Genomic DNA, 140,256 nt, shown 5'->3' on the forward strand with positions numbered 1-140,256 from the left:
GGCGGCCGAACTTGACTTTCGGCGGCCGAACCTGAACTTCCCTAACTCATGCTTTCGGGGGCCTAACGTGCCTCCAAAACGCATGCATGTTCGGCGGCCGAACTTGACTTTCGGCGGCCGAACCTGGGTTTTCCTCCAATGCTATTTTCATGCAAAAACTCATTTAGTTTCATACTTTAAAACATTAAAATTCATGAAAACATTTTATAAAACATGCCTTTACCCTTCTAGAAGTTCCCGACATCCGAAATTCCACCGGACGGTAGGAATTCCGATACCGGAGTCTAGCCGGGTATTACAAAGTGGCTCCAAGATACATCGGACCCTTTGACGTCCTGTAAAGGATTGGAGATGTATCGTACAAGCTAGATTTACCTGTTTCGATGAAGAAAATCCATTTGGATTTCCATGTTCCTGTGTTATGGAGGTTTGTGTCAGATCCAAGTGAGGTTCTTAAAGAACCAGAGGTGGAGATCTCAGGGGGTCTCACCGATGTTGAGCAGCTAGGGCGGATCATAGACACACAAGTCAGGAAGCTAAGGAACAAGAAATCCTGATGGTGATAGTCCTTTGGAATCACCTCGATGGAATAGTGTGCCTGAGAAACCCGGGAGTTCGTACCCCAGCAGTACCTGTGCCCCTTTTAGGAGGGAGGTTTTTAGGTTTTGCTTGCTTGTTTGCTTGCTTGTTTATGTGTGCTTGATGCTATGATTTGAGAATGCCAGTTTGTTTGAACATTCGGGGACGAATGTTCTTAAAGGGGGGAAGAATGTAATACCCGGCTAGATTCCGGCATCAGAATCCTTACCTTCCAACGGAATCTCCATTGGAATCTGAATTTCTGAAGATGCCAGGGTCTTCTAGAGGGGTAAAATGTGTTTCTAAAATGTTTTCACATGATTTTATGGTTTTAAATGAAAAAGGAATTGAGTTTTGAAAAAAAAAAGGCTAAGGAGGAAGGACCCAGGTTCGGCCGCCGAACCTCAAGTTCGGCCGCCGAACATGGGAGAGTTTAGGAGGCACGTTAGGCTTCCGAAGGTAGCTTCCTTTCGGCCGCCGAACCCCAAGTTCGGCCGCCGAACGTGGTGAAGTTTTGGCAGCAGCTTTGGCCGCCGAAGGAAGTTTAGCCGGCCACCTATAAAAGGCCTTCAGACCAAAAATGGGCGAGTTTTCTCCCCATTCTCGAGCTCAGGTGTGTTCATGTCCTCCTTTGGTCGATTTCATGTATTTCTTTCAATCTCCCAAGGTTTTTATAAGTTTTATGGTTGTTTTGAAGAGTTTTAAAGCTTAGATCAAAGTTTTGGAGCTTGGAGATCCTTGGAACTTGGATTCTCCATATCTTCAAGTTAGGGATCGCACCAACCCTCGATTTTCAAGAGGTAAGTGTAGATCTTTGCTTTCCTTTAAGTTTAATGAAGTTTTAAGTAAGTTTAAAAAAGTTTTAATGCTTGAGTATGGGTAGATATGCATGTTAGGGTTTATGTGGGTTTTATGCCTAATGTATGTTATGTGATGTTTGTGTTGGGGGTTTAAGTTGGTTTATGCCCCTATATGCATGTGGGAGTGTGTTTGCATGTTTGGGTGAGAGCATGTGAGGTTTTGGGTGGTTTGGAGGTTGGTTTAGCTTGTGACAGATTCAGACCTGCTATTCAAAGGGGATTAGGTTCGGCCGCCGAAAGTATGTTCGGCCGCCGAAACCTGCATGGAAGGCAGCTTTGGCCGCCTAACGTGCCCCCGAAGGCCAGGACTTTCGGATCTGTGAGAGGCTTCGGCCGCTGAACCTGCCGCCGAAGGTGCCAGACTTTCGGCTCTGAAAGGACTTTCGGCCGCCGAAAGTGCCCTCGAACCTGCATGGTTTTCGGCTCTGGAAGGGACCTTCGGCAGCCGAAAGTGCCCTGTCCAGCCCTTTCATGGTTATTTTCTATGCATGTTTTGAGGATGTTTGAGGGGGGTTTTTGGGGAGTTGTTTATGAGTTGTTTAGAGTGTGTTTGGCACCTCATTCGAGTCCACCTGTGTAGGATCGAACCCGAAGGATCGAGGAGGCCAGCAGTGTTAGCTGTTGCAGAGTTAGTCCAGCGTCTGCCAGAGGTGAGTATAACTGAACCTTATATTTTTAAATTAAATCAAATGCCTAAAGCATGTTCATGCATCATGTTTTTATGTAATAGGTTGATTGCACTAGTTTCACGAATATGACGCATTGCATTATTTACTATTGATGTGGATGGACCAAGGCGACTTCAATAGCCCATAGATCTGTCATGATTGAAAGTCCTGTGTGAGCTCCTTTAGGGGGGCCGGGCACTATGTTGGGTAAGTCCTGTGTGAGCCCTTTTAGGGTCGGGCACCATGTTATGTGATTGAAAGTCCTGTGTGAGCTCCTTTGGGGGCAGGGCGCCGACAGAGGGAGTTTAGAGGTCATGTTCAATTCGTGATGTGAATTGTTTGTGCTGTGACGCATTTCATTGTTTCTACTCACTAGGCTTTTTAGCTCACCCCTCTCCTCTAATCCCAAGTTTGCAGGTCAGAGTTAGTCTAGGAAGACGTCAAGGGTAATGTTATGCTTATGTAATAGATTAGTGTTTTAGTGTGGAAATGTAATGTAAATTGATATAATGTATTGTAAGATAATGAAATGTAATGTAATTTAACGTAAAGCAGAGTTATGTTATGGATTAGTATTGTGCTTGGCCCTAAGGCTTGGTTAATCCCTTTTTAGTACATGATGTATGTAATGTTTAAATGTTGAGTTGAGTTTGAACCAAACTGATGGCATGTGTTGTTTACCACGCTAGAGTATTTGATGAGGACTCTAGTGGAGGTCTTATGCTCATGGTTTGATGCATGCACAGGTTAGGTTTTGGTTTATCAGATGTGATCCCAGCTTGACGTATGTTATGTTGACCTAGCTAGAGCTTTTGTTGAGGGCTCTAGTAGGGGGTTCTTTATGTTTCCAGTTATGTAGCATACAGGTCAAGCCCGGTATATACATCAGATGTTTAAGTTTTTATGTTAATGTTTGATCATGTATGGGATTTTACCAGGTAACAGGATGTATGTTAGGCTTGCTACGGGTTCCGGCGGCCTTAAGCCGATCTGGATTCTAGCGCCGGTAGCGATCCGGATTCTCGGGTCGTTACAACCTCAGCTAGGGATCTCTAGCTCGAAATCACTGAAAGATTCAGTGAATGCAATGGAACCATGATCTATGAACTACGTAGGAAAATTTTCATAATATCTCAAGACAATGCCTCTGCATCTGTCTATTTCACAAAATTGAAAGGGCTTTGGGATGACTTGGGATTGATGAAAACCCTTCCTCCATGCACCTAAGGGGCATCAAAAGCTATTGATGAGATAAAGAATAGAAATAGGCTCATGCAATTCCTCATGGGATTAAATGATATCTACGAGATAGTGAGAGATTAGATTCTTGGTATGGATCCACTACCCTTTGTAAACAAAGTCTATTCTACTGTACTCAAATTTGAGTCTCAAAAGAATATTCTGGAAAGTATGCATGGGAATACTGAATCTCTAGTCTTGATGAATAAGACACGGAGACAACATCAAGGGAGACAGAAAAAGCCTGACCAGAGAAAGGGACATTGCTCCTATTGTAATATGGATGGGCATGTTAGAGATGGTTGTTTCAAGTTGATAGGGTATCTTGAATGGTTTAAAACTAAAACCAAGAATATTGGTCAGTCCTTCAAAGCAAATAGAAATATAGGATATAAAAGAAGGATAGTAGCTGTTGTTGAGGGTCCTCCTAATGAAAAGGATACACCTATTGATTGTTAGTGTATTTGCTTTAGGCCATTATCTTGGACCTTTTTGTATGTCATTTTGGTTATTAACAAAAGAAGTTTTATTATCATTATTATTTTTTTGCATGTTACATAATAATGATTAACATCCCAGGTTACTTATTATTATGGTGATAATAATAAAATATTATTAGTATGACTATTGATTGATAATCATTAGATGATTATATATATGTTGATATAATTCAATAATCATAGATACTTGTTAGAGAACAAAGTATTGGATGGACCCACATTGAGATCACTACAATGGTTATTATCATAAATGAATCTCAAGATAGTTAATGTAATACCCGGCCAGACTCCGATATCGAAATTCCTATCATCCGGTGGAATCTCGGATGTCGGAAACCTCTAGAAGGGTAAAACCATATTTTCATAAGATGTTTTAATGTATTTTATGGTTTTAAACAAGAAAGGAAATGAGTTTTGTATGAAAATAACCTTGGAGGAAGACCCAGGTTCGGCCGCCAAACCTCAAGTTCGGCTGCCGAACATGCATGCTTTTCGAGAGTGCTTTAGGCCCCCGAAGGCATGAGTGAGGAAAGTCCAGGTTCGGCCACCAAACCTTATGTTCGGTCGCCGAACATGGCATGTATGCGGAGGCACGTTAGGCCCCCGAAAGTGGCCTGGCCAGCCACCTATAAAGGGGTCCCCATGTCTGAACAGGTGAGCTTTTTTCCCGTTTTCGGCCAAGGTGAGTTCTCCGCCGTCCCTCATCAATTTTGAGCTTCTTCCTTCGAATCTTCATGATTTTCTTATGAGTTTTCACTTGGTTTGAAGATATTTGAGCAAAAGAGCAAGTTTTGAAGCTAGGAGACTAAAGAGTTGATTTCTCCCCATCTCCAAGCTAGGATCGTCTTTCCTCTCGTTCTTCAAGAGGTAAGAGTAGATCCATAGTTCATTTCATGTTTTAAGCAAGTTTTATGAAGTTTCTTGGGGTAGAAATGAATGTGTAGGTTTATGTTGAGTTTTTGGTTAAATGTGTAGTTATGAACAATGTATGTTGAATATGCATGTTTGATGTGTTTTGGTTGGGGTTTAAGTTAGTTTGAGACCCCTATGTTGAGTTTCTACCCTTTGGGAAGAACTCAGGTTCGGCAGCCGAAGGTTCTTTCGGCCGCCGAACCTGCCTGTGGTAGCATGTATCGGCTGCCGAACCCTGCCCCCGAAAGAGGACTTTCGGCTCTGGAAGGGAGTTTCGGCCGCCGAAGGTGCCGCCGAATATGCATGAGTTTCGTCTCTGGAGGGGACCTTCGGCCGCCGAAAGTGCCGCCGAAGGTGCATGACTTTCGGCTCTGGAGGGCCTTTCGGCCGCCGAACCTGCCGCCGAAAGTGCCCTGTTCAGCCCTCCTTTGCATGATTTCTATGATTGTTTTAAGGTGTTTTAGGGGGTTTTTGGGGAGTATTTTAGAGTCATGTTCATGGATGTTTGGTCCCTCATTTGAGTCCACCTGTGTAGGTTCAGACCCGAGGAACCGAGGACCTCAGCAGTGAGATAGCTGCTTCAGAGTCATTAGAGCTTCAGCCAGAGGTGAGTGGAATAACTCTTTATGTTTCAAAGCAAATAAGTAAATTTTGAGCATGATACATGCATCACGTATACCATGAGATATACTAGGTTCTATGCATTAGAATTCACGAATATGTTGCATTGCATAACTTGATGATGATGTGGATGGATGTTGAATGATCCTTTAGTCCTCGTATGATATGTTATGATGATGGTACGGTATGGAAGACCAGTGAGGCCCATTCTACGCCCCTGGCACTATGTTAAGAGAAAGACCAGTGAGGCCCATTCTACGCCCCTGGCACTATGGAATGTTATGTTATGTTAAGAGAAAGACCAGTGAGGCCCATTCTACGCCCCAGGCACGATTGGACTATGTAGAGGACTATTGGTGACAAGTCCATCCTTGATGTGATTTGTTTGTGCTGTGTTGCATTTCATGAAAGCATGAAATATATAAATTGAATATGTTATTATTCTGCTCACTGGGCTTTATAGCTCACCCCTCTCCCTTAACCCCCAGGTTTGCAGGTGCAGGGTAGACCAGGAGATCAGCAAGAGTAGAGTTATGTTATTGTAATAGCTAGATGTGGACATGAATATGATATAATGTAAAAGTATAATGTAATAATGCTTATGGAAGTTTAGAGTTGTGCTTGACCATAGTATGAATGTCAATCCCTTTCTAGTACATGATCTTAAATGTTTAATGATGATTATTGTAAACAAAGCTTAATGTATGTTATGGTTTGTGCATGCACAAGTTAAGCTTGATGAAAGAATGAATGAAAGAATGAATGAAAGAATGAATGAAAGAATGAATGAATGAATGAATGATTAAATGAGAAAGTTTTAAATTTTTATGTAATTGTTGATCATGTATGGGATTAAACAGGTATACAAGATGAATGTTTGGCTTGCTACGGGTCCCGGCGGCCTTAAGCCGATCTGGATCCTAGTGCCGGTAGCGGTTCGGTTTTCGGGTCGTTACAGTTATGTTTTAATCCTTTGACTTGAGATTATCATAGTTTCCAACATAAAGACCGTTATGTTTTGACATAACCAAACATTATCTTTAATTGGATAATCATAAAGGTTATGATTGAGCATAATAGAGGATATTGAACAATCAAGAGAGAATTTGTCCCTCTCTTTGAGAGAGATATCTTCTGAGCCCCTCGATAAGTGAGACTGAGAAATGTATGGCCGTGCTCAAATGAATTGATAGTGTGATCAATATCATTTAGTTTTATTAGTCTACTTAGAGATAGAAAAATCATAAGTTTGAACATTATAACTTTGACATTGACCATGATTTATGTTCAAACTAGATATCATGTGACAAATTGATTAATACATATTCTGTTTATTAGGCTTTATCGGACTATTGATCCTCATATTAATTGGGAAGTCATAATGTCTTGTTAGAGGTCGCTTATGATTTATGAGTCTAGTGGGACTGAGCCTATTGCCAATTAATGTGAGCCTATTGGGTCACACACAAAAGAACGCCGTTGATGTGCTATGTTATATTAATGGGCTAAAAGCCCATTAATATAATTAATAATAATAAAGATGTTATTATTATTAATATTAATTATTTATTATTATAAGATAATAATATTTAAAAGATCTGCAGTCTATCTATAACTGTTATAGATAAAGGTTTTTCCGTTTTCCTTTTTCAAAAAGGACTTATCACATAGATATTTGAGTATCTACGATATTGTGATAGTTGGTTATGAACACAACTCTTTTACCAAAAAAAGTGTGGGAAAATAAAAGACTGAAAAACAAATAAAATGCCTTCTGCAAATTGCTGGACAAGGTTTTTGGAGTAATCGTTTTTCTGGGTTGCAGATTGGGAGTACATAGCTTATCCATCCGCTGAGAGAGCTAGCACTCTAGACGAAAACGTTCGTATGGATACCATTGAGGGTGTTCGTTTCAGAAGCAGCACCATCAGTCCGAAACTGTCTCTTATCGTCAAGTTGAAAAAGGTTAGTCTCTTATCATTCCTTTCGAATTAAATGAAGCACTTGGATCCTGAAAGGGGAAACATAGATTTTTATTTTCCGTTGCGTAGTTTTAGGTTGCAGTAATCTCTGTGTTTCCTAACATTGATATACCTGACACATCTACTAAGATAAATGATCTCAATGCCATGTTGAGCTCCTTACAACAGGAGGCCAACAAACTAATGAAAGGAAAGACTGTCCTCACAGCAAATACTCAACACCTTAATTACAGCACCGAGTATGACTCAGACTCAGATCTAGTTGCTTTTGCAGGTAACATTAACTCTAAACCTATGTCATATGCATATTTTCATAACCACATCAATTGGATTCTTGACACTAGTGCCATTGACCTCATGTCTTTAAATCAATTCTTTTTTAAATCCTTAGAGTTATTGAATAAACAAGTTTTAGTTTACTTACCTGATGCTAATGCTGTGAAAGTTTGTTATACTGCTTCTATCATGCTTTCAGAATATATGTACCTAGAAAATATTTTGTTTGTTCCAAAGTTCAACTATAATCTCCTTTCTATTAGCAAGTTGATCAAAGATTCCAAACTAAGCTGTCTCTTCCTCCCTACTTATTGCATTATTCAGAACCAGGCTTATATAGATTAAATCAGATAGTTTTACACCTATTGAGATTGATAAACAATTGGTTGCCATTGTAAATACCATGCATGGCATACAATCCTTTGTGAATATCATGCTTTCTACATCTTTAGTTAATAAAGAAAGCCTTACTTTCAATGTTAAATCTTGTATGTCTGCTGTTAATATCATTGACTAGCATGATAGACTAGGCCGTGCATTTCTCGATAAAATAAAACATATTGAAATGCTTAAACACACTGAGGCTAACCCTTTACAGTGTCAAACATATCCTCAGGCCAAGTAGGCCAGGTTGCCCTTTCCCCTTAGCCATATTGTTGCCAAAGAGGCCTTTGACCTCCTACACATGGACATTTGGGGACCTTATAACATAGAAAAATATCACAGGAGCCAAATATTTCTTAACTATAGGTGATGACCATACTATAGTTACCTGGACTTTCCTGATGCACCTTAAGAGTCAAACTATTCATGTTTTGTCTACCTTTTTGAGTATGGTGCAAACTCAATTTAACACTTATGTTAAGATAATAAGAACAGATAATGGATGTGAATTTCTTAGTAATGAATGTTCTAGACTATTAAGTCAAAAAGGTGTAATTCATCAAAGAACTTATCCTCATTGCCACCTACTTAATAAACAAACTTTCTATGGCTCAATTTGGGTGGCAAAGCCCTTATGAGCAACTCTATGGGAAGGTCCCTGATTATTTCCATCTCAAAAGGTTTGGATGCCTTTGTTTTACCACAAAAATGAATACTCACAAAGATAAATTTGGCACTAAATCTATTAGGGTAGCCTTCATTGGCTATGCCAGTAATCACAAAGCCTATAAACTCTATGATCTAGCTACTGAAAAGATCTTTGTTAGTCGTGATATTATTTTCTATGAACATATTTTTCCTTTTAGCACATCACCACTTGCACCAACTGTTGTGCTACCTATTTCCATATATGATTCAAAACATTCCCATCATTACCATTAACCTCTCCTCCTTCTCACCCTTCGTCCTTTTCTAATTCATTTGGCCTTCAAAGGTCATCCAGAGTCACTAAACCTCTTTCTTGGCTGGAGGACTTTGTTGCTTCAGCAACCACTACTGTCCATCCTTTTCTTTCATCAATCTGCCTCATACCTTCATACCAGACATATATTCTGAATGTTTCCCACATCCCAGAACCTACCACTTACACTCAGGCATCCGAAAATACCAATTGGATTAATGCAATGCAACATGAGTTACATGCACTGGAACAGAACAACACTTGGACAGTTACAACCCTTCCCAAGAGCAAGAAAGCCATAGGTTGCAAATGGGTGTATAAGGTAAAATGTAAACCTAATGGTGAAATTGATAGATTCAAGGTCCAGTTGATGGCTAAGGGCTACAACCAAATTGTAGATCTAGACTATAAAGATAGGTTTTCTCCTATTGGAAAGTTGGCTACTGTAAGAATTCTCATTGCTCTTGCTACTCATAAGTAATGGTTTGTGTTTCAACTTGACATAAACAATGCTTTCCTACATGGTACTTTAGAAGAGGAAGTTTATAGACATCCTCCACAGGGGTATGATAAGGCCTTACCATAGCAAGTCTGCCTCCTGAAAAGATCTTTATATGGGCTTGAAGAGGCCTCTCGGCAATGAAATCTTGAGTTTACAAGCTTTCTCAAATCACTTGATTTCAATCAGTCTACTCATGATTATTGCCTTTTTATTAAACGCACTGAAGCTTACTTCTTAGCATTGTTAATAAATGTGGACGATATTATTCTCACTGGTACATCCATCACTGCTATGAATGAAATTAAACATGCCTTGCATTCCAAGTTTGCCATTAAAGATTTGGATTTTCTCAAATATTTTCTTGGTCTTGAAGTGGTCAGGTCCTCTAATGCCACTATTTTAAGTCAAACTAAATTTATTTCTAATATTCTAAGGGATGCTAGTATGCAGTCATGCAAACCAACCCCCCTTTCCTCTGCCTAAAGGCCTACACCTTTCTCTGGATATTGGAGATATTCTCCTTGACCCTCATGCTTATAGATGCTTGATTGGGAGATGACTTTATATTAATCTAACAAGACCTGACTTCAGTTATGCTGTTCAGCATTTGAGCTAATTCATGCATCGACCTTGAAAGCTCATTGGAAGGCTGCTATGTATGTTCTTTGATACTTGAAAGACACTATATATCAAGACTTATGTTTTCATGTTACTACAACAATGCCTCTCACATCATACTGTGACTCTGATTGGACATCTTGCACTTTTTTCAGAAAAGTTCTCTCTGAATTCTGCATATTCTTTAGGTCTCCAATGGTTTCTTAGAAAACTAAGAAACAACCCACTGTATCTAAATCCTTCGTTGAAGCAAAGCAAGGTTGCCTTGTTTTGTGAATTATTGTGGATTTCTTATGTTCTTCAAGACTTGTAGATACCTATTCAATTGTCAATCCCTTTACACTGTGACGACAAGGTTGTCTTGCACATCTTGCTAATCCGGTCTTCCACAAGCATACAAAACATATTGCTATCGATTATCACATAGTACGTGAACAACTTCAGCGCGAATTCATCAATCCCTCACACATCTCAACCAGTGCTTAACTTGCATACCTGCTCACCAAGCCATTATCTTTAGATCAACATTAACAGTTGTGTTTCAAGTTGCCACTGATATTTATCCCAATTCTAACTTGCAGAGGGGTGTATAGAGAATACATATTAAATAATATTTTTTATTATATTTTATATTTATGTATCTCATGGGCATATTTGTCTTTTTAAACTAAATAAGCAGGACTGTTTTATATTTTATCTTAGCTCTCATGTGTCTTACTTCACGTGTGTTGTAGAACTATATAAGTCATCCTTGAACAGGTCTCAGACCAACTCTTATATTTTCATTACAATCTTGAATAAAACCAGACATATTTCTCTCGTTTCTCTCTTTAGATTTTAATTTCTCATCTTCTTTTCTTTTTTTAAATTTTCATCTAAATTAATATTACCATATATAATGACCAAAATGAATCAACGAAAGCATATTTAGCTTTGGAATTATCAAGATTAAATTCATAATAAGATTGTTTAACCAACAAACTAAATCTGCCACTGCAAATCAATGTGTCATTTGTGCTTGGATTTTTTATAAATTTTGACTAGCAGAGGCTGAGGCAGAGGGTCACATGTGATTGTTTCATGGGTTGGGTGGTTTTGGTATCCTAGTTGGACCTGAACACTATAACAAGCCTCTTAAATTTTAGCTGGGGATTCCAGAAGAACGATTTATTTTATTTATTTAATATTTTAGTTTTCTTGCCAGAAATAAGATTTTATTGATTGAAACATGATAAATTTATTAATTAATCATTCTCTTTTAATTAGCTATTAAGTAGTATTATTTAATTTATATACTATAAAAAAATTTATTAATTAAACTCTCAATTTTATAAAAATATTTATTAATTAATTTCTTCATATTAAAGAAATTTTAAATTTTTTCAACATTTATCTATTAAAAATTTATCCACTAAAATTAATGAAAAAATTAATTAGTAAAATTTTTTAAATTGTTATTAATATTTTAATATATTTTTTGAATAAAAAATTAATTAATAATTTTTTTATAATACATAAATTAAATAGTAAATATAAAAGTAAAACATGTCTATTTAAAAAAATGATATTTCAAGAAGAATTCTTATAATTTTTTGTTAATTACTTGGACAAATAAATTATGAATAAAAAAGCTTTTCTGATTTAAGTATAATCACATTGTACCAAATATGTACTTGAGAAACGACATGAACAAATTAAAAAGTACAAATAGCCAAGTCATTCTGAGTCAGTTTAGATTACAAAATTAAACTTCACAAATTACGATAAATTAATAAATTAATTGCAAGATTACGACACGTATTGAGGTTGACGCAGATGAATAGAAACACATTAATATTAAATCTGACAAAATGATTTTGTAGTATACAAACAACACAGCAAATCAAATCTTGCAAAAACCAACATTCCCATATACCAAAAACTCTGAGAAATTGATGTTTTGTTTTCGAATAAATTAAAGATCAATAATCACATATTGCAGAATCAAAATATCATTTAAATTTATTTTTTTTCATAATTAAAAAAATTGAGAAATTAATATTTAGCACTTGTGATACATGCCTTTTATTACATGGGGAGCTCTAACAAGAAAACATGTGAATGTAAACAACTAAGTCTCCTGTCTACTCCCTCATCACACTTGTTTTATGAACTTCATTTCTTTCTTTTCAACAAGCAACTCCTTCTATCTAGCTTCTGCTCCAGCACTTCCCTTTTTGTCTTTTACGTATCTATATCAACAATGCAATTGAAATTTGTTGAAAATTGGTAGAGAAAAATATAGAAAATGAATGAAAAATGAGCAGAATATTGCTTGAGGCGTGATAATAATCACTGTTCTTAAGGATAATTCGCCTACGGTTGCGTATCCTTCAGGATTCAATAAGCCTTCTGAATTATAAGTAATCTAGGAGTAAGAATAGCAGCAATTAATTAATTATCCAGAAATAAAAAAGAAGCAGTAGAGAGAAAGGAGAAGTATTTATTTTTTGTGTGTACCCCATAACACATAAATGCACGGCTATTTATAGTGTTTATCATTATTCAAATCCATAATATCAGATAAAAATATTATTCAGTTAAGATAAAGATTTAAGATATCCACAATATTAGCTAAAAAATCTGGTTTAGTTAGGATAAAGATTAAGATAATTTAAAGTGAAAAAAATCTTTTTAACAAACTTAAAATCTATAACTTATTTCAAAATATTTTAAATTATTTATGATTCTTTTGAAATAATTTGTTAAATATCCAATAATCCCCCACTTATTTCAAAAGAATTGGAACATAAATTTAAGAAAAATATTTTCTGGGTATAGTACAAGAATTAGAACATAAATTTAAGAAAAATATTTTCTGGGTATAGTACAATGTATTAATTTTGGTGTCTTTTGGATTATGAACCAAAATTTAATTAAGTGAAAGATAATTTACTGAATATTTGGTGAAGTTTAAACTTCTATGAACCAAACAATTCTTAGTGTAAATTAAACTTTTCACCAATCACAATGTATTTTCACAATTCTGCTGTTTGACGCGGTGTTACGCTAATAAGCCATGCGCTTGCCTGGAAGTTCATGAGAGCTCTAGAAATTTGCCTTCAATCTCATAGGAGCGGCTCCACTCCACTCTCATATAGGTCATTCCATCAAGTGTACACTGCAGCTTATACACCACCTATAAAGGATATGAAAATAATTAAGAGTTTTAACTCAACCTCACTTTCTTTGCAGTTTTAGCACTAACACCACAGGTAGGACTTTATAAAGTGCTAAAATCAACTAATGATTTGTTATTACCCATATGAACCTATTTCGTGGTATCGCCAATCATATAGGTTGGGTTACCATAATTATTGACTTCCTCCAATAGGCTGTAGTCCCATACCCCTCGATGTTTCGTTTATTAATTTCTTTCTCAAGGGTAAATTAGTCAGAAGATCGGCCAAATTCACTTCTGACTTCACATAATCAATAGATATAACTCCATCTTTTAATAGCTGCTTTACCATATTATGTCTCAACCGAATGTGTCTATTTTTACTATTAAAAGTTTTATTTTTTGCAATGGCTATTGCAGCATGGCAATCACAATGAATAAACACAGAAGATGTTGGTTTCATTCCTAATGGAATGTCTGCCAAGAAGTTTTCAATCACTCGGCCTCATTACTAGTCAAATCTAGAGCAATAAACTCTGATTCCATGGTTGATCTAGCAATAATAGTTTGTTTTGCTGATTTTCATGATATTGCTCCACCACCTAGGGTGAAAATATAACTTCAATAGCTTCTTTCTAAAATAATGTATTAGAAGAAGAAATTACATCTGAAAAAGTTACAGGATCATCTTCCAAAAGATAAGCATAAAAAACATTTCCGAATGATTTTTTTTCCTTTGTCTTTTTGATCTTCTTAAATCTTCAACTTCACTTTCATTTATATTTTCACTAACAGATATATTAGAAATAACTTTATTTTTCAGAGGAAAAATATTTTCAAAAACTCAGCATTTTTAGTTTCAATAATAGTGTTACGATCCAAAACACCACTTTTGAGCACAAGAAGTCTATATGCAGTACTACAATTAGCATAATCAATAAATAAATAATCATAAGTTTTTGCACCAATTTTTCTTTTCTTTGGTTCAGGAAGCATAACTTTGGCTAAACACCCCCACATTTTTAAATATTTTAAGTTAGGAGGATATCCCTTCCATAATTCATAAGGTGTAATACCAGTTTTTTTTTTTTATAAGGAATTCTATTTTGTAAATGACATGCAGATAAAATGGCTTCACCCTATAAATTATCTGGTGCATTAGAACTAACAAGTAAACAATTCATCATTTCCTTAAAGTTCTATTTTTTTTCCTTTTTGCTACCCCATTTGATTCAGCACATACTTTACATGAAAAATTAATATTAGATATAAGTCCAATTGCATGCATCTTCTTAATATAAGGTAAACTTACATGACTCATCCTTTTATGCCATAATTTAAAAGAATCAATCTAGTAAGCAAAAGAATCAACATTTTCATCATTAACAATCTTGGAAACATTCAATACAAACAGTCCATTATTATAATATCCCTTACCTACAAACACATTATTTTTAGTCATAACTACTTGGTCAGATTCAAATGCAACTTTCACTCCATTTTTACCAAGCAGAGCAACAGAAATCAGATTAGTTCGAATTTCAAGGACATGTAGCACCTCATTCAGTTTCAAAAATTTGCCAGATATGAGACGAAGAAGCACTTTGCCTTTTCCAAGAACTTGTGTAGTCCTTGAGTCACCAAGGAACACAGAATCTTCTCCTGCACTAGCTTGAGTGTAGGATGAAAAAACACTTCTATTTGCACAAATGTGCCTCGTAGCACCTGAGTCTATGACCCATTCATTCACATTAGCCACAAGATTGGCTTGAGAAATGACCGCAGCAATTATGTTATCTACTTCCACCAAATTTGCCTTTGGTTTAGCAGGATTGTCATTTCTCCCCATTCTTTTCTTGCATTGAGGTGCATGATGGCCTGGCTTGCCACATACAAAACAACTACATTTTTTCTTAAAAGTAGGATTATTAATTTTTGGTTTATAATCATATTTCTTTTCATACCTTTTGTTTTGGTAGTGTGGCTTGTCTTGGATTAAGTTGGCGTTGGCAACGATCTCTTTTCCTTTAGCTTTCTTGATCTCTTTCTTGTTTGTATCTTCTATGATGATATGAGTGATAAGCTTAGAAAGGGACAGCTGCTTATGTTTATGCTTGAGTTGCTGCTTGTAGTCGCTCCACGAAGTTGTTAATTTTTCAATTAGCAAACCAGCAACAAGCTCCTCTTGAAGTGTTATATTTTCTGATTTCAGGTCCTCAATCAATTTGTAGTATTCATTTATTTGTGCCTTTATATCTTTATCATCCACCATCTCCCATTTGTAAAATTTGCCAATAGTAAATTTCTATTTCCCAACATTCTCAGCAGTATATTTGGCAATTATGGATTCCCATATTTGTTTTGCTTCTTTATAAGAGCAATAAATCAAAGAGATCGTTAGATAATGTGCTAATAATAGTGTACCTACATACCTTATTAGCATGAACCCATAATTCCCATTGTTTGTTGGAAGTTTCTGCAGGTTTCGCATTAGTGAGAGCAAAAGCAACTCCATGCATATCAAGAACTGAAAATACACGTTCTTGCCAGCGTTTGAAATTGTCACCATTGAACTATTCAATTTTGGAGACATCTGGGAATGGCTTTGACATTGTCATGGCAGGTTGCATCATAGCAGTAGGAACACCACTTGGATTGCCAGTGGCAGAAGGATCAACAGGTTCAGTAATGGAAGTATTGTTAGGAGAAGTAATTTCAGCCATTATCCTTAAGATTGTTGGAAATTGGTAGAAAAAGATATAGAAAATAAATGAAAGATAGAGCAGAATATTGCTTGAGACGTGATAATAATCACTGTCCTTAAGGATAATTCGCCTACGGTTGCGTATTCTCCTGGATTCAACAAGCCTTCTGAATTACAAGTAACCCAGGAGCAAGAACAGCAGCAATTAATTAATTACCCAGAAATAAAGAAGAAGCAGTAGAGAGAAATGAGAAGTATTTATTTTTTGTGTGTGCCCCATAACACGTAAATGCACTGCTATTTATAGTGTTTATCATTATTCAAATTCATAATATCATATAAAAATATTATTCAGTTAAGATAAAAATTTAAGATATCCACAATATCAGCTAAAAAATCTGGTTTAGTTAGGATAAAGATTAAAATAATTTAAAGTGAAAAAATTTTTTTAACAAACTTAAAATCTATAACTTATTTCAAAATATTTTAAATTATTTATGTTTTTTTGAAATAATTTATTAAATATGTTGGTGAAATTTATATTTTCTGAATCAGAAAATTTCATATTATGATATATTACACGAATGAGCTAGCTGTCTCATATATGTTTATGTGTCTTAAAATTCAACAAATATATATAAACTTTTTTTTAAAATTAATTTTATAAGCAATATATCTACACATCTGCACAGTAAGAAATGGGTTATCACATCATTTGATGGCACTAGAGATGTAGATAATAAAACTCCAAATCCTGCCGACACAAACCAGACATTCTGGTAATGGGACTCAAAACCACATACGTATGTAGGCCATTGAATCACGTCATCAACTTCATTGGCAGATTTGCATTGTGAAGAACATATTTAACTACACAGTTAAAAGATTAACAAGCGCACACACAGAGAGAGAGAGAGAGAGAGAGAGAGCTAAGGTGATTGATTAGGTTCTTTTTCTCGTACCAGAACAGGGAGCCCACCGCTAAAAGTGGCTGTAAGCCCTGGGGAGAATAGTGGAGTGTGATATGAAGCCACTAAGTTGATTTGGAATCGTCGAAGCAATGAAATAGCCACACATTTAAGCTCCAGTAAAGCCATTTCTTTGCCCAAACAGACCCTTAATCCTGCTTGAAAAACTGGATACTTATAAGGGTTTTCAGGGAAGAAGGTTCCATTTTTTTATTAAGATTTTTATTTAAAAATTTGTTATTAAATTTTATTTTTAAATTAAAATAAAATAATAAAAAATATATAAATTATTTTACACAAATAGAATTTAAATAATAATATTTTAATAGTGAATATAAAATTGTTATATTAATATTATTAAAATAATACTATTAAAATTTAATGGTATAAAGTACAGATTTTTACATTAAAAATGGATAAACTTATAAGAAAAAAATATAGAAAATTATTATTTATTCTTTTAATTTTAAAAAATATATTAAATATTTCTAATATTTTAAAAAATTTACTAGTTAATTTTTTTAATTTAATTTTAAATGTGAAGTATTAAAAAAAAATGTTCGTACACCGAAAAATTAATTAATAATTTTATAAATTTAAAAAATTAATTAATAAATTTTTCAAAAAATAAAAATTAAATAATAAAATTAACAGAAAATTTAAATGGTAACTATTTTAAAATATTAAAAATCTTTTAATGCATTTTATAAAATTAAAAGAATAATAAATGAATTTTTATATATTATAGAAATTAATTAATAATTTTTTAAAAAAATATTATTACTTTTTTATTTAACGAGGAACACGATAAAGTAGCAATATTATTCGCTATAGTTATCATCAAAATGTAATTTTAATTAATTGGTATCGAAGCTTTTTTTTTTTCATAGGCAAATAGCCATAAAAGTAAAAAAATAAAATAAAGCTTTTTATATATTTTTTATATTACGAGTAGGAAAAAAAAAGCTCTTTACATGAAATAAAAACAAGAGAAAAAAAAAATAAAAAGAGAAAGAGACAGGTGGAGTGATCGTTAAAGAAGAAAAGACGAAAACAGATGTGGCAATTTAGGGAGTGTGGTGATGGGATAAAAATGGCCATGCATGTACCGACTTCAAGAGTGACCAAGAATCCACGTGAATTTTATGTTCTTTTCTACAATTGTCGCTCGACTTTAAACTCAACACGTCATCGTTTTAAAGAAAAAGGAACCCACCGCCAGACGTGATGCTATCGCCCATATCTTTTGCTCTCTAGCCATGGAGGTGACCACCTGAATTATTCAATTCTACAATTAATTTCCGTACACTACCATTCGGAAATTAAATATTTTTATTTATATTCTTCATTTTGAATTAAAGTTTGCTTTGTTTATATATTTTAATAATGGAATTATCATTACTTCTTTAGAATAAATATAGGGTGCTGTTTTTTTTTTTTTAAATGAGAAATGAGATCAGAATCAAAATTAGAAAGAGCCATTTGGTTCAATTTGATACTAAATAACTTTAATTCTGATTTCGATTTTGAGTTTGTAAAATAATTACTCAATTTAAAATTTAAATTTATAGGTGAGAGTTTCAAAAATATAACAATTTATGTCCTTTTGTAAGCCATTCCTTCTGAAAGAAAAGCTGGAAGAAATATATTGTGAAATTTAAATTTTTTTTATTGATTAATTTAAAAAAAAAAGTTAATTAATTAATTTTTATATTAATTTTAATCGTTAAATATTATTAAAAAATTAATATATTCTGAAAAATAATAATAAAATTGAATTCATCTCCTCTCTCAAATACGCATAAAGAAAACCGGAGTGGATAAAAAATATATATATATATATAAAACTGAGGATACTCCACTCAACCGCATACACAGCATGATGAGAAGCCCACAATCTTTAATAAATAAAATAATATGTAAATAAAATAATTATTGAACCCAAATGCTGATTTTGGCAGACAGTTCTATTGAAAATTTTGGAATATAATTATAAGCCTCCAAATCTATTTTGACACGTGCTAAGAACCTATACATTAATTTATAATTTTAATTTCAGTGAAAGTTGATGCAACTCTTGAATGTTGTCGGCCACTTCAATATCGATGATGCTTTGCAGCGTATGCAATACAAATCTCTTAATTGATAATGATGTGTCTATTTATGGATTATGACTAAGCATTTTAACATGCACAAAGATAGCATTGATCATGGCACAAAGGCTAAAGTAGCAAATTCCAAACAACACATACGAATAAACTACTCTAAAATATCATAGCCTAATCTAATACAGTATAATCCAATACACCTCTGTTCAACCCATTGAATTTAAAAGAACAATAGTAAGTCAACTACAAAATCAGAAAACTCTGACACAAAGAGCATCGTAAAATCCAAGCTCATCATTAATATCCATACTATCATCCACCGTCACCGATCCTAACAATGTGTTATTTTTAGAGCAAGAAAATTACATCCCAGATCCTTCAAAAAGTTTCATAAAACGAAAAATGGGCTTTTTGCAAAATAAAATTAAAAAAAAAATATATATTTTTTAAATCCTGGTCCGCGAGAAAATATTTTCTAGATCAGAGTGAATCGGTCTTCTACCGCATTTTATAAGTGCGGTAAGCTTTACCGCATTTATAAAATGCGGTAGAGAGTCATTGAAACAAAATTATAATTTTTTTAAATAAAAAAAATTATACCACACTTTTAAAGTGCGGTAGAATTTTTAATATATTATTTTTTAATAATTAAAAATATATTGGCAGAGAGGGAGGGCAGAGAAAAAGTCTTCTACCGCACTTTAAAAGTGCGGCAGAGGAGAGAGAATATCAAAAAGTTAAATTATTTTAATTTATTTTAATTTTAAGAAAAATAAAAATTATGCATAATTTTTAATTATTTAATTTATTTTTTTATAAAATAAATAGAAACATTTATATTTTATATTTTAAGTTGATTGTTGTTCAGAAAAAGTCCACTACCGCGCGGTAGGAGAGAGAATATAAAAAAGTTAAATTATTTTAATTTATTTTAATTTTAAAAAAATAAAAATTATGTATAATTTTTTAATTATTTAATTTATTTTCTCATAAAATAAATAAAAATATTTATATTTTAAATTGATAAAAATATATTTTTTATTTTATTAGTTGAAATATATATATATATATATTTTAATAAATAATTATTAATTATTATATTTTTCATTATTATACCTTTACCGAAGAGAATATAAAAAAGTTTAATTTTTTTAATTTTTTTTAATTTTAAAAAAATAAAAATTATGCATGATTTTTAATTATTTAATTTATTTTTTTTAAAATGAATAGAAATATTTATATTTTAAATTGATTGTTTAATATTTTTTATTTTATTAATTGAAATATATATATATATTTTTTCAATAAATACATCCCTGCTCCCACATCTTCTTCCATCTTCTTCTCGCTCCCCACCCTGCTCCCCACCTTCCCTGCTCCCCACCCTGCTCCCCAGCTCCCCATCTTCCCCAGCTCCCCATCTTCCCTGCTCCCCAGCTCCCCATCTTCCCCAGCTCCCCATCTTCCCTGCTCCCCAGCTCCCATCTTCTTCCCGCTCCCCAGCTCCCCATCTTCCCTGCTCTCCATCTTCTTCCCGCTCCCCATCTTCTTCCCTGCCCCTTCTTCCCTGCTCCACCTCCCCTCCCTGCTCCATATTTCCTTTTTTTCCAAGTTTCGCTCCTTCTTTTTTTTTTTAAATTTTATATATAAATAAATAATTATAATTAATATAATATATTTAATATAAAATAGATAATATGATCAATTTTTCATTTTTCGTATTACCGCACTATAAAAATGCGGTAATACGGAAATTGAATTATTAATTTAATTATTAAAAGTTATAAAAAATTTTAATTATTATAAAATTTAATATTATTATAAAATTTAATATAAAATATAAATGTTTCTATTTATTTTATAAAAAAATAAATTAAATAATTAAAAATTGTGCATAATTTTTATTTTTTTTAAAATTAAAATAAATTAAAATAATTTAACTTTTTGATATTCTCTCTCCTCAGCCGCACTTTTAAAGTGCTGTAAAAGACTTTTTCTCTGCCCTCCCTCTCTGCCAATATATTTTTAATTATTAAAAGATAATATATTAAAAATTCTACCGCACTTTAAAAATGTGGTAGAATTTTTTTTATTTAAAAAAAATTATAATTTTATTTCAATGACTCTCTACCGCATTTTATAAATGCGGTAAAGCTTACCGCACTTATAAAATGCGGTAGAAGATCGATTCACCCTGATCTAGGAAATATTTTCTCGCGGACCAGGATTTAAGAAATATTTTTTTTTTTTAATTTTATTTTGCAAAAAGCCCACGAAAAATACAGTCTAAAAGAATCGCAAAACAGCAACGCATGTACCCCAGATTCTTCACAATAGGAATAGCTACAAGCGCTGGTGGGATAGTTTACTAGCATCTCAATCTCATCTAGCTATAATAGAGGCCAAGCAGAAAGAATATAAACCAATCATAAAGCGAAAAAAAAATTTTGCCAAAAAAAACAAAAGAACTTGAAACTCACATCCAAACCACCAATCAACAAAACTCTCACGATGTAAACCAATAACATGTGATAAGACAAGATAACAAAGAAAAATATAAAAAAAAACATAGCTAAATTATTGGCATAGATGAAAAAAAACCATCACCGAAAAAGCCAATAGAAAAAAAAAATCAATCCGACAAATCCTTCTTCGGAAAGAACTAAAATCTAATTAAATTAAAAAAAATTCAATAAAAAAAAAAAAAACTGTCGGACAACCCAATAGCATACCGATAATCTTTTACTCCCTCCATCATCTTTTGTTTTTTCTATCTAAATTTTCTTCGTTTGAGTTTATTCATAGTAAATATTTATACCTATTTATTATTTTAAATTAATTTATTAAACTATTAAATTAAAATTAAAATTTATTAATAATTTATCTAAAGAAAATAATTTTCAATTTATTATTAATTTGTGCTTAAAATTATATAAATATAAAATTTCAAGAGTGTTGTAAATAAAATTTAAAATATAATTAATAAAGTATGTGATTAATTTACTTTTTTATAATAATTTTTAATAATATGCTTAATTTGTTTCCAGTTATTATAGTTTTTTAATAAATTTAGATATTAAATAAATTATAATTTTAATTTGAATATTTTATGGATTAATTTTAATTAATATAGTCGAAGTATAAATTTAAGCATATGTTTTTTTTCCCTTTTATTATTTGACACCTCGGAAATAAATTAAATAATTGGATTATAGCTTTGGTAATCATGTTTTATTATAATTAATTTAAAAGCAGTCAAACTAACATGAGAAATCTTTAAATGCACTTGTTAAGTTTGCTAGCGCTCGAAAGCTGGCTCGCAAATCGCATTGCCAAAATTACTAGAGAATTATAACTCGTGAATATATTCATTTATTATGCAAAAATATATTTATTTAATTAAAATTGTTTATTGTGAAATGCATTATTTTAAATACAAAATTCATAATAATTATAAATGAATTAAATTATTCATAAAATATCCAAAATTATAAATTTAGTTTGATCATTTTTTTAAAATATTGATATTTAATTTGCAGAAAATCATAAATAAAATATTATTTTTATATTTTAAATAATTAGAAAATTCTAAATTATAGTTTCTGCTACTCTCTGCTTATCATCCTTCTCTTTCTCTACTCAGAATGGATGTCTTCTTCTAGAAAGATCCATCAGGTAAATGCATGTCTGGGTTGCATCTGATTTTACCAATTTAATCTCTTTTCACCACTTAATTAATTTGGATTAATATTTTTTCTCTCGATGTTTGGTTGCTGAGAAAATAGAGGAAATGGAATGACGCCTGTCGATCTCAAGAATTAAGCCTGCAGTAATCAGGCCAAGATGTTATCTCTGGAATATTTCACCCTCCACAATGTCAAGAACACGTTCGATGAAATGCCCATGGAAGTTTCTTTTGCGCTTCTAGAGACTATAACCACAATTTGAGTTTGGAAGGATTTCAAAGTTGATTATTCAAGAGAAAACATCCTGAGATATCCAGGTATTGGATAACAACAGGTGATCTTCTGTTACTCTCCTTGTCAACATTTGTATCAAATCTGCATTCGCTCGAGCAGGCTACAAGATCATCCTATTTGGATTGCTACCACCCTACTAACAAACGCATTGCAGGTTCCCAGCTATTTTGCTGTATTCTTTTTCCAAATGGGAACTCTTGTTTCCCATCAATCAATTTTGTTCTTTTATAAATCAAGGTTTTTCACCAATGGATGATCATCTTTAAAATATATCTTATAAGGATTCAAATTATTCCTGAATCTTGTAATAAAAATTTACTGGTGTAATCTGCTATGGTTGAGGTTCTGACAAGCATATTTACTAAAGTAAGACTTGGGCAATTTTCCTTTTCCATTTTCTTCGATTGTTATCGCAGCTCACACCTTAGCCAAGCATGTTCCTCATGACTTTAACCCGTTTAATCGTAAAAAATAATTTATATTTGTAAAATATTTTTTATAAAAAATAATTTATTTTTTATTATTTAATTTTAATTTGGAACAGAAACGATGGACAATTTGGAACAGAAACGAAGTCGTTTTAGCAAGGTAACATATATCAGTGGGCCAAAAAAATAATAGATGGACACTATTGAAGTCCAAATTTTTTTTGGATCAAATGGATTTAAGACAAAATGAAGAACAGGTGGAAGTAATGGGTTGGGTTGGGACATTTGCAATTGATGTCGTCACTTACATTAGAAAAATTAATTTGTAAAGGTGATACAAATATATTAAAGTTGTTGGAGAGTGGGTTGCAAAGCTAGATACACGGATCTCCATCCCTCTTGTGAAGGGTGGACATCGTCCCAGAAGAATGCAGCTACTGGGTTTTCACAGACTGTATATTTCTTTGCCCCATTTTCATCTACACTCCCACATGAATATTCTTTGCTTATTCCAATACAGCATGGCTTCAACGGATTCTCAAACTTTGAATCTCCTTCAAACACAAAAACAAAAACAAAAACAAAATTTTATATCATGAAAATTATTAAATTGCTTCCATCCCTACTTATTAGTTTCCACAACTAAATAATAAATCTTCTTATTAATTAAGAGAAATTATGAAGCTAATAACTAAATTATTATCTAAAAATGAAAAAGTGACCCATAATTTAAGACCAAAAAAAAACGAAAAATAAGTATATTTTTGTGGGATTGAGAGAGTAATCAAGTTTACCTCCTTTGTTGTTCAAAACGGTCATGAAAGCAGAATAAAGATCAAAAATAAGAAGAGAAGTATCCTTGGTCTCATTGTTCAACTTAGCAACTGCTTGTTGCAGCAAGAGGTTGTGGAACCCAACGAGGTCGTTTTGAGTTGCATTGCATTGTTGGAAGGAGGAGGCAAAGGTACTGGGAGGGAGACACCCTAAGGGCTGTAAGCCACACACTGCTATTTTCTTCACTCCCAGTCCTTTAATGCGTTTCAAATTCACTGTCAACTGGTTCACCACTTGTGTGATGAAGGCTTGCCAACCCTGTGAATTAAAATTAAAAAAAAAAAATCAATATGATTTTATATCATTTTTTATTTAATTTCAGGCCATTAAAATTAAATTAAATTAGACAAAATTAAAAATATTATCTATAGTTGATAAAAAGCGAAAATGTTTGACTATTTCTACCTAAGTTGCCCAAATAAAAATAACTTAGCTTTTCTTCTTAGTTAAGTAGCTTAGCTCAATTAAAAAGGATCAAGCACATTCTTATACACATGGAGAGATTCCATTGTGTAATTTCAAAATCACAAAGACCCACAAAGCATAATTGGTGATATTATTCAATTAATCAGACCTTTTCTTTAAAATGTTAATTAAAATAAATATTTTTCAATCGTATAGGTAGATGAAAATTACCTGCGCTGATCCATTTCTGGCTGCATAAGCAGAGTAGTCATTACCGGAAAGGGTGACAAGGGCCACAGAGGATCGTAGGTCTGCGGTGGTGTAGACTTTGTCTGTGATAATTTGCTGGAAGAAATCGATCTGTGTGGTCATGTTTGGGGCTGGACACAATGTATCAAACACTCCTGTCCCTCCATATGCGAAATTAATTCCATTTTTCAACCTATTTACTGCAAATTTTCTCCATCTGTATGGGATTGGAGACTTCACCCCAATAGACTCAGCTGCATGCACATGTATACGCATGTCAACACAGTATAGATATGTATATTGAAATTCTTATATCCATTTTGCTTTCGTGATACACAGAATAGACACATGAAAATAAATTTATCTAATTTTTTTTTCAAGAGATCTATTTGTTTGTATTTTACTTTTACAATAAACCATTTTAGACAAATTTTCTTACGCGCGCATATATATATATATATATATATATATATATATATATAAATAAATAAAGTAAATTATTTTATTTGTGGGTTTGAAAAATTATTCAACAAGATTATTATAATAAATGAGTTCTATCTAAGTGGTAGTAGGGTGGTTCTATCTAAAATTAATAATTTTGAGTTTTTGGATATAATGAGAGTCAATTATATTTATTGTTCATATTTTTAATGATTTTTTTTATTTAGGGATTCAAATCATAGTTGCTTAACTGTGTAGTGAGATGAGAAGACAAAGACATATGAATTAGGAGCGGAAAATTGACATTGAAAACAAAGACTGAACAACAAGAAAATTGTCTTATGGATCTAAAAGAAGGGAAAATAAAGAAGGAAAACGTGAGACAAAGTTGCATAGGGCAAAGGAATATTGCAGAAAAAAAAAAAAAAAAAGCAGTACGAAACTTATGGAGATAATAAATATTAATAAACAAAAATGAAGGGCACATGATAAAGTAAGCGTAGCATTTTACAGGCAAAGCGAAAAAAGAAAAGTGGCAAGCCTGGACGCAAGAGGAACCCACCATTTTGCACATAAAGTCTAAAGCAAAGCAAGATCCCATCACTTGTTTAAGATATATATCTCAAAAGCTTGATTAATTAATAAAGTTAAAGGCAAGACAGAATATTGAAGACCCACCGAAACAATCAGTCAAGACACGGCCGTCGGAGAAACGTCCGGTGGGTTTTCCTGGGAAGGTGATTCCATAAGGAACTTTCCATGAATTGGCTATGGTTTTTCTGTTGTTGCCTGTATCTGCATACGAGTCTCCGAAAACAAAGAGCTTGCTTGGCCTGAAATTGAAGAGATGGCCACGGCTTCCATGCACTCCTATATGTCATATGAAAGAAACCAGAGTTCAAGTTTTCAAGCAAAGAGCAAGCCATGAAAATTATTAAAAGATAATAAGAAAAAGGAAGAAAATTAAAAGAGAGAAATTCTTGAAATTAACCCGAGAGAAGGAAGTGGAGGAAGAAGGAGAAGAGTAGCTTTTGAAGTGAGTCCATATGTATATATGCAGAAGGAGGAGCTTGCAAGAATGTCAAGCCAGACTGCAGGAAGCGAGATTTTTTGCCAAGAGAATTGGAGGTTTCAACTAGCCACAGAGTTGGTGACAGTGACCATATGTATATATAGATATTAATTATTAGGGAGAAGTATAAAAAAAAAATTATAGTTTTATTAATTTTCTATTTTGAAATCTGTTATTTCTAAATCATATATTAATGGAGAATTCATATAACGATTTCAACAAATTTTCCCTGATTATTAACCATGAGTTGGCCACTCTATATATGGATAGTGGCCCAGCTTGGGTGCATATGTGTCTACAAACTGATTCATTGTAACCTTTGAGTTTAGTGAATAATACACACGTGTCAATGATTATTATTTGCTATATATATATATATATATTTTTTTTTCTAATATTCAGTTCCTTTTCATTTAGTTATAAAACAATTTTAACAATTCTATTTTAAGTTAAATTAAATGGTAATTATTTTATTCTTAGTTTTTATTTAAATAATATGCCAATGAAAATAGCTATCTTATTAATTGTATGGCTAATTTTCATTATTAATTTTAAACAACTGTATAGCATCAAAAATTAAATTATATCAACAATTTATTTGCAAAGTAATTATTATCTTTGATATATCAATTTTATTTTAAATTATATCAACAATTTATTTGCAAAGTATTGATTTTTTAAATATCATTATAAATATTAATATGAAAATTATATAATAAATTATTAATTAAATATAAATTAAATAATAAATTCTAAAATAAAAATTAATAAAATCATAATCTATTTTTTTATATTTTTACTTTTTAATTAATAATTATATTTTAATTGTCATACCAATTTTTTTAATTGATATTATATGTACTATTTCGATATAAATTAAATTATAAATTTAAATAAAATTAAGTAAAATTATATATATTTTTTTGTATTTTTCTAAAAAGACGTTAATTATACTTTGAGATATCGATTAATGGGCTGTGACTTTGTAACATTGACAGCCTTTTTCACATGGCCCATTGTTAAGGATGTATTTTGTGACTTTGAATAGTTATTGTTCAGTTGATTATTTAAAAAAAAAAAAATATTCATACAATGAGAAAAAGAAAAACCACTCGCCACTAAATCTATATCTTCTTATTAGTTGCAATATAAAAGACTGAAATTATAATTAGTTCGCAATCAACTGATCAGGTCGCAGGATGTATGGATATCAACTCTAGAGTGCCACATTGCAATAGAAGAATAACCATGAATATTGATATTAGTCATATTTAAATTCTGATTTAATTAGAAAAAAAATACATAATTTCATCATTTTATAAATTCCAAATAAATAAAAAGAAAATAAGATCACATATTATACAGGAAAATCTCACCTATTATTAAAAGGGGTAATCTTAATAACCAAGCCAGGAAAAACATCATCAGGATCATGAATGTGAGGATTTGCTTCAACTATATAAGGATCACCACATTTTTCACTAATACTATGCAATGTTTCTCCTTCTCTAACCACATAAATCTCGTCGCAAGCTTTGTTCAAAATGCTCTTCTTCTGGTTCCCAATCAGCCCAAATTCGTTTTCAGTTTCGCTAACTTCACAGCAGCTTAAAACCAGCAGCGTCGCCATCAGCAAAGCACAGTAGCAAGAAATCTTCTCTGCCATTACAGTTGATGAAGAAACACCCACCATTGTTCAAACAACTGGGAAACAAATCTTGCTTCTTAAAGATGATTCTTTTATATATATATATAGGAGTGGTTGATAAGAGAAGAAGAGGTTATTTTCTTAAGTTGGTTGAAGTGGGTGGGTGAAGTTTCAGGAGGGAGTTGAGAGGGTTACTTCAGTGTGGTAGGTAAGTGTCAGAGAGAAGGGATTCAAAATAAGAAGAGAAAGAGTCGGTTAACTGCTTTTCATTTGATGGGTTTGGTTCTTGCTCTCTTTCTTGCAAGTTTCAACATTGAATTCAATAATCCCACAACATATTGGATCAGCAGTATTGGCACGAATTTACTCCAAACTAAATCTAAGAATTTGAGTTTGACTTCTATTGTAGATGGATATACACGGTTTAATAAATTATTATTTAGTTTTTATATTATAAAATAAAAATTAAATAATAAATTTTTATAATTATATAAACAAGATATTTCTTACGTATACTTTTGAATGTGTATACATAAGGACAACGAATAAATGAATTCGTAGACACTCTAAAGTTCAAGAATAACCTACCAGGCTTCCATTTAATGTGAAGGAAAGAAAAGCATTGCGTCAATAACGTTGACCTTGCTTTCATGCAAAACAAGACAAGCATCAATACTCTTCTATACAAAGATTGGTGTGAATTCATCAGGCATATTTTCAAGGCTGGGATGTATGATATTGAGGTTAGGTGATTAATTTAATGAAACAATTATTTTTATACTTGATTAATTAAATTAATTTGGTGAGTGGTATGGATAACTTAAATGTAGTAATTCTAGTTTGAGGGCTACCTTCCAACAAATCCATAAGTGGGTGAAGTTCAATCAATTGAACGATTTTGCGCACATACTTTAAATTATGAAATGATTTTTAGCGGAATCTTGTGATGAAATCGAAAACTGAAGGCAAGAAATTGAAAATCCATAATTTGTAATTATTCAATTTAATTCTATTAATTTATTTTTTATTATTTTTTTATTTCGGTAATTTGAGTAATTTGTTTAGGTAATTTTACATTTATACATTCTCACCCTTTGTGGAACTTTTGAAGGACACAAAAGATAGACATGCCTTGTTTGAAAGCAGACAAAAAAACTCGGTGATAATCATAATCACTCTCATGTCAAAAAATTTACCTGCCAAAAAAAAAAAGAATAAGACCGTGCCAGAGACGGGACCATTTGCAAAAGCCATGAGCATCTGCACTGCACCAGCATGATTCTATTCACAAACACTTGGGATCTTAATCAACACGGCTTGCTCATCACACTTGCCCAGTTGGATTTTGCAGCAGCAGTACATCATTGTCATTTTCGCTTAACCCCAAAGAAATCAGAGAGAGATGCAAGACCTCCTCCTTATTTCTTCTGTCTATGTGAGAACTCACCTGCATGCCACCTCTCAGTGTGCATTAATCTGGTCATTTTCTTCTGCATGGATGATCTAACATCCAATTCTAAGTACAAGTTGAACAACAGTGACTCGATTCACTGTAAACCTAAGACATAAATATATAAATCTCTTCACAAGAAAAAAATAAATAGCATCCACTTCAATATTATTTTCCATTTTGCAACCATGAAATTTCAAATCAATCCCACATGTGCACTTGGTGGTCCAAAACTCAACTTGGATGTAGCAAGTGAGAACAAAAAAGAAAAATATTATTCAAGCTTATCAATCATTATCCATGGCACCATTGTTGGAAGCGAACCATTGTAATGATATTTTGTAATAGTTGCCAAAGACAAATTTGAGCAAATTCTTTCCTTTTCATTGTGCGTAGATATTTATAATTTTTATCATTGTAATTTACTCTGCAAGTAAATTATTGAAACGGTGTGTTTTACCCTAGTGAAACGACGCATGGGAGGGAAGGTTGTTTGCTGGTGGATTGCTTGGTTGTGCTTTTGGTTACAGCAATTAGGAAAATGTTTAATTTCACCAAATACTTATTAGAAATATTAAATTTAGCATCCTTTTAATTTTTAATTAGTTTAAAATTTGATTTTAGTCTTAATTTTATTTTTTAATAAAAAATAAACTTCTTAATTCAACGGATAAATTGATAAACAAAAAATTTTAGCATGAAAACTAAGAAGTTGAGTTTTTTCTTTAATAGATCAATTTTAAAAAATATTTTTGAAATAAGTTTTTTTTGCTTTTTTTTTGAAATAAGTTACAAATAAATAGAAAAGTTAATTAATAAAAAATTTAATGTAATTGTGAATTCTTCATTTTAATAAAAAAATTAAATAAATCATTTACCTTAAAAAAACCCGATATTAAAAGTACAGCTAAGCAAAAACAATGAACATAACCCACAGATGATAAAAACCCACTCAACATAACCACCACCTACACCACTAACACCAGACACTACGCCGACACAGACGCCCTTTTTTAAAATTCCTTAACCGAAAATCGACTTCTAGCCGCCACGTGTTCAGCCACACAGCTTAATTTAGGCCGCGTTTCATTTCCACAGCCAACACGGCTACAATTGGTTCGCTTCCATTTTGGCCCAATCCTTCCAGTTTCAGATATTTTCCTTCTGCCTTTTTAACTAATTATTATAATTAACAATCATTAATTATCTTAATTAACTTTCACTAGTAATTTATAATCATTATCATCATTTGTCCCTTTTCGCCGCTCCTCCCTTTTTTTTTTTTTTTTGTTTCTCTTTCTGTTTGTTTCTTCTAATTTCTTTCTTTTTCTCTTCCCTTTAATATTCCTTCTCTGCATATCGATTTCCAGTCTCGGAATTCTCTCTATTCTTCTTCATTTCCTCTGGTGCATATCTCTGTATCTCTTTAATTTTCAAATTGTGGTTCTGAAATTTCTATTTTTTTGATCTGTTTGGTTGTTCGGAAAGCAATTTTCTTATCGTTTATTTAATTTTCTATCATTTTCATTGCTTCTCAGGTTACACAGGTTGGAAGGAAGCGAAATTGAGATCTATAATAGTTTGTAATATGGCGGAGGAGCATAGATGGCAAGCGCCCGAAGGTCACCGTCTCTGCGCCAATAACTGTGGATTTTTTGGAAGTCCCGCCACGATGAACCTCTGCTCCAAATGTTACAGTGACTATTGTCTCAAGGAACGACAACAACGACAAGCATCCATTAAAGCCTCTCTCTACGTTTCATCTTCTTTATCTTCTGTCCCGGCCGGCGATTCTCAGCCTCCTCCGGCGATCGCCTTGCCGGAGGTTAAGAGTCATACGACGGAGGTTCCGGCGGCGGTTGAGCATCCTAGTCGGTGCTTCATGTGCAGGAAGCGGGTTGGATTGACCGGGTTTAAGTGTCGCTGTGGTACCATGTTCTGTGGGACCCATAGGTACCCGGAGAAGCATGGCTGCACCTTTGATTTCAAGAAAGTCGGAAGAGAGGAGATCGCGAGGGCCAATCCTCTCGTCGTAGCTGAGAAACTCGAGAAGATTTAATCTGGACCGTTGGATCTTATGAATCGGATAAAAACAACAAACAAACCATAACGATGATCGGCCTTCAATAGGACAAAAAAAAAACCACCACCGTCGATCACAGCCGCGTATCACACAGCTGATCCGGCTTAGCTCTGTGGAATTGATAATCTTTTCTATATCTTCCTTCTTAATATTATTATAAAATTATATTCTCAATCAATAATTTTTAATTATATATATGTTTGCATTTGCTTGTGAAAAAATTAAAAGATAAAAAAGAGAGATTTGGAGTTGATTTTCAAATTTGCAATGGCGTGTAGATTCGATTTTGTGGGCAAGTGGTGGCTTGTGGATTTGAATTACTGGTGGGAATTAGGACCAATCACAGGATGCCATTTTATTTGATGGAGCTTTCTGAGTTGTTCTTGGTATTTAATAAATCTAAAAATTAGTTGTTAAAAATTTGTCAAATTTTCAGCATATATTTTAATTTTACCATAAACCGATTAAAGTAGTGGACTTTACCCTTGAGGCTTGCACCAACTAGAGCTAAGAAAGAAAAAGAGACACTAGTAAGGAACAATGCTTCAATTAAGTGGTTTTGTTCAAGCTTGAAATGGTTCATAGTAATGGCGGAGGGGGGGTGGAATTAGCCTTGCCCTCCACTCGCCCGGAACCGGCAGTTTAGAACATTAAAAAGTAAATGGAATTGAATTGGTTGAGCTCAGTTGATTCGATTTTAATTTGAATTAGTTTTGGTGTTACGTACTTAATTTAATTAAAAATAATTTAGTTTTAGCGATGTTTTCTAAAACCATAATTTATTCAAGTAAATTAATTAGATTCCGACTTAGAATCTGAAGAGGGGACCAAAATAAGTCTTTGCCCCTTCAAGGCAATGGAGGGCTTCCTCCCTATCTTAGAGCGTGGGTCCCTTCTCTTCTTTATCTCCAGGTAAGTTGTTGATAGGTCAATTTTGATTGTGCAACCGGCTGCTGTGTATGGTTGAGAGATTCCTCTTACAGGTATCTTTGGTGTTTAGTTTGTTTTATGTTCAATATTTCTAATCTTTGGACCCTATTTTCGACTTGTGGAGAAAGTGACTCTATTATCCATTTTGGGGCTTGTGTGGATTTCCATTGCTCTGGTGGCTATGGAGTATCTCTAGCGGTTTTGAAGCTCCTTCGGTGGTGCCCAATTGGAGATGATGGGAGAACGGTCGCCCTCCCCTCTTGCTGAAGCTCCTCCGATTGGATAGAGAACATACCTAGTTAGGAACGTTTATTTGTAGTCCTGGGCTTGTGCTAATGCTCGAGGTTTTTTCTATTGGACCATTCTCTATTTGAACCATGGGCTTGTATCTTGCTACATTATATTTATATTTACAGTAATTTTTCCTTAAAAATTATAAAATTTATACTTGATTATTATAAATTGAGTTCCATTAAAAAGAAATCACGAGCATACAAGAAATTATACAAATATAGTGTTTAGCATAAGATTACAAAAAAATTTTCAATTTGTGTGCATATCAATGTTAATAAGAAACAAGACAAGCTGTAATTTCTAAAACTGAATAAAAATCAGCTTAATTAGAGTTCCTCATTTGCAGAGGAGGATGGTTGTTGTTGTTGTGCGTCTACACTTGCCCAGCATGCTTTAGAAGTGGTTAAATTATCCAACCAGACCTCATCGGCTTCAACAGAGTCGGAATCATTGTTGCGTTGCCATGACCAGTGTGCTCGCTTTTCATCTAATATCCTCAATCTTCCATGCCCGAAACTTGGCTCCCGATATAACGACAAAGAAGAACCTGGATTCTTAAACCTATTCATTTCACATCAAATACGACATCGCCATCATCATCATTGTTGTCATCATACATTATTAATGTTATAGCCACCAAAATTAACTGGGCTTTGATCCACCCAGTTGAGTGACTAAGCCCACCAATATAATGGGCTGTAAGAATGGGAAGTTGCTTTTCAGTACTAAAATACATGTTTGAATAATAGATACCGAATATAAAAAATTTGAATTTATAATGAGAATTAAAATTTTAAACCTGAATTCTAATATATGCTACAGTTATTACTCGAAAAAACCAGTCGATCTATTTCTAGCTGCATTTAATATGAAATAATTAATTATGGATTTTAGATTAATAATTCTTCAAATAGATATAGAGAGTTAGAAAACTTACGTTAATGCAAGACCCTCGCGATTCCCTCCATCGCCTATGGTTATGTACATCGGGCCACATGGATCAGCTTTATTATTATAAATTCTAGTCTGAAACACAAATAAATAAATAAATTAAATTGTGATTATCAAAACCCAAAAAGGAAAAGAAAAGAAAAAAAAAGCTTACAAATCGTTCGTAAGCATGAACATGCCCAGCAAATACCACATCAACTCTAGCTTCATACAAGAGATCTTCCATAGCTTTTCTCATTTCTTCTCCTTCTCCTTGATGAGCAAGATTCGTATTATACCAAGGAGCATGCAACAGCACAACCACCCATGGAGTCTTCTTCCTATCAACTCCACCCAAATCACCCACAAGCCACTTGTATTGATCTGAATCCGACGCAAAATCTGTGTACGACCCAAGCATTATCACATGAACGCCGCCAACTTCGAACGAGTAATATAAGTTGGAGGCGGAGCCACTCTCCTCATAGGGCATTCGCCACCGTGCATTGTATGCTTTGAACCCATGTGGGAATATGATCGGCACTGTCTCAATCTCGTGGTTCCCTTCTGTCACCATCCATGGCCGTTGGGTGGCGTATGGCTCCACCAGGCGGCCGAATGAGTCCCAGAGAGGTTGATGGCTATCTGCGTAAGATAAATCCCCTGGGAGCAAAAATACGTCGTAGTCTCTACTTCCTACGTGTTCTAGTGTTGATTTAGTCCATTCTGTTTGCCCTAGATCACCTGAAATTTACAATAAATTAATAAAATAAATTTTACATTCTTGAACATAAATAGGTTTTGAAATATTTGTTGATCTGGATTAAAAATTTATGTTTTAGTTAAAATTTATTATATCTAAAATCCATAAAAAAATATTAGTGAATTATACTCTAGTATTATCGTATTCATTTATATAAATTTTTATAAAATTATTTTTTTTTAAGAGTTAATTTAAGAGGCAAGAGTGTCTATTACCATGTAAGAATGAATTACTTTTTTTCTAAATTGATGTGAATTTAATATTTTCGCATTTTAGAACTTTACTGATATACATGATACATTTTTGAGAGACCCAATATCGAAAAAGAAGAAAAATTTCATTTAATTTTCGTGTAGAACTCAACATATTATTTTATTTTAAGATTTTCAGATATATGATAAATATATGATAAAAGAAAAAACAAAAGCATCAAATTTGCAGAGAGCGATATCTGCTAAAAGCAAACGAACAAAGGGAAAAAGATACGAAAGACAAGTTGTAGACGCCAAGAATTCCAAATTATTTAGTGTGTACTCTTCATTCTTTGCCTATGTTTGGGCTGTTGCTTACACTTAAAGCACCAATACTAAATAGTAAACAAGTACTAATTAAACACTTACCGACCACAGCAAATTCAATGGGGAAAGCAGAAGGAGGTGTCTTGAAGGAAAATTCAGGGCCATAGCCTCCACATCTGTAGTAATAAGTTGTGGCAGACTCCAATGGCCCAATCTTTACATGGTGAATCTTCCCTGAACTATAAAAGAAATAACGATACGAAGTCTGCTCTCCTGTTGCTATTGCATTGTATTTCCCTGGCTGCTTTCCATATTCTACTCTTGATTCTACATGTTTATCATCTGTAATCCATGTTACTCTCATATGATCTTTACCCACCAGCGAAATATGAACCTGCCAATCATACATAATCACATACAACGGTTCGAATAATTTAAAATATATTTAGAAAAGAGAGAGATTAACCTGTTGAGGTTCGGATTCGGAGCCCTTATGACGGGTGAAGATGACACTACGAGCAGAGGGCCGAGAGTAGACATTTTCTGAGGCATGAGAAAGGAAGGGAAAATGAGGGAAAACGGAGGTGGTGGCTAGGAGAAGAGAGAGCCCAAATGGGAATAATTTCTCCATGTTGATGATGTTGTGAGAGGAGGAAACATGAGTGAGAAGAAGATTTATATAGCAAACTTAAAAATGGGCTTGAGAAAAAAAAAAGAGAGATTAGCAATGGCGTCAAGCAAGTCAATTGGAATATTTGGGATATGCTCAAGTAATTAATTTAATGGGAAATTGGCCCCATCTCTCCAAGCAGCTTCTTCTACTTGATTAAGCTTGGTTTCCCTCTGGCTCTCAGGCTTATCTGGTTAGTGATTACAATCTCCATCTCCCACAACTTCATTACATAGGAAAAAATAAATAAATAAATAAAAAAGGAAAATCTTTGCTTGACTTATCTAGGCCAGAGATTCACCAATGGGGATGAGAATCTGTCCAATCAGTGATTGGACCATCAGTTTTCTTCTGGTAATTTTGTAAAATTTAAAACCACAAAAAAAAAAAAAAAAAAAAAAAGCAAATGAGACTTGAAGATAATGTGGTTTGATGTGAAAGTTTTTTCATTATTATTTCTGGGTTTTTTCACTTAAAAAGAAAAATTAATGTTTGAGCATCAACTTTTTTTAGCAATAAGCTCTAGCTAAATAAATATCTTCTTGAATATTAATTATTATTTTAGTAATGAAAAATAATATATTTTAATTATGAAAATTATTATTTTTATTTAGAAAATATTTGACAATAAAACTTATGCTATAAAAATTATATTTGTAAATTTTTGTTAAGTTCTAAAATTAAAATTTCCAAAAACAATTTCTACCTATAGAAACATATATATCTTAAATATTTCAAAGAATTTACGTCTATTAATTTGTTTTAAGAATATTATACAAATACAATTAATTAACTTTTTTTTTACATTCAATTTATAAATAATGCTAGCTGTAATTATTTTTTCAGGTAAATTATTTAACACTTCATTTTATTTAATGAAAAATATATAATAATTAATTATTAATTAAAAATATAGAAAATAATAATTAAATATAATAAATATTTTTTAATTAATAAAATAAGAATATTCAATAAACCTCCCTAGTCTTTAATAATTGGAAGATGAACCCAATTTCTAAATTTTTAAATTTTGTTGAGACTGATGAAGAGGGAATCAAATCACATTAATTAGTAAAAAAATTACTTTAGTTTGTCATAACTCGATCCAGTTTATCCCTAAAATTATTAATATTAAAAATTCATTTCAATGGAATATCTTTGGAATCTACCCTAGGGTTTGCTGTCTTTCATTTAACTAATGTACCTTATAAGAACAACGTGTCTGTAGTGTATACGCTTGTGTTTGATTTTTCCAAAAAATAATGTCTATTTGTAATTATTTTTTTATAATCTTTATTTATTTTATATTTTATATATTAAAAAATAATTTTTTATTAAATTTCTAATATATTAATTTTAAAAATATTAAATTTTATTAAATACTATGTTTTAAAAATTTTTTTAAAAATAAAATAAAATTATAATACTCAATGATGAGTTAAGAAAATTTTTATTTTTAATAATCAGAATTGAATTGACTTTTTTATTTATGAAAAATATCCTTCTACATTTTTACATATAACTCATATATTCTCTATTTTTAAAATTAAACGGTTTAAGCTTTATATTTTAATTCTGTTAAATTGACTATTATTTTATTAAATTAAAAGTTTCTCTATTAATTTTTTTAGTTTGAAAAAATTAAAATATAATAAATAAATAATTTAATTTAACAAATTTAGTAATATATGTATTAATTTTGAAATATATTTTTTTTGAACCGATAATTTTGAAATAATTTAATGATTAAGTAATACTATATCTTAAAAGTATTTTAATTATTTTAAAAATAATTTAAAAAATTAGATGGAAGGGCCATGATTTATTTATTTATTTTTATATTATGCAGTTAGTTATAAGATAAATAAAACTATATTTAAGTTTATGGTAAGCACCAAATGAATTAGTCCTAGAAAATGATGCTTGGCCAACCAGGAGTTATAAACTTGGCATGGAATTTTTCTGAAAGCAAAATGGTTGACTTAATTAAAAAAAATAATTAAATAATTAGGTTGCTTCATTGGCATTGCCACCTTCCAACATAAAAAAATTCCACACCAAATTAATTTTTTTAAAAAATATAATAGTCAGTACTTATAAGATAAGATTTAGTTTTTAATCTACAAAATCTTAAGTCACTTTCTTTTATTTATTTATTTTTATTTAAATTCCAATTTTTCTAAAGCTGGATGATTGAAAAGGAAAAGGAATTTTAGATTCACTTTTATCATTTTGAAAAAGATATTTAATTATTTTTGGCAATAATATTCGTCAAAGGTTGGTCAGTTTTAGGTTAAATATTAGAGGATATGGAATTGGATAGCAATATCCTCAACTATTATCAATTAAAAAAATTAAAAAAGTTTTAATATTTTTTAAATTAAAAAAAAATTCTTTTGTTTTAAATAATGAATTAAATTCTTGTCAGTTCTTATAAAAGTTTATGCTTCTGATTTGAAAATCCAAGTTGAAATATTATAGTTTTGACAATAATTCAGTTTGGTATCTGAGTTCTGTGTGTTTATTTCTAAGAAAAATAAAAAATTGAAACTCTGTCTTTCTAAGAAACGGCAATACGTTTAACTCAAATGAGAATCCTGCACTTTCTTCCAAACAACATTCCATTTGAACAACAATAACATTACTATTATAAACGCGTCGTATTCTTTTTCTTGAAACTGGAAGTCCACTTGTCCGCCGGATCCTAAAGGAGGATATGTTGAGCTATAGTTGTTATGTGAAGCCTGCATACTTCTAAGGATTATACATGAAATATTCTCTCTAAAATCTTTCTCCATTCTCTCTAGCTTCTTTGCTCGTGCGACAGTTTAAGGGGGAAAAAGAAAAGGATTTGGAGAAAATCTAGCTCTCTCTATGGCAAAAGCTTAAGGCAGGTGGTTTAGTGGGCTTCAGTCTTGAGGTGACAAAGCCCATGGATACATAAGACACTATTTCATTAACCAGAGTTTTCATCCCTAAATGTTCACAGAAGAGCAATTGTTTAAAGAAATAGTTTAAACTTTGCTTCCCAGTGAAGGCACTAATAGATTCCAGCCCCCACTCATCTTTAATTGTTTAATGGGATGCATCACAGCTATGTTGTTAGAACATGTGTTACTTTAGAAAAGCCTGCAAAAACATTCTTTGTATTTGCTGGAGTTGAAGCAAGCGTGATTGAGAAATAGATTGCGCCACAAATTTGTCTATTCTTGAATTATGCCTATTTGTGGAACCATATAAGATTTGATAATTAATTATGCTGGTTAATGTCTTATTAGGGAAAAACAAAGGGAAAAGAAACTTTCAGCCGATTAAATTGACTTCTTTTTGTAATCCAAAACAATGAAATGAAATATTCTCTCTTTTCTTTTTTCCTTTTCTTTCTTTTTCCCTCCCAAATAATCACAATTTGAGATAATTTCTAACAAACCTTGTGTTTGTTTATAAATTATTAAATTTGATTGAGCAGTTCTTAGTTTCAATCCATATATTAAATATTTAACTTGGAGATATTTCTTGTTTTACATTCTATTCCTTCTAATAATCAGACCAATAAATTCGATATAATAATAGACTACCAGCAAGAAGAAGTCTTTTAACCTAGTTTGATTGAGCAATTGGAGTTCATTTCTAATTTTCAAAAAAAAAATATAACTATAAATACTAAAAATTAATATTTTTTACCATTATTTTTTTTTAATTATTTATTGTCATCGTCTACTTTTCTCTGGACTTTCTAAATAGGAAAATTTCTCTATGGAATTTTCTAACTTATAGAAGTATCAGTCTCCTACAATGTCTGGGGAAACGTTTTGGATTCTCCCTCTCCAACTCCGTTGGTGGTTTTGGAATTTGCATTATTTTTGGCAGATTGGAGTAAAAAAAGAGGGTTTTTATATCTGCCTATGTCTCTTTCACTTGGCTTTTGCCTTGTTGATGCATGTGAAAGTGACTCTTAAATCCCGCTCTTCTGATTTAAGTTTTAATCTGATAAAAATTGGTATTAGAATTACTCATGGAGTACATCTCGAAAGGTACGAGCGAGTCGCATAAGAGTAAAATTTCCTCCATTTTAGTTGCCATTATTAGATCTACGAAGCTATCTTAGATTGATAGTGATCTAACTTAGTGTTTGTTATGTTGGTTTATCTCATTGTTTGCTCTCACTGTCCAAGTAAATACAAGTTTATTGTTTTTCATTTTTTCTTTAAGTTTCATGTGGGTTAATATGTTTCTATTTTATTTTTTTAAACACTTAAATTTTAATTTATTGAAAACGAACTCAATTAGTTACCATTCAAGAAAATGAACTCAATTGATTACGAGTGAATGAGATTTTTTACTATTCATGGCCTTCATTTTTAGGCAGTAGGCATACCCATAAAATAAAAAAGGATTGATGCTTTTGTTGGTCTTCATCGGATCTTTCTATCCGGATTAAGTTTGTTGTTGGGTAGGGCTTCGTTCCTCGTTGGACTTCAATTTGGATTCCTTTTTTTCTAGCCTAGAAGCAGTTCATCTGTTATATTCAGGGCCGGAGGGACGGTACGGTACGGTAAGGAGGCACGTGCCGTACCGGCGACCGGAAAATGTTTTGAAGGGGATGAAGGTATCGTAGCGGCGCAGCCGGTGGTGTCGCAGCAGTGCAGTCGCGCTAAGCCAGTGGTGCCCTACCAAAGAAAAGCTCCTAACTCCGCCACTAGTTATATTTGGATTTTGAGTATGGCTTTGTACTAATCTTCCTTGCACAATGGAATTTTATTGACTTCTAAAAAAAACAAATAGGTTCAAAATAAACCTGAAAATCTCCACATATATATATATATATATATATATATATATATATATATATATACATATTTTTAAAACGGCAAAAGGATTGCATTGAAGACTGGAAGTTGGGAGCAGTGGTCCCCAAAATGGGCCACTCTCAAGTAGAAATTATCAAAACTCTAAAGAGCTAAACCTAAGCTCACGTGTAGGGGAGGAGGGTGGGGTGTTCAATGCACTTGCTTGCAAAACCATGATCATGTAAATTTTCTCATCATTAGCCATGCAGGGGAATGGTATTATGTGATATGATTAAATATGACCTCAGAAAGTAGAAACTTAAAGGCTTCCAATGTTGATGAGGTCATGCCCAATTGCCCATGGCCAAGCAAAGAAAGAAAGAAAGAATCTCTGGTTAAAAAACAAACACAAATCTTTACCTGTGGGTCATGTTAAAGCATAATCCCCTGCCAATAAGATCACAAATTCATCCTATGATCCAAATAAAAGAAACCTCCTAACAATGAATAAACATTTTCTAACCCTTTCACGTGTATAAAATCATACTGTCTAATCATATCCTATGGGTCAACTTCTTGGCTCTCTCCTATAGGCTCAGATGATAATCTCTTTGTTTTTTTTTCTTTTTTGTTTTTAACCCTTTTTTTCTGTTTGGTTAAAAGTAAAATTTCAATGGGTCATTACCCAGTTGGGTGTTTCTGCATAATTGTATTTATAGGCAATGTAGAGGCTGATGATGATGGTGGGTACTCATGAATGCTCTTGTTTATCTATGGCCATGCAAAATCTCTTGAGCACTGCCATATACATTTATGATAATAACAGCTTCTTTCCCTTTGCTTAAATCATGAACCCAAATTTCTTTTCATTAAGGGGAATTCAAGATTGCTGCAAAAGGTAAAATTTATTTAATAGGGAGTTGAAAAGAAAAGGATTACAAGAGGAAGAGAACCATTATGGTTTGGGGCTTGCCATCATTGGCTGATTCAGATCAGAGTTTAATAACCATAGCCTCCATTCACACTTAATCCTATTTACTCACCCTTGCACTTTTGGACAGAACTGACTAGGGCACATGTTCCCTCCAAGCACCAATGCCCCAACATATATATAGATAAATAATTAAAAATACTTGAGAAAATAAAAGATTTTTTTTTATATAATCTCCTAAAATGGCGTTTTCAAGAGTGAGAAAATAATTTAAAAAATTATTATTTAATATTTATATTATAAAAAATTTACTATTTAATCATTGAATTTTAAAAAATATATTAAAAAGTGATTAATATTTTAAAAGTCTATTTATTAATTTTTTTTATTAATTTTATCAGTTAAATATTGATTTAATTAATCTTTAATTAATTAATTAATTTATATTAAAAATATTTTAAATTTTCTGATAATATTTAACGATTAAAATTAATAAAATTAATTAATTAATTAAGTTTTTAAATATTTTTAAAATTAAATAATCAATTAATAATTTTTTATAATATAAAAATTAAATAGTAATTCTTTTAAATAATTTTCACACTATTGGCGGAGAGAATCCTTAAACACACTCACTTATGTTTAGTCATTATTATAAAAGAAAAGGATTTCTTTAATCCTTTTTAGCTAACAAATGAAATTCTCAAATCTCGCGAGCCATCTAAAATTAAAGACAAAATTATATAACTCGAAATCCTACTACTTGTGGTTTGTCATGGGATTCTAAATTAAATAAAATCCAAAAACTAAAACATTAAATTAAAAAATGTATTAAATGAATCAAAATAAATAAATTCGATTGAAAAAAAAATCGATTTAGTTCTATCACTTTAAACTTTTTTGTGCCATATATATATATATATATATATTTCATAAACTGTACAATATATTTCATAAAAGCCAATAAGATAAACAAAAATGGATTAGAAAAATTGAAACTTATTTTTTGTTCATCACTAAACTTGCCCAGAATATAAAACAGGTATCTGTGAAGATTAATTTTGAGAAGTGCATTTTAAAGGTGTCCATTTAGAGCATAATATATAAGGATACATCGATATTATCTGTTTGAAATTAAGCATTTTGTAATAATTTAATTCAATTTATTTTTTTATTCATTTTTTTATTTAAAATAAAATAAAATAAAATAATTTTTTAATTTAAAAAATCATTTAAAAAAATTGAAATTGTGTATAACTCGATAAGAATCTATTTAAAATTGTATATAACAAAATAAATTATTACAAATTAATCATTACTCAAACTGCTATTTCAAATATATCAATCCATTTTCTGAAAAATAAAACTACTCCTTCCTTTCTTTCAACTCAAAAATCAAACGCATTCAATAATGTGGGAAGGATTCTCGTGAAGAGTCTATTGTCCTAATTCGGCTGTGTCTGACATTTCGGACAAGTTCAGTAACTCTAGTTCAGAAAATAACAATAATAATAAATAAAAAAAATTCGTTGCACTCGTATATTCCTTTACCTATGCCCTACAAGTTACAACACTCTACTCTTTGGGAGGAAATAAAAATAAAACAAGGAAAATCTAACATCTCTACTGATGAGTTTTTGTTTTTTCCTTTTTATAAAGAGGAAATTGGAATATGGTAGTAATATGCATTTTACTAAACCAACGCATGCTAGACCCATCTCTTTCTCTACTCTTGACCATCTTGTCTCTTACCTTCAATGTTTTACGTTACCTGTAAAACGCCTATTGCCACTACTTTCTCTTAACAACATTCTATTGCCAACCCCCTCCTCCTTCGATTGAAGCTCTATTATTTATGGCTTCTTTGCATATGCTTTGGTGTCACACACTCTCCCTGACGTTGGTCTATTGTCCATGCCCTATGGCTTGGCTATTTTATTGGAATTACTCACTTTACAAAGATTGTTGTGTTATCATTGTTGACACCCATATTCTGAATAAATTTCATCTATCAGCCATGAATTTAGAATGTTATAACAATGTTGTACTTTAAATTTCAAGCTATAATACAAACCCATTGACCTTCAATCTACAGTACAAACTAGGAAATCTTTAATAATAGTGAAAGAAAGTTTTATATCATATGTATTAAATTGATAAGCATGGTGTTGTACAATACTCTAAATTTGATGATAATAGGTGAATATTTACACCAATGTTTTGCATCTTCAATTGATCAATTTAGTTGTGAATCAAGTATTTATGGGTATTGCATTATTTAATTTTTGGGGATTTGGTGAATAGATTATGGACTTATGAGTTATTTGTTTTGCAGTAAAATATTTCAATTAGATTTTTACAAAATCTATGTATAATTTTAATTTCTTTTAAAGTGAAATTGTTTAAATTAAAAAATAATGTTTTTAATGTTAAATTAAAAAATAATGTTTTTAATGTTAAATTAAAAATCAATAGAGAAAAAGTTTTACATTTTTTTAAATTTCAATTAGAGATAAAATCATGAATTTCTGGATATTGTGTTATTTTTATTTTGGTTTTTATGAAGCCTGGTTAGTTGTTGAAAAAATTTGATGGTTAACAAAGTTGAAAATATCGAGGTAAACAATGGAAAATCTTAATTTAAAATGTAAAATCATTTTATTTATCAAAATCCATCATTGTTGATTTTTAAAAGCTCTTAACTTTGGCCTAGAGAGAGGTAGTCTAGCAGCTAAACGAGGAACGTAAGCATTGGATGGATCATGTGTTTCAATATTTAGCTAGTTTAGGCATCCAGTGATCTAGAATAAACAATCTTTTAGTTCATAGATTCACATATCAAGTTCTTTTTTTTTTTTTTTTTTTTTTTGGTTTAAACCAAAGAACTAAGCCGTTTAGACAAGTCCTACAAGCGTGTCCCTTGTATGTCTTGTTCACCACAAACATGTTTTCCGCTTTATGATAAAGTAGGCCTAATCTATTGCCTAAAATGGTGACAAATATAGTATCACGAATTTTGATTTAAATTAATACATAAATCTATGATTCACTCTCAGCCGAACGAAAATTAGAAAAATTGAACTGAAAAAAAATTAGAGAAAAAACTGAACGAAAAGTAGAGAAATTTAAATCACTGAACTTATAAATGAATTTATAAATTAACTATTCGACATATTCCATATATCATCAATTTGACTAATCTAATTGATTATCGTAAATTTATGGAGTTTCTGAATTGTGCTTCACACTCTGTAGACCGTCCCTTATTTATAAGAAAGATAAAAATTATTATAATAATTATATCAATAATAATATATAATTACTATTTTTTCTCTGAAATAAATTAAGTAGACTATTCATGAATTTTTATATTCTGTTATTATTTCTTCTACCTATTACTACACCGACTAATTTCACCCTATTTACACCCACTTGAAAAAAAACATAGTCGAAATAGTTCTAATTAATAATATCTATAATTCTGTCCTATAATTTTTACTATAAAATTTGAATATTGGATTCATTTAGAATGCAGACTTGTATATTATTTTTGACTCCTTTCTATCTTTTGCTATGATGAATCGATCTCACTGTGTTCAGTTAGAAGTAGGGATGGCAACGGATCGGGTATTTTCAAATACTTGATCCGACCGAACCCTAATAAAATAGATTTGGATAATTATAATCGGATTTGGAACGGGTTCGAGTTTTAAAAATAATACCCGTTACGGGTTCGGATCGTATTCGGGTTTTATGTACAGGTACCCACTACCCGAATCCGTTTATATAAATAATTAATTTAATATAAAAAATATATTTTACAATAATATTTATAAATTTTTTTATATATTTTTATTTAAAAATTTAAATTCAATATTTTTTAAAAATATTAGATTTTTTAAATAAAAATTATTAATGAAAAATATTTTTTATATAAATTATTAATTAAAATATATAAGATTAAACGGGTTCGAATTTTATTCGGATAATAATAATCGGGTTTGGGACGAATTCGGATAATTTAAATTAATTTTTAATCGGGTTCGGAACGAATTTGAATATTACTCATATAAATCGAGTTCAGATTCGGATAGTTTAATTTTTACGGATACCCTACCCGTTTACGTCCCTAATTAGAAGCATACGAGCTCGACATAAAAACTTGCTAATTAATAGTATATTAATTATTTATTACGATCAAAACATTATTAAAATATTTAAGTTTAACAATAATGACGTGTTTAAAAAGAAAAAGGAGGCAAAAGAAGGGTAATGTAGTAATTTTCTATGCAAAGAGCCCATTGAATATGAACCCATAATTACCTGGAGGCAAATAAAAGCAAATCCAAAATCAGGGCTTAAATGAACGAGCTCCACGAGGGGTACAAAAAACGAAAGATGACAATTTTATCCCCAATAGACTCATCCAAAAACACCACCCTGTCAAGTGCCAACCATGATGTTTCACGTTAAGGCACTCATAACCCATGAGGGCTGAGGCTGGCCCAATTATCCCATTATTTCAATCTCACCTCTCTTCTCTATGTATGGCAAAAATATGCCTAAACCTATGATATTTCATGCTTAGAATTATGATTGTAATAACGTAAAACGAAACATCATCAATTGTGCAAACAGTGCAAAAGCTATAAGGGTAAAGTAGTCTTTTTATTATTAGGCATGTCATTGCCTTTTGTCTATAAAATCTTCTATCTAATAATTATTTGTATGATATTCTATTATCATTTTATTGAAAAATCATAAAATGAGAGAGACATTCATATTATTTTCTTCATATATATTGATGAAAGGAATATAACGTTTAATTCTCATAAATAATAATATCGTTTATCATAATATTTCATCATAATTTTTTAAAAACTTTTTTGTGAAATGAAGTGCACTTTATCAATCACAACCCCCAATCACAGTGATCAAAATTGGACCAACATGTTGAACCAAAGCCATAAAGAACAAAATAAGTAATTTCACATAAAATATATATATATAAGAAAAAAAAAACTTGTATTAAACCATAATTTATATAAAAAAAATTTAGTTACATAATATTTGATTATAAAAAAAATCAATAGCGTAAACACTGAACCCATTCAACTTAATTTTTAAAGTACGAATTAATAAAGTAAAAAACAAAATTATAATAGAAGGGACACTAAGTTGAAAAGCAGCCTTGTTTTGACATTTCAACTTTAGCACATGTTGAAAACCAACAAAATTATTAATCTAATGAATATCACTTCTGTTTTTTCTTTAACATATGTTGCAAATGAAAAATATATAATTCTTAGATACATATTTGTGAAGAAAAAAAATAATCATATATAAAATTCCAAAACTGCCCCTACAAGTAGATTAAAGAATTTTTTATAACACCCTAGACATAGATTAATAGATATGAAAAATGACAAATACAAGCGAAGTTCAAACTAAACAAGTGGCAAAGAAGAAAAGGGAGAGTAAGCACAAAACCCGCCATTTTTCTGGTATAAGGCATAGGAACAGTGCAAAATTACGGCAAGAAAAATAATTATTGCCAACAGTTGCCAAACCAAGAAATAATATTGGAAAGTGAAAAACAGAAGGGTCACATAATGCAGAGAAGAAGAGTAGAAGAAGTAAAACAAAAGAGACTTGATGATGGAGGGGAAGAGAGTGAGGGTGGGGGGTGGTGATGATGGTTCGAACCAATCCAAACCATCATTGCGAATCTTGGGATGGCCTAGCCCACCATCATTTTACAAGGTCTAGGGCCGAAATCCCATTATTGACCCTTCAATACCATAATGCCAATTTAATGACCATAATGCCCCTCAAGAAAAAACCAGCACCACCATCATTCACATGACCTCATATCCTTCATCACCATCATCATACAAACACCCAAAAAACATTAAATTTTTTGCTCTTAACCGGCCGCCTTCCATGCTTACACATGCATGATTGTTGTGTCAGGAGAGAGAGGCATGTCCCCTCTCACAACCCATAATGCTTTTCCATATCTCTCTTCAAGTTTTCTCGCTCTAGCTTTTTCTCTATATATTAACAGTCTTGTTCATTTTTTCCCTCACTTCATTCACCAGATTTCTTTTTTACATTACCACTGCTACTAGTTGTTACAAGCCAGACAGATAGCTTCCTCGGCCAAGGCTCTCTAACCAACACCTTGAAAAGGTGATCTTTTTAGAAAAGATAAAGAGAGAAGAGAGGCCCCCACCTCTCTCTCTCTCTCCCTTGTTCTCTGTGTTCTTTAGTTTCTTCTTGCCTTCTTTCACTAAGATAGGTAGACATGGTTATGTACATGGGTTTTTTGGTGAGTTCTAGTTGGTTATTGTTTGTTCTGTATCAGATAAGATATTTTAGAGTACACAGGTACTCTCACATTGTTGGGAATTCTTTGCCTTGTCTATCTAATAAAACAATCTCAACTTGAGGAGGGAATGTCTGATTTTTGAATGCTTATTCTTTGGTTTCTCCGACATTTGTATTTCCTAGCTTTTTCTTGGGAGGGCTCTTTGTCTTTCTCCAGCTCTAATGTTGTGTTTTCTTTATCTTTATTTACCTTATTACACTTTCGGCAAAATCCATTATAATTAAGAATTTAAGATTGTAGGCTCTTTTCTACTTGCATCCACGGCAAGAACCATATTGCAAGAGACAAACAATATGGATCTTTATAGTAGACACGCACAAGTTCACTCAATGGTCAGTCCTGGTAAAACCTTTATCCTTTTCTTTCATGTTTTAGAAGCCGAAAGAGACCAATCTGATGATGGGTACAGATTTGGACAACCCTTATTCCTTCTCTATATCTCCGTCATTTATCTTCTAGACCACCCACTTGCTCTCTTCACATTTGTCAGGGTGGTCCAAAAATATTAAACTGTTCTTTGCCTTTCACTTGCCCTGCTTTCCTCTGTTGTTTTTGGTTTTTCCTTTCCACTGTCATCAATCTACCTGGCAAGGCAAGAGATAAAGAAAGTAAATCCTGAGAGAAGACTAGTTCTTAAACATTCTACTGAGACGTGGACCTTTTAGTTTCTGATTTGCTGACTCTACTATCCCTTGTCTCTAAATTCTTTGACAATGCTTTTGGTAATTTAATTTGATTTTCAGTATTTGATCAATGTCAATCCAAGGTACTAGTTAGAAATTTTAATTTATCTATGCTACTGCTTTCCATTTTTGAAGGCAATCTTTCTGTTGTTTTATCTAGATGTAGGCATTGTGTCATAATATATTTAAGAATTTTATTTATTTCGCTTCTAAAGTTTCTATCTTTTTTATCTACTTCTACGTTTTTAGTTGATTTATATTATGTTTTTTAAAATATAGTATTACGATACCGTTTTCATGTGTTGCAAAGAATAAAGAATATAACCTAAGACACTTTTTCTTCTTCATGACATTAATATAGTGTTGTTTTGTTTTCAGGGGCATTACAGGAAGTTTGGAAAGTCTTTTTTATTTGTCATGGAAAGACTGAACTCAAAGCTGTACCTGCAGAACTGCTACATGATGAAAGAGAATGAGAGGTTAAGGAAGAAAGCACAGCTCCTCAACCAGGAGAATCAAGCACTGCTGTCTGAGCTGAAACAGAAGCTCTCCAAGGCTAACTCAAAAGCCAATGCCCCCAACAGTATTCCAGACCTCAATCTCAGCTCCAGTTCCTCCCATAATCCTACCAATTCCAGCACTAACTGATCCAGCTGGGTAGATTATCATGACCCCACTAGGACTCCCTTTCCCTCTTTTTGTGTAAAACCATAGTCCCAACAGTAGTAGCTATTCCAATTTCAGTCATATAGGACAATAGAAGTATCTTCCTACCAGGGCTACTTTTACTTCTATTTCCATGTTTATCTCGTCTTTCTTTTTGGAGAGGTTAAGATGTGGATTTCTGAACTATGTATTAAGCTATCTGCTAGAAAGGAATATAATATTATTATAGTTTTAGATTTCAGCTCTATCACGCACACACAAAGAAAAAAATACAGTATAAACAATTTGTGCAATGATCTACACTATTATTGTGTACAAATTGGAGTAGTAGTTCCCTAATTCAGAACGAGTCACAAAGATATTCCACTGCTGGTTTTCTCTGACCAATCCAGTTCCATAGTTTCCTTTTCATTTTCATGCTTGCAAATGAAACAACCTAGTTACAATTATTCCAATGAATCAGAAAGCAACAGAAGCAACCCATTTCCAAATAATAGCACATTTAACTTATCCTGGATAACTCCATAAATTTGCACAGGAAGTGGAAATGGCAGGTATCCTTGGGGAAGTTGAAAGTATTGGAGGCATAATTGTATCATATTTGCAGGTACATGGAACTTGAAACAAATTACAGTTAGTGAAGGCCTCAAGGGCAGGACTATGAGAAGCATAGTAGTTATTAGCATTACAAGCTACACTATGAACAGATGCCAGGATACATAGATATTTTTTTTCCGCATTCTTTTTTATTTTGTTCCGAGGGAATAAACAGATAAAAAAGGAAAGGGAGAGAGAGGGTTTGGGGGGTAGGCTTTTCATATAGATTCTGTTTGATGGGAGGATCTAATCAAAGGTAACGTCATTAGAAGGTTCAGAAGAGGAAGTCAATGAGAGTTTATTGAGTCTGAAAAGAAGTGGTAACCCACAAATATCACCTCATTTATCAGCCGGTTGACCACCATATCTAGATAACATAAAGAATGTCTAATCAAAACACAAATGAATATCCACGAAACCCTCTAATCTCTAGGGGCCTGCGCTTAACTGGCCTATCAGGCTACCAAATCTAGTCACCAACTCGCAAATAAATTAGGAACCGGGAAGGAAGTCCAAGGAATGATGACTTAGATCTTCTTCGAAGACCTAGGAAAGGATCATCTGACGAGAGGACTCAATTCTAAATAACAATGAAATAGAGAAATTCTCTAAGATGATCAGTTCAGTTCCCCTCTAAAAGTTTTATGTAATCTACTCCATGAAGATTTGCAATCTTCGAATATAATTTGATAGATACTCTCTCTTTTTTGCTCTTCTTCAGATCAACATTGACTGGTGCCCATAACGTGCTTACGTTTCACCTACTGATCTTGAGTACAACACATTCATTTTGGGCACAAGTCCCTTTATTTTAAATGCACTTCTAGTAAGTTTCATGGGAAAAATATAATTAAATACAATTTATTAGATACTAATAATCTATTAATTTATTTTTAATAAAATATTTATATACGACTCTTATAAACCTACAAGTGTGAGATAATTAGTGAATTAATTTTTAATAAATTTAATTATTAATAGCTAAATTCTTTTTGCCTACCACCTACTAAATAGATTGACAAAACATATATGAAAATCTCATACTTACCAGCATTCAATTAACCACCCCCTCCCCCAGATACCTATTGACAAAAAAAAAATAGTTAAATTTTTTTGTCATAAAACATGATGCCAAGGCAAAACTTGGATGGCAAAATGTTAAATTAAATGGGCTTTTCATGTAATTTCCATTACTACCATAGAAATCAAGGGAAACAATAATAATAATTGAATCTACTTATTACATTAGGACTGAACATAGAGCTGAATTAATATAATAAATCATGCATGTAGTAGAGATATAAGAGTAAAATGATATTGATCACTATAAGCATCTGCCCACAAGAGCTATTCCTCAAATTTACAGCTCTTCCCTACTCAGAATCCAAATAAGTTGCAACTCGCTAATCCTGTCAACATTTGCATTGTTATAAACAGAACACATTAAATTGCTAACTTTTCCAGATTTTGCCAACTATGATCTTAGTAATTCTTTTTGAACTGATGAACTTATCCATTCGAACAATTATTGATTTAATATTAACAAGTAATATCTCACTGTTCAAGTTTCTTGTTGTGCAGAACTAAAATTTTTGGTACCGCATTAGAAAATTTATTAAGTTTGAAGGGAATAGGACGTCAGGTCCTTGTTAATCTTGTTCCTAACTCCATATGAAAAATCTCTATCTACACAATCCCAGACTCTATATCAACGAACCTTAAAATCCTCCCCCTATCTCACTAGTATTAAACTTAAAATAAAATTTATTAAACTCATTACATTTACCATCTGGTGAGTCGAACAGCCTGCGTTAGTGGGTGCCATTGGCTGGCCTTGCAGAGGCTGCGCAAGAAGGCCTATTAGTTGCTGCAGATCAGCTCTTGGACCCGTAAAAAGAACCTAAAGGGGCAGGTTTGTTAATGTTCGTCTATTTTGCTGTCCTGGCCTTGGACCAACGAGAAAACTCTCCCAATTATACCGAAATTCTAGATATCTCTATTACTTGAAACTGACTCTTAAACATAATTTCAGCATTCGAGGTTAGTGCAGTAGCTCTCACACAAACATTCAAAAAATGTACAACATAAAGCCATAAAATGGAACCAGAGGACTACCTTGACATGGATGCTCAGAAATGCAACGATACGTACTGTAAAGCTCAACGATGTCCTACATCTCCTCTCATCAATCGCAAGAATGCCTACACAAAATATATTCATTAAGCAAGCATAAATTCCCAGCAATAATTCTATTACAAGATAATCACATTAAGAAGTGTCCGTGCTTAAATTTCAAATTTCAACGCATAGATTTCGATTAAGCCTGATTTAGTCCAACGAAAAAATTTATAGCGTGGAAAAATGCTTCTCTCATCGTGTAAAAAATGATGTTACCTAATGGAGAAAGCAGGTATTTAACTTCAAAGAAACAAATCAACGAACAACATATCTACGCGTTCCAAGCTTCACTCATCAATAATTATCAAGTTCATCAAATTTGGCAGGCAAATTCATACTTAGATTTGATTTGTTTCAATGCAATGAAGTCTAGGTCCCATGAAAGCAAAATCAATTTGAAATGATATAGAGGAGAATCACCGAATCAGATAGAAACAAACACCACTTAAATTGAGAACATGATTCATAAATTAGAGAAAATAAAAAAGAATCACGGAGCAAGAATAATCATATTTTACTTTTGAATTTTTATCCATTTGGCGACGAAACTTTTCGTTAATATTTTCCCTTTCTTCGGTTTCTCGGTAGCCAAACGGAGGGAAATGGCTGGTTTTGGCGACTGAAGAAGTGTTGTGAAATCGGGATGATGCACAATTTGTACTTTGGGAACTCTTCTTCGTAATGTATGGTAAGGAGTTGAACGGCGCGCACAAAAAAAAAACGCCCGTCTTCCGCGCCATGATAAATTGTAAGCTATGGCCGAACATTAAAGTTAAATTAACTGTTTAACCTCTATAATTAGTTAATTTTTTATTTTAAAAAAATATATTGAAATATTTTTAACATTTTAAAAAGTTTATTTATTAATTTTTTTATTAATTTTGATCATTTAATATTTTTTAAAAAATAAAATATTTTTAATTAATTAATTTTTTTAAAACTATATATATTAAATAATAAAATATTTACAGTTAAAATTAATAAATTTATTAATCAGTAAATTTTTTAAAATATAGTAATATTTTAATATATTTATAATAAAAAATTTATTAATAAATTTTATTATATTATAAAAATTAAATAATAATTTTTTTATATTAAATAATAAATCAATAACAATCGGTTATATTCTATAAGTAGAGAAGTAAATCTTTAAAATCTAATTAATTCATATTTTTTTATAATAAAATATAATTAATTTCACATTAATATTGTCATTTGAATTACTACGGTTAAGATGATTATTCAGTGAGTTTCATTTCAATCAAATAAATTAAAAATTAAAATTTTAATATTCATAAATATTAAATTAAATTAATTTTAAAAAAAAATAAATTAAATTAAACCGATTTAATTCAATTTAATTTATTAAATGGATTAAATTTTTTAATAAATTTTTTATTTTTTATATTTTAAAATTTAATTAAAATATTTTTAATTTTAATTATTGTTTAATTTCTTTATATTATTAAAAATAATATATTATTATTATCGATTAATTTGATTCAATTTTTTTAATTTTTTTACTAAAAGAAATTCAAAATAAATCAAATTTTTTAAAATTAAAATAAATAAAAAATCAATTTAAAATTTTAAATTAGTAGAATAAAATTATAATTTGAAAATATTATAAATTTAATTTAATTAAATAAAAATTTAATTAAAATTATTTAAAATTTATATAGCATATTTATTAAAATTTTAAATTATAATTAATATTTATTTATTTAAATAAATAAATAAATATTGTGATACCGAAATACTAAATTTTTATATAAAATGATATTTTATAAGGCGGCATTAAAAAATTTTTAAAAAATTTTTAGAATTTATAAAAAAAGATATAGGGTTAACGCTTAAAATATTTTTCATTCTCAAATCTTATGATTCTAAGATTTTAAATAAAATTTGTGATGATTTAATTAATTATTTTTTAGCATTCACAAGCTTAATTTGTGATAAATGCATATGAAAGATATGAGATTCTACTATCTTAATTTTTAATTTTCATTTTTTTAAAAAAAAATTATATTTTTATAAAAATTATTTTTTTTTTTTTAAATTGTTTTTTTCATTTGAATGTGTTTTATATTAATAAAAAAATTTATTTTTTTTTTCCGAATTGAATTCAATAAACAACAAATATCACTTAAAATGAAACTAGACAAAACCATAATAAAATTTCACAAATTCACCATCCGCAAGGGCAGGTTTAGGCAGAGGAGCCCTGACCTTGCAAAAGCTAGTTCCCACTTTCAGTCACTTCCCATTTCTCTCCCTCAGTCAAATTTAAGTCGAAAAAAAAAAAAAAGAAAATTTAAGAAATTTGACCTTCTCTTAAGTAAGAAATTTGACATTTTTAATTCTCCTCAATTTGCCCTTTTTGCCTGTAAAAAATCTGTTATGCCCCTAATATGCACAAGCAAAATCACAATGCGATGGTTCGTCTGGTGCCGTTTAAGATGATTATTAGATTTAAATTAAAAAAATTTATTAAATTGAATTAATTTAAAAATTTAATTCAATTTGATTTAATTTTTAATTTTTAAAATTTTAATTATTTCAGTTCGATTCAATTTTAATTAAAAAATTAAATTAAATTAATTAGTGATAATAATATATTATTTTTATTAATATAAATTTATTAAAATTATATTAAAATTAAAATATTTTAATTAAATTTTAAAATGATAAAAATAAAATAAAAAAATTATTAAAAATTATTAAAAATTTAAACTGATGAAATTAAATAAAATTAATTTTTTTAATTTAATTTTTAATTAAAATCAATTTAATTTAAATTTTATAAATATTAAAAATTTAATTTTCAATTTATTGGATTCTATTTTAAAAGGAACCCACATAACCCATTCCATATTCCATACAAGAATCTCCGTACTTCCTCCACTTCTCTTTTCGGAGTCCAAATCCAAAACCCTATACTATTCTTCAAAATCCTTACGACAAAACCCTGATAACTGATTTACTTCTGGCTTTGCAATAAAAAAGTTATGTCGAAGGAATTCGCGGTGCCGCCTGTTATTTTTCCTTCCGGCGGCAACCCCGCGGTCGGTGCAGCCTCCAACACGCAGCAACGCCGGGTTCCAATTGTACCGTTTCAGCCTCCAAGACCTTCAAACTCCGGAATCCCCTTCATGTCATTTGACATTGGTTCGACCTCAGCATACGGCGCGGGTCCCATTGGCGGTGGGCTTACAGCATCATCCGGCGCTGCGAACTTCGACGACGAAGAGCCACTCCTCGATGAGCTCGGCATACATCCTGATCAAATCTGGAGCAAGACAAAATCAATTATGAATCCCTTCCGTGTCAACCCCACAGTCCACCAAGATTCGGATCTATCTGGTCCATTCTTCCTCTACTTCTCTCTTTGCTTATTTCAACTACTCGCCGGGAAATTCCAATTTGGTGTGATTTTGGGCTGGATTGTGGTATCCTCGATTTTTCTATATGTGGTGTTCAATATGTTGGCTGGGAGGAATGGCAATTTGAATCTGCATACGTGTACCAGCGTTCTTGGCTACTGTTTACTGCCGGTGGTGATGTTATCGGCTTTTTCTCTTTTCACGCCACAGGGCGGGCCAATCATCTTCATAATCGCAGGGGTTTTTGTCATTTGGGCAACTAGGGCTTGCACGAATCTAATGGTGGCCGTGGCTGATGGTGGAGAGGAACATCGTGGATTGATTGCGTACGCTTGTTTCTTGATTTATACTCTGTTTTCGCTGCTTGTTATATTTTAATGAGAATAGTGTACAATTTGGAATAGGATTCGATTTTCTTTTCTGTAGTTTAAAGAAATTGTAGTTTGGGTTGGAATTATTTTTCCCAGCTAAAGATGAACATAAAATCTAATATGCGCTGACATTTGGTATCATGATTTTCTGGTTAAACAGTATATTGTAGAGATGAGAAATACCTGAAAATTGACGCTGATTTCCCTTGGTTCATTTTCTTAGACTTGAAATTAGAATGTGTACTGTAGTGCATAAAAAATTTCACACTGTCCCCTGAAAGAAAATATTGAGGCTGATGCACTTGTTCTTTGCCAGTTCTGTTACTTTGTCGGTGATTGGATCTGTGAGAGCTTGGTTTTAAACAAACTGATTTAATGAATTAATGATATATACAAATGCAAAATTACGTGAGTGAACAGGTCTTATATTGTTGTGAGGATGTTGTTAGAGATGCATTTGTGGGTCAAGTATACAAGAGGCATGGACAACATGGGAATGATGAAGCTGTTTGCAAACGAGTAGATGAGATATGATTGGCAATTACCAGCTTTATTATTCAGTAGATTAAGGTTTATCTTTGAAGCAGATTAGGATTTATCTATTTATTAGGTTAGGATCAGTAGGAATTTATGTTTTAGCATTGTTCTTCAGCTAGTTTAAAACTTTATTGTATATCCTTAGGATAGAGTGATCATTTGCTATAATCTCTATATAAAGAGTTTCAAATTTCAATAAAAGCAATCTAGCAATTCATTCCAATCTTTATGAGATCTAAGACTCTCTCCAACGAGAATGAGGTAGTGAGTTCCCTCCATTGAGTTAAGTTCAACATTCATCATTGGGCGAAGAGGCAATCGTGGGAAGTCAAAGGCTTTGGCCGTTAACTAACCTTTGACATGATCTTTTACAAAGACCCATAACAAATTGTTATTAGAGCCTGACGTCATGGGAGATTCTGATTAGCAGGACAAGGTGGAAAATTTCATACTCGAGACAAATTCTTGCGTTCGGGAGATGCAAGAATTACACACTAGGGTCGAAACTCAAATTGCTGAATTATCTGACAGATGCGAGATCTTCTCAGCCAATTAGGGGAACCTTCCAGTTTTGGAAGGGCAAAAATAGCAACCAGGGAGGCTCAAAATCGAGCAGACTACAAAACTGAGGGATGCCTAGGAGCAATGGTGGTTCCTCATTGTACCAAACTGGATTTTCCTACTTTTGACGGGATCGAGGACCCATTATGCTGGCTGAATAGGTTTCAACAATTTTTTCATAATGAGTGACAGAGGCCAATAAAATTGTGCTTGTTGCTTTTCACATGTTAGGTGAAGATCAAATGTGGTACATGAAGCTGGAGCAAGAGGAACCAGGTTTAACATGGGCTTCTTTAAAAATCATTGCAACTTGCATTTTGGACCTCCATTAAGAAGCAATCCATTGGGAGAGTTGGTCAATTTGGAACAATTGGGCACAATGGAAGAATGCCAACGCCAGTTCCAGTCATTGTTGGCAAGAGCAACAACAGTTTGCCTTGATCAACAAGTAGATCTTTTTAATGCTAGCCTAGTTATAACTATTGGAATGGACGTCGAATTGCAAAATCCACGAAATTTAGCAACAATTATGGATCTCACTAGAGCTTATGCAAGAACACAACAACTGGAACAAGGATTTAAAAACAAGTGGGGGGCGTCTGCTTAAGCAACTCTTGAAACGCAGGTGCTAAGAACTACAGGAAGCATGACAATTGAAAATTCTAACAACGTTTGGAGTGTCGCTGAATGGAGCAGAACTGGCAGAATGAAGGGCTAAAGGCCTTTTCTATAATTGTGATGAACCTTATACAACTAGACACCAAATCAAAAAGGCTATTTTGGTTGGAGATGACAGATCCAGAATTATTTTAAGGACTTAAATGAACCTTAATTTCCTCGACCCAAATTATTTAGTAGTAATATTCAAGTTATTTAGTAGTAATTAAGATATGATTTATAATTTACCAACTTATTTGGTAATTTACCGATGTGATGAACCTTATACAACTAGCACCAAATCAAAAAGGCTATTTTGGTTGGAGATGACTGATCCATAATTAGAGATTTCAAGGACTCAAATGAACCTTGAATTTCCTTAATCCACCTTGAATTTCCTTAATCCAAGTTATTTAGTAGTAATTAAAGTATGATTTATAAATTACCAACTTATTTGGTATAAATTATCAACTTTCTCTAATTTCTGGACCCTTGATATTGTAGTTCCGCTAGTACTTCCGGTTTCACCTTATCTCACATGGGTACTCTTTTTCTTGTAGCTACTCGCTCCACACAATTTTTCTGATCCAAATAACTTTTCACTTCGTCTTCCAAAATTTTGAACTCACTTTTAACTTGATCCAAAATATATTAACCCAAATTATTTAATAGTTATTAAGTTAGAATTTATATATTGCTAATTTTAACTCACTTTTCACTTAATTCAAAATATGTTAATTTAAGTTATTTAATAATTATTAAATTAGAATTTATATATTACTAATTTTATTGGTATTTTATCGATGTGAAAATCTTCCCGCATCAAGAAGCTGGACATTACGCTCATGGTTGTCCAAAATGATCAGTATGTATGGTGTAAGGTTTTTATTGGATTTCTAGGATCTGATTGTGTTGTTTTAACTCCAGTTGTGCATTAAAATCTTGTATTGTTGATCTATTCTGTTTAGAGATGTTTCTGATGTTCTGTATGCGTGAAGTTTTAGCTCTTATGAGCCCAGGAGGATCATAATCTGTACATCCTTTAGTTGCTACAAGGAAATAGTATTAATGAATTTGTGTGTCATCTTAGGTATGTTTTTGGCCCTTGCTCTTGAGTGAACTTTTTCAAGGAAGTGTATTAAGGGTTATGTTCCTTGCACTAAAAAGGTGTTTTGGTTTGGCTACTTGTTTTGATTAAAATATACTAATTTATAAGTCAATTTAGAAACAAATAGTTGACCATTTGGTAAAACCATTTAACAGTTGCTTTTAAATAATGTAAGTTTTTGGTAGTGCTCAAAAATAAATTAATCTATCAAAATGACTAAAAAGAGTAGGTATGATAACTAATAAACTTGATTATTATCACAGTGTAGGACTTTTAATTTGTATAACATTCATTATATATATATGATTTTAATTTATGGGTAATAAAAACAAGTCGATTCATTCTCAAAATTATGAGATTGAGACTCTCCTTAATGAGTTTCTTTCCTATTTATCACCTATTATCAATATTTATTTTCATTTAGATAAGGATAGATTCTTTTTTATTATCATCATTTTTTATCCTTATCTAGATTAGGATAAACCATCTTATTATTATCAATTTTTATTATTATTTAGATTAAGATAAACTTTCTAGTTATTATCGTACTATTAGACTTTTAATTTGTTAGGAACTCTTATATTATTATATACTCTTCATTATATATATATATGGTTTTAATTTATGAGTAATGAAAAAGAGTAGGTTTGTTCTCAAACTTGTGAGATTAAGACTCTCTTTCCTTGAGACTCGAGGAGTTAAAAGCACTCTCTAATGAGCTCCTTCTATGTTTATCATTTCGTATCGCGATTCCTGACTCGAGATTATAACTACTTAGTATCTGAGCTAATCATCATGGGAGATTTGACAAACTCAAGTGAGGAATTGAAACCTTGCTAATGATAATTGCTACAAAGACTTGAATGCTACTACAAGAGTAGCAATAGTAGTTTGAATAAAGGCATTCAAAATGAAGATGGAACTGACACTCGAACAGAAGCGCATTTGAATGCAAGCAACAACTAGTGAAAAGTAGTGGATGCAAGATAATTTCTTGTTCTACCGTACAACCTACAATGGTTTCTTTTGGCATCACAAAGGAATCATTTGGCACTAATGAGAGCAATATGTCAAATTCCATATTAAAAAGTATTCTATTGATTAAAAAGTTCACCATATTAGAAATGGCAAAAAACAGGGCCAAAGGTCTTCCTTATTATGGCAATGAACTTCGTTTTGTTGGTCATTAATGCGAGAAATTGTTTGGGTTGGAAATGGAGAATCTAGAGCATCAAATGCTTATAATAGAAGATGATGCCCCAAATCATTTTAGCCAAAATTATCTAGAATTTAAGCGTGTGAACAAGTTTTTTCTCTAAGAATTTTTATTATTATTTTAGGATAAATTTTTTTTATTATTATCATCCATCTTCGTTATTATTTAGATTAAAATAAATTATTTGATTATTGTCAATCTTTATTATTGTTTAGATTACAATAAACTTTCTAGTTATTATTGAACTGTAGTTCTTTTAATTTGTCAAGAACTTTTATGCTAATAACTTTCATTATATGTATATGGTTTTAATTTATGAGTCTTGAGGGGTCAAGAGCTCCTTCTGATAAGCTCCTATGCAAATGGATCTAAAAATTTTTGGATTTCTTAGCTTTCAATACCAAAGCACTGCACGATATGTGTGAAATGCTTAATTTACAATTAACGTCTCACTGCATGATAGTAGTATTGTCTCTATTGGTACTCGGTTAATATTAGTTGGTTTTTGTGATTTAGTTTGTGCTGTTAAGAGGTCTGTCTGTGTTTATAGCCATTTTTCTATGGCATGTAATTTTTAATGGTCTTACTTGTTAAGAGTAGTGTTGCTCTATTTTAATGAACACAATTAGGCAGGTCTGTAGGGCCAAAATTTTCTTCCTATAATGCTTTTGTTCTGTCTAATGTGAAATTCTGTTTTACAGGTTAGGTGTTCTGAAAAGTTATCTTTGGTTCTTGTTTAGCCTTAACGTAGAATTACTGGGAAAATTGGTGTCTATGGAAATTGGGAATTTGGAAAATTGTTTTGGTGTATTCTCCAACTTGATTACTAATGGTTTAGGTTTATGGTTATATATGTCTATGATGTGCTGTGTGGAGATTTGTATTACTATAATTTGATCTGTGTCAATCTTTCTGCTATTGCTTATTGGGGATAGAAATCACAAGTTTAGGCTCTTTGATTGCTTAAATATTGGAAAAAGAAATTGCAACAATCCTGGCTTTTAATTTCGCCAAGTTTGTCTATAGAGTATAGAGGACAGGCAATTGTATACAGTCTAGTTATCAAACGTGATGTGTGAAAATACTACTGTCTGTTTGGAATGAAGTTGAATTTGTTTTTGTTATTCGATTGAAAGATCATGCAACAGTAGCATGATATGAAATTCTAGTTCCAGTGCATTTCTAACGGACATGATGGCACATTAAGTGAGATAACTGAGGCGGTTAGAAAGAGATGTGTGTGGTAATTTTTGATGCTGCCGGCAATGTGTCCTAGGCCAATTTTACTGCATGCCATATATGGTGGATGAGCGTTTAGAAATGTACTTGGATTTTTTTTTTTAATCAATGTGTTGCTAATCATGTGTAGTTTATGTGAAACTTGGAGATCAGAAAAATCATACTTTTGATCATATCCTACAATATTTAAGTGTTGCAACAATTGTTGATTGTAAGTTGAACAACCGTTGAATGAAAAGGTTCATGGGTCTATTCTATTAGTTGGTGAGATGGGATTTTCTGAGCTTCGATGCTGGCGGAAAAGGTCATGGAATGGATATTGTAGTGGTTGCCAAATGCCAACAATATTTTACTATATTGGATTGGAGAAAGTGCACATCTTCTCTTCTGTTGAAGGGGTTAGATCTGCTTCTTTTGATTTTTGACTTCCATTTTAATGGTTTTGGTGCTAGAAAAATTAGCTGCTCTCCTCTTGCAAATTTTAAACTTGGACTTTTTCAAATTATTTCAATAAATTATAACTTCTTTTAGGATCTTTTTTCGCAAAAATAACTTGTCCATAAAAAAATGTTTTTCAAGAAAATAGTTTATATGTGTGGAAATTTATATATGCTCATAATGTTAACAAGTTAAATAAATTGTTTTTTTATTAAATATTTAATTTTTCTTTAATTTGCATAAATATATTTAATTTTTATTAAATTTAAGTGTTTTAAACTGAAGGAAAATGTAGAAAATATTTTTCTGAGTCTTAAATTAAAAATTATGTATCTGACCACTGTTGTTTGTGCCCTTTTTCTTCTGCCTTCTCATCCTAACGGTAGCTTGTAAGTTCAAATTTAACCGATACTTTTTAAGTTCCGTTTATTACCAGTATTTCTTAATTCGATTTTTCATGTATTCTGATTGGGAATTAAGCAGATCGATAGCACCACCATACACGTTAGGTTAAATTTGGAGAAGCTGCCAGAAGAGAAATATGTTCCTATTTTGAAAACTGAAGCTTTAAGTTCAGTTTGACTGTTGTGGATTTGTTGAAAAGCGTTGTACTTACCACCTTCCCAGCTCCCCACTCCACATATGCAAACCATTATATATAAACTCCACAAACACCAGAGCTCAGCAACTCTACAATGGCTTCTGCATTTCTCAAAGATCCTTCTACAAAAGCTATGGAAGATGAAGAAGAAGAAGAGCTTTTCGAAATCGATCTAGAGTCGGTTGACAGAATCCCTCCGCCCCATTACTGGGAAAGCTACTTCACAGCAACAGGCAGTGCTCTTCTTGCAAATTGTTTATTGCCAATTGCAGATGTTTCCAATGCTGTTCCAACCACATCTACTTTGTCTTTGGCTGATCACCTTTTGTTCTTCAGGATTCATAGTCCCTGTCAGAATTTCCATGACCTTCTGGGAAACACCACCAAGGACGTCAGAACATAATATGTCCCTATATATACACACGCAGGCTAAATGCATTAATTAAACCATTGAGTTTTATGTAAACAAATTAGTTAGCATCTTAATCTTGCCATTCTGCTTTATAAATGTGTAATTACATAATCTCTATACATGCAGATTGAGTTATTAGAGGTTAAATTGTCACACTTTATAAAGTTTAAATGTTTTTTAATTATAAGGATTAATGGTTATATTTTTAAAAATGTTAAGTATGAAATATATTTACCAATTGAAACAGAATCTTTATAATTGTTACCAAATGCATTCCGACATTACTTTGACCATTAAGAGAATACTGAAATCGCCACGCAGATGAAATGTTTGACTCTAACCATTCTTTAATGTAATCTTTTAAGTAACTCCCAAATTTAACTTCAATTAATTTTATTGTGTGGTTTGATATGATATTTAAAAATTAATTAAAAATAATTTTAATTAAAATAAATTACATTTTAATTTTTAAAATTTTATAAAACATATAATTTAGTTCAAATATTTATAAATTTTAGCTATAAAATTTTATTTTTTAATAAAATAGTTTCTTTAATTATAATTTATTCATATATTTTTTAAATTAATTCCTGAATATTATAATTATTTATGAATAAATATTTATATATTTTTTCAAAATAATTTCATATGTTTATTAAATTTAATATTTTAAAATAAATTAATAAATAAAAATATTAGTTCAACATGTATCTAAATTCAAATTCAAATTCTACTTTAAATTTTTTATTTTTAATAATTTTTTTATTAATTAAGAAAAAATGAAGACATTAGATTTTTTTATCTTATTTATATTTTATTATTTTTCATATGTAAAATATTAAAATTTAATGAACAGATAGATTAATTTATAAATATAAAAATTTATTAATAATTATAATATTTAAAAATTAATCTATAAAAATATAAAGATTAATTTTAATTAAAGATATAAAATTTAAATTAAAAAATTATTTTATTAATCAAATAAAATTTAATAGAATAAATTTAAAATACAACAACTAAAATATATATTTTATTAAATATTATTGAGTAAATTATAATTTATTAATTAGAAAATAAACTAAACAAACACAAACTTAATTATATATGTAACTCACTTAGTAGACAGTCCTACTTTCCCATTTCTTATTAAAAAAGGGAAAAAAAAAACCATCAAATAAATTTCACAAATTACAAACTCATTTATTTCCTTAGGATTTTATTTGATAAAAAAAATAAATTTGGGGTCTTCCAAAAAGCGATATAAACCACCTCCACCTCCCTTGCCGGTTCCTCCAGGTCACGTCTCTGCCATGCCTCCCGCATCGGTGGTAAGATCTATTTCAGCAGGGGCATCCTCACAGATGTAAAGGTCTCGAGTTTGAGTTTATTGGGAGCATTTAGGTGGATTCGGGTTTCGGATTATAGGTATTCCAAATCAATCTCTTGGCTTTCGATTTTCTGCTGCTTCTGCTTCTGCTTCGAGGAAGGTGATACAGAAACAGAGATGAAGAGACCTATTTCTTATTTCTTACTCAAATGATTTAATTTCTGGTCCTCGATTAATATTCTATTCATTTTGAATTGTTATTGTTAAATTTGGGTTCAGAAAAAAGCTTTCCTTCAAAGATGAAGCATATTTATGTGGCTAAACAGACTGCTAGTGGAACACCAATGGCTTCATGAACAGAATATTAAATGGATTTCTGGTTTTAGAAGTAGAAAGCAGCAGAGACTGAAGCATCTTTCCAGTGAAAATTTTGTTTTTGTTTTTGTTCTAATTTTTTTCCCAAACAAAAATTTTGGGAAGGGGGAAGTTTGAGATTTAGATCTCTGAATTGACATGCCAGTCTTTCAGGGTAAATTTGATAGAGCGGGTTGAGCACGTCCATTCTGTATCTTGTTATCGGGTGTAGTTTGCTGGTTGGCTCGATTATGTTATTTCCAAATATTTGTGTGCTAGCTAGGATTAATATTATATGACACATGCTTGGAATGGAACTAGTAATTGCACTTTCTCTTTGATTCCTTTAATGTCGAAGTATTTCTTCCTTTTGCTGCTTTATATACGTCTTGCGTTGTCGAGGCTTGTGGTTGAGGAATTGGCTCTCTTCCATTCCATCTCGAGATTTTGTGAGTCGTTTTTTCTTTTTTTTTTTTTTCTTAAGTTTTGCCTTTTATGCTTTCTATATATCATATATATATATATATGTGTGCTTATTGGGGCTTATCTGACGGGTGCTAAGATCCGTATTGAGGATGCCCCTGCTGATTCACTTGATCATGTTATTACCATTATTGTGTAGAATGCTTGTTTCGAAACTGTCGTTTTCTAGTGAGAATGGTGGGAGTGATGGTGCGGTTAGTAACGTGGATGTTGGTGAGCAGGAGGAGCTTGATATGTCCAAGGCGCAGGAGGCTTTGGTTAAGGTTTTTGAGAGGATTTTGGAGGTGGCGGCGAAGAGTGATGGGATTGGTGTAGCGGGTGGGGGGTTTCGTGTAGACTATATATAATGGATACTGGAGGAAAGCATCCTTCATCCCACTTTTGAGGGTATTGTGGATAATAAAAATTATATATTCATTAATTAATGATCATTCACAGTAAGATTTTTAATGGAGGATCATTTTGTTAGACAGAAATGAAAGCCGGAAGTTAAATTGTTATACAAAGTTTAGTGAGAGGTAAATTTGTAATTTCTGTCAAATCTCAAAAATATCTTTATAAATTACCCTAAAAAATATGTCAGAGTTACGACCTGCTATTTTCATGTACAATTAGATTGATTTTGATGTCTTATATATATATATATATATATATATATATATATATATATATATATATATATATATATATATATATAATATTTTAATTATACGAAATTCAATAAAATATATATTTATATATTTAATTGGATTAATTTTTTTTTATGATATATAATTACCGTTCACTCGTTATTATGTAAAATTGTATGTATGGATTATACCATTTTCATCATTAGATTATTATTTAATTTTTTTCGATACCATAGATGGGTACGAACTCGAATGTATAGAACCTATTATCCACCAATCAAATCAATTGAGCTGGTTCTCTCTACAATGAATTTGAATTCTATTTTATCTGATTTATTTGCACAAGATTAAAATTGTTTGTTAGTGAATGGATCCACATAATAGGTTTTAATGAGACTACAGTCAGATCTCTCTATATTTTTAATTGTAACCGAATCTTTGATTAATTATATAAACTAAAAGTAAAACATACAAATTATTGGCACAGGAAAAAACAATAAAATGGAAAATAAATTACATTCATTTAAATCAAATCATTCAAAGCCATATTCAACAATACTGAATGTTATAATAATTAATAGTTAATTAAATATTGTGAGAAGTGATTTTTTTTAAATCTATTTCATCAACTATTAATATTAGTATTTTAAATTAGTTAAAATATTAAATATTACTTATCTAAAATGTTATCCAATAATACGTAAATCAAGTAAATAAACTCAAAAAGTTTATATTAGTGAGGATAACGACAGCAGCGCTGCCCATACCATCTACAATCGCCTCAATCTCTACATAAGAAAAGATAACCTTCAGGAAATTTCTTGTCTCCCTCAGATAAAGCATAGAAATGTTGAAAACACTCTAAAAAAGAAGAAGATGGAAGCCCCAAAGTAATGACATAGAGCTCGCCAACTTCTTAATTTCACTTAGCGGATAGGAATCAACAAGCAACAAACTCCACAAAAGCAAAAACCAATTTTCGACCCATGGATCTAAACGGAAAAACTTAATTATAAAACTCAAAAGAAAGCTTTCAATTGGTAGTGAGTCTTTGATCAATTCGATCAAAAATAAACTAGAGATGTTTTGCCAGTCTGAGTTTTGCTTAAACTCAACGTGGATGGATCTTAGATGAGGATGAACAAAATGGGATTTGGAGGAGGTCTGTTTCGAGACTCCAACGGACAGTGGGGAAAGGATTCTTGGTCTTACTGGGACGAACTACAACTGTGGGAGCCGAAATCTGGACAATTCTCGAAGGTATTATTATTGCCGAACAGATGCTGATCAACAACCTGATCATTGAGACCGATTGCATGGAAGCTTTGGATACCCTTAATTTATAATAGCATTTATCTCAAGTTAGTTAATTTCAGGCACTTATACTTAATTTATTATTACAAATCCATTATCTTTCTAATAACTTTCTTTTTTTTTTCAAAAAAAAATTATTTTTTACGCTTTTAAATTGTTATTTAGATTTACATATATAAATTTATTAATAAATTTTATTTTTTAAATTAAAATTAAATAATAAAAATAAATTATCTTATTAGAAAATATTTTTTACAAAAGTAGTTTTTAAATTTAAGTTATTTTCAACAAAGAAATAGCACTTAAAGTAAATAAAATGCTAAATTTTATATTTAAGTTTAAATAAATCTCCAACTTTATAAAAATATTATCTTTTGATAATAAAATATTAATTTTGCATTTGTAAATATTAAAATTATTTACTTTGTTGATTAATACAAATTTAAAATGAAAATAAAAGTTAAAGAATAAAAACAATAAATAATTTTAATAATTAAAATTATAGACAATGATATTTATGAATATATTTTATTAGATTATCATTTATTTAAACTTAAAGATAAAATATAGGATTTTGTTTGATGAAAAAAAAAAATTGTACTTTTTTAAATTTGATGGAATCTGATAGGAAAAAGGAAGAAAAGAAATTTGATGGAAGAAAATAATAAAACAATTTCTAAAAATAGAAACCATAGTCTTGTCGATGTTGGCATTATTTGCAACATGATAAAAGATAAGATACAATCTAGCACGGTATAACATATGCCACAGATATACGAAAACCTGCCATCTTCATGTACAGCCAGATTGAATTTGATGTGATTTTTTTTTATTAAAAAAAAAAAAAAACTGTATTATTGAATCCACCTCAACCGGAAAAAGGTAATGTATTTTTTATATGGGTCTTTTTATATGGGTCATTGGCACTCTTTCTCGTAAATTAATTTTTTAAATTGATTTTAAGTGAATTAAGTCTGATCTAAATTTAATATGATATCAAGTCTTTTCTTTCGATATTGAACCTTTTATATTCTGGATAGGTTTATTAAATTACACATCGATTATGGAAGGAAATTTATTTATAGCACCTTCGAAAAATCAAAGCTAAGAAAAAATTAATCGAAAATAAATTACATCCATTTCAATCAAATCATTTAAGGCCCTGTCCATTAATATTATCTATAAATTACCAAATTTTCAAAGCGGCGTTTAACACAGACACCAAAAGACAATTGACAGATAAAGATAGGTTATAGATTATACATATTTCTGCTGCAAGATGATGGTTGGAAATGAAAAATACTTTTATATTATTTAATTATGATGATGAGCAGCAGAAGTACTTAGCGTCTTCTTGCAGCAGTTTCTCTTTGAGCATTGAAGTAAACAGCAGCAACCGGAGGACCAAGATCATTTTCAGCTGCAAAGTTTCTAGTGCTGAAATTATCCCTTGAAGCAGGTGGATTGATTGTCTGTCTTCTTTTTTGCCTGAATAGTAGATACACAAACCTGTGAATCCCTATGTTAGGCCTTGGAATTTCATAGCTCACCACCTCCCTTCCTGTTATAAATTTTTGTAAAAAACAGATCCCATATCAGTCAACAAATAACTTTTGTCAGTTTCATTTGCTAATCCGCCAAAGGAAGTAAATGAAACTCACTTACCAAATGTAGCATCTGTTGTCCCTGGGATGTTGCTCACTACCCTGTAACAATGCTAATTCTCAATTAGCTGTTAACTGTTTTAACGGCTGGTAATACGATTTTATTTTTTTAATAAAATAGTCATTATTATACCGTAACCCTTCTCCCTTGTCTAGTTTTCATTTTTAGAGATGGCGAGAAAATTTAGTTATTTAGTTATTTATTCTATATAACATCTTTGAGAAAAGAAAAATTTAGGTTTACCAGTGCAAATGCTCCCTCAAATAAGGATCACTAGGACCAGGAACATCTGGGTCTGTCATAACCTGATAAAAAAAATGAGAAAATTACATTCACAACAAGCTAGAAATTTTGCAAGGAAATGTCTTAACAAGAAAAACAAAAAAACTTAAAAAGAAATCAAAAAATGCAAAGTACCAGTGTAAAGAAAGATCTCATGTCACCTCCCTGGACCTCAACCTTAGGTTTGGCAACAGCTGTGGATGGATAGAGCTCATATCCATTGCAAACTTGCCTGTTATTGTAAGTGACACACATTTTTACTTCTGGTGTGAAATAATCAACAACATCTCCTATCACTCTCCCAACAATGAGAGGCTCTATTATTCTTGCCATTCAGACAAAGAAACAAACAGATAATAGAGTGTAGAAAGAAAGAAAGAAAAGCCTCCAATATTTATACATAGTGTCTGAAGAAGTACTCTTCAAATTACAGTTTAGAGCTGCTGGCTAGTTTAAAAGTGATATAATTAGCCATAGAATACTGGAACCTGTCATATAGTTTATAGTCTAGCCAATATTATTTTTTCATATAGTTTATAGTCTATCCAATATTATTTTTTTTAATTTTCTCCTTATCAAAAAAAAAAAGAAAAAACATTCTTGAGTAAACTATAAACGATAACCTAATGATTTATTCGTATACCCTATCACACCAGCTATGAATGTGACTCTTCTCTATTCTCGCACACCGACTTCTCCAAATTAAAATCATAATAATTTTGATAAAACTCTTTAGAAGTATATAAGTCATACATATACCCATTCATAATCGACGTAGAATTACGAAGGATCAACCTATGGAATACGCTCTTGGAAAAACCTGAATCTAAGACCTATACCATAACACACACCCACACCGACTCTCTTTTTTAGACCAAATTATTTATTTTTGTCATAGTTAAGACTGTAAAATCATTAGATCCAATTCAAAAGTATAATAATTTTAACGATACTCTTTGATAGTGTATAAGTTCACATGCACACCTATCTTATAAAATCTATTAAGTCCTCAAAATTAATTTATTTTAATATAATTGGCTCCATCTCATAGTTTTGAAAACGACTCTAATACTAATTGGTTTAAGCCCATTAGTTCTTGATTGATCATATCTTGATTCTATCTTTCCCCGCAATTAGCTGTATCTGGGCTCTACCTTTCTAGTTAGGATTCCCTGGGAAAAAATGTTTTGGAATTATAACATCTAGGGTTAAGCAAATAATAATTTTCAAGCTCTAGCAAGTCTAAGATTATCAACCCTTGTTAGTGGGATTCTAATAGCAATGTTAATACTTCAAAATTCAATAGCTTTAAATAACTTTTAGGTTCCAAATTACCTATTTCAAAATAGTTTATTGAAATTATTTTTAATAATTGGGTATATAATGTATATAAATATCTAATCAAATTTTATACATTATCAATATAAATATGTTCAGAAAATAAATAAATAAAAAACTCTGCAACATGACGTGGGTCCTGGTAATTCTGCACGTTGTCATGTCAGTTTCCATTTAAATACATAAAAAGATAATAAAAAAAACTTGAAATAAAATATATATATATATATATTATGTGAAATTCTCTTCTTAATGAACTTCATAAAATTAGAACAATATCCATTTCTTTTGCAGTAAAAGGGAAAAAGAAAAGGGTTGGGATGAGAAATGACAAATAGTTGAGTGCAGATTTCATGATTTTTATAAATATTTCCTTAATTACATATTTGTAATAACTTTTTATAGTTTTTACTATTTTCAAAGAGATTCTTTAAAAATGGAGCTCAGTTGTTCAGGGCCTGAAGACCTTTTCCCACCACAAATGCCCCTGCCATTGACTAGCTATATCTTCATATAACCGACAAATTTCATTTTTCTTGAAATCTGAACCGAGGATTTTGAACAAATTAAACTCACTATTTTAGTTTGATTTGATTTAATTTTTAAAATTTGTTGTTCTAAATTTCTTCTAAATTCTTTTTAAAAAATTATATAATATATTGTCTAAGATTGGAAAATAAATTTAGTTTAAAGTGATTTTTTTTATAAGTTTGATATTTTTTTTATTTATTTCTCTTTCTTTTCTATTTTATTTGATAATATAATCGTCATTTTATATTTGTATTTCTGTGTTATATTTATGCGGACAAAGACATACCGTGTTTTTATTTTTATAAGAGAGCCATTTAATTCTTTCTGATGCTATTTAAATACAATTTTAAATATCACAGATTTATTTTTTTTGCGAAAACTGATGGATATGTGAACTAAATTGCTTCAAACCGTTCTATTCTGCTCACGAGAACAGACTTTATATATGTATGGAACTTATTCCTTCATTGTATATTGGACGAACATTTAAATTAATTTAATTTTCTTTCGCTTGAACTGTATTAGGTCCACTATCTTAAGGCTTAACAGTCATCAGAATAATAATGCGGAATCGGAATGAAAATCGAAGCTAATTCATCGTAATAAATTTTAACGTTAATCGAAGCTAATTCATCGTAATAAATTTTAACGTTAAATACTTTTTTAAATTTCACCGATAATTTATATTTCTTTTTCATTGTATAATATATATAAGTAAATTGTTTAAAATCAAAACCGACTCATAATTTTAGTTTAACTTAGTTTTGGATTTCAATACTTTGAAAAAAAAAAATTATGTATTGATGTACTCGAATAGATTTCTTTGATTATGACCAGTTGTCAATCTGCAAAACAAAAATTATTAGAAAAAAAATATGAAGTAGCTGTTACTTTATTAACAACCATTTAATGCTAAAGTAAACTAAATGTGGACAAGTGATCAATATTAATAATTTTGAGCATTTAGAATTGGGTATCTTAAATATTGTTTTATAGTTAATTTATAATAACCAGGTTAGTTATTTATTTCTCTTGAAATGTAGGGTTACTGTTACTGAATAAGAGATCATGTATTTATAAAGGTTTTTTTTTTTTTTTTTTATCGCGTTCAATAATTTTCAAGACCTTCAATAGTTAAGTGATAATGACCAAATTCCTCTACAAAGAGTGAGCCTTATTGAGTTATCAAATTGCCTTATTGATCAAGTCAAAAGAGCAATGACCGATCAGCCACATCCAGAGACGGATCCATGTTAGTGCCAAGGAGGGTCACGGATTCTCTTAAAAATTTTAAAATTACGTAGGAATATTTAAATAATTTTACATATAGTAAAATTACTATTAGATCTCTATATATTTAAAAAATTTATTAGTTGACTTTTATTTTAAAATTATTTAATTAAAATATTTTATATTTTATAAAATTAAATTTTTTAATTTTTTAAATAAATCTTTATTCGCCTGTAATATTATTTATTTTATTTAATTTTATTTGTTCATTTTATTTTGTCCCTTTTATTCTCCATTTTTTTCAATTCAAAAAATTTATTTTTTATTATTAAAATTTTAATTTCAATATATAAATATTTTTTTAAAATTATCTATTTATTGCATAATTTAATTTTATATATTATTTTTATTATTAAAAAGTAATTATTTCACTTAATTGATTTCTAATTTATTTATATAATTTAAATTATTTATTAAATTATTTAAATAAAAAGAAATAAATTTTAAATTGTTATAAAAATAAAAGCGTTTATAGTAATGTTTATGAGTTTTATGGACTATTTAAATTTAAATATTATTTTTATAAATAATATGTTAAATTATTTAAATTGAGAAAAAATAAAATAAAAATATTATTTTTATAGCTAATAAATTAGATAATTTAATTTTTTAAAAAATAATTTTTATAATACATATTATATTAAATTATTATATTACTCTAATAATATTATTTTTTTATAATAAGTATTATTAAAAGTTAATTTCATAATAATAGAATGAAAGATCAACTTTGATTATTAAAAAATATAATAAAAAAAATTTATTATTAATATATTTTAATTAATAAAAATAAATAAATTGTAATTTAATTATAATATTTTATTAATTTTTTATAAATTTTTTAAATATATATTTATTTTATATATTTTATTTTTATTAACCATTCATTAAAATTAAATCCCTTGAATAAAATTTCTTAACGATAGCATGTATTATCCAACATGCCGAGTGAAATCTAATCTAATATATAAACGATTAAACGGAAATGGCAAGAGAAGGAGGTGGGGGAATTGCGTAAGCTAACTAGAAGCCAAAGTAGTTGTCTCTGTGTTTGTCGTTGTAACAGCTAGACGTCTTCATGTCATAATTTCTTAACCTGCAACTATATGCACAACACCTGCCATTTTTCATTTCTTCCTTTCTTAAAGTAATCATTCTCTCACTATTCTGCTTCTTTGTTTTTTTCTTTTTCATCCCTCGTTTCTCAATGTTTTGCTGTATCAATTAATATTAATAAGCTGATTTAGTGGAAAATTATGGGTTCTTAGCTCAGTGCATTGCTCTTGCTTTCCTGTGCTGATCTGTTTTCGAATGCCTTTCCAATTTAATTGTATATTAAATTTTGTGTATTTAGTGTTGTGTTATACTTTTCACATATGATTTATCTTGCTTTTATATTAATGGACTTCAACAGGTGTCAATGCTGTAGTGGTGATTTCGGCTGAGTATTATCTTTATTTTCCTTGAGTTTAGTTTGACTCATATGACTGGTTTGCTTTCTTATTTTTTTTATTTAATTTCTGATTAATTTGAATTTATGGTTGAGCCTTTTCTTTTAAATATTTTTTTTGTATATAATTCAACGGATTTTATTAATTGTTATAAACTGAGTAAAAAAATAATTAAAAAAATAAAAATAAAAACACTAATATTGGAGGGGGTGCTGGGCTTATGGACTTCAACTTTCTTGGGAATTAAGCCACAGACGTATTCTTCTGGAACCTCGTTCTGCTGGCTGTGGCTTTTAGTTTGATCAGTGGCGGAGCCGCATCCGGACAGAGGACCACGGGTCCCTAAGGCGTGTGGCATTTGATTTGAAAATTATAAAAAATAAGTCATTCGTTATATTTACGTGTTAAATTGCATAATGAAATATGTCGATCGGTATTAAAAAATTTTATTTTATTTATTAAAAAATTTTATTTTTTTAATAAAAAATTAAAAGAGTAAAATTTAAAAATTTTTAAATTTATTAAAATGAATTTATTATTAAATTAAATATATAAATATAAATATAAAGGTTTTTATATTATAAAAGCAGATAATATATATTTTTCAAGTGAATGTTAACATTAAATAAATTTAATAGTATAAATAATATAAATATAACGTGTAAATAAAAATATTTTAATAGAAAAGTTCTTTATTTTATTTCAGAGATAAAACAGTAATCTTCACACAACGTATAAACAGAAAAATATCAACAAAAAACTAAATATAGTTTTTCACTCGTAGCTAAATAGTCACTCTCTTTAAGAAATTTTAAAAACAAGTTAGATCAATATTTTCGAATTGACACCTTTTAATAAATATATGAAAATAAATTATAAAAAATTTATATAATTCTTTTGATACTATTATTTTATATTAATTTCTACTTTATTTTTAAAAAATTTTCCATTAAAAAATTTATATTTTAATCCTTAAAATTTTAGATTTCTAACTTAAACCATTGACGTCCTCATCGATTAAGATTCTCGAAACTTTTCGATACTTAAAATTTTAGAACTTTTTAAAACTGTTATATAATTTTAACTTAATTTTAAATAAATAAAATTAAAAATTATTATTTAATTTTTAAATTTTTAAAAAATTTATTAATTAATTTTTATTTAAAAATAATTAAATTTTCTCTTTATATTTTATAAAATTAAATTCTTTAATTTTATTGTTGAATTAAATTCTTTAATTTTATTGTTGAAAAATTCATTAATTTATCTTGAATATTCACATTATTTAGTATATATAATTTTAACTATACATATTATTTAATATCTATCAATTTAAATATATATTAATTAATCTTTATTACTAAAACTAAATTAAATGGGCGATTAATTTTTTGACAAATTATTAAATAATATAATTTTATAAAATATAAAAACACTTTACTCAAAATGATTTTAATATAAAAATTAATAGGTTTTAAAAAATTCAAGAATTTAATAATTTTCTCATATATAAAATCACAATCGTAAATATTATTTTTATAAATATTTATTTATTTCTCTAATATTTTTCAATATAAAAAATTTACTTTTATTTTTTAATATTTTAACTTTAAATGTTTTAATTATTTTTAAAAAAAATATTTATAAAGTAAGTTATTTACTTATTATTTAATTTATTTTTTTATACAATTACTTTTTATTGTAAAAGGTGGTAAATATTTTTATTTACTTCTATTTATACAATTAAAATTATATGTTAGGCTATTAAAATTTATTTTTTATAAATTTATATAAAAAAATTTTTATAAGTAATGATTAAATTATTTAATAGGTTTTATGAATAATTTAGATTTAGAAGAAAATGTATAAATGATAAGTTCAGTAGGTTAAAAATTAAATTATTTATTTTTAAAAAGTTATATATATATATATATATATATATATATATATATATATATATATATATATATATAATAAAATTGTGTTTATGTAGGTAACAAATTAAATAATTTAAATTAAAAAAATTTTAAAGTGAGCAAAATAATTTAGCTTGTAAAATTTTATAAATGCTAATTTTCTACTGTTATTTAATTTGAAATTTTTATATATAATATTTATGTAAATAAAAATTTTTCAACAATAAATAAAATTAAAAATGTTATTAAAAATATAAAATTAAGTTCTAATGAAAAGATTAATTAGTAGATTTTTTAAAATTTTAGAAATTTTTTAATATATTTTTTAAAATCAAAACCTTAACTAATAAATTTCTTTATACTAAAAAAATTAAATAATAATTTTTCTAACATAAAATTGTCTCCATGCCCACAAAATCTCGATTATAAATATATACAAATTTGTTATTGTACCCATTTAAAAATAAAATTTTGTTCACACTAATTTGATTTTAATAATTAGTGTAATATTAATATTTATTTTTTATTAGACTTAATAAATTAATAATTACTTTAATTCGATATTTTTTTATACATGTATAATATGACTTATTTGACTCATAATTTTTTTTTTTAAAAAAAAAATCATTTGTCCGAATTAATTAATACTGAATTAAACTCATCAGGATACGTGAATGCAGCAAAATTAAAAATTTTCATTTCATGGAACCCAGCTTTCGGCGTCTCTTCTTTGATGGGCTTCCTCATTATCTAGATTCAAATAGTGTAAACGGGACACGCACATTTTACTTGATAGAATCATCATTTTCATTGTTATAAATGCTGAATGGGTCTATCATATGCGTCCATTAGCATGACAAAGCTCAAGTTAGTGGGAAATATGATGGCATATTGGCTTTCTATTAGTTTACTTTACAGCTTGCACATCCTTTTTGTTTTTTTAATTTTAAGTAGAAAAATTAATGCTAGGAAACCAAACCTAAATTTTATTGCGAGTAATATATTTTTAATTATTGAACCAAATCAGTATAATAGTATATTATGTTTTATATATTTTATAGCTAATTCGATTTTTTTTTTGAAATGAGGATGGAAGAGAATAAAATTTAAAATTTCTCAGATTTACTCATCTATTTATTATCAGATTAAATTTTTATATGCACTTTTCTATGTCAAAACTGTTAATGTTAATCTTGTATTAAGTGGATTAATGTTGCGAGAATAAGAAGATATAAGTATATTTAAACTAGCAAAATATATATATATACGTAAAATTAATAGAGTTATACATATCTTAAACTACCACTGACTTCCAAAAAAAGCCATGATTCTGTATATGTAGGAAATACAAAAGAACATGATCTCATAATGTAGAGAGCTGAACCAAAGTAGCCTTTATGTTTCATGCCTCAAGTTTAGGATCAAACTTTCTTTTCATCATTCCAATTTGCTTAGAACTCAATCCAAAAGCCTTTTCCAAGAGCTCATCATCAATCCCAGAACCAAAAATGGCAGCTGGGATCTTTTGGTTTCCTGGGTTTTGGCTATTGAAACTTCCAAAAACTGTAGCAGGCTTTTCTCCAACGTTCATCTGAAAGTGCACTAAGCCTCTAGGAAAGACCATGACCTCTCCTTGCTCAAGAACTCTAGCAAAAACCCTGTTGTTAGAATCAACAAAGCCTGAATAAACACTTCCATGCACCACATGAGTGATCTCGGTTGCCCTAGGGTGAAAATGTGGAGGATTAATGGCACCAACTTTAAGATCAGCTCGGACAAACGACATGCCTAGTGTGTTAAGGCCTGGAAAATTTGTTGGGTTTACAGGAACGGTTGCAAGGCCTGTCTCTGAGAAGTTACCGGCAGTTTTTATGCCGGAAAAGACGAAATCATCTGTGGTTGCTTCGGAGGAGTTTTTGCATGGGAGGATAGTGAACCTAGCTGTTCTTATGGCACCATACTTAGGATTTGGTATGCAAAAATCTTGAATTGGGTCTGGGTCTGAGGCCAATGCCAAGAGACAATGAAGGGAGAAAATAACTAACAAAACAAACAATTTGGGAGACATTTTCTTGTCAAACTTTGCTGCTGATGGCATAGTTTTGGAAAGCTTAGAGAGCTTATATAGAAGTGCTTAAGCTAATGAAATTACTTAAATGCCCCTATTCTTCAAGTGTATTAATTATACATTATCAACAAAACTCTTGATGTAATATGAATCTTTATGCTCTCCATACATACATGTAATGATCACAAGATTCACTCCTTCCAGGATTTGAGCCATATATTGTTCATGCAATTGTTGCATTAATTAATTAATTAATTAATTTTTTTAGAATGTGCTCTAAAAATTTAAATAAATTACAAAAAGGGTTCTTTCCTTCTTACTTTATTAATTTAATTATTTAGGATAAAGAAACAAATGAATATAAAATTTTATATTTTGATTTTCTTAAAAATTTTCAAAAAAGTTATATACGCACATACAACTTTAATATGCTAGTAAGTGCATTTGAGTAAATAAATTTGAGAAATTTCATGTTCTACTCTCTTAATATCGAATTCCTGATTAAAAAAAAATTATGTAGGTTACTCAAAAGCTAAGAGGTTGTAATCATCTCCTTTGCCAATCTCGTTGGGCACATTATCATTAATTGTTAATTAAATTTAATCTATCTTTATAGCATAATGTGGTCAAGGCCACGTTTATAAGATTTAAATGGATTAATTAATTTCAAGGCATGCTTTTTCTTTTTAATTTAATTTTTGTTTTTATATATAGGAATTAGGAGGCTAATTTGGGAAATTTCCCAATTAGCAATAATCCTTTTGCTTCCTGGTGAAGAGAAATGGAATTAATAAGAAATGTTAAAAGAATGATGATTGTTCCCACTCATTGGTGATGTGATTATTTCATGTCAAATGCTGAAAAAAATAATTCATATAACTTTACTTTGGATACTCATCAAATCCTATACGTGGCCCCAAAGAAAAGTGGCAAATTTCTGTTAAGTATATATCCGAGTTTTTAATAAGTTTATTAATTTATTTTTATTTTAAAATTATTCAATTGAAATATTTATATATTTTTTTATAATCTAATTTATTATTTTTCTATTAAAAAAATCATTAATCATCTTAAATATTTATATTATTTAGTCTCTATCATTTTAGTTATGAATATTGTTTCATTTTTATATTTTTAAATATATATTTTAATGTTTAGTCCTACTAAAATAAGTTAATTAAATTTTTTTTAATAAAAATAGTAAAGGGTTGAATTTTACAACATTTTTATATTTTTAAATATATATTTTAATGTTTAGTCCTACTAAAATAAGTTAATTAAAATTTTTTTAATAAAAATAGTAAAGGGTTGAATTTTACAAAATATAAAAATATATTAATAGAGTGATTTTAAATATAAATGAACTAATAAATTTTTTAAAAACATTTGGATCTTATAATAATTTTTTTTAAAAAAGATGAATTGGAGATTTCTTGGAAATGGCATTAAAAAATTGTTAATATTATTGTTGAAATGATATTTAAAAAATCTACTAATATATTAACTAAAAATTTTAAAATTAAATTTAATATACTCTAATTATATAAATATTTAAAATAATACTTCACAATTGCTCAAATAAATCCCAACGGAGCCTAAGTAATTGATGTTGCACCAATATCAAATCGTAATTGTATTTTTATATATTCAAATTTCATTTGCCAACACATTATGGATTTGTTTACACTTTTTAATGTGTGTTTCCTCATAAAAAACGATTTTTCATTTTATATTTAATAATAATTAAATTATAAATATATATATTATTAAAATTATTAAAAAAATGTTAAATAAAATATATTAGGAATTATTTTTGAAAAAATATATCTTAGGAATAATATAATGGTAAAATGCATCGAATTAAATTATGTAGAGCAGAGAGATCAAAGAAGGCAAGGCCCAAAAAGCTTTTTGGATCATTTCATGCAGAAGCCTAGACGATTTAGCATTGGTCCTTTAAAAGAAGCAGCAAGAATACACGTGTACAAGCCAAAAGTAAATACAAAAACTCAACAAAATATGCAAGACACGTGTAAGATACGTGTCAAGAGCTTCAATTGGAAACAAATTGCTCGTTTTTACATAGGATTTTATCCTTCGTGCCCCACTTTGCCCGCCTAAAACTATTAAAAATTTTGTAATTAAAATTAACAATGTTTGCTCTTAAAATCTCGAAGGCATTATTGCTGCTGTTTGTGCAGCAAGAAAATCACCGAGAAAGCTAGAATTCTTCTGCCCTTTGCATCAGATCTTCCTTCGTTAATTTTTCTTTCTTCTCTCAGAGGTTCTCAAGACTCTATTTCTGCCATTTCTTTAATATATCAGCCGGTAAGTTTCTTGGTTTTCTTCAATTTTCTTTTATTTTCTCGCAGTTTCTTTTAACAGCTTTAGATCTAAAAGCGACTTGTCTAATTTAATAAAGAACGTGTTGATTTATCTTAGCTTCATGCATGTATGATTAACGTAAAACTAGTTTTGGTATTAATTAGTATTAGGGTTTTAATCATAGCTTAGCTCGTTTAAGATGAGAATCAAAGAGTAGCTTCCGCTGTCGTTTTGTGTTGTGGTAGTGATATTAAGAAATGATTTTGTTAGAAATAAAGAAATTACTTATTTAATTATTACTTCTATAAGAGGAAATATTATTTTGTTTTTTCCCATAAAATTAATGAAATAATATTCATATTTAGGAAATATTAGAGTTTTTCTTCTCGCTTATTAAAACAGCAAAAACATATACGCAGACGACTCTTCTTTTGCTTTTAATTTTCTACTTATCCTTCAAAGTTCAAACTTTGTGTGCATGGTTTTTAGTCTTAAAATTGAATAGAAAAATATCATATTTAATCAATTAAAATTATTGATGTTTTGAGATCTAAAGAAAATATGGTTTATAATTGGGTAAAATTGGTATAAGATGAGGAGTTTCTCTCATTTTATTCATTTCTTTTATTCGCAGAGAAAATAGGATTTATGGGTAAACAGAAAATATGGTTTATAATAGATGGGTAAACTTGGTATAAGAGGAGGGTTTCTCTCCTTTTATTCCTTTCTTTTATTCGCCTTTTATTCGCTAACGACGTCTAACGGCCTTTGGGTCACTCGTTTTTATCGTACAGATACGTACGTATAAAAATATCAGACATTTATTTCATGCTAAACGACTATTTAATACTAAACGACTATTTAATTCTTCCTTACACACGTGTAGATAAATCTGCTGAATGGTTGGACTGGTTATCCCTTCTCCTATTGATCCCAGGAAGATTCGATCTCAAGGCTGAGTAGTTTAGGCCGGCTCATTGAGGGGTCTTTTGATTCATAGATTAGAGTTGTCAGGCCTTGTATCGAAAATCAGCTGTCATCAATTATAATATTAAATTGAATACATTTTAATTTTTATAATTCATTTTAAAAATAAAATATAATTATCAATTTATATAAAAAACAAATAATTCTGAGACTACCGTAAAAAAAAAAGACCGAGGGAGTATTTCTTTTGAAAAAATATTATTTAAGGCTGAAGAATCTAATTTTGGACCCACCAGTGGCAGTAAGAAGTGCATATCTGTGATTTCTGAAGCAAAGAGTGGAGTAGTAAGCTAATATGCTACCCTTTATAACGTTAATTAGCCACATTTTGCTCCGCCAACAATCAACATTGTCTCTTTCTTCCTACCGCTGACACACTCTTTCTCGCAAACGCGTTGCAGGTCCACTTGAGAAACGCCATTTCTAATCCTTTTGCACCTTCCAAAGAAATAAAGACAAACTTCTAAAGTTAAAAACAAGAGCAATGGTGGTTAGAGAGCCTGATGAGATCTCCCAAGGCGAGGTGGAGTCGCCATTACAGTCCGATCACCACCTTAGAAACCCTCTTTTCTCGTCTCTTGGCAGACAATCTTCCATTTATTCTCTTACCCTCGACGAGTTTCAGCATACACTTTGTGAGAGTGGGAAGAATTTTGGGTCCATGAACATGGACGAGTTCCTTGCTAGCATTTGGAACGCAGAGGAACATCAAGCTACGGCCGCCACTAGTAACAGTGATCAGATAAAAAATAGTAATTATAATAGTAGAGGAACTCAGGGATTCAATGATGGGTCTGGTCAGATAGCAATATCTACGCAACCCAGTTTGCCGAGACAAGGATCGCTTAGCTTGCCTGAACCATTGTGTCGGAAAACTGTCGATGAAGTTTGGTCTGAGATACACAGAGAGCAGCAGCAGCAGCAGCAGGGCAACCAAGGACGTGAAACAAGTAACGTTAACAATATCCAGAACCCTGAGCCTGCAGCTAGTCGGCGGCAGACGTTTGGGGAGATGACGTTGGAGGATTTTCTGGTCAAGGCAGGGGTGGTAAGAGAGCAATGTCCTGCACCTCCATTACCAACTCAGCAACGGCAGTACGGTTTGTACCAAAGCAACAATAACAATAATCCTACAATGGGGACAAGTTTTGTTTCCAGGCCGTTTCTTGGAATTGGCAGTGGAGGTGGTGGCGTTGCTGTTAGTTACCAGACAATGCCGCAAGAAGCTGGGCAAATAGGTGAGGTGTCAGGGAGGAATGGTGGGCTTCCTACTCAGGCGGCAGCAGCAGCACCGGGGTCAGCTTATGGGGGAAGAGTTGGGAACGGTGGTGGATATCCCCCGAGTCAGGCAATGGGGGTTATGGGACAAGTGAGCCCAGTTACACCAGACGGACTGGTTGATAACGCAGCGAATCAATTTGGAATTGATATGAGCGGGCTAAGAGGAGGGAAGAGGATTGTTGATGGGCCTAAAGAGAAGGTGGTTGAGAGGAGGCAACGCAGGATGATCAAGAATAGAGAGTCGGCTGCAAGGTCCAGAGCCAGAAAACAGGTACCCTTTTGTAGAAGTTGAATTACAAAGCAGAGCTGAACCAAATTGAATCTCTTTAGTTATGAGTTTCTTTCTTTGGATTCTGCAGGCGTATACAGTTGAATTAGAAGCAGAGTTGAACCAGCTAAAAGAAGAGAACATGCAGCTTAGGCAATCTCTGGTAAACTATTATGAATTATTCTCAGAGTTAAATGAAAGATTTGCTGACAATAATTGGTGGGGTTTTATGCTCTTCTTATTCTTGAAACAGGCAGAGCTCGAGAACAAGAGAAAACAGCAGGTAATTTTGCAGAGATTCTGTCTTTGCGTCTTCATGGAAGTTTCAAGTTTTGTTTCTTTGTTTGCATATGTAAATTTCTGTTTGATATTCTGAAATTTATTTGACAGTATCTTGAAGAATCGAGAATGAAAGTTCAGACTAAGGCCCAAAAGACTAAAGAGAAATTGAGAATGATGAGAAGGAATGTTAGCTGTCCCTTGTAACAAAGCTAAGCAACGGTAAGTTTGCAATAGTTGAAGAGGAATTTCATTAAATGCACTTAATGACTAATGTATGGGATAATTATATTCGATCCCTCAATTGGTGAGATTGGATGGCCTGGCAGGTACTTCTCTCCCTTAATCAGCAGTCGGGTCTCGGGTCTCGAGTCTCGAGTTGGAACTTTTAAAATTAAAAAGTAAGAGATTTTGCTCTTTTCAGTGGATTTGTCCGGCTTTGAAAATCGGATTCTTCATTCCGAAGAGTTCTACACGGGAGATACAAAAACCTTAGTACAATCTGTTTAATGCAGAAATATGATGGTGGGAAATCCAGAATTCACAATGGGAAAGAATGCATTTGGAATTGAAGAGTGATGAATGAATTCAATGGAGTTTGAGATGGATGGCTCTTTCTGTATAAATTATAAAGTATAATCGGAGGAATGGGATTTTTGAGAAGTCCAGTTTATTTTCTGAAAGGTAATTCCTGTAGCATAGTTTCAAGAAGCAAACGCACCTTGGATTGGGATAATGCAAAGACTTGTATTTCAATGAATTTTTTTAATTTTATTTATTTTTAAAAAGAAATAGTTGGTTTTCCCTTTTTATTTTCTCAATAATATAAAATTGGTATATTATTTAAATTTTAAAATTATAATTTGAAGTAAAATATTAATTAAATATGAGTTCAGTAGATGAAAATATTTACGGAGGGAGTTTCCCATTTCCGTACGGGAAGTGTAAGTTTATCAAACTAATTTAAAAAATTTCAAGTTGTTAGAATTAAATCTTTTTATTTTTAATTTTGTCCCTTTAAATTTGTTGTGGTCGAGTATTCGGAGAAGATTACTAAAAAATTAAAAGATTGTTCTACCTGTAGATAGCCAATAGTCTTTAGAAAAAATTCATCATATAAATTTTATATTATATATGGATTTAAATAAATAAACTAATTAATTAAATTAAATATTAATATTTTTTTTTTAAAAAAATTATTAATATTTTGTTTACTGTTATTATCATTAAAAAAATTGTATTGTTTATTAGTTTATTTTTTAAAAGAAAAATGAGTCTAGTATTTAAACCGTGTAAAATATATTTTTTAATATTTTAAATATTTAAAGTAGAAATATTTATGTTATCTATGCTATGATTCTTTTAATATTTTTTATTTATTAAAAATTTAATATATTAATTAAACACGACTAAATTATACTTCTAAAAATAAACCTCTCAGAAATAAATTTTTACATCATACGTGTTGAAATGACATGGACAAATCCACAATTAAACAATGAAACCAGTGGTCAGGTAATTAATATTGGTTTGAAAAATGACAAACATAATCACAAAACCTCTTAAAGAAGAAGACACAGAACAGTAGCTTCCAGAAGGCATGAATTTTCCCTCAAACATAATCCTCAATAGGTGGCCTGACATGGCACAATAAAACAGAGATCTCCCCTCCTGGTTGAGCCCAGCAGATAAAAGATGTTAGGTAAGATCTTACATCAGAAAACAAAAACCTCACTATGTATACTAAACTAGTTACAATTGTTCAAAAGCCACTAATGGATCTGGAAAAGGAAAAATTTCTTAGATTTTCACAGTTGAGAATGAAAAAGGGTTTCCAATAGAGAAAAATATTTCTTCCAAGACAAATGAGACCTGACCAAATGTAAATAGGAGTCGATGCATATTCATGTTTCAAAATTTTCTACTCGTATTTTCTCATAAGCCGAACAATAGATGAGGTAAAATTATCTAAAATCTGGCACTCAACATGGGTTTTTGCCTCCGAAACAGCCCCATAAATGACCAATTTCCTCAAATTTGGGCACCTTGCCAGGAATCCTACAATCTTTTAAATGCAACTTCTCAAGACTATCAGATTCCAAAATGAATTTGTCCAAACTAATTGCTTCAACATAGATATCCTTGAGTGAGGAACTGGTCAGTTCCATATCGCCTGCGCATTGGACAGGATAATATCTGGATTAATGATCAAGGTCTCAATTCTTGGACATGCAGTCAACAGAAGGCTCAAATCTAAAGCCGAGATACTAACAAATCTCAGGGTGAGTGATTTCAAGCAAGGAAATTTCTGATAACTGGGTTCAACACCTGCTGTAGAACTATGAGTTAACGCCAGCACTTCAAGCTTATGCCTACCACATTTCTCAACTCGCGCAATGTTTCCCCTCGTATACATAAGCCAAGCAATCACAGGGGCAGCCGAGAACTCATATGTGTCATTCATAAAAATTGACAAATTCTGTAGCCCAGTTGTTTGGAATATGGTTTGAGTTATGAGAATTTCCAATCTACAGGTGATAAGATTTTGGTTATAAGTAACTTGATGTACTAAAATATCAAAAATAATAAACATGTGATATTTTTAAAATTATTAAACTAGGAAATTCAACTTCTCATTTTATTCTGACAACCCATGTTCGTCATTTTGGAAATGACCTTGTACTGTGGGCTTGTGGCCGATCATTTCCAATTCAGGCTTAACAGTTTTTTGGCAAGACTTGTTCAAAACTCATTAGGCCCAGCTCACTTGGCAAGGTCTTACAATTTGGAGCCCACAAAAATGGTGGGTTGAAGGGCTGAAATTAAAGAGCCTGCAAATTGCAAAACCCCCAAACCCTATCAGGTTTTCAAATTTCCTTCTCTGTTGTTGACCCAGGAGACAATACGAGACAAAAAAAAGGAGAGTTCCGTTTCGCAGCCAGCTTCGCGAGTGTGATAGCCCCACACCTATCCTGTGCTTTTGCTGCTCAACCCCATCCTCCTTGTGAAATTGCTTATTTTCTTCTCTTTTCAGATTTTGTTGGTATCTATTTACTAATTTCCATATTTTCGAAGAAAGCCCAATAAAAAAGGGAAAATCTAGCTCCGGGCTAACCCACATTACCGAGTTTTAAGGCAGAGAGAAGCTAACCTCAACTTCTTTTCTATTTATATTTTATTCCCCAAAAAAAGAAGCTTAAACCAAACCCCATTTCGACTCTATACCTCATCAGCAGCCAAATGCTCCATGGGAATTTGCCCTCTGTTACTATGCAGCTCTTTCAGGTCAATTCCTCTCTTTCCCAGATGTCATTTTCTCTCCTTTCTCTATTTGAAGCGCTTTCTTGATCTAAGAGTTGCTCTGCTTCTCAACTTTTTTGTCTGTTAGTGGCACATTCCATTTGTTATGGGTTTTAGTTGTTTTTTACTCTCTTCATTTTCTGGTAATTGTTGTTGGAGTGACTTTAATAATCTAGATAACTCTTTGGGGAACTTATTTTGAGCTCTATCATTGAATTTCTTTAAGCATTTATGTGATTTCATTGCAAGTCTTTAATTTCTTAATGTTCTTTAACTGTACTCAATTTTCATATACGCTATTCCCCTGTGTGGGGATATCTGTGTAGTTACAAGAACTAATTTCTTCTAGTTTTGCAATATGTTTGCTAAATATTGATAGGCACTTTTTTTAATTGTCTGGTTTTTGACAAACAGGTGTAGGAATTGATTTCTTGACATACTTTTCCATTTAAGCGACTCTGGTGTTTAAACCTACTGCTATTTCTTGGACGCAATTTAAGATTAAGATGGCAGCCTGTCTGTCACCTTATTGTACCTCTTCTGATACTAGAAAACCAATGGGGATGTTAACTGTTCTTGGAGGGAGAGTGTCAGTGGAGAATCACCCAAGCAGACTTGGCTGTCTCAGAATGTCTGATGATAAGAATAGGTATCCGTGTGTCAAGAAGTCAAATATTTCCTATTCTAAATGTTCGGTGAGATGTACTAATGTTAGTCCATATTACAACGACGACTCCTTTCTGGATCTGCACCCTCAAATTTCAATGCTCAGGGGTGAGGGGAACAACATGGCTACCACCTCAAGGAAGGATACTCCAAGTGGAATTATTACTGACAGCTTAGGAGAGGATGCTACTCCAAGTAATTGCAATGAAGCTAAGATCAAAGTTATTGGCGTTGGAGGTGGTGGGTCAAATGCAGTTAATCGCATGATAGAGAGTGCAATGAAGGGTGTGGAGTTTTGGATTGTCAACACAGATATCCAAGCTATGAAAATGTCTCCAGTATTTCCTGAGAATCGTTTGCAAATTGGTCAGGAGCTGACTAGAGGACTTGGAGCTGGAGGTAACCCTGATATTGGAATGAATGCTGCCAAAGAAAGCAAAGAAGCAATAGAAGAGGCACTTTATGGTTCTGATATGGTCTTCGTCACAGTAAGTTCAGCATCTGTGTACATCAGGGTTTTCTAGTGATAACTGTATTACACTGACACACTCTCACTAAGCGAGTGCTTTTTAAGGTTAAAAAGGTTTGTCAAAACTTGTGCAATTTACATGTTGTTCCCTGATAGTTCTTGTCTCTAACCTTTCAAAGCAACACCACCAAAGAAAGAGGAGATTAAAAGATTCAATAGTGTGTTCAATCCTCCATAATTATAAACGTAGGACCAGTCATGTGATAGAATTTCTTTAACCACCAACTGCATCTTTCTGGTCCTTAAGTTGGTCTGCAACGTGAATAGTATGTGGAATTAATTATTACTGGTTTGTTTTAATCAATGGACTTATATATATATTTATTCAGTCTTTTTCATATTCCCAGACTGGTTGAGGGTCAGTGAAAAATGATCCTCATAGGCGACCTCAACTAGTTTGGGATTAAGGCTTAGTTCTTATTGTTGTTATGTTCATCATTGACTCATCGTCCTTCCTGTTGTTCAATGTTGTTCTGCACTTATAGAGTTGATTTTCTGTAGTTGTTCCTCATGGCCTATAATTTTCCTTCTTTTTCATACCTTTTACTAGCTATGCATAGCACAGATCGTATGGCTCTAGATGTTAGCACACTCTGAATTATCATCAAATTCTTGCCTGATTTCAACTTGCTGAGGATTTTTACTTTCTCTCAAAATATAGCGAGAGAAAAATTCAAATGGACTGGCATTTTATACTGAATGAACTTGGGGATGACCATATAGCTGATCCAAACTAGTTTGACCTTAAGGTATAGTTGACTTAAGATATCAACTTGGTGCTCTTATTCATGGAATTAACAAGGTAAAATAAAAACATGTTACTCATTTCTATGTTATAGTTGCCTGGTGCAGAATTATCACTGAACTTGTCTTACACTTATGCTGTTGCTCTTGAAATGTCGAAAGGCACCACTGATATTTTTCCAGTCTAGAGGGCATCTACTTTCAAGTGGTTGAATCTCTTTGTTCCTCTTAACATTCGGTTTGCTCCTTTCTTACTTGGAAGCATACTTCTTTGGTTGGTTGGTTGTTTTTCTCTTACTTGGAACTTTAAGTTTCCATATGCAGGCTGGAATGGGCGGGGGAACTGGCACAGGTGGAGCTCCTGTGATTGCAGGTATTGCAAAGTCAATGGGTATATTGACAGTTGGTATAGTCACCACCCCTTTTTCTTTTGAGGGAAGAAGAAGGGCTGTTCAGGCCCAGGAAGGAATTGCAGCCTTGAGAGAGAATGTTGACACATTAATTGTCATACCAAATGACAAGTTATTGACTGCTGTCTCCCAATCAACCCCAGTAACAGAAGCATTTAACCTGGCTGATGATATTTTGCGGCAGGGTGTTCGTGGTATCTCTGATATTATTACAGTGAGTAATTAAATACAAAGAGAGACCTTATTTAAATTTCTGCATTTGTAGTGTATATATATATATATATATATATATATATATGGCCAAGGGGGAGCACTGCCTCCCTAAAACTTTCAGAAAATTATGGGCAGTTGGGGTAGGATAGTGCTTTTTAAGTTCCTAAATTCTTTTTTCAAAAACCAAAGATAACAAGGACATTATCTTCAAAAGCACCATTGTTTTTTCTTTTCAAGTTGTTCTGTTTTTCAACAACTTTTTAGTGAAATTAGAGTTAAAATTTTCAATCTAATGTTTTGGTCCTTTTGTAGATCAACAATAGAAGATCAATTTTAGTGCATCCTCTCTCAATATTATGATTTTTCATTGAATTTGGTACTTTTTGTAATAATATAATTTTATGAACTTTTAAAAAGGATAGAGGTTCTAGGTATATAATTTTTGACAAAGATAATCTTCAGTTTCTCCTCTTCCCCCTAATATCAAAAGGTAATTAAAAAATTTGATATTCAAAAGTTTGAGTTGATAATAAGTTTATCAATATGAAAAGCTATTAATTTTTGTCAATTTTAATATTGTAGTCTTAATTATCTTAAATGTATTGTTGTTTGCTGGATTGGAAAACATTTTTATTTGAATGCAGTTGTTTTTTAAGTTTTGAAACTATTTTATGAAAGAGAATCAATTAGTGCAAAGTCTCTTTCATCATCAAGCAACCAACCTGTTTGCAATCATCACCCAAGAAACTGGTTATTGAGATTGATTTAGAAAATCTTTCTCTAAACCAGGATCATGCAAGATTTTTAGAATATGAAAAATAGAAGAGGATTAATAGAGGATTAGTTTAATGTAATTGTGGAGTTTTTTCTTGCAAATTTCTATGTATTTGTAAATACTTCTATCATATATACTGTCTCACCTAACTGAAATTCCTGAGTCTGTCACTATATATGTGTAGGGACAGTTTTAGCTGTTATTCTTTGTCATTACATAGTCTATGGTATTGGACCTTATTCCTTCATAACTTACTGATGGTTATACTTTGCTGTAAATGGTCTCAGAACTGTAAGAGAGACTTACGGTGCTTCTTGTGATACCTTATCATGGTGGAGAAAATTTTTGGTTGACAATTTTGCCCCTAAACACTTTAAAACCCAGGAATTATGTTGTGTTAAAGCTGGTGCATCTGCACGTATACTTTGGAACTTGCCATGATAAAACTGCATTGTGTCTACATTAAAATTTTATGAGCATTCTGCTGAAAAAAGATATCTATGATTATCCACTGAATAGACAAATTTAGATGGCAATTATCCTGTTAGATATCATGTATAGCTCTGGGAAATCTACCTTTTTTACTCTAACTGAGGTAAGTTTCTTGACTATCAGATTCCAGGATTGGTAAACGTGGATTTTGCTGATGTGAGAGCTATAATGGCGAGTGCAGGATCTTCATTAATGGGGATAGGAACTGCAACTGGTAATTTTAAGCTATTTATCACAAGAATTTTTTGGTCTTTTGTATTTTTTGTCCAACAAATCAAACATTTTGCTCCTTAGGCTTGTTCAAAACTTGCAGCTATCCTATGTTAACTGTGAGATGCATTGGCCCTTCCTTGAAGGAAAACAAACAGATTAATGATGGCAGTCCTCATGTAGCATGCTACATAATTCTTGTTGCTGAGTGGCTTTTCTATTCAATCACTGTTAAAAGGAAACTGATTTGTGAAGTTGTTGGTGTCCATAGCATCAGTTTAATGTCCTTCCCATGCTTGTTATGGATGTCTAAATATCCCATGGATTAACTGCTACTAGTCTAGTATGTATTCATAACATATCTTATGAAATTAGTGGCGACCCATTTTTTTCAGCGTTCAAACATTTTGAGTTTTGTCTATTGAGCCTTCTAACTCCACTTTTTTGCTATTACGCCTTCTTAAATTTGATTTGGGTAAATTGAATAATGATTTGGCACAAGGAAATAAAATAAACTAAATATAATAACTGAAGTCTATGTCAAGTTTAAAATTGAAAAAAAAGGTATAATTTTTCCTGAGTTCATTTTCTGTAACTGTGGAAAAAGGAAAACATTTAGGATTAGGGTTTGTAGAAGTAAAAGGGAGAAAAATGCATCAATTGCAGAGTTTGACTGTGAGAACAGAAGGCAACAACTGACATACAGCTGCTGATTCCTGCCTGTATGACCACCAATTCAGACATATTACAGAACAACTCCATCTCACTCCAAAATTATATTTCTTTATCATCAAGAATCTTTGTTCTTCTTCATGCTCTATTGATGTTGTTGTTTTCCAATTTTTTTGTCTTATTTTATTTTTGGTTCATGTCACTCAATGTTGTGTTATGATGCTCAGATAATCTTGTTTTCTGTGCCTTGATTGCCTAAAGGGGCCTTTTATTACTGTGTTATAATGGCCTGGAGTTCAAGGTTTCATTTAGATTAAGAATTCGCAAGGCATTTGAAAGTTGCCTCCGTTTGTTCTTGTTTCTATGCAGGGAAAGCGAGGGCAAGGGATGCTGCATTGAATGCAATTCAATCACCTTTACTGGATATTGGTATAGAGAGGGCAACTGGAATTGTGTGGAACATAACTGGTGGAAGTGATTTGACTTTATTTGAGGTACCTCTTCTCTCTCACTCTTGTTATCCTGGTGGATTCTACATCTTGTTTGTTGCCTCAACCTTGTGTGTCTTTTGAACATGGCCATTTGCGATTATGTTATTTCCTTTTTGTTGCAATACCTATTTCCTGAGCTGTCTTGCCCTTGTTCAATCTATTCCACTTCATTGCCATGTCCGGTCGTCATTTTGTATTCTCAACCAGAATTAAGGAGATGTTATTTAGTGTAGGTTATAATGTTTTTCAGTATATGACCTTGAAACTGTTTTACTTGTGCACTTTTATGCTGCTATAAGGAAATATTGCAGATTCTGAACCCAATTTAAGGTGCTGTATCTATTGTTGATATAGTAATTCTCTTTTCCGTATCTTTTGACAAGCCTCACAATTCGTGCAGGTGAATGCTGCAGCAGAAGTTATCTATGACCTTGTAGATCCAACTGCAAATTTAATATTTGGAGCAGTGATAGATCCATCACTAAGCGGTCAAGTAAGTGATGCTTGCTCTACGGGAATTATGCAAACTTTTTAATCAGATCTTAATATGAAATAGATATTAGCATTGCAAAGAACATGATAACAAGAATTTTAAGGAATAGAGTTAAGAGGGAGAAGCCAAGTCTGATAATTTTCCAATGCTTATTCATCCATTTGGCAACCTTTAAATACAGAATTTGTGGAACACCCACAGCTAAAAAGAAAGGATAAATAACAATGGTGGATTTTCCACCTACAACTGGAAATAGAAAATAAAGCAAGAATCCAGCCACTAGCCACTACTCCTACAAAGCTGTTGGTTGAGGAGAGTAGTTGCCCATAATCTCTATGATCCTTGCAAATTATTAGGAACAAGTAAAAAACTAAAAGGGCTGCTGAGACAATGAAGATATTCTGTTATCAGAACAATTATCACTAGTCCAGACATTTTTCTGGTATTAGAAGATCAGTTTGCTCCTCTCCATCCCTCCCCCTTATTTCTCTTTCTCCTTTCTCTGTGAGAAGCAATGCAAATATTTTCAGTCGGTCAGGCAAATGCTGTAGTCGGTTTGGAGTGCTTGACCAAGTACTTGTGGGTTTTAGTGACATTCACCGGAGTTGTTTAGGCCACCACATCAGTTAGACATGAACTCTTTGATGAGGGTGCGTAATCGATGCTAATTTATATTGGTTTTTTACCCCAGGTCAGCATCACTCTAATTGCAACTGGATTCAAACGGCAAGAAGAAAATGAAGGCAGGCCTCTCCAGGTATCTCTCTCTCTCTCACGTCCACACGGAGAAGGACATGGGCATTGCAGTATTTTACTTAGTAATGGTTAAAATGCAGGCAAGCCAACTATCTCAAGGAGATGTAGCCTTTGGAATCAATCGGCGGCCCTCCTCTTTTACTGAAGGTGGTTCAGTGGAGATCCCTGAGTTTCTCAAGAAGAAAGGCCGCTCGCGCTATCCAAGAGCTTAAATTTTATCTCCGCAATTCGTTCCATCCAATATACATCTTCTACTCTGCTTTGCTAAGCTTTTGTCCATTCTATGGATCTAAAATCACAATCTTTCCGTAGGTAATAGTTCCACACAGCACCACCCAGTGTTTCTAGCTTTGAGATATTAAGAGTGTATGATTGTTAGAATATAGTATTCAGTAATAAGTTGTCAATGTTTACTCCCAAATTGCTAAACAGAAGAAAATACATGTGTGTTATTTTCCTTCCCAAATATTTCAATAATTTCAGGAATTTCTCATACAATTGATAAGAACTAGTCCCCCTAAATTATTCAGTACAATAGTCTTGAGAAATTATTTAGTCAAAATGATTAGAATGAAGGAGGCAGGAAAATAAAAATGATTTCTTCTTTTATTTTATTTAGAATGAAGAAAATAAAATAAATGTGAAAAATAACAAATAGATTTATTTGATATTTCTTTTATTTAGTCAAAATGATTAGAATGAAGGGTGCGCTTTTTGCGTTTAATTTTATACATCTCAATATGCTGCATGTTTAAAATAATCTTTAGTAGCTATTTATTGATTTTATATGTATTACAATTATTTCTTAATATATTGAAAATAAAATATAAATCTTTTTTTTATCGATATAATTCATTAAAATTATTAAAAAGATAAAAAAACAAAACATAAAATTTATCTAGAGAATTCTATTCTCGATTCGATTAATATACAATTCTATGGAGACTTTTATTTATTTCATAAAACAAGCTGACGAGCATCGTTACGAGTTTTTAGTTCATCAATTCCTCTTCAATTTCAAGTGGTCATGAATATTGTATTTAAATCTTCATTATTGATATATAACAGAAGTAAAAGGGAACATTTGATTCATTTGTAAACGGTTTTAGAGGTGATGAAGGCTAACTAGATTTATGTTAAGGCTAGTAAATATCAGTTTGGGAATGATTCTCTTAGTATTTCAGACGTCAAGAAAATATTATTAGTTATTTTTTTTTTTAAATTGAAGAAAGATAATTTTTAAAAAGCTCTGAGACCCAAAAAAAAAAAAAAAAAAATGATACAATGCTAATAAAAAAAAGGCTTCAAGGTCTGGAAAAATAAACAATAAAGACCCAAGTCCAGAAGCCCAAACCCACAACTTTGAAACTCTAATGCTGAGTTGAGAAGCTTCTGAAACAACGGAATGTCAAAACACATTTGATAAGCTTTGTGGGTCTTATAGGCCACTTAAGGAGATTTATGTATGGAAAATTTTGCACGGAGATCCGAAAGAAAACATAATAGCATTGTCTCTCTCTCAATAACTAGGATTTAGGCTTTTCACAGAGATGGAAGGGTAAAGACAACAACTTCTACAACATGAACATTAGATCAACAAAGTTTTGTTTTTTTGTCCAAGACATGTGAAGGCCGTAACGAAAAATCATAGCTGGCCTCCTTATAAACACTAAGCCTTCAAAGATGATTGGCTTGATGAATCTTGCTGGAATTAGCGACAAGGCTGTGAACATGTGGAGGTAGTAGGATTATTCGCCCACTAAAATTATATCTTGAATTTGCACATGTAGTGCAGTGGTGAAGCCGGAAATTTCCCACCTTAATTTTTTTATTTTAAATTTTTTCTTTATTTTTTTAGATTTTATAATTTAAAATCAATATTTGACACTTTTTTTAAAAAATTTTAAAAGTAATTTTTCCTTAAAAAATGAATTTATATTAATATGAATTGAATTAAAATTTTTTAAAGGTGATTAGATCAATAATATTATTAAAAATTGTGATAATATGGATCCATATTATTAATAATTTAGAATAGAGGATTAGCTTATGAAAGAGAAGCGAGTGTAGATTTGCAATAAAAGAGTTGATTTAACAAGTGCAGGGTCCTAAATCTCGACACGCCCATGTGGGACTCTGTCCTACCATACGTCAAGTCGTCGACCTAATTTCCCCTTAGACAGATTGATTTTATCTTTAGGCGTCGCTATAGTTGGGCCCGATTTCATTGTCGGGCCCGATTTCAATTAAAGCCGATGATTAACATGTGCGCGTGTGTATATAAATATTCAATTTGATTTTAATTAAATTTAATAATTGATTTTTTTTTATTGTTTGTTTAATTTTAGACATCAATCTCAATACTAGACAACAATTAATAATTAGTGAAATAAAATTATTAAAATCAATAATAACTAATTGATTTAATAATATTAAAATAGTTTAAAATTAAATAAATTAAAACAATTAAGTACAAGTAACAAAATTAAGAGGAAATATTTAAACTAAAGGCATAATATTTCTAAAAAATATCTGCAGCCAAAACAAAACACTCCCTTCTCTTGAAATTAATTAATAAATGAAAATAAAAATATAGTCCCAATCTTTCCTTTAAAGAAAATTTGGAAGTATATATTTATTGAATTTTCCTCAATAAATAAATAAAAAATAAATACCCTTTTGAAATCAAAACCTATAAGCTGGTTGGCCACAAACAATCAGAAACTGCAAAATCAACAACCTCACAATCTTCCAAAAATCAATCACACGAATCAGCAGACTTGATTAATTAGGGCTGTACACAGTTTGGTTTTTGGCCAGAATTGAAATACCACCCATTGTTTCCCAGCTAAAGGGATTGAAATTGAGTTTAGGTCATTTGCAATTTTAATTTAATTAATTTAATTACATTTTTTTAATTATAGTTTCAATTTAGTTCAATTTTTAATCAAATTTAACTATTAAATTTATATTTTCTTAAGGATTGATATAAAATCAAAATAAATATATATATTTTAATTCTAAATTAAACTATTACATTTTCAGTTTTAAATCAAACCATGCAATCACACAATAACAAATAAGTTAATTTTTAAAAATAATTTTCTCAAGAGATATTTTTCATATACAATTTTTTTTCAAAACAAATAGAATATTAAATAAAACACTATGATTTTCTTTTTAATTTATTAAAATAGGATTAATATAACAGTTATGCTCAACAATAATTTCGAAAGTAATATTTAATATTTTAATTCAATTAAAATATTAATATTTATTATTTGAAGTATGAAACATGAAAATTTATTTTTATAATAAATTATAAAAAATTATTTTTTTATTAACATTTAATTAAATAATAAAAAAATTTATACTTTTAATTTTATTGTATTTTTTTATTAATTAAAATTTAAAATTTTAAAATTATTTCAATTGTATATATCATTAGTTTTTATCGTTAATACCAAATAGGACGACGATGTGCTGGTAGTAGTAGCACTGCATAGTATATAATCTCCCGAAAACCACACAAAATGGAATCCAATAGATCCAAGAACAAGACACATACACTTGTCACTTACCTTACACAGAACAAATTAAAGGTGACGTGTCTACTAACACCCCACCCATTCTCCTTCCTTTATTCCCCACATCCTCAGATTCACCTCCATCTAATAACCTCCTGTATTATTCTTTTTTCTTGCCAATACCACGCAGAGACCCATTAGAGAGATCTTGGACAAAGATATAGCTTCAGCTCACCAGCATGAAGTCTCGTAGTCTTCCACCAGAACCAAGCAAAACCAATCTCCAGTTTCTTCAAAATCACATTGATACACATGCGCACAGCTTCTTGTCTTCCAATACTGCCTACGATCTTCACCATTCCCAGGAAAGTGATGGAAAGAAGAATGATTTAAAATGCATACCTTCAAAGACGACGACTGCCGTCCTCCAGGGGCAGGAGCCACCAGTTACGGCAGAAGATGATGCAGTAAAGGTGGCTAGACGTCGTGAAGAGTCGGCTAGTAGTGATTGTTTGTCCTCCAAGGCGTTACAGGATGATTATTGTGGACGTGAAAGACTCAAGAGACATAGGATTGAGGTTGCAGGGAGTGTTTGGATCCCTGATATTTGGGGTCAGGAGGAGCTTTTGAAGGACTGGATAGATTGTTCTGCATTTGATGCTTCTTTAGTGAATAACAGGATTAAGTCTGCTCGTGCAGCTTTGGTTGAACAAGGAAGAACAGCTACCACCTGTTCTGGAAGATTAAGAATAGAAAACAGGTGTTGAATTTGATGACGAGCTATCTATCAAATTGTTTTCCAATTCCCACTTATTTTCCATTGTTTTGATATTAATTAGAGTAATAATGACATGGTCTATTAATTCCCTGGTTATGAAATTGGATTACTTCGCTGTTGCTTGTTTTTCCAAGTAATTAGAATTGCATGAACACGAGATTTCGGAATTAATTTTTGAACTGAACTCTATTGTCTTTGTTTGTACAAACAACATTTCATCAGAATGTGGATAGGAGTTGTGAACCACGTCTTGCTCGTGTGGTGGGGCTTTGGTTTTTTTTTTTTTCTTTTTTTTTTCTTTTTTTTTTTTGTGGAATTAAATATTGAACGAGAGCCACAAGAAGCAGCCTCCATAACACTCCGACACTACAGCCTTCATAGTTCTCCAGTCGTGAAAACAATTCCAACATGATTGAAGTAAAATTAACAAACAAAAAGGTATGCATCAACCTTGTTATTTGAAAGCAGTTCTAGTTTAACTTAAAGGATAAGTGATTAGTTCTGTACCAGAGTTTCTAATGCCAGGATGGAAGAGATTGAAGGGGAAGGGAAGGGAAGAGAAGAGACTGAAAGGTCTACAACTGACAAATTTATTGGCAAAATAGAATACAAAAACCAATAATTCTGCCGTTTCTCAAAAAATCAACAATTCACATCATAAACATTGATAAAATGAAAGGCAAAAGGGGGAACTTGCAAAAAGATGAATCATGAAATAGTTGCCAGCTCCCATATCTTTATTGTTCCATCATCACTTGCAGAAGCAAGAAGCCGGTTCTCCTGTCAGGTTTTAACAACCATATACAGAAAGATATTATTAGGTGCCGCGTTACCAAGGGACCGTCGAGGGAGATAAATTAAGGATATTCAGGCATCATTCACACTAGGACTGATAATCACTTCTCCCCACCCCGTATCTCTCAATTTCTCTCCATTGAAGATCCGGTTTAAAAAAAGAAAAATAGAAAAGAAAAAGACGTAGGCCCGAAAAACCATTAGTCTACGGGAAGGAATGGTCCAACTCGGAACTCCTAATCACCTAGGGCTGTTTGTGGAAACATCTTTTAATGCAACCACCGTATGTTGTATTACAATGGGTCCCGTGTAGGACCCACTATAATGAATGGCCAATATATAATCACTATGTATACAAAGGTTGTATTGAATAATTTCTCCTGTTTGTAGGAAGTACCCGAAAGATCTGTCAAAAACCAGAATGAGGAAATAAGCATCATGTATCACTTGGGTATTTTAAAAGATTTTTGTCTATATAGCAAAACCGATTTAATCCTCCAATCGTGAGAAGACAACTGTAAATTTATCTTCACTTCACAAATGATAAAAAGGAGCATTACTTTATCAGAAGAGTACCCCATGATCCATCCACCCCTACAAATATTAGTAGTTTACAAAAATAAAATCTCAATGATTTCCACAAGAGAACTTACCCCAGGTCCCCATTGCACTGAATTTATGTCCATATCATGAGCCTTTTCACTTTTCAGCAATAGTTTATATGTAGGACCGTTAACCTGGAGGAAACATAAGCAAGTCTTTTCAATTCAATTCATCTTTTCCAAACTCAGTAAGTGAAAATTATGGCACTCTCAATGAGTGAAAATTTTCAACAAAAAAAAAAAGTGAGAATTAGAACCAAGAAAAGGTAAGCCAGATGGAACTCTCAGGGATCCATAATTGTGAAATTTATTATATGAGATTTCATTCATGCTCCATTATAAACCTCCACATGCATAACTCTGACAATGGTTTCGTTTGGTTAGACACTGCAGATCCTATGCCTTGATGCTGAATGCAATTCCTTCTTATCAGTAAAATATTTTGTGTATTTTCATGAAGGAATTGGTACATATATATCCAATAAACTCCTAACTAATTAGGAATGTAAATCCCTAAGATTAAGCTAATTATATATTGATATACTTTCCTTAACACTTGTCAACAAATACAAGAATGTAAGGCTTTGCCAAGCAAGATTTAGCTTAGAAAAATGAATGAAGGATCCTCTACATGAAACATGCATAAATGAATTCAAATGTAAATGGCATAAATGAATTAAACGGCTTTTCTCATATATACATACGCATGCATGCATTTTTTTATTAATATATATATATATATAGCAGCAAGCGTGTCTGCTAGCAGTTTCACATGCATCACAAGCAAGCTAGAGGTGAATGCTACATCAATATCACCCCAAATGTCAAATGATGAACAATTCCCGTGGTGATGAATCAGTAGGTACAACAAATGTGAGGATGAAATGGTAAAATACCAAACCATCTTTGCTCTCCACAAAAAATCGAATGGCATCATCAGCTGCTCCACTGGCTATAATACCTTCCCTGTCACATTCATATAAGAAATATAATAAATTCAGTGCCAGAACATAAAAGGAATATCTTAGCAATGCAGATAAAATACGGTTGAAGTGTGCAGAAAAAGACAATTTTCCCCATGTACTTGGAGATTCTTTGATATCCCTATAAAAACATGCTGAAGTCTTGTTCACATGACAGGCCCATCATCATAAACTTTTTTACCATCTTTCCTTTCAGAAAGAATGAAATGAGATGAACAACCAACAAAAATAGAAAACCTAAAAGTATTCAAATTTAATTTTGTAATGAAAGAATGTAAGAATAAATCAGCCTATGTCTTGCATAAATTTCTTCGAACTCCAGATTCCGTGGCCATTGTTTTGGTTTCTCAATCCTACATGGTTCATACGCTACATAATAAATTATATGATGTTCTGCAGCAGTTGAGACAACATTCAGCACAAAATCACTTCCGTAGAAGTTCAAGGAGACAGACTAATATCTAAGGCATATTTAAGCCTTAGAATATTATAACTACTGTTCAAATGTTAATGTGAAAAAAAAAAAAAAAGAATTTGCAATTAATCGAAAAAAGAAAGTTATGGTGGGAGATGTAAAACCATGAGCAGATAATTATTGCAATTAATTGAATTTTTTGCTACCTTGACCAGTCAACTGAAAAAATAGTTCGATCGTGATAACCCGATAGAGTGCAAACGTGAGTCCTGAAAAAAAAAAATCAACAATTCTCAGTTTGCAAATAGGCATGCACACACCATAACTACACTATAGCTTATAAAAGCATAAAATAAACAAAAGATCAATCCCTTAGGGATGTATGCTGGTCAATAAACCAAAATAGGATGCCATTTGAATATACCCTTGGCTTGATTGAAGCTATTTTCTATCAATGGAAAATCAATTATATAATAGGATAAGCATGATTTTCATAAATTTGAAGGGGGAAAAAGGAACTTTAATTATGTGAAAAGAATTTTATAATAGTAAAATTACTGAGAAAATACTAATGTTTAAGTCAGGCAATGTTATGTTCCACATAACTCGCACTGGTCCAATTTTTCTGAAACTATCTTGTTATCCAGCCTTTTAAGAGAAATGAACTTTAAAATTGTTGACACTCAGTGGAAGCAGTAGTAAAATCCCAAAATTCTACCTGTTTCCCTTTTTGTAACTATTATAATTCAGGAACTAAAGGAGAAGGTCATAAATTTCTCTTGGTTAAACGAAGGTAGACAAGTAATTATGATTATCGAGTAGGTTTGTAATACAAATTTATATTGCCAAACAACCCCATACTGCTTCACTCAGAAAACCAGATTATAATGTGTCATAGCCATATCCTGAATTCCTGAATTATTCACAAACAGAAACTCAATGATAATTCTGAAAGTATTCACAACATAACAGATTCTTGTATGCATACAGTCTATCACTTGGCATAAAATGCTTTCCATAAAATATTTCAGCAATACAAGGATTCACATTTAGTGGAGGAGCCTTTTTCTTTCTTTAAATTACAGTATAATCTGTGAAATAGAGAATATCTCTAAACCTATTTGTTTACTCATAAATATAACATCTCAAACAGCATTATGCATACTGTCATAGGTAGAAGATTCAATAAGTGCACATTTCTCACCAAGGTGTGCGGACATCACCAGATACCATTCTTCCAATATCTGTTTCCCATATCTTTAGCGTAAGATCATCACTGCAAAATAAATCCAGTTTCTTTCAGCTCCCCTTACATGAATTGTTGTGATAGGATTCCTCCACATTAAGGTAAAATTATCATAATCAAATATCTAAAAAGGGAAAAGTTTCACATACCTACAGGTAACCATTTTATCTCCTTCGGCATTAAAAGAAAGTGCCCAAACAGTAGAAGTGTGACCACTGAAAATAAAACAAGCTATATCTATGTAGGCCAATTAGCATATCACAAAAATAAATTTGGCTTTGCAAAAGAAATCAAGTTCATGCAAGACCTAATTGACCAAGTTATATCAATTATATCATATTGCAAGACTGGGAAATAAAAAATAAAAAAGAATAACAAGGATGTGTCCATATGAGGAACAAAAACGCAAATGAGAAGGAAAAATAAAAGGAAGGAAGGAGGGAGGATAGAGACCAAGTAAGAAGTAAGGGTTGTACCTGTTGGGTTCACTCAAGGTTTGGACGCAGCACCAATCACCCTCACCATCCTCAGCCCAAACCTGTAATTAACATTTAGAAGATAATAGCAATCCATTGTCTGTACAAGGAGCTCTGTTATCAGAGAGGAAATTGAAGTGGAAAAGCAATTTAACCACTACAGTACCTTAATGGTGTTATCATAGCTACAAGAAAACAAAATGTCCATGGTTGGATGCCACTTGACCATTTTAACATCTTGTTTATGTCCTTGCAATACTGAAACACACTCAAACTCGTTCCCTGGCATTACTTCCCAAATCCACACAGCTTTATCTCGACTGCATGTTGCAAGCAGAGATCCAGAAGCATTCCAAGACACACTTTTGACTTCATTTTCATGACCCTATTTTTCATCAGAAGGGTTGGGGGTTGCCATACAAATAAGAAGTGACAACCAACAAGAGATTCCAGCAGCATAAATAGATAGCACAATTAAATTAAAAACATACCTCCAAAGTAGAAACACATTCAAAATCACCCCCAATGTTTTCCCAAACGGCAGTAGTGGCATCAAAGCTTGCGGTGGCCAATAATTTCCCAGATGGCGACCAGGCACAGGATCGAACAGTTCTTGTGTGTGTCTCTTCCAAAACTGCCTGCATAAGTCACATGAAATCTTCATGAATTCCAAGATAAAATCAATCAACTCACTCTCATCACAAATAGCGTCTCCTACAATTTACCATCAATCTCAAAGCAAAGCAATGGAGGTTGAAAGAAAAACAGGGTGGGATAAAAGTCCAGGCACTGAGATGGATAGGCCATTCAGATCAAGGCCAGCCAAATAACCAGCTAATAGTGGAATTGTAAGCTTACACATAACATGCACTACTAGCACTTTTTTCATTGGCCCAGCTGAATAACTAACAGCAGAACAGTAAACTCACATCTCACAGCTCAGTTGGAATAGGCAACACTTACTTATTTCACATTTGAAATGAAGTGCGGATTATAGTTTAGTTTCACAGAAGCATACAGCAGACAGAGGACAAAGAGACAGTTTCCACCTTTCTGGTCAAAGATAATTGTGCAACTCTGATTACTCAGTGTGCAAATTAATTAGCATCATTATTCATTAGGCAAAAAACTGAATTGAAGGAATAGTCGGAGTATATCTGCTAGCATCTAAGTCCTAGAAACCAGTATTCCTAACATTTTAAAAAATGGGAATATAATGATAACCCCTTTATATTAACACTTCCAACGCTCGGCATGTAAGAATCAACAAGCCAAAATTCCCTCCTCTACCGTTTTTATAGTATACAAAAATGCTCATTATAAAATGAATAAAAGATGATTATACTATTGTAATAAGAAAAACTATTTATAGCATCTACTCAACAAGCCTAATCCAACTATTTAACTCTATTAAGTTCAATTATTGCTTGATCAAAAATCCAAAAAGCATAATTCGACTTCTATTTTCACATCCACACTTGCATTTGCTCCGCAACCAGACAGGAAAAATAATATAATCAAAGGAAATAGGAAATCACACAACCTTGCAGTCCCAAAAGCGAGAGGAAGGGCTCTGCTCCCAGATTCGTACAGTCTTATCGCCACTACAAGAAGCAAATACCGGAGGAATGTCACCAGTTCCACTAGCTGGATTCCAGGCGATGCTCCAAACCCTATCGGTGTGGCCTTGGAGTTTCTGGATCTCCCTGAGCTCATAGTTTCCGTCGACTAAGTCCATGGCATCAATTGCACACAAATAAATGACGACGTATGACCGGAGAAAATTGGATAGCGATCAAGCGGTAGAGTTTATGAAGCGAAGCGAAGAGTAATCGAGGAAAGCTGAAGTGAAGAAGTTTGCTTCAACTCTTCTGTTCGCGAACAGTAAAATCAGGAACAGTTGAAAGTTTTACACGAGCGCCGACCTGGGCTTCGACGTCTTGTCGTCTCGTCTGTTTCTGTTACTGTTCATAATTAAAATATAATGGGCAGTTAAATCAAATTTAAAAGAAAATTATTGTGAATTTTTACTTATTTGTTAAATATAAATTTAATAAATAAATATATTCTAGAGACTTAATATTATATTAATCTGTATAATTTTAAAGCATAGGCATTGCAAATAAAAATATTCTATAATTAAATTTATAGAAATATTAAATTAAACAAATGTATTTGTAAGTACACAAGAATAATTTTAAAAAATAATTCACTAATTATTTGAATCTAGTTTAAAGGGTCTTTGATTTAACTTATAAAAATTTAATTTAAGAGCATTTTAAATTTCAAGTAATTATTTATTTAATAAAAATATTTTAAGTAATAAATAGTTTTTAAGCACATTTATTATTAAAATTACTAAAAAATATTAAATTAAATATTTAATAAAATTTTAATATAATAATTTATTTCATCAAAATAATTTATAAACTGAATGTTTATAAGAATTAAAATACAAATTAGATATTAAAATACATAAATAAGATTGCATCAAACCTTAAAATGTTTAAAATTATTAATTATTATTTAATATGTACTCTAAATACAAAACATTTTCCTCTTGTAAATACAAAAGTAAATTTAAACGCACAAAATTAATTTACTAACAAATTATATTCTCATAAATTAGAATATGATTATTTTAAATATATAAATATAATGAATTGTAATATATTAGTTTATTTGAATGAAATTAATTGCTTATTTTATAAGTTTATAACATAGTTTAAGTTTTATAAAATTATAATTTATGACATATTAACTCATGTAAAAATAAAATTAATTTATAAGTTTACCCCTATTATTTATTGATAATAAATTAAAGATATATGAATTATAAATACAAATATATAGGTTATAAACAAATTAAAAAAAATAAACTGGAATTCAAATAAATAATTTGAATTCATCATTTAAACGAAATTAACAATATTATTATTATTACTATTATTAGTATTATTATTAATAGTAGTAGAAAATAGGATGCCCTAAAACTTGGTCACCAAAGGTAATCTAGGGTTTTGTTGACTAATCGTTTATAGACTCAAGTAATTGGGTCGACCCGTTGACTAGCCCGTTTTATCTATCTACAATTCATCGTTACGATTCACAAAGCATCTCCAATTTTTATTGCCTCTGCAAGCCCTAGAGCTCAGATCCGACGATATCGAAGCTGATCGCCATGGAGTATACCACTCGAAGAAGTCAAGGGGGCCTCTTTGAAGGTCTATACAGGCTGGTCATGCGCCGCAACTCCATCTACGTCACCTTCGTCATTGCCGGAGCTTTCGCCGGTGAACGGGTAAGCATTCGGAATTTTTTAATCTGAATCTCTTATTTCGCTATATTTGATCATCCCGATTTTACATGAGCTAATCTTGATTTCTAAAGGGAGTTGGGCGGTCTTGTGTTTGTTGTTGTTAATTATGGTACTTGGATTTCATTATATTTAGTAAGTGTCTCTTAGGTTGGCTATGTGCTTTGTTAATTTGAAACCTCGGATCAGAAATGTTGGACATTATGGTTGTTTCCGTGTATCCAAAATCATATAATAGACTTTTACAGATTGATGGATATGGACATCCTGTTTACAGAGATTATCTTCCACCAGTTCTCTGTTTTCTAATGGAGGTTTTGGTCTTTTTTTCTTTTTTCAGTATTTTAGAATAGGATTCAAAATTTAGAAAAGAAATTGAATAATATTGATGCTGAATAAGGTTGCTTGTTTGTAAGAGGAATAAAGAGAGCCTTATTATGTACTTAATTTAGCTAAATATTTGTGGCAGTACATTATCCAGCACTAGTTTCTTTTGAATTCTAACTTATGTTGCAATTTGCTGGTTGTAGGCTGTTGATTATGGAGTTCGTAAGCTTTGGGAACACAACAATGTTGGGGTATTTCACCTCTCCTATATGCATTATTTGTGTTTAATTTTGTTGATTTCACGTGAATGTGTGAACCGCCTAAGCTTTGTATTTACCAGTTAACTACTTGAATTATAGATCAATCATCAATGTAATTTTATAGATGATATGTAAAAGTTTTCATGGCTATCTAAACTTATACAGCTCATCCGTTCTAATTAATCTCTAGTTTCGGATGAAACTATTTCCTGATTTCATGAATTTAAGAGTTTGGTTATATTGCCACATGAGTATTTCCCTATATTGTAGTCTCATAACTGCTTATAATTATGTGAATAGGTCGTATCCTGTTTAATTCCATGGAGGCAAAAAAACTGTTGCTGATCCATTTTAGTTGCTTAGAGAAGTGGCTGTATTCCATTTGAAATTTCCCAATAAACTTCAATTTAAGCTGTAGTTTTTATTTTCTTTGTACCTTTTGTATTCCTATCTTCCCCTTGCTTCTTGCAATCAGTTGCATATGTTGTCACGTCTTTTGCCGATATGAAATTCCAACTAGGAATTCTTTTATCTGTCATTTTCTGCTACTTAGTTTTGTGAGTTCCGACACAACATTTGACACTGTTTGTGACTGCATAGTCTATTTGTTTTAAATATCATGCTAAATTGATGAGTTCACATCTACATACGCACATGGACGATATTTGCTCAATTTGTGTTGCAATTTGATTTGAGTTGTTATGTGCATGCACATGCACGGTTTTTATCCAATTTGTATCATCGGTCACATCAGACAACTCACAACCTCCTGGATCCAACTACTAGGCTAAAGGAAACTCAGCTTACGAACCCTGACTGCAATACTTGATTACCCTGGCTGCAATGTTTGATTGCTGCTCATTCTCATTACTTGTGTTATGCCTGATATGAATTTTGATGCTTTTATTCTTACAGAAACGTTATGAAGACATTCCAGTTTTAGGGCAAAGGCAATCAGAGGAATGAGTTGCAGTCCTTTTTCTTGCCATTTTGAAGTTTCATGTTGAATATTCGGAGCAAAGCATTGATGTAGTGTAGTTATTTTTGCAATAAGTGTAATTTGTTTGGATGCACCAGGCTTGTTACTAAACCATTGTTTCCTACAGCTGTGCCTTGGGGGATGGTAACACAAGCATAAACTATGTATGGTTACAATGATTTGGCTGAAAACACTGAATTGTTCAGTTTGAATTCCTAAACAGATTTCGTCCTTGTTTGTTTTCTTGTTCTTGGTGTTGCTGGTTGACCATCATGTGTTGCACCAAGTCTCCTAGCCTTCATATTTTGTTACACAAACCATCTATTGTTTCTCAAAGCTGCACATTTGAGAGTTCATGCAAAAAATCTGGCTTGATGAATTATTTAGTTCTGGATATTCATATAAAAAGTCGTTTGACACATCGAGTTATAAATATATAATTATTTAATTTTAAATTTATATTTTTAAATTAACTCTTATTAGGGTTATAAATGAATTGAGTTATCGTGAGCTATACAATACTTCGATTCAATAAGGTTAGGCTCGTTTTTACTCATTTTAGTCCTCAAATTATACAGAGGAATGCACCGAGGACTCCCTTGTAACTTAAGGAGGATGGAAATCAGAGGAGTGCTTTCCTTTCCGCTCACCACCCACCATAAATATTTAGTACGGGCAGAAGCACGCCCGTTGAAGCAAGCTGGTGTAGACTACAACAAGGAAAGAAAAAAGAAAAAAGCCGATGTCAACTACAACCAAGAAAGAAAAAAGAAAGGTGGAAACAAAAAAAGGGACATCTTCACCATCCATAAAGAAAATCTAAACTTCTCGGAGGAGATTCACGCTCTAAACTTTTCAGAAGAGAGGGTATTCTTCCTCATTTATTACATACTTCCCAGAGTCATTACTACCCTCAAATCTAAACTCACGATACAACACAAAATTCCATTCATCTTCTAATATATATTCTATAATCTGAAAACATAATCCCACAATCAGACAAGAAAAAACAATAAAAATAACTTCCATAATACAAAAGTTCTATTAATTACACTGTGGTTGTAATCATTAAAAAATGTATAACCAATTAAATAACAGATGTCAATAGAAGTTTATCAATGATAGAATGGAAAAAAAAGCCCTCATTACATTATTGTTACACAGGGAGTAGGCACAACAATTAGCCTCAAATGATAGTTGGGTGGGTGGGTGGGGGAATAATGTTAAAAAAAGATCCCACAAGTACTAATGAAAACAATATGATGAATTCTAATCTTTATTGGAAATGTTTGGAGCTTTGCTAGTGCTACTGTTTTACCATGAATGAACTTTTACAACTGCATCCACCCACTGCACTTGGATTTGTAGTTACCTACACATGGAACTAGAATTTAGTTCTGCAGCATTGATTGTTAAACAGACAATCATTGAATTGTTGAAAAAAATTATGATAAAGTAGTAGTTTGCATCAAATAGGCATTAATTGCTACCAGAAAGATGCACAGAACATCCAAGCCAACCACTACAAGATGCCTCGAGCTACTTGTATCTAAAGTCTAAACACAGGAGAGCTGGGAACACTTGTCTTAGTCATTGAACTTTCTCTTGCCAACTACCTATAGTTACACTATCATCCTAGGTTGTAACAACTACCACATATTTTGCAGTTACTCCCTTCCAATAATGATGCTGATGCTGATGATATATAAGATTTGTGCTTAATACACTGGGACATGTAATGACCCGCTTAGTTTCAATATAACCTCAATTCTCATTTGAGAGCCAGGAAATATTGTTGACAAAGTCTAAGGTCACTTGGGTATTATTGTTTGAGCTGCGTTAGAAAAAAAAAAAAAAGAAAATTGTTAATTAAGGACTTCTAGATTTTGATTTTAATATAAATTTGATATATTTCAGTAATAAGAATTTCAAAACAGCAAAATAGCTTTTTGAATAGCATTTAAAGGACTTTTTTCTTTCTTTCTTTCTTTTTCCAAAAAGCTGTTTCATACTAGTTTTCTGACTCCCAACCTCAAATCCAATGGAGCCTAAAAGTGCCAGTACCCCAAAATGCTGAAAAGATAGTGCTTCTTGGTATTCGTAGAAATCCACCAAAACCACGAACCACATCAACCTAGATAACTCATACTCTCATCACCTAGATAACTCATACTCCCAAGAGAAAAAAGCTCTCATCACATTCTACCACCTACCTATCCCTCATGTGACCAGACAGAGTTTCTTTACAACCATTGCAAAACACAAATTTGTTTGGTATCTGTTGATGCCAGTTCTAACATGCTTGATTGTGCAGGCACTCTGGACCTGTTAGCTTTCTCATGTCTGCCTCATATAAATAGCCATGGGTGACATCTAATCTTGTCTTCCCTGGAAAATTTTACATTTATGAGATGGCGTTCATTTTTATGCAATCTTATTAGAAGCTCATGCAAATTTCTAAGCAAATATAAATCTAGCAACTTGGGCATGAATGATTAACTACCCCAAACTTCTCTCCCAACTTCTGATAAGTTCAGCCCAAAGCCAACTGAAATGACATAAAGAATAATCCAGTACCTTCTCTTGAATTGCAAATTGAGAGAAATAAAGCTTTACAAATCATACATACACAAATACATGTGTCTGTGTGTGTGTGTGCTTGCATGTGCACAGCAGATAAGTCAAATAACTTACTACAAAAGCAGATCGAATCAGCTCCTCAACATAGTCAACAGTTGCTCCTTTCACAAAATCATATGAAATATTATCAACTACCAATTTGACTCCTCCACTCTCAAACACTCTGCAACAACAGGAAATTCCAGATAAAACCATAAGAAACTAGGTATCAAGCTCTTTCCTATTTAACAAGCAGAAATGGAAAAGCAACAGAGTGCACAGATAAACAGAAAAGAAAAAACCTGTCATCTGGATTGATTTTACTGTCCAAGTCGAACACATACTGGAAACCAGAACAACCACCAGTTTCCACACCTAAGCGAAGCATTTTTTCCTCAGTCAATCCTTCACTGGTTTGCAGTTCCTTCATCCTCTGCAAGGCATCCCTCAACTTAATGGAAAATCTAGATACATAATGATATACAAACACAAACTTCAAAAAATAAAATTTAAATCCCACGAAACCCTCTATGTAATTTTATTAAAGGAATAACAGCCAAAGCTTATGCTACAAAGCATCAATTCGTGAAATCTTCCCTCACAACTGCCATGATGAAACTAACATGAACATTTAATGGCGGTTCATTGTCGGATACTAAAAAAATGTTCTACATATAAATTTTGAATGATGCAGTCGAATGACTCCGATACTATTTAATAAGAACGAAGAGAGCCAGAGAACTGATTGAGAAAGAAAGAAATTGATGCAGCCATAGTCCTAGATTTCATTTTCGTTTGTATGTTACTAATTAAGCCAAATCGTTCTTACTAAACCCAGGAAGGATAAAGAAATTTACAATCTTCCAGCTTTAAAAAAGGGAAAAATTTTAAATTCCTATTTCTTTTTCCCGGTTCCTCTTCAGGCCGAAAATGGCGAAAAAGTTGGAAGAATACCCACCAAATCGAAACATCAACACGAGAGGTCAAAACAGCACCCAACAAAACCCAGATGGCAAAACAATCGAAGGAATCATAAATTCAAGGATTAAATATAATTACCCGGACGCAATTGTCAGTCAAGTAAATAGCTTCATCGAGAGAAGGGGAAGGGGATGGAGAAGAAGTTTCACGAAGGGCAGAAGAGGAGTTTAGCAGCCTGTGATTTTGGCGAATCCGAGAGGTGAAGAAGGGTGTTATGCGAAGAATTAACGATGATCTCGACATGTCGGTTTGTGGGTTTATTCCAGTTTTCTCCCGTTCTAATGGAGTACCATTTTTGTGTACAAGTAGCTGTGCTTGGTCTCTGGGTTCTTTTGGGCCAGGAATATGGAACAGACGAGGAAGGAGGGAGGCTTGTGCTGGACAAACGGCCTTGAATCCACCTCACGTGCTGTTAGGTGTATTGACTTCGGTCGATTCAAAATCAAAATAAAATAAAAATAAAAATTTTAATATTTATAAAAATTAAATCGAATTAATTTTAATTAAAATTAAATTAAATTGATTTCATGAAATTTAAATTTTTAATAAATATTTATTTTTTATATTTTATTTTTAATATTTTAAAATTTAATTAAAATATTTTAATTTTAATATAATTTAATCTCTATATTATTAAAAATTATATACTATAATCACTAATTGATTCGATTTAATTTTTTTAATTTTTTTTAATTAAATTAAATTAAATTAAAATAATTAAAATTTTTAAAATTAAAAATTAAATCGAATCAAAATAAATAAAAAATTAAATTAAAATTTTAAATATTAATTTTTTCAATTGAAATCAAACACTGCTCACTCATGTTAAGAACAAAATTAAATAAGAATACGCGAATTATCAATTTCAAATTTGACATTCTTAAAGTAAATATGTGTCAAAAATAAGATTGTAGTTCATCTATATATATATATATATATCTTAAGTTTAAAAAAAAATCAACGATTTCATTTTGTTTAGATTTTAAATTCCGATAAATCACATATTAAAGAAACAGTGTTATAATTTTTAAAAATTTGAAAATAAATGTATTGATTTGGATATAATTAAAAAATAAAGCATAATGTATTTTCCTAGATATAATGATGATTTTAAATTAACTAATGAAAAATTGAAAAAGAATAATATATACTACTTGATTTATCAAATACAAATAATTGAATAAGATCAAAGTGTTGAAAAAAAATGGTATCAGGATGAGTTTGAGTTTGAGTTTGAATTGAATTTCATATTATTTTATTAAGTCTCTGCGTTTGATATAATTTATTTTAAAGTAAAAATTTTAATAAAATTTTATTTTTTTAAAATTTGAAAAATTAAAAATTTTTATTTTAAAATAAAAGAATTATTAAAATAAATAAATTAAATTTTTATAGAATTTTCTATTCCATGCTAAATAAAAAATTGAATTTCCCATTTGCTTTGCTAAATAATTTTATTTTTTAAATTTAAAAGAATTATTTTTTATTTAAATAAGAGAATTGTTAAAAATAAATCAATTGAATTGAATTAAATTTTTATAAAAATTTTTTATTTTAATTGGAGGTTAAATGAAATATCGAATTTCTCATTTGCTTTGCTAAATAATAGTTGCAAAAGCTACGTTCTAATTGTTCATTGCTTTTGTGATTAGATATGAATGCAGCCAGCGAATGGACCAATTAGGAATTTGTTTCTTGAGCGGGTAATTGAGGGTTGAAATTCATATAACCGGAAAAGGGCCGATTGCGATCCCCAGAATGCTAGTTTGAAAGTTTTCTGTTTGTTTTCGAGAGAGAAATTGCAACTGGAGGTGAGAGCTATACAAGTTGGACTTCTTAGGCCCATTTTCACTGTAAGCTTCACTTGTGCATCTTAGCCCAATTTCTGTAGTAACCAGCAACTGTCAAGTAACCCTCCATTTCTAAATGCCTAATACGTTTTTGGCAATCTTGGGAAACTCTCTAGATCATTTCATCAAACAATTTGGCTGCAAAAACAGAAGCCTAAATTCTAAGCAACTTCCGGCGGATTTCATCATATCTTCAGGTTTTTTTTCTTAAATTAATATCATTAACCAATATTCTTGCAAACTTCTTTTATCATCATCGTGAATGATAGATCTCATTTATTTGCGGTTATCTCGTGGAAGATTGATAAATGAGAGCTGAAGTATTTGGTTATAATTATGTTGCTCATGACAATTGTGCAAACAAATTATAGATCGACTTGCAGGGTCCATGCCAGCAAGATTATGATTTTGGGTGATTTTAGTTGGGATGTTGACACTTCAAGTGGTATTGCATCATACATATTGATAGAAATATCTTATTTTGTAGTAGTTAGCACATAATGGATTATTTAGAGTTTGAAAGTGTAAAGATTATGACCATATGACTGCTTATTCTTGTTCAGAGAAGTAACATTAGAAGGAATTTTCATTCAACATTTCATTTGAATAAAGACATTATACGTTTAAGTGACTTTTGGAATTTTTTTTTTTTGGGATCACATCATAAGCAAACTTTTATGATGTAAAATTAGTATACTGGAAAATTGTATGTAGAAATGTATGAATGTATTGGAAACTGATCAGGGTGATGGTGCTGAATTATTATGTGGCATATTCATGCTTCTATGGAGATGTGTTTTTAAGCGCTAGAATAAACCTCAAGTTGTTGAAATTTTCCTTCATTCACAAACGTTAAAGGGATGTTTTTATCCATCAAAGTTTATAGAATTTGATCTTTAAACAACTGTGCTGCCTCGATGGGATTCCTCCGAGCCTTATGGATGGAACTGGAATCATATGTTCACAAATAAATTTGAGACTAAGTTTTAGACGTTGGCTGGTTTGGCTTCTTTTTAAGGTTATAATTTGGTGTACTTGCTTAGCTTATGCAGGTGATTGAAGTTATAAAACCTAATGCACAGAAAAGTGTTTACTTTCAAGTTATCATTTACTTTAGAAACTATCATTTGAAACGCTGTTAAAACACCTCAAAGTTTCCCTTTTTAAATTTATTTCATAAATACTTCAGTGTTAACATATAGTTATGCTTTCTATAGAGAACTGAAGCCATACTGAAGATGGATGGTAGTAACTCATTGAGCAGTGAGCTGAAGTTTCAAGTCCGGAAGTTGGAGAAATCAGACAAAAGCAAAGGTTTTATAGAGCTATTGCAACAGCTAACTGTGTGTGATTCTGTATCAGACAAGGAATTTGAAGAACGATTTCAAGAGATCAGCTCTTATGGTAATGACCATCTGATTTGTGTAATTGAAGATGATCAATCTGGGAAAATTATTGCAACTGGGAGTGTGTTTATTGAAAAGAAGTTCATAAGGAATTGTGGTAAAGTTGGGCATATTGAAGATGTTGTGGTTGATTCCACTGCTCGGGGTCAACAATTAGGAAAGAAAATTATTGAGTTCCTGACAGATCATGCTCATTCAATGGGATGCTACAAAATCATTCTTGACTGCAGTAATGAGAACAAAGCCTTTTATGAGAAGTGTGGATTCAAGCAGAAAGAAATTCAGATGGTTAGGTATTTCATCTGAGAACACATGTTGTCCTCTGAGAATTGAAATTTGCGAATCTGTTGTCAATTTTTGCTGGATTATACTGGAGATTATTTTTATAGAAATGAGAAAATTTTTATGTTATTGTGGTAAATAGAGCAATGATTTTGGTGCAGAGCATTTGTTTCAGCTGTTGGTAGAACAATCATAGAGAATTGCTAGATCCAAAATTATGTTCATTTAACACTCTTCATGAACGTTTGCTTAGTAGAAAATTTTAGTTATGCAGCCAAAGTCAGAAAAAATGGCCAAGAATCAAACCAACACAAGTCTCACCAACATTCAGCTGAAATTATTGTATAATCTGTGGGTTTTGAGTGGCAGCAGGGTCACTAAGAGCTATATAAAGAGGTTGAAAGATGGGGATTGGGGAAGAACAAAAGCATTCCCCGATGCATACTAATGTTCTCTAAAAATGATTTATTATTCCTTATCATATAAATCAAGTAAAGTAATACTTATACTTGCCCCCTAAATTGTGAACTTGGAGCAGCAGGTTGATCTTTGGCAGATTTGACAATAATAATTTGATCTAGAGACTTCCAACTTTTCCTTCATATTATTATCTTTGTAAGCAAATAGATTATACATGTCATAATCGTTTTCAATATCTTAACAATCTTGCATTATTCAAATGTATCTACTTCAGCCTCAGTGATTGGTCATTGGATAATATTTTTGATGTTTCTTGTTTTTCTTCTTAAACCAAGTTGCTTGAACACAAAACACTCCTGCCGTTTTATTTCCAGATATTTGATATGCCTTAATATATAGAAAAAAGATCCTGCCTCTAATTTTGGGGAAGAACTAAAATCTTGCTCGGAAGCATGGCCACGTTTTACACCAGTTGAAAATTTTTAAAGATGAGTTCGTGATTCCTTGATTCCCAGTAGTAATGAAAATATATGGAGGTATAAGATGCATTTAAATCTACGGAGTATCTTCCTTTGGGTGCAGGAACTTGACATACTTCCAAGTAGATTTTGAAACCATTTTTATTTGTAAAGTCCAGATATTGAGACATTTTCTTTGTTATTTAGCAATGTTACAGAAATTTCAGTAATGTTACGATACTAAAAACGAGGTGAAAAGTTTCTCAACTGGAGCCCGAAAATGAAAGTCTTGACGTTCTATTATAATTCGAGTTTCTCTTGGGCAGCTCTTGGCTGAGCGATCCACTAACAATGGTTGGTTTAAATAAATTTAACAAATTAAATTTTATGTTTTATATATTTGGTTTGAAAAAGAATAAAATTTAATTTTAGAATTCAATTTTATGAATTGATAAAGCTAAAACTCAAATCAAAATCAATTTCAAAAAAAGGTGAAATTTCAACTAAATTCTACAAAATTAAGATGATAACAAGTTTCGAGTTAAAAAAGTCCATATTTTCTTATTGTGCACTCTGTTACATCCCATTGCCACACGCACACAGAATTTAAAATAAATATTTATATATAATTAAAATAAACTTGTTACTTAAAAAGAATTTTTTTTATATTAATAATATTTAAATTAATTCTGAATTATATATAAATTTTATCCAGAGAAATTAGGATAAACTCCAATTAAATCTAGATCTCTAATTCAATTGAACCACACAGGGTGGATTCCTTTGCTGACGTCAACATTAATAGAGTATCTGGTTCATGGCTAGGATGTCTTCCACAAATTTAAGCTCCTAAGCCCTAACATGAAATATATCTAAATAAGTAATCAAATGAGATTTTTCTATTATTGAATATAGCAAATATGGTACAATGAAAGGCAGTTTTACACTCGAGAAAACAAAAAATAACAAAGAAGCAGAATCAATGAGTTGAGCACCAGGTGAAGAGTTTATTTCACATTCCCTATTTGCTAGCTTGGATGAAAATGATGGAAAATTTGATAATTTTCCCAGGAAAACATAAATATGTGAACTCTTTGATACTCGAATAAATCAAGGAAATTGCAACTGTACAAGTCATTTTTATCCCTGCCGCTATCAAGAGACTACATTCTTACCATATGAAGATGGATTCCAATCGATCTTCACTAAGAGGCTGCGCATTAAAAGTTGAGATGCTACGATATTCTGAAAGAAGAAAACTGCTGGTTCAACTCCTGAAAGCGCATATAGACTTTCAGAAAACGAGTAAAAAGTGAAAAAGCAATATTCTTGGTAATGCAAGATACACATACAGGATAAGAGTGATTTTAGAAAAACATTGTAAAATTTTTTACCAACAACTATCTCCTACTCTGACTTCTCAATCTCTCGGAATCTCCGATCCCATTCTTGGGCCTCAACATCTTGCTCAATGATGTCCCTGTCAGTACTATAGACAATGCGGTCCTGTCCTATAACCGTCCTTTGGGCCATATCCCGAGCACTCAGAAGCTGAACAGGAAAAACAGCAAAGTGATCATCCCCTAATTAAGTTGACTTGGACAATCTAATTGTTTTTCCGTTAAAAGAAAAGTGAAAATCACTTTACAGTAAGCACAACTTGGACATTTGATAGCAAGTGCACCGTAAACCAGCATGCCATAACTATAGATAATTACTACTTTAGAGTAAGAAAAAATTAAATTCAAGAACGTGACAAAATTAAAAGACACCATCACAAGTGGCAACTACTTCTAACTTAACATGAATACCAATGACACACGTAATTACCAGAAATTGTTCTTAGTTGCAAGAATTGCAGAACATGGATTCATATAAAAAAGTGCCCAAATAGGTTTTGTGTTCTCCAAAAGCTTTTCTTTTCTCTTTAAAGCTTTGCTGAGAGATTTTCGTGCATAACCATAGTGTTAGGACTGAGCCTTTCAATTGCTGCTAATTTCCCAATGAAGATGGGCAAAAGATACTTAAAAAGTTGGACTTAAAATTTAATAGCACGGAAGGGATGCAAAACTTTAAGGAGGATCTTCATCTTGCTATCAGAAAGAACGTACCCAGCTTTTCATTGTGTATGATTTGTTACAAGATGAAGAGATTATCATTAATAAACCAGCAGATTAATGGTGACAAAAGGGTCTTTATTGTTATGTCATGTAATAGGATGACTGGTTATCCTATCCCACTAGCTGGACATGACAAGATATTTAAAAATAGGCCTTAGGGCAATAGGAAATTTTTACCATTTAGAATAATAACTTTGTTTTACTACCCAAAGGCAGCAAAGTATAACCTTTAAGTCTGCCCCTTCATTAACAATCAACAAAAAGGAAAGCGCAACTTGGAATAAGCATTAAAATGGCTACCTTCCGCCTTAGTGAAGGATCAGGCAGTTCAAGTGTTCGAGCAACCTGTTCCCTGGCTTGGTTTCTTTTTTCTATTTCAGCATTCCTCTTGCGAACAAGGAACCAGCGGATCAAAGGAATAGCAAAGAAAGAACCAGCATATATCTGCAAACGTAGTCATTGTAGTGATGGTGTCATATAGACCAAAGCGAAGAAAACCAATAAATATCAGGACATCAAGTACCTAAAGTTTCATCCTTTCATTGTTACTGCATTAATGCTTACACAAACAAATTTATAAATCAGTGCAACAGTCTAGTTTCCGAAGTACATCACAATCATTTAGCAGTAAATGAGAAGAACTTAAATTTCTTTAAAAAAAAAAAAATTAAAACCATTTACTGAGCAGTCTGGAGGGATAAAAGGAAGAATAATAAAGATATCGGGGCTTAATAAAGCAGTTCTTAAGAAAGCATTCCATAAATGCATGTGGATTTAGATAAAAGTTTAAGATATATTATACATTCCAGACTCTTCTTTGAAAGTTACATGGGTCAGATGATTTGTAAAATTTAACTAGCACTTCAACAAAGAGGCCAGGCGAATTGATTATTGTACTTCTAAAAAGTAAATAAAAGGAAAACTCGTGCAACTGCATTGGCAAATAGATTGTCATTTATGTGGAAAAGTGAAATATGAAACAACACCTGAAGTAGAGGAAATATGCCAGAAACAAATTTAATTAATCCACTTGGTGTAACAGCAACATCCCTTCAAGACATGACAGAGATGGAGATATCAGATAGATGAAAGATAAGACTTCAAAGCAAGCATCAATGTCAAGAGAATCACACTTTAACATGGCTCCAAGAATAATGACTCCAAACAGATTAACCCCACCCAATCCAATAACCATTGCTCTCTCTGATGCACTGGTTTTACTGCAAAGTAAAACTACTTGTATGTTAGATAATGGGACTCAACTTCAAAACAATTTTTACCAAATTTAGAGGCATAACCAAGCAAATAAAGAACCTGAATTGCCATTTTTTCTCCCTGAAAAACTTCTCTAGCCCAATCCAGTCTGCCCATCTCCTGCCTACATATTCCTTCCTCCTACTTCTCTGAGAAGAAGCTGTACGCTGAAGTGAAGGAAATCGGTACAGAATATTGCCCTACACAATAGCAATTTGGCTATATCTGTAAGAGGAATCTTCATACAAGATGGCAACAAGGATTAAAGAACTCATCATTGCATGATCACATGATCTTAGAATGCACACGCCAATGACATACAGCTAAGATGAAAAATTTTATTTTACATGTCCATAAACTGCAGACGTGAAAATTTTGAAGAAGATACTTGGCATCTTTGTTTAATTACATTACTTTCCATACCTCTTCATCAATTTCTGGCTGACCATCAAACCGTAGAAGAACTGGTAAAATGTATGACTCATCATTCTGGAACCAAGAAGGAAAAAATAAGCCCTTACAGTACAGCTAGAGAAAGCAAACAACAAAGGTGCAGGGTCAAAATTAATTGAAATATCTTCAATAGATCCATAAGTAGTTCAGTGCAGATTATAGGCTCAAGCAATAATATCATATATATGTTCACTCATCAGAATCAAAACTAAATAACACCACATAAAATTCTAAGCATAACACAACATATTTATTTCAAAATAATTCTACTTGCATGTGCACCAGAGTAGGGAAACTAACCAGGTACTCTCATCCACATTTAAAAAAGAAAGAAACCAGCCTCTCAAAAGTTCTTAGCTATGAAATGATAATGACCATTGACAGCCTCTGACAAGAAAATAACACTTAAAGAAGGGAAGAAAAAGAGTACCATAGTTTGCTCATTAGTCTGTAAATCAAGATATGGAGCAAGTTCTTCAGCTGTGACAACACCACCATTGGAGGAAATGTATTGTCCAATCTGCAAATGCATTCCAATGAAAATCATTAAGAAGTACTACACATGAGTGATTGAGATATTGTTATCAGTTTGACAGACAATATCTATAACAAACCCAAGGTCACAGTTGAAGCAACACTTTTACAAATAATTGTTAACCTCCATTATGTCAATAAACACAAGGACTAAACAACAATATCCCATCAAGAGTGTAGACCTAAAATTGCGAGTACTATACTCGTCTTCATCCATATCAACTCTTGTAGCTGCCTGATTTGACAGTAGATTATGAGTCAGCACTTAAACATGAATAAAAACCATAAGTTGACTTCAGAGATCTGGCTCAAAAGACCAAATGTGCCAGAAATATTGAGTTATCAACATAAAATGATTCACATGAATAAAATAAACTTCAGAAATTTGGGTAAAATCCCATGATGAATGGGCAATTAGTGAGCAACAAGTCTATGAAACTAACACACAAGAAGAAAGGTGGCAAGGATTGGGGACTCAACAAAATTTCATAATTCCTGAAAATAAATTAACCATGATGAAAGAGAAAGCTAACATAATGTGAAGCATAAAGGTACAACCAGCAAGCTGAAATGAAATGTTAAAGCAACGGACCACTGAATTCAGTGCTGAAGTATTACCAACTTCCACCTCTCTTCTTCAATTCCTTGATTAGGATCACCATCCCCAAACACAAATGAGAAGACCTAAAAGTCATATAAATAGTTGACTTTATTTTCAGAGTAAAATATAGCCAGCAGAAAGAGGTACATTTGATTTAGAATTTTAGCTTACAGATTCAATGAAGTTCATTTTGCCATCACCATCTGTTTGTACTTGTCGCCTCCTATAGTAATATGGATCCCAGTACCTGAGGAAAAAAAAATTGCATTAAATTTCTCTAAATTTCACTTTGTCAATAGTTGGAAGCTAGGAGACTCACGCACAGGAAAGCAAGTAGATACCCATGGATACTTGAATGACAGAATAAAAATTCAGAGAAGTCACAAATAGCTTCCAACATTAACTTTGGCAACCAAATATGCATCGCATATTCTCAATAAACCACAACTTATATTTTTACAATCAAATGAATGCTTATAAACTCCACATCACTAGAAAGCACAGGAACACCTAACCAAATAATGTGCAACGAAATTCTATAATCACCATAACTGTATGTGAATGACTAGTTCAAATCTTCAAACACTTAAGGCATGCATGCAGATACTTGCATCAAACTACAGATCTATACATATATGAGATGCAGTCAACAATAAAAAGCATTAATTATGATTCTGTTTTTTTGTTACACATTAATTATGATTTCTAATAATAGAATTATCTAAAGAACTAGTCAGAATTATGTCAGTCAATAGAACATACCAAAATAGATCAGTAGGACTAAAGTAAAAGGTGAATCCTGAATCATATGATCTGCCTCCACGTCTTCCTCGATTGTCTTCTTCACTGTTACCAATAATTTTACTGTTACTACTTTCTTTATCAAGAATTAAAGATAGCATATATATATATATATATATATATATTATATTTCCTAAGACATAGAAGTACAGCTATTCAAGAGTTAGTGCCATTACCTTCTACTTGAAAGCAGAGCTATTATTGTTGTGTAAACAATAACTATTGATGCAATTAGTGCTGTTCCAAAAGAAACTCTAATAAGATATTCAGCTGTGGCCTGTTATAGACAGAAAGCAAATACCATGGTTAAAAACATCTTTTGAAATTAGTTTAGCATACAAATACAAAGAAAATAAACATGGTTAGAATTTGATACCTTTGCTTTTTCTATTAGAGGTTCAACTTTCATCCTAAACGACTTTGATGCAAGTTTTGAGCGGTAATCTTTAGGGAAAACATAAAGCACATCACCTTCATCTGAAACCTGTTAGACCATCTTGACAACAGTTGCATTCATGAATCAAGAACTTCAAAGAGCCAAGAAATAGAACTGAACAATAATGAATAAGTTGCTCTCAAACTCTATGAATGGCAACCAATAAGATTGATTCTTTATCTATCGAATCCAATTAAACAAATCTAAGGAAAAATGAAGAGAGAAAGTGTTAACTTCGTTTCAGCATTTTTTTGCTTTTTCCTTTTCTTTTGGCTCTATACTTAGAATACATACATGACCTAGTACTCCTAAAACCTAAAGCAACCGAAGAAATCAATGGCTCACCAAGAATATTGATTTACTGATTGTGCATTTAAAGCACATAACATCCGATATGTACGACTAAAAGAGAAAATTCACGACAGGTAAATCTCAATGCCTCAGCTATCTTCAAGTTGGGTTAGATTCCTACGTTTGCTTAAAGATAAGTTAGCAGCAACTACACTACACTATGTTATTGAAGTTTTTGAACTACAACTCATAGTATCATCGCTTGAAGTAAGATTGTTTTGAAACCTCGCATTCTTCTTTCAAGTTGAATTTGTTTTTCCAATTGTCAATTTGCACAAGAGCGGGAGAGAGAGAGAGAGAGAGAGAGAGAGAGAGAGAGAAAAGAACTGAAATATGAAATGGATACCTCCAAAAAGCCATCAGTATCAGTAGCAAGAGCCTGAAGAGACTTTTGAGCTTCATTCAAGTTAAGCCCAGCCCTGCTGGCTACATCCCCTATCGTAACCCTTCCTCCACAAGCATCAACAGCTTCCATCGTTCGCTTCCTCACATCTGCAGGCAATTTATCGCTCTCCACGGCAGCTCCAGGTCTAATTCCGTTGGGAAAATCAATGCTCGCCCTCACCGAGGCCGCAGAAACCCTAGAATTAGCAACTTTGGAGGCAATTCTGGAGGAACGAAGAGGCTGGATAATAGCAATAGAATCGGGAGGTTTCAGACGAAATGAGGGTTTTGAAGTGAAAATTGGATGAGAATATGGGAGGCGAGATTTGGCGGACACAGTGAAGCAAGTGGATATGGAGGCCATTTTGATTTTCCTTTGGCACTTTCCTAGCAAATTTTGAAAAGTTTTGCCATGAGAGCTGAGTGGAAGCTGTTATAGGCTTATAGCAGCAGCAAGAATGGTCGAGTGGCTTAGAAATTAGAACGGCAGATTTTTCTCTTTTTAAATATTTTTCAAGAAATTGGAGTTTTGAAGTATTATTTTCCTTTTTTATTTTCAACAAATTTTATTTGTGAATTTGACTTTCTTTTTTTAAATATTTTTCAAGAAATTATAGTTAAAAGTACTCTTGTTCTTTTTCCAGATATTCTCAAGAAATTAGGTCAAATATTTTTTTTTTATTTTTTCAAATTGAAAAGACATGAAATTATTACATGAATTTAAAAGTCATATCATAATTCTATTTTGGGAACTAATATAATTAATTTAGAATTATTAAAAATTTATTAATTGGTTATACATCAATAAAGAATGACACCACACAAAATTTAAGAATGACAAATGATTATTTAAAAGTGTGTAATGGTTTTAAAAATAAAGAATTTTAGGTATATAATGACAAGTTTTCAAAGTTTAATCAGCTATATGTTTTATAATGATTATTTTTATAAAAAATATTTTTATATATTTTTATTTATATATGTAATAAATTTATAATAAACAAATTTTATTTTATTTTGATTAATCCAATTATAACTATAACTAATCAAATATTTTGGTTTTGATTATAATCAACTTTTATAAGGGTATTTAGATAATTCAACATATAGTAAATTACTATTAAATTTCTATATGTTTAAAAAATTTATTAATTAATTTTTATTTTAAAGTCAGTCAATTAAAATATTTTATGTTTTATAAAATTATTTTTTTATTTTTTTATCAAATAAATTTTGATCTGTCTTCAATACTATTTAATTTATTTAATTTTAGTTGTTTATTTTATTTTATCTCTCCTACTTTTTATTTTTTCTAATCTCAAAAATTTATTTTTTATTTTTAAAATTTCAACTCCAATATATAAATTTCTTTTAAAATTATTCATTACCTAATTTAATTTTATACACTATTTTTATTATTAAAAAGTAATTATATCACGATAATTTTTTAATCTATTTATATAATTGAAATTATTTATGAAACTATTTAAATTTAGTGAAATCAATTTTAAATTTTTATAAATAAAAGTGTTTTTTAAATAATATTTTATTAATTAATGAGTTTTATAAATTATTTAAATTTAAAAAATAATTTAATTTTAAAAATATAAATTTAATGAGTAATAGGTTAAATAATTTAAATTTAAAAATATTTAAATATAAATTAAATATTATTTTTATAGATAATAAATTAGATTATTTAAATTTAAAAAATAAAATGAAAATACCCATTAAATAATTTAATAAAAAAGTAAATAAATTTTATAGTAAATATTATATTAAACAGTTATATCATTTTAACAGTAATATTTTTTTATAGGATTGCATATCCTAACTATTCTATAATAAATATTATTAAAAGTTAATTATATAATAGAATAAAAAATAAGTTATTTAGCAATTTATTTTTTAATTATGTTAAAAGATATATTTATAATCATTAAAAATAAAGGTATTATTAATATATTTTAATTAATAAAAAATAAATAGTAATTTAATTATAATATTTTATTAATTTTGGTATTAATTTTATAATATATATTTATTTTATGTATTTTATTGTCCCTATTTATTTATTAAAATTGAACTCTCTTAAATAAAATTTTAAAATCTGTCCCCAATAAAACGAGCTCTCCTAAATAAAATTTTCGAGTCTATCATATCACTGATCACTAAACTGTAAAAATAAAATTATTTCGAAAACAAATCTGTGCTAAACAAAAACAAAAATTGAGTGAATTCAACTTTTAAATAGTTATAATTAAATTTGAAATGAATTTAAATTTAAAAAAATATATTTCAAATCGAATTTTATGTATAGAAAATTATTATTTAAATTTATTTATATAAATAATTAATTTAATATAAAAAATATGATAATAATATTTATAATTTTTCTATATATTTTTATTTAAAAAATTAAAATTTAAATACTTTTTAGAAATATTAAATTTTTTAAATAAAAATTATTAATAAAAATAATTTTTATATAAATTATTAATTAAAATATATAAAATTAAATGAATTTAAATTTATTCGAATAATAATAACAGTTTGAAATAAATTTAAATGATTTAAATTAATTTTTAATTAAATTTAAAATAAATTTAAATATTACGAATCTAAAGTAAATTCGAATTTAAATATTATAATTTTTGTGAATTACTTACCCGTTAATCAACCTGCCCACTTTATATTTGTATATATTGGATTGGGGTAAAAAGTCTATTTTAAATAAAAGAAGTTTAAGACATTAGTTAATACTTTGTTGAAAAAATAATTAAAAGAAAAAAAGAGTATAAGGAGCGTTCGGTAAATAAGAGTAAGGCTTTCTGTTTAGCCCTCAACCTCAATCTCACTCTTTTTTCGGTGGAATCAGGCACTATGAGAATTGGCGGCCTCCATGCTCCTTCATCCCCCAGCATCATCACGCCGGAAAGAAATCTATGCTCTACAATAGTTCCTAGCTTTTGTAAGAATTACAAATGTATCACAACGTTGCCTTCACTTGTCTGCAGTATGTTACGATTCTGCTCTCTTCTCGTTATTTTCTTCTACCCCTTACTATTCGTGGGTGTATCTTTCTTTCTCTCGACATTTGTGGTGTTTCTTTTTCCAGGATCTTCGCGTTTGTCTATACAGTGTGCTGTTCGCCTCCGCCCTTGCATCGACATACACCAGGTATTTGAGGGGCTGTTTTTTTCCCCTTATTATAAATCATATAAATGTGTTGCCCATTACTAGAGTAATTGGTGTAGTTGATGGAAAGAACCCCTTTATTTAGCTTATCAATTGAGGCTATAATTTTTGGAGTACACACCATAGCAGCAAGAGGGATAGGATTGCTTCTTGCTTGTGAACTTTGCTTTAATTAATAATTTTTCAGTAGTTTATCTATTAAAGGTGTTAACTTTGAGGCTAAAACCCGTGAAAACTGTGCATTTTCCTAATTCCATGTATTCATGTTATTTCTTCTCGAGGTTGGATTTGAGCAAAATGCTTGGATATTCATGTTATGTACTGTGCTTATTATCAGGGGAAAGTGAAGCAAATTGTTGGGTCTACTCTTCGGGATTCAAAGGAGGATGGATCTAGCCTTGTAACAAACTTTGAATCAGATAAGTCAGCATCAGAGTTTGCAAATTTGTACAAAGAAGATGGGCTTGTGGGTGGTCATGTAATTATGCTTGGAGCTGATCCTTTAAGCAAAGCTGCTGCTGTGGAAGCACTGCATGCTTATCCTGGTAGGTGTATGAGATATTCCGTGTTTGTTTCTTCTTGGATTCAAATGTCTGACTTTAGTTTTCTCGTGCTGGTTATGCCTCTCGGGATTATGAGTTCCAGAAAATATGAGTCATTTCTTTAGTCTTTGGATAACTGCTCATGTGATTCCTCTGATAATGATATAACATGAAGTCTGAGATTTCTTGTTATTATGCACATTAACCCTCCTTTTGGAATCAAGAATTTTGTAAGAATTCAATTCAATTGAATTCTTTTCTTGCAAAATTCTTATTTGGAATACAAAAATCCAAAATTTTTAACTTGAAAATTTTCCATTATACATGAAGATGAAATCATGAAAGATTTTGCAAGAATTTATTTGAATTCTTTTCTTACAAAATCATTCATTTCAAACGAGGGGTAGATAGTCAAAGGAGTTGAGCTTTACTGAGTATGGACTATTTGTGGTATCTGTGGTTGATAATAAGTTTAAAACTTACAGATTTTTCCTCTGCTGAAATTACTGCGAGGAATGGCAAAATCCAGGTGGCTTGCAGGTTGGAGGCGGTATCAACACGAACAATTGTTTAAGTTACATAGAAGAAGGAGCAAGCCATGTCATTGTCACTTCGGTATGCTATAACATTTTATGTTACTTGAATTGATAAATTGTGTAGTCTCATAAAGTTGTGCTTTGATGTTTAAATTTGAATTTTGCTATATTTCCTCATTGACTTGCATTCTTCTCTTTGGCATGTGGTCTGGTTCATGCAACCGAACCAGACCATATACTTTCATTGTGCTACATGTTCGAAGAAAATTACTTATAGGAGAGTACTTCTTGTGATAGCCAGCAATATTTATTTTGTATATTTAATTTACAAGCAACAAAAACATGAGAAATGTGCTATACTGATACTCCTTGATTGTGATACCCTGACAGAGGCACTTGAAAAGACGTTGCACTTTTTTTCACATGACTCATAACAGTTTGCAGTAACTTGATTTAAAGTTCTCATTTTCCTTGCAGTATGTGTTTAACAATGGTCAAATGGACTTGGAAAGGCTAAAAGATCTTGTCCAAGTTGTTGGAAAGCAAAGGCTTGTGTTAGACCTTAGCTGCAGAAAGAAGGTGTGAAATCAATAATTTTTTTTGGCTATTTCATTGGATTAATCAAGTGGTTATATGGTGAGTTTCAATTGGAAATTGCAGATTAGGCATAATCTCAACCTTCTTTACAGTATCGTCATTTTACTTGATGCTATTTCGTGAATATTAATGCAGTGCAGAATAATGAAATGGGTCAAGAGTTGGCACATCTGAACTATTGAAGCTAAAAAGAAAAACATGTTGAAAGAATTTAGTTGCTCCTCTTCTTTTTTTAAACTCAAAAAGTGTTTTTATTTTCAACTGTGGCCTTTTACAGACTTGTGTGTGCTGATTTTGACATGCAGGAAGGTAGATATGCAATTGTAACTGATAGATGGCAGAAGTTCAGTGATGTATATCTTGATGAGGAAGTACTGGAATTTCTTGCCAACTATGCAAATGAGTTCTTAGTTCATGGCGTTGATGTTGAAGGGAAAAAGTAAGTTTTTCAATATTTTATTATACAATTTAAAATCATTCCTGTAAGATTGTTCTCTCAGTCTCTCATCTCCACTAAACAAACTAAAGATGCTCAAGCTCTGGTTTCCAATAGAGAATAAATAATCTCTTGTTGAAGATTTTTCTTTTAAATTTTTTGGGAAGTCAATTTAATTGATATTAGACTTCATGCACCAAGTGGTATTACATACACTTGGCCTAGATGAGGGCTTTCCACTGGTTATTTAGGTAGGATAAAATATCACTCTATAGTGTAAAATCTGAGATTTAATGTGTTCCCTATAGATTCTCACTCATTTATCATATGAAAACCTTCAGTTGTAAAATCTCCTTTTTAGTTATTGTTTTCTTTTTAACTAAAATAATGAAAATTGGTGTTGGTGCCATGATATTCTACTTGTTCTTAACAGGGGACACCATCCAAGATTTCTTACTTTTTATATTTTGTATTTGGACCAAGTATACCTAATTGATTGTGTTTGCAGGCTGGGAATTGATGAAGAGCTTGTGTCATTGCTTGGCAGGCACTCACCAGTCAGTAACATATTTGCATTGTGTTTCTTTCTCTTGTTGCATCTCATTTTTTTGCCATCCTCAATTTTTTTTATCACAACTATTTCCTTGAGAAAATGCCATGCAACTTTGATAATGTCTTGATTTTTTCCAGTCAGTGCTCTAAATGTTTATCCAGCATCCTTTTTCACTTCACCCTGCTCTTGATATGTTAGTGCAATTGACATTAATTATGCAAGGTTAGGTTAACATGAAGGAAACCAATTAGTCCTATTCATGAGTCTCACCTTCTTGAATGCTGGAAAATTAAGGAATGCTTTAAGCATATCCATGAGCCTAAATTGACATCAAAATGGAATTATGACTATCTGTAATGAATGGTTCTCTTAAAGTAGTTTGAGTGTAGACATGATCGTTGCTATTGCTTAATAGATCAGGTGGTTATAGAGCCTAATCTTCCCGACTGATTGATAATTAGCAGCTTGTTCCACTTACATAAGAAGCAAACAGATATACCAATACAAATCAATATGTATGCTATTTTGATGCGTGGATTGTTAATGCATTGTGATTTGGATGCCAGATTCCGGTGACCTATGCTGGTGGTGTGACGGTAATGAATGATCTAGAGAGGATAAAGACAGCAGGGAATGGATGTGTTGATGTTACTGTCGGCAGTGCTCTTGATATCTTTGGTGGGAACTTACCATATAAGGATGTTGTTGCTTGGCATGTCCAGCAGCAGCAGGAGACCTTGACAGTCTAGTGTCCTTTGTTTGTTTAATTGGTCAAAAGGAAAAATGGGTTCTCGTCTATTTTCATTTCTGGCCTTGTAATTGCTTAGATCTTTGTGGAATAATGTGTTCTTATGGAGGATATTTAGTAGTGTCTGAGGCTGTTTCTTGATGGATTTTATTGGAACTAATTTGTATCTGATATCACTGGTAGCTCCTTGTGTCCTGGCCATTTGCAGTTTGCCCAAAGATTACATTGCGACCTACAAATTGCTTGTTTTACGCAAAAAATTATGTTCTTTATTTTTATTTACTTTGTAACTTATTGAATTACACTTTTAATATTTTATATTAATAGAATAAGTTCGATGTTTTCATTAAAAATGTTAGGTATATTTTTCCAATACAATTCCAACCTGGGATTTATCATATATTGACCTTTTTTCATGCTAGGAAAAAATGGGGAAAAAAGGTAAAAAATGGGAGAAAATAAAATTCCCGGGAAAACTCTAACCACAATTTCAGACGCATTAATAAATGATATATGTACATAAATTCACTCTGCAGAAATTTAAAACCTGAGATAGTTCGCGACTCGGGAGGCAGGATGCTTCTCTGCAACTGCAGGCCTTCACCGATGGTTCATTCTTCGCCGAAAATCTTCATCGCCTCTTCTACAAGCCTTTACAGACCATTATTCACCACCGTCAAATCCATGGCCACTGACAGAGTAACCGCCACCTCCACCTCGTCACCGCCGAGGAGAGCCATGTCGTCTGCCTCCGAAGCTCGCGTCTCTCTTGTCTTCGCTCTCGTTTCTCAGGCTTCCAATGTTTCTCAGCGATGTAATGTTATGAACTTTCTCTGTATACCGTCGATTTCACGTAGCGACTGTTTTTCCAATCATTCTTAAGCTTTAATTGCTTCTTACCTTGCAGTTTTGTTCGATTTGGCTAATGAGACTGCGAAATACGTGTTCCCGAAGAGGTTCGAGAACCGTAATTTGGAGGAAGCACTGATGGCCGGTATTTTTAATTTCTTTTCATTGTTGAATTGAAGTGCTTTCTTTTTTCTGCTCATTCCTTAATGGAGCTGGGGCTTGGGTTTATGGTTTTGCCTTCTTACTTATTTATTTTCTAGTTCCTGATCTTGAATCGGTGAAGTATAAGGTGTTAAGTAGAGGAGATCAGTATGAAATTAGGGAAGTTGAGGTATATACACTGTTCATAAAAACTTTTGGTTTCGTTATTCTTATTTGTTTAATATAATTGTGCTGATGTATAAATTTGTTTTAAAAGCCTTACTTTATCGCGGAGACAACAATGCCAGGGAAGACTGGATTTGATTTCAGTGGTGCATCTCGGTCCTTCAATGTCTTAGCTGAGTACTTGTTTGGTAAGGTAGTGGTTAGGATTTAAGTCCTGTAAGGACTTGCTTAAGCGCGAGTTTCTTAATGCTATTTCTGTTAGTTGAATTTATGCATTTTTCTTTTTTTTTTTTTTGGCTAGAATACAACTAAGGAGAAAATGGAAATGACAACACCTGTTTTCACACGTAAGGCTCAATCTCTTGGAGAGAGAATGGAAATGACAACACCTGTGATAACAAAGAAGGTGATTGTGAGTCTCAGCTTTATCAAATGCAATCCTTATTGGAATGTTCTGTTAGCATCATTTTATTCAATTTTATTGAGTGGAGATTTTCAAGGCCACTAATGTTGACCTTATTGTTTTGCTGGTAAAAATTTTAACTTCTGCAGTTCGGTTGCTTTTAGTTAGGATCATTGTGGATTTTTTTTTTATTGGTCTATCTAAAATTTTCCCAATACTTGTGTTTCTAGTATTTGTTTACGTCTTGTTCGAATGTAGTTTTAAGAGTTTTACTATATTTTTTTACTGTGATTTGATATGCTTATAATTATATTTAGATGGAAGATCAGGATAAATGGAAGATGTCATTTGTCATGCCCTCCAAGTATGGTGCCAATTTGCCATTGCCTAAAGATCCAACAGTTGAGATAAAAGAGGTGCCAAAGAAATTTGCTGCAGTTGTCGCATTTTCAGGTTTGCCCTTTATGATAAACTGGGAGCTATTAGACTTAGTGATGTCATGACTAGGATAGTAAATTAGAATTAGACAACAAGTTGTTTTATGGTGAAGATGTCAGTGATGTGATAGATGATCTACTAAAAACAAATCCAGATTAAGCCTTAATCCAGTGAGCGTTTTGTAACTGAATTTTTTAATGTGGATGAGATCTGCATTGCATTATGCAAATAAAGTTATGTTATTTTTAAGTGTGCTATTTTTCAGGCTGGTAATTGCTTATGTGTCTTATCAGGACATTAAGGATGTGAAGATGTCTATTTACAGAATTAATTAGTGAATGTTGCAGTTGAATCTATTATTTATGGTAAATCAAAATGTGTAGATGAATTAGTCAAGATTTCTGAAATCCCTGAGCATATTACATGGATGCATGCAAGTCTGTAACTCATAATTTCTTTCCTATGTCTGAATCAGGTTTTGTTACTGACGAAGATGTTAAACAACGGGAAATGAAGTTACGGAATGCTTTGAAAAATGACATGCAGTTCAGAGTAAAAGAGGGTGCTTCACCGGAAGTTGCACAGGTGAGAATCTCCAATATTATAATTCTCTTTAATGATTATAATTCTCTTTTTGCACAAAAGACCTGTTTGAAACATTTTAAAATCCTGCCATTTTGGTTGCAGTTCAATCCTCCTTTTACTCTTCCATTCATGCGGCGCAATGAGATTGCTTTAGAAGTAGAAAGAAAGGAAGAATAGCTGCTTGATACCGATTTTAGAATCTGAGGAATACTGTATACTGTACACTGGTTTTTTTACTTTCTCCAGTAAAATGATTTTATACAACAGAGTGAATTTCATGTAAATGAAACTGATAATGTTGCTTTGTATAGGTAGAGTTTGTGATATCCTTTCGCACTTCAACAGTCTAGAGCAGCTGGGGCTGGAAATGGACCGGCCTGAGCTGGCTGGAGGCAAGTATTAGGATTAGCCGATATTCACTGAAGCAGGAAACTCAATTATTCTCTAATCTCTAATGATGAATTGCGTTGATATGTTATGTCATAACATGATCATATTAATTTTAATAGTTATCAAAAACATTAACTATTGGATTGACATGAATGATTTTGTAAAAAAAGAATTTAAATGAATTATTGTAAAATTACATATAATCTCATTTATATGCATAATGAAAAATAATTGAATTTTTTAATTCTAAATAAGATAATATAAGAAAATATATGAATTGAATTAAATTTTTATAAAATTGAAAATGAATGCCGGAGATAGCATATATTTTTCGCCAAAGGTTGGAGGAAAATGGAAAGAAGATTTTTTTTTTTTTTTTTTTTGGAAAGAAAGAAGATTTTATGACTGATCCGTTTTACACACTTATAAGATAAATCCCTTCAATATTGATTAACTCTGCTATGCTAGTAAGTAGGATAAAAAACTGAACTTGCCAAGTGGGTTTTGAAGGTTTTCTCTCCACTGTCACAACATCTATCGGCATAATGATTAACCTCTAAATTGGTGTATCTGATAAACAGATTATTCGATGTTCCATTCTATGATTATGAATAATTCAGGCCAGCTTGGAGGCGACTCTAATCCATTTGCTAGCATAGCATAATCGTGTGTTTGGAGACCTTGGGCTTATCTGAAACCCACAACTTTTTCGGGCTTTACTATTGAATGATTCCTCGAAGAAACTAAAATACCTGTAAAATGATGAAAAATAAGGGTCTCTGTTCAGTGACGGGAAACAGAAAGGAATGCAGATATCGGAATTGTCCTAAGTTGATTCAGATTTATACTTGCAAGCTCGCAATCATTTGTCAACTTAATGCACTGCCTGTTACAGCTACTGGAATTTCAATCTAATTTCTCTTAGTAAAAATTCCAATCCTACTGGAGAGTTCCTTGGGATATGGATAAATAACATATATATGATTTATAACATGAAAAAATTGAAGAGGATACCCAGAATCAAATGAGATGAACAGATGTAACTAATTCAAATTTATAATGAGACAATATCACATGTTTGTTTCTTGCAGAGACTGAAACATCTGAAACAGTTGTCCTGCGGTTTTCTCTGCTTCTGTTATAATTTATGCCCACCAGAATTAGCAGATTTTCAGAATAAGACTTGAGCTTGTTATATATGTCTCTGTTGATGGCTCTGGAAAAGTGCTGCATATCTCATAGATTATTACGATTCATTTGTGAATGTAAAGATACACATTGCCCTGAGGATTCTTTCCATCATATGAATGCATTTGTAATAGATTAAGTTGACTTGCGTTTTCATTTAATATATCAAGTGCCAAGTAAATTATAAGCTAGCAATACCTAGTTAGCTACAGTCCCACCATTAAGGAGCAGTAGCAGCACTAGGAGCAATATGGTAGAAATATGGACTAAAGAAATTTTCTTTTTATTGTTTGTTTATATTACTGCATGATTAAAGAAAAGACGAACTCTCATATGCCAATTGAGGCTAGCTCTGACTGGTTTCCTCGTCGAAACGTTAGCGGTCTGGGTTCAAGTCCTCTCATCCATTATCGATTTTCCATTATTCACCATAGTCGTTCTAATCTGGCATGTACCTGGGTTAGGCATCCTTTCTCAGTAAGCATATCTGAATGAAAACCCAGACATGGGGAAAAGATTTATGATGTTTCTGATGCTACGAAAAAACTTGGGTTATATGCTGGCTGCAGATTAATTTCTTGTGATGAGAAAGCATGAAGGTGTTTGTTAAAATGTTTTAATGAGAAGGTAAGCTAAACTGTATTTGTTTCATTAGATTTCTTGTATACATTACCTATTGTAAGGAAAATTATTTAATTAGGCCATGGTTTACTAGTCTATTTCAGGTATGCTTTCCAGTACAGGCTTCCAATAACCTTTATGGTTATCATCATTATCTGTCGTATCATCAATTTTTTCCACTCTCTGTTGATCCAGAATCTGAGAAACCATAGAATCAACTGAAACTCCTTCCTTCTGCAGCATTTCTTGCAGTTCTTTCTTACTGATGACCAACTTGATTCTTACTATGTTTTCTTTCTTATCTTCATCTTCTGGAATTGAAAATCTTACTTTTTTCTTAGCTTGTGGAGATGGCAAAGGAAGAGGAACAAGATAGTGCAATTTACCACCAAGTAATTTTGTATCTGGCGGGTGATGCTGAAAACCCTGAAGTGAATCAGATATTGCATGACCAGAAAAATCTGAAAGCACTTGCTGAACTTTAATTGGTGCTTTATATTCAAGGACCTTCCCATCTCTTTTCATGATCTTGATAACCTTATCATGCAGGACTAAGCAATTCCCCATGGTTTCTATTAGTGAGAGCAAAGCAAAAATGAAAAAATGTATGGAAGAGTTCAGAGGTTTGAATTCTTGCATGAGATGGTATCACAGATTGATCTATTTATGGGGAATGATTATGAGAATACCCTTTGTCTATTCCTAAAATTACAGAAACACCCTCATCTTTTTCTGGGCCCCATGCTGTTGATTTTTGTTGCTGTACAAACAAGACATGGCCTCCTCATTGAAGAAGTCATCCCCATATCTGAAACTCACAACAGAACTGTGCAGCTTGTAGGAGTCAAATCTGATTGGGAAGTTTAGTAAAAAAGTATAAAGCATGATTAGCACTGGATTATCCAGAAGTAATTAACATCATATAAAGTTAAAAGAATCATGATTATTGCATAACATTATTTATTTGCTAGTGTCTTCACTATAAAGCTGAAACATTTTACTGTCATCTCTTAATTATGAGTGGATCATCATGTTTAACGAGGCAATGAACAATTACAGGACCTTGTTCTTCCCATTTGCAGTGTAAGTGGATTATTACCAGACTCCAATTTTTACGGTGGAGGATTAGCTAGATCTTATCAGACTACTCTTCAAGCCTTTTAACTTAGTGGTTGACCACTGGTGCACCATAGATGAGGCTGTCTGGTTCACAGCATCTTGTGTGCAGGTATTGGCTATCTGCTTTTCCTTCTTGCAGTAACTTCATAATCATGCATTAGATTTTGTAAATAATTGTGGTTGGTGGGCAGAAAGCATTTCTTATTACTGTTTTAATGCAAAATATTATATGGAAAATGCTTGTATAGTGAATTATTGCTGTAATAACTAAGAGAAAAATAAATGAAACATCTAAAAATTCTATATTTACTACGAAATATGTAACAAGCTAATAACTAGTGTCAAAAGCGAATAACGAAAAACCGAAGTAAATATATTTGTGTTCCCATTCAATCAATTTTTTTGGTTAATTCTCATTTAATTGAATTATTTTCTCATAAATCATTTTGAATATAATTGCCAATAATAAGATTTAGATCTTAATTACAAGGGATAATTTCTAGTACAAGGTTTTGCTTTGCTTGGCTTGGCTTGGTTGGTGCTATGCCAACTAGTTTTACTAGCTAATCCAAATTGCTCTAGCGTCTTAATCACATATCAGTGCTTGCCCTAATGCTAGGAGTCTCATCTGATACGCGTTAGTTAGGTCCGTAATTCTTAATCTCTGTGGTTGCCTCTCCCAACAATCTTTTCTCCAAAGATCAAATCCGAGCTCTTCTTTTGAGAAGTAATGAGTCTTACCATGTAAGATTAAATCCGAACTCTTCTTTTGAAATGTAATGAGTCCACTGTATCCAATGTTTATGACTAAATTCATAAAACTATTTGATTTGTTTTAATTACAGATTAAGAGATAATATATACAAATGGACTTATAAGTTAACTTGTAAAAAGAATTAATGGGGTCTATGTCTAAGGTATATTGGAAAAAATTTTAAAAATTACTATTTGGTTATGTAATATAAAAAAATTCATTAATTAGCTTTTTGATTTTAAAAAATACATTTAAAATATTTTAAAAAAATTTTAATCATTAAATATTATAAAAAAATTTAAAATTCATTTAATATTAAGAAATTAATTAATAAATTTTTTGATAAAATTGAGTGATTAATTTATAATTTTTTTATTAATAATTTTTAAAAATTTTAAAAATATTTTAATATATTTTTTAAAATTAATAAATTTTTCTATGTTATAAAGACTATACAGTAAATGTCCAAAAGAAAATGAATGGGGATGTGGAATGATAGAGACCCACCACCAGCAATACAAGGGGGATGAAATGATGGCATTCTAGTGTGTGTCTTTTATAGAAAAAAGGGAATGCTTAGTGGCAAGTGATGTTTTCCACACGCATGCTCTAACCTAAGTTTCTGGGAAATTATTTAACTCAAGTGGGTAGGCAGTGAATTTCTCTTATTCAAAGGAATGGAGAAGAAACAAGATTAAAGGAATAAGACAATGACTATTTAACAGAAATCAATTGTTAGGGTGTAGCTGATGATGTTTTTTACACGCATGCATGGTGAATATAATTAAGTTCTAGCTTTAATTTACACTCTCAAGGTTAGAGGCTTAGAAAATTAATACTCCTAATTGATTTGCTAATTTTACCCTAATTTGTAGGGTGAGGACCTCTCTTTTTTTATTAAAAATATTTCAATAATAATAATAATAAATTCTGCAAAATTTAAATATAAAGCTCATAAGCATCACATTAGTTTCAACTCTGCAAGCTCTCGTGAGAAATTCCTCTAATCTAATATATTTTTCACCAATATAATTACTTATTTCTTAAACAGTTATTACATATTTTTACCAACATCAATTGGCATAATTTTTTAACCAACTATTATATATGTTCATTATCTTTGATAACTAGTCGATGTGGGACTAGTACCCACACTTATACTACTAATTAATTCCATAAAATGATCATGATTCAGATTTTATAGCTAATGTAGTGTCAATGAAGATAAGATTTGCTCCACAAATTAATGGATGAAGTGGATAGTGACAGTGTTACTTTGTATGTGCAAGCAAATCATGATATTTGTATAAGATAATGAAAAATGAAAGGAAAAAAAAAAAAAAATCTCGATATTTACATAAGAAAATGAAAAAGAAAAGGGAAAAAAATCTTGATATTTTGTGTGGAAGTTGATGAAAAGGTTCATCCCAACTGAGATTGCATGCCAAACAGTCACTGGCTGGGCAGCTTAATTAATTGGATGCCCAAATTAAGCACTTCAACAATGGAGGGTTTTTTTTTTTTTTTTTTTTTTTTTGTAAAAAAAAAAAAGCTAAAAGAAACCCATATGAAAAATCTTCTCTTTTTTACAAAGTGGAAACTTTGCTCATGAGATTTTTCTCATTTTTATTAATTAAAATTTTAAATTTTCTCATCTAGTTGATTGTAATGCAGTAATTATGTCAGCATGACAAATGCTTTTTTTTTATTCAATCATGATAAAGAGATCAAAATTAATGGTAATTAAACTAGGCGAATTTTTTTTTTTTTGCCAATTTTAATTTTCTTTGTAATATTATTATTTGTCATTTTCTTTTTTGCCACTTTTTAGCTATGCTTTAATGCACTTTTCTCCTAAGTTGGAATTTTGCCTACATTCATAGCTCTCTTTATCATAGGTTGAAATTTTGGAGTTGAAGCAAAGAGTCACTATTCTTGCAAATGTATATATAAATTTTCCTCTCACTTGATAACAAAATTACACTTACATTCTATTGCACCCTTAAATTAATAAATTTTATTTATTAATTTCCATTTATCAATAAATAAATAAATTAAATATTTTGTATAAAAAATTTATATTTAAAAATTAAATTTAAATTATAATTTATTATTTAATAATTAATTGAATGAAATTGTTATTTATAAAAAAAATTACAAAATAGTGTGAATTAATAACAAATAAGTGGTTAAAAATGCATTAGTTTCGAAACCTTGTAAAAAATTACAACACTATAAATAATTTTGAATATGTGAATTTTGAGTTAGAAATTTAAAATTTACAATTTATAATTTTTAAGTTATTTAGAGTCGTGTGAATTCAACTTAAATTTTAATACAAAAAGATTATAAATTAACGATCGATAAATTTTTTACAATTGGGTGAAGCCAAGTTTTAAAGAAGAATATAAGTTTAAAATTCATTAAATTCCTTTGAGTAGACTGTAGACTGACCCAATATTGCACACTTCAGCTCGTGATTAAAGGAGATCAGATTAATTTCATACTTGGATCCACTAAAAAATAGTCTAGTCCGATGATGTGATGGGAAGAAGGAGAGTAGACCCAACTATCTCACAGCTTTATTGTGCTGAGAAAATTAAATAGCCATCTGACATAAAAAAATACACTGATACATTCGTATATATAAACCTGACTGATAAAAAGAGGTAGCAGTATAACAGTGTAGTAATTACACGTTACGATTATGCATCACGAATAGATAAAAAAATAAATAAAGAGGGGAGACGTAATTATAACAAAGGGATGAATAATTATCAGCTACACTTTTAATATGGGATGAATTCTGATTAAAATTTTAAAAAATATATTGTAAAAATAAAACAAATTTTAAATTGAATTATAATGCGTAAACCCAGTCTCCAAGTTAACTCCAATATTCAACTAAAGACTAATGTTCCTTTCTCATTCATTGAAAGTATAAATCAAAGATTTTTCTCCAACATCTCTTCTTTTTCTGTTGCTTTGTTGCCACTTCAGATTTGTCTGAGTGGGTAAGGGGCCCACAGATTCATGACACTTGCTCTCCAATGGTTGGCCGGCACCGCCAACTATAATTTTTGTTGACTTGATTTATCGCTAATTAAATTTTTATTTTTATTTTAAATAAAACTATTTATTATATTAATAAAATTTTATTAAATAAAAAGAATATTATTTTAAACGGAGAGACTATTATATCTAATAGATTTTTTAAGTAAAGTATGAACAGTTAGAATAGAATTAAATGAACTCATTTAACAGAAATATTAGTTTTAGAGTCTAATAAAAATTTACTATTATTCAAAATTAAATTCTTATATAAGATAATTTAATAAAAATGTTTCTCAAGTACTTGTCTAAATCTCTGCATAAGATAATTTAGTAAAGATGATCTTTTTCTTTTTCATCTCTCGAGCATAAATCATTAAAGTATTTTGAACAAAATCATGAAAGAGAGCTTTTATGAAATAAAACTTGAATAAGATTCTAAAACTGATATCGTCGTTGCGATTCCGAAAACCCATAACAACTAGTAAACCTCTATTGAATATTATCTTACGAAACAACAGAATCAATAAAATTTAAAGAAAAGTCAACCACAGAAACAGACACATGACGTTTCCATATTAACGAAAGATTCCATTACAGTCCTTATCTATTAACTGAGAAGCAACCATCAAAATGTAAAAAATTACGAAAAAATTCCATATGAGAACTAAAAGTTTTTATTTCCAGCAAAAATAAAATATTCGGCTTATAACTAGTAACCAAATCTTTCAAATGCATTAAATGTCCGAGAATTGCCGAGTGCTCGACACTTCCAACACAGGACAATTATTGCTTTCGGCTATCCCGACCTTTGACGGGATGAGTCGCTTCACTGTTGCCTGTCAAATTAATATTCACAGAGGTGTTGTTAGAGGTATCATGTTGAGAGGAAGGAAAACCTGTAACAACGTTAATATGGAGAGGATATTCATTATCTTGTACATCCTTCCAAGCAAGGAGGAATCGATTGTACAACTAAGGGCCCCATCCCCTATATTTTCAAAGTTAACATTATTAAAAAACCGAAACAGATATATTTTGCCTCTAATTCCATAATAGATATCTTTCTAAAAGATGCCATAAATCTGCTAAAGGAGTCTGTATATTCTGAAAATTGATTGGACTAAAATATCACCACTATACAGTAATCACCACCATACAGAAATTATAAGTGAGCATCGAAAATTATAAGTAACGATCGAAATATTTTTGAATCTCTTAATAAGGACAACAACATCTTCATTTTTATATTTTTTATCGATAGTCGATTGATGTATATTTGTTTTTTCATGGAAAAAAAGAAAGAAAAAGTTAAGTTTAAAAAAAGAAAAAGGTGAGAGTATCAAGTTATAAAGAGATAATAGATAGAAACCGGAGTCACGAATCAAATTTCTTATTATTTAATGCATTGCACTATTTTATTAATTAATAATTAATTTTATATTTTAATTATTCTGTGTTACTGCTGAGTTTGTGCTCCCTCTCACAACCACATTAATCTTAATAGTCCATTACCAAATGTAAAATAATTATTTACCTTTTCTTTATAGCTAAGATTGACTTTTTTTGAATAATTTTGTTATTTACAATAAAAAAAAATCATTTTTTTAATTTAAAACTTTTTTATTTTATAAAAAATTAAAATCTTAAATAATTTTATAAAAATTTATTTATTTTTTTATAAAATAAATCATGACAAATAAACACTAATCATTAATCATAATTAAATACAATTTTTATTGCGTAATGTGCAATTAGAGAATAATTTTTTCATTACGATACATAGTTTTAATAAATTAATTTTTATATGTTATTTTAAATTATTTATTATTATATGAGGTTTACAAAATGTAGAAAAATATTGATATATAGTAAAATTGAAAATGTAATTAACAAAATATGAGTAATCAATTGGCTAATTAATAAAAAATATTGAATTCAATTTATTTATATTCATAAAATAATTTATTTATTTAGAATCAATTTAAATATAATAAAATTTAATTGAATTTCTTTTATATTAAATAAATTAATAATAAATTTAAATTAATTTAACTTATTCATCATGCTTATTATTTTTATAACTAACAATCATTTTTATCATTTTGATTGAAAAAATCATTATGAATATTTTTATAATATTTAAAATATGAATATTATATAATTTTTTACAATTAAAAATATAAATTCAGATTATTTTTTAAAAAATTAATAAAATAATATAATAAATTTCTTAACGTTAATTATAAATGCATTAAATATTAAATTAAATTAAATTAATTATTTAAAGAGCAGATATTAATTAAAAATTAAAAATTAAATTTAAAATTAAAAAAAAAAAGAGTTCTCAAAGTTAATTACTTGTGTCGTTAATTTTTTTACTTGCATTATTATAATATTTCTGGGTTTGGGGTGTGTCTGTTAGACCTCTGGGCCCGGGCTTATTCGCCATTGGATTGGGTGGATATGGCCCAATTCAGCGGCCCAAAAAAATCTGAAACCCAACTTTTTATTTGATTTGGTTTTAGACTTTTAGGCTAATTTGCTCTTTTTGAGAAAAGAAAAAAATTTCAAAACAATTTATTTGATAACAAAAACAACCTGGAGCAGAATATGTGTTCAATTTGAGTGGCCCAAGGTACTCTTGAGCTCTTTTTTAAAAAATGATATGGATTTTTAATAAAAATTATTTTATGAAAAGAAATTATTTTACAAATTTTGTTAATAATATTAAACTTTACTTCATTCTTAAATATTTAATATTTTAGGCTTTTATTTTATTTATGCTTCACTTGTTTAAAAAATAATTTATATGCAAAAAAATATTTTTCAAGAAAATAATTTATTTTTAATTACTTATTTGTGATATTATAAAATAAATTATATTAATAAATTTGTATATAAAGAGTTTAAAGAGGTTAATAAGTACTTAATATCTAAAAACTAATTTTTTTAAAAAATAAAAAGTATTTTGAAAAATACTTTTTTTTTACTATAAAGGTATTTTACATTAATTGATTTTATTAATTTTCAAGCATTAAAAATATTTTTAAAAAAAATATTTTTCATGAAATAAATAAGGTATATAGTTTTGTATTTTGAACTAAATTAATTAGTAAAAATAATTTCACATGATTGTCAAATTCTTTGATATTATAATGCATATTAGGACATTAGGGAATTTAAAAATTCAATTTCATGTTCAAAATATTATTTTACATAGGAA

At 31.2% G+C, this 140,256-nt stretch overlaps 19 protein-coding genes and 2 long non-coding RNA genes across 35 annotated transcripts; 11 read left to right on the plus strand and 10 right to left on the minus strand.

The window, feature by feature from the left end:
* Positions 1-23,640: 23,640 nt before the first annotated feature.
* LOC110620567 (GDSL esterase/lipase At5g03610) lies at positions 23,641-26,551 on the minus strand. Its single transcript, XM_021764354.1, has 5 exons — positions 26,371-26,551; positions 26,058-26,249; positions 24,921-25,192; positions 24,245-24,542; positions 23,641-24,004 (listed from the first exon to the last, which is right to left on the minus strand). The coding sequence occupies exons 1-5, from the start codon at positions 26,423-26,425 to the stop codon at positions 23,796-23,798; spliced, it is 1,026 nt and encodes a 341-aa protein (XP_021620046.1). The 5' UTR covers positions 26,426-26,551; the 3' UTR covers positions 23,641-23,795.
* A 963-nt stretch (positions 26,552-27,514) lies between these two features.
* On the minus strand, positions 27,515-28,364 carry LOC110621734. The gene has a single exon (XM_021766020.2). It carries the CDS (start codon positions 28,142-28,144, stop codon positions 27,824-27,826), a length of 321 nt encoding a protein of 106 aa, XP_021621712.1. The 5' UTR covers positions 28,145-28,364; the 3' UTR covers positions 27,515-27,823.
* A 2,293-nt stretch (positions 28,365-30,657) lies between these two features.
* On the plus strand, positions 30,658-31,810 carry LOC110621115 (zinc finger A20 and AN1 domain-containing stress-associated protein 4). Of its 2 annotated transcripts, none has more exons than XM_021765190.2 (2): positions 30,658-30,955; positions 31,088-31,810. In XM_021765190.2, the coding sequence occupies exon 2, from the start codon at positions 31,138-31,140 to the stop codon at positions 31,606-31,608; it is 471 nt and encodes a 156-aa protein (XP_021620882.1). In that variant the 5' UTR covers positions 30,658-30,955; positions 31,088-31,137; the 3' UTR covers positions 31,609-31,810. The 2 variants fall into 2 exon arrangements, with proteins under 2 accessions (XP_021620882.1, XP_021620883.1); XM_021765191.2 differs by having other exon boundaries at positions 30,815-30,967.
* Positions 31,811-33,012: 1,202 nt separating this feature from the next.
* On the minus strand, positions 33,013-35,972 carry LOC110621114 (purple acid phosphatase 22). Its single transcript, XM_021765188.2, has 5 exons — positions 35,534-35,972; positions 35,170-35,461; positions 33,962-34,530; positions 33,794-33,882; positions 33,013-33,417 (listed from the first exon to the last, which is right to left on the minus strand). The coding sequence occupies exons 1-5, from the start codon at positions 35,696-35,698 to the stop codon at positions 33,183-33,185; spliced, it is 1,350 nt and encodes a 449-aa protein (XP_021620880.1). The 5' UTR covers positions 35,699-35,972; the 3' UTR covers positions 33,013-33,182.
* An 11,683-nt stretch (positions 35,973-47,655) lies between these two features.
* On the plus strand, positions 47,656-49,434 carry LOC110620722 (protein LITTLE ZIPPER 4). Its single transcript, XM_021764549.2, has 2 exons — positions 47,656-47,789; positions 48,911-49,434. The coding sequence occupies exons 1-2, from the start codon at positions 47,766-47,768 to the stop codon at positions 49,178-49,180; spliced, it is 294 nt and encodes a 97-aa protein (XP_021620241.1). The 5' UTR covers positions 47,656-47,765; the 3' UTR covers positions 49,181-49,434.
* A 1,349-nt stretch (positions 49,435-50,783) lies between these two features.
* On the minus strand, positions 50,784-52,692 carry LOC110620103. The gene is made up of 3 exons (XR_002488748.2): positions 52,492-52,692; positions 51,911-51,996; positions 50,784-51,204 (listed from the first exon to the last, which is right to left on the minus strand). It is a non-coding gene; the product is annotated as an uncharacterized LOC110620103 (long non-coding RNA).
* Positions 52,693-54,831: 2,139 nt separating this feature from the next.
* On the plus strand, positions 54,832-55,944 carry LOC110620240 (protein YIPF5 homolog). The gene has a single exon (XM_021763886.2). It carries the CDS (start codon positions 54,985-54,987, stop codon positions 55,735-55,737), a length of 753 nt encoding a protein of 250 aa, XP_021619578.1. The 5' UTR covers positions 54,832-54,984; the 3' UTR covers positions 55,738-55,944.
* Positions 55,945-63,726: 7,782 nt separating this feature from the next.
* LOC122724405 lies at positions 63,727-64,564 on the plus strand. The gene is made up of 2 exons (XR_006351775.1): positions 63,727-63,989; positions 64,109-64,564. It is a non-coding gene; the product is annotated as an uncharacterized LOC122724405 (long non-coding RNA).
* A 3,187-nt stretch (positions 64,565-67,751) lies between these two features.
* LOC110620581 (protein TERMINAL FLOWER 1) lies at positions 67,752-68,901 on the minus strand. Its single transcript, XM_021764375.1, has 4 exons — positions 68,692-68,901; positions 68,518-68,579; positions 68,275-68,315; positions 67,752-68,170 (listed from the first exon to the last, which is right to left on the minus strand). Exons 1-4 carry the CDS (start codon positions 68,887-68,889, stop codon positions 67,953-67,955), a joined length of 519 nt encoding a protein of 172 aa, XP_021620067.1. The 5' UTR covers positions 68,890-68,901; the 3' UTR covers positions 67,752-67,952.
* A 7,420-nt stretch (positions 68,902-76,321) lies between these two features.
* Positions 76,322-77,207, minus strand: LOC110620580 (germin-like protein subfamily 3 member 2). The gene has a single exon (XM_021764374.2). It carries the CDS (start codon positions 77,178-77,180, stop codon positions 76,485-76,487), a length of 696 nt encoding a protein of 231 aa, XP_021620066.2. The 5' UTR covers positions 77,181-77,207; the 3' UTR covers positions 76,322-76,484.
* A 3,523-nt stretch (positions 77,208-80,730) lies between these two features.
* On the plus strand, positions 80,731-83,027 carry LOC110621747 (protein ABSCISIC ACID-INSENSITIVE 5). 4 transcript variants are annotated; one of them, XR_006351651.1, is made up of 5 exons: positions 80,731-82,014; positions 82,103-82,294; positions 82,402-82,512; positions 82,620-82,691; positions 82,806-83,027. XR_006351651.1 is itself a non-coding variant. In XM_043958924.1 (4 exons), exons 1-3 carry the CDS (start codon positions 80,947-80,949, stop codon positions 82,495-82,497), a joined length of 1,356 nt encoding a protein of 451 aa, XP_043814859.1. In that variant the 5' UTR covers positions 80,731-80,946; the 3' UTR covers positions 82,498-82,512; positions 82,620-83,027. The 4 variants fall into 4 exon arrangements, 3 of the variants coding, with proteins under 3 accessions (XP_043814859.1, XP_021621724.1, XP_021621725.1); XM_043958924.1 differs by having other exon boundaries at positions 82,620-83,027; XM_021766033.2 differs by having other exon boundaries at positions 80,732-82,014; positions 82,103-82,174; positions 82,265-82,294; positions 82,402-83,027.
* Positions 83,028-85,226: 2,199 nt separating this feature from the next.
* LOC110621084 (cell division protein FtsZ homolog 2-2, chloroplastic) lies at positions 85,227-92,507 on the plus strand. The gene is made up of 8 exons (XM_021765141.2): positions 85,227-85,575; positions 86,005-86,744; positions 87,854-88,153; positions 89,543-89,633; positions 90,671-90,795; positions 91,193-91,285; positions 91,977-92,042; positions 92,122-92,507. The coding sequence occupies exons 2-8, from the start codon at positions 86,097-86,099 to the stop codon at positions 92,251-92,253; spliced, it is 1,455 nt and encodes a 484-aa protein (XP_021620833.1). The 5' UTR covers positions 85,227-85,575; positions 86,005-86,096; the 3' UTR covers positions 92,254-92,507.
* A 3,112-nt stretch (positions 92,508-95,619) lies between these two features.
* LOC110621758 (protein BIC1) lies at positions 95,620-97,126 on the plus strand. Its single transcript, XM_021766044.2, has one exon. It carries the CDS (start codon positions 95,808-95,810, stop codon positions 96,333-96,335), a length of 528 nt encoding a protein of 175 aa, XP_021621736.1. The 5' UTR covers positions 95,620-95,807; the 3' UTR covers positions 96,336-97,126.
* LOC110621757 (protein CIA1) lies at positions 96,914-102,771 on the minus strand. Of its 2 annotated transcripts, none has more exons than XM_021766042.2 (10): positions 102,407-102,768; positions 101,355-101,501; positions 101,030-101,248; positions 100,864-100,925; positions 100,537-100,602; positions 100,346-100,417; positions 99,348-99,410; positions 98,640-98,709; positions 97,795-97,878; positions 96,914-97,126 (listed from the first exon to the last, which is right to left on the minus strand). In XM_021766042.2, exons 1-10 carry the CDS (start codon positions 102,599-102,601, stop codon positions 97,055-97,057), a joined length of 1,050 nt encoding a protein of 349 aa, XP_021621734.1. In that variant the 5' UTR covers positions 102,602-102,768; the 3' UTR covers positions 96,914-97,054. The 2 variants fall into 2 exon arrangements, with proteins under 2 accessions (XP_021621734.1, XP_021621735.1); XM_021766043.2 differs by lacking the exon at positions 96,914-97,126 and adding an exon at positions 97,149-97,547 and having other exon boundaries at positions 102,407-102,771.
* Positions 102,772-103,960: 1,189 nt separating this feature from the next.
* On the plus strand, positions 103,961-105,990 carry LOC122724394 (cytochrome b-c1 complex subunit 9, mitochondrial). Its single transcript, XM_043959210.1, has 3 exons — positions 103,961-104,164; positions 104,710-104,757; positions 105,682-105,990. Exons 1-3 carry the CDS (start codon positions 104,045-104,047, stop codon positions 105,730-105,732), a joined length of 219 nt encoding a protein of 72 aa, XP_043815145.1. The 5' UTR covers positions 103,961-104,044; the 3' UTR covers positions 105,733-105,990.
* Positions 105,991-106,742: 752 nt separating this feature from the next.
* Positions 106,743-109,734, minus strand: LOC110621760 (iron-sulfur assembly protein IscA-like 2, mitochondrial). Of its 4 annotated transcripts, none has more exons than XR_002489016.2 (5): positions 109,424-109,732; positions 108,667-108,797; positions 108,440-108,548; positions 106,977-107,117; positions 106,743-106,937 (listed from the first exon to the last, which is right to left on the minus strand). XR_002489016.2 is itself a non-coding variant. In XM_021766048.2 (4 exons), the coding sequence occupies exons 1-4, from the start codon at positions 109,586-109,588 to the stop codon at positions 107,052-107,054; spliced, it is 471 nt and encodes a 156-aa protein (XP_021621740.1). In that variant the 5' UTR covers positions 109,589-109,733; the 3' UTR covers positions 106,743-107,051. The 4 variants fall into 4 exon arrangements, 2 of the variants coding, with proteins under 2 accessions (XP_021621740.1, XP_043815144.1); XR_002489017.2 differs by lacking the exon at positions 106,743-106,937 and adding an exon at positions 107,959-108,133 and having other exon boundaries at positions 106,988-107,117; positions 109,424-109,734; XM_021766048.2 differs by having other exon boundaries at positions 106,743-107,117; positions 109,424-109,733.
* Positions 109,735-111,065: 1,331 nt separating this feature from the next.
* Positions 111,066-113,043, plus strand: LOC110621759 (glucosamine 6-phosphate N-acetyltransferase). 2 transcript variants are annotated; one of them, XM_021766047.2, is made up of 3 exons: positions 111,066-111,198; positions 111,312-111,392; positions 112,413-113,043. In XM_021766047.2, exon 3 carries the CDS (start codon positions 112,434-112,436, stop codon positions 112,905-112,907), a length of 474 nt encoding a protein of 157 aa, XP_021621739.1. In that variant the 5' UTR covers positions 111,066-111,198; positions 111,312-111,392; positions 112,413-112,433; the 3' UTR covers positions 112,908-113,043. The 2 variants fall into 2 exon arrangements, with proteins under 2 accessions (XP_021621739.1, XP_021621738.1); XM_021766046.2 differs by having other exon boundaries at positions 111,068-111,392.
* A 1,595-nt stretch (positions 113,044-114,638) lies between these two features.
* LOC110621238 (uncharacterized protein At5g03900, chloroplastic) lies at positions 114,639-121,185 on the minus strand. 2 transcript variants are annotated; one of them, XM_021765432.2, is made up of 14 exons: positions 120,658-121,182; positions 119,901-120,008; positions 119,701-119,801; positions 119,486-119,569; positions 118,895-118,970; positions 118,741-118,806; positions 118,019-118,108; positions 117,559-117,624; positions 117,196-117,335; positions 117,015-117,101; positions 116,868-116,931; positions 116,182-116,325; positions 115,156-115,312; positions 114,639-115,035 (listed from the first exon to the last, which is right to left on the minus strand). In XM_021765432.2, exons 1-13 carry the CDS (start codon positions 121,057-121,059, stop codon positions 115,169-115,171), a joined length of 1,572 nt encoding a protein of 523 aa, XP_021621124.1. In that variant the 5' UTR covers positions 121,060-121,182; the 3' UTR covers positions 114,639-115,035; positions 115,156-115,168. The 2 variants fall into 2 exon arrangements, with proteins under 2 accessions (XP_021621124.1, XP_043815143.1); XM_043959208.1 differs by lacking the exons at positions 114,639-115,035; positions 115,156-115,312; positions 116,182-116,325 and adding an exon at positions 116,420-116,440 and having other exon boundaries at positions 120,658-121,185.
* Positions 121,186-123,521: 2,336 nt separating this feature from the next.
* Positions 123,522-127,499, plus strand: LOC110621225 (1-(5-phosphoribosyl)-5-[(5-phosphoribosylamino)methylideneamino] imidazole-4-carboxamide isomerase, chloroplastic). Its single transcript, XM_021765418.2, has 8 exons — positions 123,522-123,711; positions 123,814-123,875; positions 124,231-124,438; positions 124,965-125,050; positions 125,449-125,550; positions 125,874-126,007; positions 126,513-126,561; positions 127,124-127,499. Exons 1-8 carry the CDS (start codon positions 123,579-123,581, stop codon positions 127,304-127,306), a joined length of 957 nt encoding a protein of 318 aa, XP_021621110.1. The 5' UTR covers positions 123,522-123,578; the 3' UTR covers positions 127,307-127,499.
* A 268-nt stretch (positions 127,500-127,767) lies between these two features.
* LOC110621224 (heme-binding-like protein At3g10130, chloroplastic) lies at positions 127,768-130,348 on the plus strand. Of its 5 annotated transcripts, none has more exons than XM_021765415.2 (9): positions 127,768-128,119; positions 128,213-128,299; positions 128,415-128,485; positions 128,573-128,674; positions 128,783-128,887; positions 129,202-129,337; positions 129,798-129,907; positions 130,010-130,126; positions 130,219-130,348. In XM_021765415.2, exons 1-8 carry the CDS (start codon positions 127,819-127,821, stop codon positions 130,082-130,084), a joined length of 987 nt encoding a protein of 328 aa, XP_021621107.2. In that variant the 5' UTR covers positions 127,768-127,818; the 3' UTR covers positions 130,085-130,126; positions 130,219-130,348. The 5 variants fall into 5 exon arrangements, with proteins under 5 accessions (XP_021621107.2, XP_021621106.2, XP_021621109.2 ...); XM_021765414.2 differs by having other exon boundaries at positions 130,223-130,348; XM_021765417.2 differs by having other exon boundaries at positions 130,010-130,119.
* Positions 130,349-132,113: 1,765 nt separating this feature from the next.
* Positions 132,114-132,736, minus strand: LOC110620729. The gene has a single exon (XM_021764558.2). It carries the CDS (start codon positions 132,671-132,673, stop codon positions 132,197-132,199), a length of 477 nt encoding a protein of 158 aa, XP_021620250.2. The 5' UTR covers positions 132,674-132,736; the 3' UTR covers positions 132,114-132,196.
* Positions 132,737-140,256: the final 7,520 nt, after the last annotated feature.

The sequence above is a fragment of the Manihot esculenta genome, chromosome 8 (assembly GCF_001659605.2).
Source record: "Manihot esculenta cultivar AM560-2 chromosome 8, M.esculenta_v8, whole genome shotgun sequence".
In the NCBI taxonomy this organism is placed as follows: Eukaryota; Viridiplantae; Streptophyta; class Magnoliopsida; order Malpighiales; family Euphorbiaceae; genus Manihot; species Manihot esculenta.

Bases quoted from the DNA above. Each gene is read 5' to 3' on its own strand.
- LOC110620567 (XM_021764354.1), bottom strand. From the start codon at position 26,425: ATGGACTCACTTCAAAAGCTACTCTTCTCCTTCTTCCTCCACTTCCTT. The intron at 26,250-26,370 runs GTTAATTTCAAG...TATGACATATAG, and splicing joins CCTCCACTTCCTTCTCTCGG to GAGTGCATGGAAGCCGTGGC. The intron at 24,005-24,244 runs GTAAACTTGATT...TTGTGTTTGAAG, and splicing joins CGTTTTGAACAACAAAGGAG to GAGATTCAAAGTTTGAGAAT.
- LOC110621734 (XM_021766020.2), bottom strand. From the start codon at position 28,144: ATGGTGGGTGTTTCTTCATCAACTGTAATGGCAGAGAAGATTTCTTGC.
- LOC110621115 (XM_021765190.2), top strand. From the start codon at position 31,138: ATGGCGGAGGAGCATAGATGGCAAGCGCCCGAAGGTCACCGTCTCTGC.
- LOC110621114 (XM_021765188.2), bottom strand. From the start codon at position 35,698: ATGGAGAAATTATTCCCATTTGGGCTCTCTCTTCTCCTAGCCACCACC. The intron at 35,462-35,533 runs GTTAATCTCTCT...TATGATTGGCAG, and splicing joins CCGAATCCGAACCTCAACAG to GTTCATATTTCGCTGGTGGG. The intron at 33,418-33,793 runs GTAAGTTTTCTA...TGAAATGAATAG, and splicing joins CGCGAGGGTCTTGCATTAAC to GTTTAAGAATCCAGGTTCTT.
- LOC110620722 (XM_021764549.2), top strand. From the start codon at position 47,766: ATGGTTATGTACATGGGTTTTTTG. The intron at 47,790-48,910 runs GTGAGTTCTAGT...TTTTGTTTTCAG, and splicing joins TTATGTACATGGGTTTTTTG to GGGCATTACAGGAAGTTTGG.
- LOC110620240 (XM_021763886.2), top strand. From the start codon at position 54,985: ATGTCGAAGGAATTCGCGGTGCCGCCTGTTATTTTTCCTTCCGGCGGC.
- LOC110620581 (XM_021764375.1), bottom strand. From the start codon at position 68,889: ATGGCAAGAATAATAGAGCCTCTCATTGTTGGGAGAGTGATAGGAGAT. The intron at 68,580-68,691 runs GTACTTTGCATT...TTTTTTTATCAG, and splicing joins TGAGATCTTTCTTTACACTG to GTTATGACAGACCCAGATGT. The intron at 68,316-68,517 runs GTAAACCTAAAT...GCATTGTTACAG, and splicing joins TTGAGGGAGCATTTGCACTG to GGTAGTGAGCAACATCCCAG.
- LOC110620580 (XM_021764374.2), bottom strand. From the start codon at position 77,180: ATGCCATCAGCAGCAAAGTTTGACAAGAAAATGTCTCCCAAATTGTTT.
- LOC110621747 (XM_021766032.2), top strand. From the start codon at position 80,947: ATGGTGGTTAGAGAGCCTGATGAGATCTCCCAAGGCGAGGTGGAGTCG. The intron at 82,015-82,102 runs GTACCCTTTTGT...TGGATTCTGCAG, and splicing joins GGTCCAGAGCCAGAAAACAG to GCGTATACAGTTGAATTAGA. The intron at 82,295-82,401 runs GTAATTTTGCAG...TTTATTTGACAG, and splicing joins AGAACAAGAGAAAACAGCAG to TATCTTGAAGAATCGAGAAT.
- LOC110621084 (XM_021765141.2), top strand. From the start codon at position 86,097: ATGGCAGCCTGTCTGTCACCTTATTGTACCTCTTCTGATACTAGAAAA. The intron at 86,745-87,853 runs GTAAGTTCAGCA...TTCCATATGCAG, and splicing joins CTGATATGGTCTTCGTCACA to GCTGGAATGGGCGGGGGAAC. The intron at 90,796-91,192 runs GTACCTCTTCTC...CAATTCGTGCAG, and splicing joins GTGATTTGACTTTATTTGAG to GTGAATGCTGCAGCAGAAGT.
- LOC110621758 (XM_021766044.2), top strand. From the start codon at position 95,808: ATGAAGTCTCGTAGTCTTCCACCAGAACCAAGCAAAACCAATCTCCAG.
- LOC110621757 (XM_021766042.2), bottom strand. From the start codon at position 102,601: ATGGACTTAGTCGACGGAAACTATGAGCTCAGGGAGATCCAGAAACTC. The intron at 101,502-102,406 runs GTTGTGTGATTT...TGACTTATGCAG, and splicing joins CTCGCTTTTGGGACTGCAAG to GCAGTTTTGGAAGAGACACA. The intron at 101,249-101,354 runs GTATGTTTTTAA...GATGAAAAATAG, and splicing joins AATGTGTTTCTACTTTGGAG to GGTCATGAAAATGAAGTCAA.
- LOC122724394 (XM_043959210.1), top strand. From the start codon at position 104,045: ATGGAGTATACCACTCGAAGAAGTCAAGGGGGCCTCTTTGAAGGTCTA. The intron at 104,165-104,709 runs GTAAGCATTCGG...TGCTGGTTGTAG, and splicing joins GAGCTTTCGCCGGTGAACGG to GCTGTTGATTATGGAGTTCG. The intron at 104,758-105,681 runs GTATTTCACCTC...TTATTCTTACAG, and splicing joins GGGAACACAACAATGTTGGG to AAACGTTATGAAGACATTCC.
- LOC110621760 (XM_021766048.2), bottom strand. From the start codon at position 109,588: ATGTCGAGATCATCGTTAATTCTTCGCATAACACCCTTCTTCACCTCT. The intron at 108,798-109,423 runs GTAATTATATTT...GATGCCTTGCAG, and splicing joins TGACTGACAATTGCGTCCGG to AGGATGAAGGAACTGCAAAC. The intron at 108,549-108,666 runs GTTTTTTCTTTT...CTGTTGTTGCAG, and splicing joins AAAATCAATCCAGATGACAG to AGTGTTTGAGAGTGGAGGAG.
- LOC110621759 (XM_021766047.2), top strand. From the start codon at position 112,434: ATGGATGGTAGTAACTCATTGAGCAGTGAGCTGAAGTTTCAAGTCCGG.
- LOC110621238 (XM_021765432.2), bottom strand. From the start codon at position 121,059: ATGGCCTCCATATCCACTTGCTTCACTGTGTCCGCCAAATCTCGCCTC. The intron at 119,570-119,700 runs GTAATGGCACTA...TATTGGTAACAG, and splicing joins GCTCTGCTTTCAAGTAGAAG to TGAAGAAGACAATCGAGGAA. The intron at 118,807-118,894 runs GTAAGCTAAAAT...TATGACTTTTAG, and splicing joins AAATGAACTTCATTGAATCT to GTCTTCTCATTTGTGTTTGG.
- LOC110621225 (XM_021765418.2), top strand. From the start codon at position 123,579: ATGAGAATTGGCGGCCTCCATGCTCCTTCATCCCCCAGCATCATCACG. The intron at 125,551-125,873 runs GTGTGAAATCAA...TTTGACATGCAG, and splicing joins ACCTTAGCTGCAGAAAGAAG to GAAGGTAGATATGCAATTGT. The intron at 126,008-126,512 runs GTAAGTTTTTCA...TTGTGTTTGCAG, and splicing joins GTTGATGTTGAAGGGAAAAA to GCTGGGAATTGATGAAGAGC.
- LOC110621224 (XM_021765415.2), top strand. From the start codon at position 127,819: ATGTACATAAATTCACTCTGCAGAAATTTAAAACCTGAGATAGTTCGC. The intron at 128,300-128,414 runs GTATTTTTAATT...TTTATTTTCTAG, and splicing joins GGAGGAAGCACTGATGGCCG to TTCCTGATCTTGAATCGGTG. The intron at 128,675-128,782 runs GTAGTGGTTAGG...TTTTTTGGCTAG, and splicing joins CTGAGTACTTGTTTGGTAAG to AATACAACTAAGGAGAAAAT.
- LOC110620729 (XM_021764558.2), bottom strand. From the start codon at position 132,673: ATGGGGAATTGCTTAGTCCTGCATGATAAGGTTATCAAGATCATGAAA.